This window comes from Oncorhynchus tshawytscha, linkage group LG28 (genome assembly GCF_018296145.1).
Source record: "Oncorhynchus tshawytscha isolate Ot180627B linkage group LG28, Otsh_v2.0, whole genome shotgun sequence".
Taxonomy (NCBI): domain Eukaryota; kingdom Metazoa; phylum Chordata; class Actinopteri; order Salmoniformes; family Salmonidae; genus Oncorhynchus; species Oncorhynchus tshawytscha.
Window position 1 is genome coordinate 20,435,397 of NC_056456.1, and position 119,533 is coordinate 20,554,929.

The 119,533-nt window shown below is 41.7% G+C and overlaps 3 protein-coding genes and 2 long non-coding RNA genes across 6 annotated transcripts; 1 reads left to right on the forward strand and 4 right to left on the reverse strand.

Moving 5' to 3' along the window:
• Positions 1–1,325: 1,325 nt before the first annotated feature.
• LOC112226885 (serine/threonine-protein kinase 17A-like) lies at positions 1,326–14,657 on the reverse strand. Its single transcript, XM_024391533.2, has 7 exons — positions 14,178–14,657; positions 5,356–5,568; positions 3,282–3,426; positions 2,960–3,086; positions 2,795–2,843; positions 2,518–2,691; positions 1,326–2,328 (listed from the first exon to the last, which is right to left on the reverse strand). Exons 1-7 carry the CDS (start codon positions 14,339–14,341, stop codon positions 2,019–2,021), a joined length of 1,182 nt encoding a protein of 393 aa, XP_024247301.1. The 5' UTR covers positions 14,342–14,657; the 3' UTR covers positions 1,326–2,018.
• Positions 14,658–18,503: 3,846 nt separating this feature from the next.
• LOC112226886 (E3 ubiquitin-protein ligase HECW1-like) lies at positions 18,504–59,237 on the reverse strand. 2 transcript variants are annotated; one of them, XM_024391535.2, is made up of 28 exons: positions 58,979–59,237; positions 55,259–55,592; positions 54,542–54,649; positions 52,882–52,976; positions 50,548–50,623; positions 49,686–49,855; positions 47,595–47,737; positions 47,146–47,246; positions 45,108–46,451; positions 44,913–45,014; positions 44,626–44,776; positions 40,444–40,568; positions 40,117–40,259; positions 39,720–39,905; positions 39,353–39,487; positions 39,086–39,191; positions 38,833–38,929; positions 32,843–32,926; positions 32,647–32,750; positions 32,373–32,487; positions 32,082–32,195; positions 31,749–31,901; positions 27,407–27,505; positions 25,650–25,779; positions 23,345–23,491; positions 22,965–23,079; positions 19,501–19,699; positions 18,504–19,329 (listed from the first exon to the last, which is right to left on the reverse strand). In XM_024391535.2, exons 1-28 carry the CDS (start codon positions 59,006–59,008, stop codon positions 19,218–19,220), a joined length of 4,818 nt encoding a protein of 1,605 aa, XP_024247303.1. In that variant the 5' UTR covers positions 59,009–59,237; the 3' UTR covers positions 18,504–19,217. The 2 variants fall into 2 exon arrangements, with proteins under 2 accessions (XP_024247303.1, XP_024247304.1); XM_024391536.1 differs by lacking the exons at positions 18,504–19,329; positions 19,501–19,699; positions 22,965–23,079; ... (1 more) ...; positions 25,650–25,779; positions 27,407–27,505 and having other exon boundaries at positions 31,813–31,901; positions 32,044–32,195.
• On the forward strand, positions 20,352–22,572 carry LOC121841194. The gene is made up of 3 exons (XR_006080208.1): positions 20,352–20,634; positions 21,222–21,303; positions 21,375–22,572. It is a non-coding gene; the product is annotated as an uncharacterized LOC121841194 (long non-coding RNA).
• A 17,184-nt stretch (positions 59,238–76,421) lies between the features above and the next one.
• LOC112226887 (C-C chemokine receptor type 3) lies at positions 76,422–78,490 on the reverse strand. Its single transcript, XM_024391537.1, has 2 exons — positions 78,292–78,490; positions 76,422–78,028 (listed from the first exon to the last, which is right to left on the reverse strand). The coding sequence occupies exons 1-2, from the start codon at positions 78,349–78,351 to the stop codon at positions 76,922–76,924; spliced, it is 1,167 nt and encodes a 388-aa protein (XP_024247305.1). The 5' UTR covers positions 78,352–78,490; the 3' UTR covers positions 76,422–76,921.
• Positions 78,491–83,020: 4,530 nt separating this feature from the next.
• Positions 83,021–89,592, reverse strand: LOC112226465. Its single transcript, XR_002949739.2, has 4 exons — positions 89,407–89,592; positions 89,038–89,242; positions 88,879–88,911; positions 83,021–83,076 (listed from the first exon to the last, which is right to left on the reverse strand). It is a non-coding gene; the product is annotated as an uncharacterized LOC112226465 (long non-coding RNA).
• Between the last annotated feature and the right edge of the window lie 29,941 nt (positions 89,593–119,533).

Genomic DNA, 119,533 nt, shown 5'->3' on the forward strand with positions numbered 1-119,533 from the left:
TCATCAATAAAGTATCTAAAAAATTATTTTGAAACTAAATGATTTGGACATGAAATGGTAATAGGCACCATTGACTTGCATTGGATTTGTGCCAAACAAAAAAGTTAGTGTTTTAAAACAGTGTATAGGTAAACAAAACCAAAGCATGGATTGCTGTCCATAAACATCTTACAGGAAACTTGTAATTTGTGTGAACTATCCCAAAGTATATGATGAAGATGACAAACGTTAACAGAAGCTAAATAAATATTTCATGACTAGATTCAAATTATCTGAATGTGGTCTCCTTTTGACACACAGATCCTGATGAAATGTGGGATGATTCAGTTCAAAGAATTAGAGTCTGACCTTTTTTGGCAAAAATAAAGTTATGGAAAGCAACTAATCCAAGCAAATTTGTCAATTTGAGATTTCAAATAGATAACATCTTTCTAACATTGTATAGAGCAACAATCATTAGGGTCTCACCACGCAAACTCCAGCAGATGGCCATCTACACCACCTTGTTGACTGGTGCTAGATGATGCATTACCTTCTGCAAATTAAGTATCACTTAGGTCTTGTCATGTTTATCTTCATATCATGACCTTAGAGGCAACATAACATGGATCATAATACAAATGTGTTAAACCAAGACAAGATGTCCTCACCTTAGACTTCAAAAGGAATGACCTAATACTCATACATTGTATTTCTGCCTGCACTCATTTTATTTTCTAGAGATTTTCTCCAGGTTGGACTACCACCGTCCTAGCCCTGGAGCAGCTGGAAGCCAACCAGACAGCCATGGATATTCTGGGAGCACCACCCCCGAAGGGCCACAACATCCACCTGTCTGAACCGGCACAACTATGTGGAACGTTACTGCTCATTCCTCCTACATGGGAGCCAACTAGCAGCATAACTGTTTGCTATCAAAATTCTAGTGGCAATATTATTCTATCAGAAGACAGGAAATTGATTGATACATAGAATGTAAGTCCACACTGACCTTCAAAGTACATGAAGGTCGTTTGACCTAATGCATACAGTACCTTTGTCTTCTCCCTGGCAGCGCTAGGCGGAATTTAACAGGCAGTGCTGTAGAGGGTCAGCTTAGACCACACCACTGTCAGATAAGACAGGACTTGACACAGCCAAACTAGTCTTCCTGATCTGTTCACCAGAACTAGTGCGATGAAGGTATAACTGCTGCACTCGTCCGCCTCATGTCAGTCGCAGACTTGTAGCCTATAACACTTTGACATGCATTCTTTCAGGACACCATTGGACCTTGTTTTGACAACGGCATACACAAGATGCTTCCTGGTTTAAAATCACCATAGAAATATCATTGCTTTGACCAATGTTTATTGATGCTTTGTACATCCTTAAGACATTTACATACATTGTACAAGGAAATAAGTGCCATTTGTGCATTACATGTCATGCACATTCATTATAAACAGTGCTGTCCTGAGCAATATGTACAAGCCTTAGGAGAATGAAGGTACTGTAAAGAGCAAATTAACAATGTAATTGCTTAGTACAAAGCCATCATATCTTTATAGCCGGCACATGGGAAAAATAATTTAGTCATTGGTTCCAGTTGTACTATACACAATCTGTGCGACCAGAAAATGTCTCCCATAGTGTTCTATTGCACTATGATGTATGATTGATTAATTAGGACATTACTATTTATTCAGTGAAAATGAAATATATAAGACATGGAAATAATCAGTGATATAGATTAATTGAAGTTATGATGAACAATTGTACTCATGAAAGCTGAATGTACTGCATGAATATTAGGAAAAGAATGGTAAACAAGCAGAACATGAATGACATTGACCGAATGAGGAAGAATGGCAAACAAAACGTCAGTAGTTCATTAAAATTGTTTTAAAATTAATAAAAATGTGATGCAGACAGACATAGTTTGGCTTGTGAGTGGAGACTGGTGTGTGGTAAACAATTTACAATCAATCAGTAAAGATCCCATCTACAGTTGGAGTGCTTATAGGCCTACCCTTCTATCAGAAGATGGTCTTCTGTAGGGAGCAGCGTGGTTCCTCGAACGTGAACCGCTTAGAGACAGCCTTCGCATCCGGAAACAGAGTCTCTGGGTTGGGCACCGTTGGCCGGCACGGACCTATGGTGTAGGCTGCTACTACCATCAGCTCCTCTACCACAGGACCTTCCTCCTCTGAGGATAATGAGGAAGGGGGGGCAGGCTTGGCGTGTTCCCGTTGGCAGATGTCACTGGTGATATTCTCTTCAGTCTTCTTCTGGACTTGCTCCTGGAGCCAATGATGCCTCAGGCACTCTTCAGCAGTGGCACGAGACCTTTAGACAGGATAGAGAGGGATGGCTCAGTATCCTACGTTGTTTTCTGTTACATTTTCAATAAAATCAAGAGTATGAAATTCACTGTTATGCTTTTATCAATGTCTTCAATTGAGGTGGAACATCTACCCAGGAACTACCAAAATCGCTAAAACAAATAATAACAATATTGGTTTGGGATAATCTCACTTGGGCTCTTTGATGAGGAGTGACTGGATGAAGTGGATGGCTGAGAGGTCCTGGAGTTCATTCTCTGTGTAGTCAATGTTGATCTGGGAGATGTTGAGGAAAGTCTCCTGCTTGTCTTCTCCAAGAAATGGTGAAGTCCCCGTCAACATCATGTAGGCCAACACTCCTATGCTCCTTGGTTCGCAAGACATAGCATACCAAATTAACTGTTGCCATTGAAAGAAATGGAACCTCATCACTAAGTCAAACATATAGGTTGAGATTTTACTCATCTTACCACATGTCAGTTGCTGTGCTGATTGGTTCATAATTTAGAATCTCTGGGGCTGCAAACAAGAGAAACAGTGAATATTTTTGCGAAAGTAAGACGTGATCATCCAAGTTGTTTGAGTCAATGTAAGTAAGTTCAATAAAAATACAATCAAAAGGGTTTATCACTCACCGACATACTCTGGTGTGCCCATGATCTCCCTGAGCTCCTGGTTCTGACACAGCCTTCTGGAAAGGCCAAAGTCCACTATCTTTATATCCCCCAGAGGACAGGCACTGGTCAGCAGGATATTCTGAGGCTGAGAGGGACAAGACCATTCAATGGGACAGTGGATGAGGATCATTCAATCGTTCAGCGTTTCCTCTGTTCATTCTGTCATGATGTTATGGAGAACCGTTTAATCTGACCTTTCTTTTCAAAATGTTTAAACATAATTCTAAAATGGAGAACAAAAATCAGTCAGATGTCACAAATACAGCCTCATACTATGCACCTTGAGGTCCAGGTGGACAATGTTGTGCCTGTGTAGGAAGGCCACACCCTCCAGGATCTGTCTCATTAACCATTTGACCTCCTCCTGGGTGAAGGCCTCGTCTCTCTCGGCAACACACTGGTTAAAGATCTCCCCTCCCGCCGCACTATGGACACAGACACACAGCCGAGTGAGAGTGGTTTATTGGAATGATGGAAAATGTCCCTGAGGACACTGTAGTGGAAAAGACAAACAGGATACTAACAGTCTCTCTACATAATCAACACCTATTCGGTGATCCATAATTCAAACTGAAGAATAGAGTTCATTCAACAATATGGTCTAAGTAAAAGAAAACATTCAAAACAGTGTTTCTGAAATTAATGAGGAACAAATTTCAAATTTAGACAAAAGTGTCCTTAGCTGTCCTCTTGCCCCTGTTAATAGACAATGAGAGAGGATGACCAGTATTTGGTCTCCAACTCAGCCAGTGACCTGATTCTCACTCTGGTATCCCAGTTCAATTTCTCATTTGTTTACTAGTTTCAAGGACAGAAAGAGCCTCAACGGAAGTAAGATTGAGGGTGGAGTATGAGCAGTGAGGTAGGTGTGTGTGTGCACACGAGCATGTGGGTGTATAGAGGTCAGTGCATGCACACAAGCGTGACTGTGTATTGAGGTTGTTGCGTGTTCGCACAGAGGCATGTGTTTTTCCTCTGGTCCAGGCAGCCAAGGTGATGAACTCCCTATTGCACAGCAGCCACCCTCCAGCTCCTCATGTGTCATCTGACAGAACTAAAGAGATCACACTCCGCTCTGGGTCGCTCCCTCCCTCTGCAGCCCCTCGGTGCCTGAACAGAGCTCCGCTATCCCCCTATCCCAACCTGCCCACTTCCGGATTTATCTGACTGCTATGCCCCCAGAATATCTACAAAAACAACCAAGTGTCATTTGCAAATGTCACCTCTAGCCCCATGCAGATCATAGATAATTATCAATACCAAACAAAAACAGCAGTTCCGCTCCATTTCCTACCAAAGTGGAGAATGCCCCATTATTTATTGTAATGTAGAAGTCTCTGACCAAGCCAAATAGTATGAGATCAACTCACAATTACCCTTTCTCAGAGCATTTCTGTTTTGTTTTTCTCATGCGGACAGACCACTCAATAGGGCAGAGAGCCAAGCTTTCACTCACTGGGCACCTTCAAAAGGAGAAGATTAAAACATGAATGCAACAAACAAAATGTAATCTGGTCAGAACTATAAATATCTCAGAGTGAGAACTGCCATTGACCTACTCAGTTGACAATCATCTGAAGTACAGAAAACACATACAGCAGCCCCAAAACAACTCACAGTACACTCATCCTGATATTTATCCTATTGAACCACAATTCCATGTCTCTGATGGCATTCAATTCTCATAGTATTTCAAATATCTCCTCTTAGATTTGTGCATTCATTGATTGGACTGGTCATGAATTAGTCATTGGAGTGCCACCATGGGCCAGTGAACAGATACGGCACCATTGAACGTGCACTTTCAATTCGATAGGGAAGTTTAAGGCAAAGTTCCCTGTTAATATGGAGAATAAAAATAAATAAAAGTTACAAAACAATAACCCTTCAAACTGTTCAATGTCTGGAATGCCTTCAACACAATGTTGTCATAAGTCTTATAGAAAAAACTAGTCACTCTAGTGCAAAGTTAGTAGATGAGCAGCTGGTCCCAATGGTAGTAAGAAGCAGCAGGGTTCTGACATCCCTCTAGCCTGCTCTACTCTAGTCAGCGAAGCATGACAGACGCTACAGCGGGGTTTAGTGTTAGCTGGATTACCCTCCTACTCAGGCAGAGGGAGACCGGTGGTCTTTCCAAGTCACTGCACAGTTTTTCCAACTGACTCGCCGATTCCCTGCAGTGGGGATTGTGGTATTCATCGTTAGGAACGCGAGTGATGACTTTCTGCAAGCTGCTCTTCTTAGCAGATGTCGCTAGTGAGCTTGAAGATGTCATGCTGGCAGGTGCGCACACACACAGACAACGTTAACAGTGAATAGGTGTTCATGTAGGTGTACACACAAACAATACTTACTACTCGAGCACCAGGATCATCTCTGTCAGGGTCTCGTAGACTTGGTGCAGGTTGATAATTCTGTGGCTAGTGTTGGTGAGCTCCAGCACAGCGATCTCATGGAGCACCTCCACTCTGCAGTCCTGACCCTTCCTTCGCTTCTTCAGGAACTTGGCTGCATACTCTGTCCCTGTGCTCTTCTCCATGCACATTTTCACTATGGCAAACTTTCCCCTGGAGACAGATGGGGAACTTAACGTTTAAAATATTGAAGTACCGGCCTTAATGATGAGCAAACTTCCCCCTACGATAAGGATTTTAAAATTTTTAAAAAAAACGACTACAGTGTGACTAAATCGTAATGAATCCGTTTGAGAAAGCCAACTACAGTGATACGATAGTGATTGTTGATGGAGATTACACATCTTGGTGGATAATCAAGATGTAAATTACATCACACTGCTTTGTCCTCCCTTTACTAGAATCCTTACACCTGAATGCAGATAGAGTGAAAATAAATGATTGGGAAATAGGGTGAAACGGCCATCAATTGTTGTCATGGTCACTGAATATGCCTTCTCCCTGCATTTTCATATTCATTCAAATCATTAGTAAACAAAGATGACCTTCAAGCTCAACCAACCATTGATTTTAAAATGACCCACTTTTAAATGACCCAGTGTCCAGACAGAGAGCCATGCTGTGTTAATCAATGACCTCATACAGTATTATTGGCTGGCTAGCAGTCATGTTTTGGCTCTGGGCTTGATGTTCCATTGACTACCTCTACCCTCACATGCAGTGAGATTCAGCAAACTATTCAGCAAACTTCATACATAGACCTACACATTAGGGCTCCCGAGTGATGCAGCGGTCTAGGGCACTGTTCTAAGTGCTAGAAGCATCACAACAGACCCTGGTTCGATTCAAGGCTGTATCACAACCGACCATGATTGGAAGTCCAATATCACAGCGCACAATTGGACCAGCGTTGTCCGGGTTTAGCTGGGGTAGGCAGTCATTGTAAATAAGAATTTGTTCTTAACTGACTTGCCTCGTTACATATAACATGTCAAGGACTGTAACAGACAAGTCGCCATCAACCATGCCCAATACTATAACCTCAATACATAATATGGTAGCAGGTTCAGAGTAGTGCCATGCATGTCTCAATCCCTTAATCCAGTTATTCAAAGCGGAGTGTCTTTAGCCTTTAACCCAGGCTGACGTTGTTAACCCTTGCTGCTGCTGATAAACCCATTCATGTCTTTAGTAGGGAACAGGTGTCTCCATTAAATCTGGTTGTGCGTGTGTGTTTGGCGAGGGGGATTGCCTAAATCAGGGGAGGCATAGCTTTGTGAATCTCAAAAGTTCCAGTGCAGTCAAAAACTTGATTTTCCTGTTCTGTTCCTGTTTTCCTGACACACAAACCCAGCGCCATTTAATACAAGCATGGCCTTATTTCTATGACAGCATATTGGATGCCTGTCATTCATATTACATTCACCCAGCTCAATGTAACATTGATAGGTTTAGCCTACTACGTGACACATACATTTTTCCTATACACATGAGGTTGGTATAACCTAGCCTATGAATGAATGTTTACAACGTAGGTGCACAGGTAGAGAGAACATTTGAGTAATCAAGTTGACAGACATTGACACATTCAATATCGTCTTGCCTGCATCTAGATGATCTGGGGTGTAATCATTAGTCCAACAATTGCAAACAAGAGTTTCTATTGGTCAAATTCAGGTGTTTGTTTCTCAGTTTCATTCCGTATCAGAAATGTTTTAACAGAATCGGCGGAATGAATACACACGATCACATTCAAACACAATTCACTTTCATAGCAGCCTTTGATCGGTCTCTTCACTTCGCTTGTGGACTACACATCAGCTTGTGCAACATATCAGCGGTCTAAAGCAAAACTTTCATATCATAACTGGTAACAGCTACACACAGCCAACATAGCTACTAGAACTAACGCATTAGGAAACCCAGTGGCAATAAATTAAAAGCTTACCTTGACTTGGCACACACAGAGCTCTCATCTCCATTTTTGAAGAAATTAATCTGTCAACTACTCACCTCATTTTATGCACTTCATTGTTAGCTAGCTGTAGCTTATGCTTCATTCTCTAATCATTTGATTGAGTGGACAACGTCAGTTCATGCTGCAAGAGCTCTGATAGGTTGGAGGATGTCCTCCAGAAGTTGTCATACTTATTGTGTAAGTCTATGGAAGGGGGTGAGAATCACAAGCCTCCTAGGTTTTGTATTGAAGTCAATGTACCCAGAGGAGGACAGAAACTAGTTTTCCTCCGGCTACACCGTGGTGTTATCCCAGAGAGTGCTGTTGAGGCTACTGTAGACCATTACAAAAATGTGTTTGAACTTATTTGGTGAAGTGAATATATTTAGTATAAATGTATCTAAAAAGGATAACATTTCACAATTAAAACATTTCTGAAAGTCAGAGGGTCCTCCCCTGAGGAGCCTCCACTTACACAGCCCTTCAGAAAGTATTAAAACTTTTTCACATGGTGTTACAGCCAGAATTAAAAATGGATTTGATTGTTGGTCACTGGCCTACACACACAAAATACCCCATAATGTCAAAGTTGACATTTTTACAAATTAATTTAAAAAATGAAAAAGCTGAATGTCTTGAGTCAATAAGTATTCAACCCCTTTGTTATGGCAAGCCTAAATAAGTTAAGTAAAAATATGCTTAACAAGTCACATAATACGTTTCATGACCTCACTTGGTGTGCAATAGTGTTTAACAATTTATGAATGACCACCTCACCTCGGTACCCCACACATACAGATAATTGTAAGGTCCCTCAGTCAAGCAGTATATTTCAAACACAGGGAGGTTTTCCAATGCCTCGCATATTTGTAGATGGGTAGGGAAAAAAATAAAAACAAAAGCTGACATTGGGAAGTTATTAAAATTACACCTTGGATGGTGTATCAATACACCCAAAGAGAGAGGCACCCTTAACTCAGATATTTCACCACGAGACCAATGGTGACTTTACAACAGTTGCAGATTTTAATGGTTGTGATAGGAGAAAACTGAGGATCAATAACATTGTACACTAGGGCCTAATGAACTGTAACGCAGTAAAATCTTTGAAATTGTTGGCATGTTATGTTTATTTTTGGATTTCAAATAGAATACAAATAGGCATGTTGGTCATGGATGCCTTAAAAAAAGGTATGGTCATGGATCATGACCCTAACCCTAACCAGTTAGTATTTGGTGTGATCACCATTTGCCTCATGTAGTGTGACATCTCCTTCACAGAGTTGACCAGGCTGTTGATTGAGGACTGTGGACCCACTCCTTTCAAGAAACAACAATGGGCCTCAGGGTCTCGTCACAGTATCTCTGCATTCAAATTGCCATCGATAAAATGCAATTGTGTTCATTGTCGGTTGCTTAGGTCTGCCCATACCACACTGCCACCATGGGGCACTTTGTTCAGAAAACCACCCACACGATGCCATACACACTGTCTGCCGTCTGCCCGGTACAGTTGAAACTGGGATTCATCCATGAAGAGCACAGTTCTCCAGCGTGCCAGTGGCCATTGAAGTTTGCCCACTTTAGTCGGTTACGAGACTGGTGAGGGCGATGAGCACGCAGATGAGCTTCCCTGAGACGGTTTCTGACAGTTCGTGCAGAAATACTTCGGTTGTGCAAATCCACAGTTTCATCAGCTTTCCTAGTGGCTGGTCTCAGATGATCCCGCAGGTAAAGAAGTCAGATGTGGAGATCCTGGCCTGGCGTGGTTACATGTGGTATGCGGTTGCGAGGCCGGTTGGACGTACTGCCAAATTCTACAAAAACAATGTTGGAGGCGGCTTATAGTGGAGAAATTAACATAAAATGATCTGGCAACAGCTCTTGTGGACATTCCTGCAGTCAGCATGCCAACTGCACACTCCCTCAAAACTGTTTGCGTGACTGTCGCTGAATACGGGTTTGAGTCGCTGTCGGGGCTATCCCCCAAATTCGCTAGTAAAAGCAGTGCCTCAAAGAGTGACCCCAAACTCCCGGCCCTAGTCATGTCTGTTTGATTTATAATTTATGAAAATTAAATTGCTGCTAGCTATTACCTAATAGACAACTTTAATCTAAATGATCACAGAAGAGCTCTAATTATAAAAGTCACCAGTGTGTTTTCCCAACATCTCCAGGTAAAAAAGGTATAACCATGCAGCCTCAGGTCTGGCTCCAACTACATTACCTACATCTCAGACAGTTTAGCAGGGAAATGAGAGAGACTTGTTTTTAATGCGAGAGATTAGTCAAATTGGTGGTAGATCTATTATGTGTGCACTATTTCTATGCTTCACATTTTTAAGTCTTTTACTTTTGTACACCTTCAAATACACTACATGACCCTTTAGTATGTGAACTGTTGCCACAAAGTTGGAAGCACAGAATCGTCTAGAATGTCATTGTATGCTGTAGCGTTAAGATTTCCCTTCACTGGAACTAAGGGGCCTAGCCCGAACCATGAAAAACAGCCCCAGACCATTATTCCCCCACCAAACTTTACAGTTGGCACTATGCATTTGGACAGGTCGCGTTCTCCTGGCATCCGCCAAACCCAGATTCGTCTGCCAGAATTCCAGATGGTGAAAAGTTATTCATCACTCCAGAGAGCACTTTTCCACTGCTCCATAGTCCAATGGCAGCAAGCTTTACACCACTCCAGCCAATGCTTAGTATTGCGCATGGTGATCTTTGGCTTGTGTGTGGCTGCTTGGCCATGTAAACCCATTTCATGAAGCTCCCGGCAAACAGTTCTTGTGCTGACATTGCTTCCAGAGGTAGTTTGGAACTCTGTAGTGAGTGTTGCAACCAAGGACAGACAATTTCTTTACGCGCTTCAGCACTCGGTGGTCCCGTTCTGTGAGCTTGTGTGGCCTACCACTTCGCGTCTGAGCCAGTTGTTACTCCTAGACGTTTCCACTTCACAATAACATCACTAACAGTTGACCGGGGCAGCTTTAGCAGAGCAGACATTTGTTGAAAAGGTGACAACCTATGATGGTGCCACGTTAAAGTCACTCAGTAAGGCCATTCTACTGCCAATGTCTGTCTATAGAGATTGCATGGCTGTGTGCTCGATTGTATACACCTGTCAGCAACGGGTGTGGCTGAAATAGCCAAATCTACTAATTTGAAGGGGTGTCCACATACTTTGGCTTGTGTGTTGCTGAAAATACTATATTTTTAGTTATGGAAAAGATATGTCACAGCAGTTTAGATGATATAATAATTCTCCACACTATACTTACTTTTTTTGTCACAAACTGAAATTAGGCATACTATTAGAATTTTAGCAACCACGAAATGGCAGACCAATTTTCTGCATAGTGCACATAAGGAAATTCATTTACAGTAGTATTGGACTTGGCCAACTAGTTTACAACTGAACAAGTTACACATGGGTTGGGTTGTAAAGGGTCAGACATCTTCTGGAAGTTTTCCATGGGAAGTTAAGTCTGGGAATTTTGCTTAAATTCATCAAAAACGTTAGCTTATAACAGTGAACCTTTTTTGTGGGATATGCAAGGCAAGTCTAGGTTTTGTGGCATATTTTGGTTAAACTATCCAATTCAATAGAATTGCAACACTGCATGCACAATGCATTCTTCCATCACAGCTGATTCTCAAGATCTTGCACACTAAAGAGATGCTATGGAGCCCACACTACACTGTCTGAGCCAAGAACTACATGCTTTCTGGTAAGTTTTAATTACAATACTGGGTGGGGTGAATATGACATGGAGGATTTTTTGTTAACTAGTAAATAGTACATATAGCTTACAGCACAGTGTGTTTAAATCATTTAACTTAACAATTTCTTCTAGTTAGTTTTTGCTACCATGTGGGGTTTAGCTTGCTTGAGCATGCTAACTGAGGAGTGTTAATTCACCTGTTTCCATACATGTTTCATTTAAACAATTTATCTTACAAAGTAGTTGTTTAATCAAACTGCTTAACTATTTTATCTGTACATGGAATTGTATTTTTTACATTTATTTTCATCTAATTGTTACAGGAAAATGCCACGGGCACCAAGCTGTGAACATGTGCAAAATCATGTGAAGAATGCAACAAAGATGCAGAGTCATCTGGCCAAGTGCATAAAGTTCCCTCAGCACGCACAACCTCTGACATAAGTCCCTCTACTTCTATTCGAGGTGACAATTATGATGAAAAGACACCTTATCAATAGCAACAGCTCATGGTCCTCCTGGAATCAGTAGTTTTTTTGACTCAATGGAGGAACGTAGTCAGAAATGCTGATGAATGTCTTGCTCGAGCTGTGTATGCAACTGGTTCACCTCTGATGCCCACAGTGGCAATGTGTATTGGAAGAGATTACTGAATGTTCTTCACCCATCATATACCCCTCCAACCAGACATGCTTTATCTACTCATTTGCTGGATGCAGAGTTCAAGTGAAGCTCAAGCAAATCATTGAGAAAGCAGACTGTATTGCAATAATCTCTGATGGGTGGTTGAATGTTCATGGGCAAGGAATAATTAACTACATCTTCACCCCTAAACCAGTATTCTACAAGAGCACAGACACAAGGGACAATAGACACTGGTCTCTACATTGCAAATGTGCTAAAGGCAGTCAATGACCTTGCACCACATTAGGTATTTGCACTGGTGACAGACAATGCTGCAAACATGATGGCTGCTTGGTCTAAAGTGGAGAAGTCCTACCCTCACAACACACTCATTGTCTGTGCTGCTCATGCATTGAACCTGCTCCTCAAGGACATCATGCCACTGAAAACAATGGATACACTCTTCAAGAGAGCCAAGGAAATGGTTAGGTATGTGAAGGGTCATCAAGTTATAGCAGCAATCTACCTCACCAAGCAAAGTGAGAAGAATAAGAGCACCACATTGAAGCTGCCCAGCAACACCCATTGGGGTGGTGTTGTCATCATGTTTGACAGTCTCCTGGAAGGGAAGGAGTCTCTCCAAGAAATGGCCATATCACAGTCTGCCGATATGGAAAGCCCCATTAACGTGATCCTCCTGGGTGATGTATTTTGGGAGAGTGGTAAGCAGCCCGAAACTCCTGAAACCTATAGCAGTAGCCATTGCACAGATTGAGGGTGACAATGCCATCCTGTCTGATGTTCAGACTCTTCTTGCAGATATAAGAGAAGAAATCCGTACTGCTCTGCCCACTTCACTGTTGCTCCATGCAGAGGAAACTGCAGTTCTGAAATCAAAAAACGTGAAGACTTATGCCTGAAGCCCATACACACCGCAGCGTACATGTGGGACACCAACTATGATGGCAAGAACATCCTGTCTGGTGCAGAGATCAACAAGGCACTACCGTGTCTCGCCACCTTGGCATGGATGAGGGCAAGGTTCTTGGCAGTCTGGCGAAGTACACTTCCAAGCAAGGGCTTTGGGATGGAGATACAATATGGCAGTCGTGCCAACATATCTCATCAGCCACCTGGTAGAAGGGACTTTGTGGATCTGAGGCTCTTTCCAATGTTGCCTCCATCATCCTCCAAATCCCACCAACATCAGCCACCTCAGAGAGCAACTGGTCCTTGTTTGGGAACACACACACCAAAGCATGCAACAGGCTGACCAATAGAAAGGTTGAAAAATTGGTGGCCATCCGGGCAAATTTGAGGCTTTTTGAGCCTGACAACAAGCCATCCTCAACTAAGTTGGAAAGTGACAGCGAAGATGAGGCCTCTGAGTCTGATGTTTAAGAGGTGGACATTGAGGAGGTCCAGGGACAAGACATGGAAGCCTGAGAGGAAGACAACCAAAGCGTTAGATTCTAGACTATCATTTTACAGATGTATGTTGAAAACATTTTTGGGAGATGCAATGGATCATTCAATATTCCCTTTCTTTTGTTGTTCAGTGAAATCATCCCATGTGAACAGTCAACTAATTTAATTAAAAGTTCAATTCGTAACTAGTTTTTTTTCTATTGTAAGGATTATCATTTGCAATTATGTATATTTATAAGGTAAAATGTTTATGTTTCTGTCTCCATATGATATGGTAAATATATCCAATGCAAAAAACATCTATATTTAAAATGGTATTAATATTAATTCCCATATATTCCCATTAATTCCCACAGAAAGTCTCCACCTCTGAATATTCCCCAATATGTGCAACCGTACACATGGGCAAATATTGTGCTACTATACCTTGTCTCAGATATCCAGATAAAACAATGAACAAATGATAAATACATAACAGTACACCTATCTATGAGTGCCCATGGTTTCGGAATAGGTTAGTTGAAAGGCTTGTCCATACTTTTGCATAGACAAAATCTCCTGTGCCACTACGTACTATAGCTTGCTTCAGTTCTCATAATGTTTTGTATGTGAAAGGCTAGACTCACTTGCCAGTCTTGCACTCACAGCTGGGGAAAGGGACTGGTCATTGGGCATCTACTGTATCTTTAATGCAAATATATTTGCCATCTTGACGGTTTTCATTTGAAACCAGGGATTACAGATGAGAATTTGGTTTGCCATCTGGTGCAATGTCAAATGCATATTAAAAAACAAAATGCACATCCTTGATAAATAAATGAAAACATATCCATACATCCAATGGATGGTGCCACATATAACATAGATTGAAAATGACAACCAAGCACTATGATCTACAAAGTATCCCACGTTGGAACATGAGCATTTATACACCCAGGTAGATAATTGCTTTTTTTTTTTTGGACTACTGTATGTTTTTAAGGTCCAACCGGTTAACCTACTAGCTACAATGTTCAACTCACCTGCCTAGCTCTTTGCCAGGTATAACGTTGTATAGTTCATTAAATGACTCTGTCCTGATTGGGGTTTTGATGTTGTCCAGAAGAAGCGCAGTGGCTCCCCGGTTCGTCTCGGTCTGACCGCGGCATCTTGTGTCGGTGAGCCCTGGACTGGGTGGTGGAATCATTCTTGGTTCACTTGTTGAGTATTCTTTCAGGAAAACACGCGTTGTTGAGAATACCACAAAAGTACCTTTCTTTTGCGTATCGGAGAAGCTTCCAAGTAAGGGCACTAGAATGTTTTATTCTCGTCAACCACTATGTGTCTAATGAGAGTCTTGAACGTTATCCGCAGTTGTGATGCAGTCAGGCATAGACAGTTGTTTGACTGGCTGCTCTGATAACGCTCCTCGCAAAAGTCAATTTAGCTCAGTGACTGATATATCGCACCCATCAACTTAGATAGACACCGCATCATTGTATCTGTCCCATTAAGACTTCTGTGAGAGCATGGGCAGCGCTCTCCATTTTAAAGTAGTCAATTTTCTTCGTCTTCCACTTATATGAGTTGGCAAACAAACTGAAAGGGTCCATACTGCCACCTGCAGGGTGGTGTTTAAACAGGTATAAAGCCACGGATGGCAATTTACTGCAACCTGCAGTTGGAATGTTTACTCACAAGTATAATGAATTAGCTGATCCCTCCTGATGACCCGGATGGAATCATGCGATCCTTCCTCAAACTATAGGAAGTTCCACCCAATTGACTACTTGAAAATTGTGAAAGTGCTCAATGCTGCTTCCCGTGGTAAATCAATGTTCTGGGCACTAGAGTCCTCTATCTATCTCTATGATTTCACCAGACTTCGGTAATGTTGAAGAGTTAAAGGGGCAATCCTTTTAAAAGCTTAATACTGTTTTGGTAAAAAAAAATATATATATATATATATATATATATATATATATATATATATATATATATTCTTCAAGAATCAATAGGTGCATATTAATTTATAAGTCCAACAATGTATGTAGCAACAAAGTACCACAGTATGAGTAATAATACCCATAAAACCTACCGGTCAAACAAGGAAATGGTTCCAATTGTTTTCCACCTTTCATTTTTCCCATAGGGGATTTTAGAAACACTTAAAGGGCTGCGTTTCATGTAAGCTTACCCTGGCGTGACGTTTTGATAACCATGTAAATCTCTCTAGGACAAGGTGACTTTTACCAATATATTTTCCTGCATTTACCCCCCCAAAAATGAAATGCTAATTAGCTACTAATGAGTAGTTCATAAAGAACTACAAATGCCTTGATCTGGACGAGACTGCTAAATTGAAGCAAAGGTAAGAATCTCTGGATTAACTATCTAATGTTAGTTAAATCTAGTAATGAATAAATTTGCAATTCTGTTAACTGTCTTGTGCAAGTTTTAAATTGACACATGACCTGTTAGCAAAGGTGTCAGCTAGATATGAAGTGCAGGGATTTAAACTAGTAGAAGAAAGGTGCTTTATGAAGTGATTGTTTATTATTGACATTCGTTAACAGTACTATGCTCGAATTGAAAGTGCAGCCTGAGAATTACTGCATGTGAGCTCATCAGACAGGAAATAGTGGGGATTGACAGTGAAACATGTAGACCTGTGAGAGGGTTTCTGAGAACTAAAGAATGGTCATAAAACGTTCACTAGCAGCAAACAATCTCTTTAAGGAAAAATATAATGTAAGATTTTCAAAATAAGCAACAGATTGTATGAAAATGAAATTGCTTGTTCTTCGCCACAGGAAATGTGCATGGCATTAGACACATTTTCAACAGTAACTTAAAACATGCTGATACTTATACTGTACGTACTGAACAAAAACAGTGTGGACAAATAAGTTTAAAAAATACATGAATAACACCAATCTTGTACTGCATATGACATTTTATCATTTCAAAATGCTTTGACAATATTACATTTCCTGTATAAACTTGATCTTACAGCCTTCCAATTTCATAATAGCAACTATAAATGCACTCACTGTACATTTCAAAATCTCAATTGTCCAAGGAAAGTGAAAAGATTTTAACAATAACATAGGTCAAGTAAGTACAGTAGTAGTGTTCAATATCAGTTTCTGGTGTCTCTTCTAATATCAAACAACAATAACAATGAACATGAAGATAGCACATACACAATTATTCAATTGGTCTGCAATCAACTCAGTTATAGGCCTACTTATGCCTGACAGTGGCCTTTTGTCATATACAGTGTTTATGTTAAGGCATTTGCAGACCACAACAGCTGTCCTATCCTATAATGATAAAGTCGCTATAGGTTATGTGCATTAAATGACAACATGAGTGTAAATTAATAAAACAACCATGTCTGTCCTAAATGGATGTGGCATGGTAACCTAGAACTGACAAAAGACACACCAACATGACTTTAGTTTTAAGTCCATTACATTTTCATGTCACAGCATGTATGACTGTGGCCAAGGTTTGACATACAGGCATAGACTGAAACAAAATCAAACTCTGCTATAACACAAGTGTGGTAACAAGTCAACAGCATTGTAATCTACTGTTGTTGTTTTTTGTTCAGCCAGAACTATAGTGTATAATAATTGCAAGTAGTGTTACATTAAAAAATATAATAGATTTTTGTTCAAATAGTGGCATACATATATTTAAGGTGAACTTACTGTGTCAACTCCTCAGTAGTGCAACAAATATTCAGGAAGAATAAGATCCAGTACAATCTAAACAAAATAACTGCAATTTTACTTTAATTGTTCTCTCTTGGTTTGCCTCAGTGTTTGAATATACATTTACACAATGCAATATGTCCAGTTGTGTGTTCCATGCTTGAAAAAATTATATAAAAACCTGGAAAAATATTTAAACCCTTCCTTCCAAAATAATCTGTCTACCATGTACAATGAAACGCAACAATCTTGTGACAATGAAACATTCATAATATCCTGACTCAAGTGTGTTAAAACAAGAGATGACACACCTCATGTAAACATCAAATGCTTCTCAAGGTCAAGGGGGGGGGGAAATAAGTGTTGTTTTCACATGGAGCACATCGGTAAAAAATTCTGATCAGACGTTGTTTAAGGGGGTTTCTTCACCTTGCTTCACTCTAATTACCTATAGTAAAACTGGTTTGTGTTCGTTTCCCAATCAACTTCAAGGTTTACGTCAATTACACACGTGTTTTTAGCGATAAAACATCGTTTTGATTTAATTTAAAGTATAACAACTTCAATATCATTAGAATCCTCAAACAGTCGTTTTGCAATTGTGGTAGGATCTTGCAACACTATTGAATCTCTTCTGATACATCACAATGTTCATAAAATATTTTTTTTAAACTTAGGGCAATTAAGAACTTGAGAGATGTTGACCCAGTACTTTGCTGATGTCCTATCCTGGGATAATCCCAGTGGCAGCAGTATTTGAAGTGGAATTGCCTGTAACGGTTTTCTTGTGGTGAAGGAGAGGCGGACCAAAACGCAGCGTGGTTATATTGATTCATGTTTAATAAAAAAAGATAAACACGAACACTACAAAACAATAAACGTGGAAAACCAAAAACAGCCCTATCTGGTGCAAACACAGAGACAGGATCCACCATTCAGCCAGGATCTGCCGGAACTGCCAGTCAGCCAGGATCTGTCAGAACTGCCAGTCAGCCAGGATCTGTCGGATCCACCAGCCAGCCAGGATCTGCCAGATCCATCAACCTGCCTGAGCTTCCTCTCAGTCCTGAGCTTCCTCTCAGTCCTGAGCTTCCTCTCAGTCCTGAGCTTCCTCTCAGTCCTGTTCTTCCTCTCAGTCCTGTTCTTCCTCTCAGTCCTGAGCTTCCTCTCAGTCCTGAGCTTCCTCTCAGTCCTGAGCTTCCTCTCAGTCCTGAGCTTCCTCTCAGTCCTGAGCTTCCTCTCAGTCCTGAGCTTCCTCTCAGTCCTGAGCTTCCCCTCAGTCCTGAGCTTCCTCAGTCGTGAGGCACCCCTCAGTCCAGGTGGGCCCTTTGTTGGGGTTAGTAGGCCAGGGTCGGCGGCACGTTCTGACCTTTATTTCCGACCTTTATTTCCTTTGTTTTGTCATTATTTAGTATGGTCAGGGCGTGAGTTGAGGTGGGCAGTCTGTTTGTTTTTCTATGATTTGGGTATTTCTATGTTTCGGCCTAGTATGGTTCTCAATCAGAGGCAAGTGTCATTAGTTGTCTCTGATTGAGAATCATACTTAGGTAGCCTGGGTTTCACTGTGTGTTGGTGGGTGATTGTTCCTGTCTCTGTGTTTGCACCAGATAGGACTGTTTTGGGTTTTCACGTTTCTTGTTTTTGTTAGTTTGTTCATGTGAAGTTCTTTATTAAACATGAATCAAAATAACCACGCTGCGCTTTGGTCCGCCTCTCTTTCCCCAGAAGAAAACCGTTACATTGCCAAAGTTAGAACACAACGTCATGAGATAATGTTGGTTGTAGTGGTTCACGTGACGGTATTTGAGGCATTTCTCTCCCTCTGATAATACAAGTTGAGGCATTTCTTCTAGTGATAATGTTGGTTGTGGTTGGTGATGTGACAATGTTTGCTGAGGCTGTTGGTGCAAGGTGCACTGTGAGAGAGGGACTAGACTATTCATTGGCGTGTGTGATGTGTTGAGTCAAGGCCCTGAGTGCTGTTATAGGCTGAGCAAATAAGAGCTATTGCACACAGCTTGGTGCCTTAATGCAAACAAAGGTACATTGTTACATGTGAGTAATGCATGTGGTGGTGCTTGGCTTTTCCTTTTGCTTGTATACTGTACATAAGATTGTTAAAAAAGAGAAATGTACAGTCCTCTGGCTGTTGTATTGAAATGTACAGTATAAAGGGAGTGTTGTGTAGAGTTCACAGTCCTGAGGCACAGGATCCTATTTAAGTTCTTGATTGCTTCGCAAATGGCACCCTATTCCCTTCATAATGCAGTACTTTTGACCAGAGCTCTATGGTCCCTGGTCAAAGGTAATGCACTATATAGGGAATAAGGTGCAATTTGGGATGCACAACTTCTCTCTCCTTCACTCAAGGCCAAAAGTGCTGGTTTCCTCCACAGCGATCAGCAGTTTCTCATAGAGCATGGTGTAGGAGGGGTATGGTGGGAGATCCAGCCGGTTGAAGCATGTGTGTGCCCTGGAAGATATAGACCATGCATCAGAGCAGACAACCAATTCAACAAATACTATGCAGGGGTTTGGAGGATAACAGCATAGGACAGTCTGAATCAATAACTGTAATAGCAGGAGGCAATGGTAGAAATGATTGTCTAGGTCCACTCTACTTTGGGTAGAGAGCTTATATTACCTTGGAAGAGCAGTAATCTTGCCCCACTTCTCGATACAGAAGCGTCGCAGGCCGTTACTGCCCCGTAGCGCAGTGAAGCCCTCGTAGGGAACACTGGAGGTGCCAGTCACAAACTGCAGCAGACGCAGCCTCTGCTCATTGTTGAAGCGCTCCACGGCCCCCCAGAACCACCGGATCACTATGTGGCTGTCATGGTAGCCTGCGATGCAGAAGGACAATAGGGCATGCCAAAGACTGGGTACAGGTGGTAGTTTGGTCCCATATCAGATGTGATGTGCGGTAGCCAACTCCTTTATTGTTGACATGCCGTAGAAGAGTTGGCTACAGCACATACAGTAAAGAAACCAGTCAACAGGGATGATGGTTCAACAAGGGATTGTGGTGTCCCTTAGAAAGAAAAAAAAACATGTCAAATATGGCTGGGAATTGCCAGGGACCTCACAATACAATCTAATCATGATACTTAGGTGCGGAAACAATATTTAAATAAAACATCTCCCTCTTTCCTTCAATTTTCCCTATCTTTGGTTATGTTACCCTGGCCATTGCTTTTGCAGCCTTTTTTCCAATTGCAAGTTTTTGGCACATTCATTCCAGCAACATAGCTGCAACCAATGATTATTGGCTATTGAAAGGCTTTGAAGCCACTGGTTGATCATACTGGCTATAGCCACGGGAAGTAGGGGAGCTGAGGGTTAACAATAAAAATATAATATACAAATGACTAAAAACAATTGTGCACTAGGCCTTTATTACTCCCGTAGGAGCAGAGAGAAATACTTGTCAGCAGAGCAGGGGAAAAAATACCTCCCCATCTAACAATTGAATGTGCCCTTTACATCACATGGGCAGTGGCCGATTGGCCGTCGGGAGCCCGGGACATTTCCCGGTGGCCTGAGGGTCGTTTTGGCCTGCCGTGAATAGTCAACTTGACCAGCGACAATATAGCAAGCAGGAATGAGTTGACTGAGAATCCACGCATCAGGCGTGACTCTCACTCTCTCGCTGCAGTGTCCCCGCGCCAAAAATTACATCAGGTCTCTCCGCGACGCACATAGCAACCGTCTACATGCTTCTCTACGGATAGCATTTTAGACAAGTCCCACGGCGAAATGGACGGTCAGAAAAGGAAAGGTGGAGCAGAAAAAGAGAAAGGCCCTTGCCACAGATGCTGCAAAATAAGCGACAAAAACACTAGCTAAAACTGACACACACACACACTACACTCAGCATGGCTAACTAAGTAGCCTAACTAATAATACTGACACAACGGCCGGTAGGCTAAACAGTTTGCACGTCTTACGTCTTCGTGGAGGAATTATATCATAGCAATGAGGGCAACATAGCGATCATAATGTCATTGAAGGCAATATGTTTCAACTAGTAAAACATAGTAAACCTAGACTATGGACTTGCCAGCATTCCGTCATGATTTACGCCACATAAGCGAGGGAAACTGCACATACACTGAACAGTGAAACAGGCTACAGTAATGTAACCATGATACATCCATGAACGTAACACAGTAGCCTGTGTGACACAATACAGGCAATGACAAAGATCATTAGCGCCATTAGTACCAGCATGACTACTTACTACAATAATATACAGCTCTGGGAAAAATTTAAGAGACCACTCTTAATTTTTCCCAGAGCTGTATTAATGTAGCCTACTGATACACTAATGATAGTGAGTATGATACGAGTATTTTCTTTGCAAAGGTGAGGAAGGAAGCAGCAGCACTAGAGGTGCAACTGGAGATGGTGGTCAGTTCAGAGTCAGACTCTGAGCAGGAACTTTCAGGTACAACTGAAGAGCACAAACCTAAACATGTAGGCTATGATTGTAGATTAATATGTGCTTTATTTCACCAGGTGAGTTGGCAGAAGACGAGCCCATTGCTAATGCAGACATGGATTACAAAATCAAGATCCACAATGTGGTACTGGACACTGTTGAAGAAAGTATCCACTGCTGTTATGCAGCAAATACAGTGCTGTGTGCAGATGTCTCCTGCATGAATCCTGAAGCATTTTCCTGAGATCAGAGAAGAGGGCCTTCCAAAGATGGCCATCAAGGAGCTCAGCAAATTCTTATTGGAATTTGATGAACATGCCACTGTATTGAAGGCTGAACTGATCAGCCTTGCACAACAGCGGGGAAGACTGAAACAGTCAGCATTGGAGGAGTACAACACCAGGACTGCCGCCGCCAGTGATGAATCAGGGGAAGGCTTTGAGGACCCTGATGAAAGTGTGGAGTTGGTGAGCAGAATTTGTTCCACATGTAAAAACTGCCCGTTACACTGCTATCTTTTCCTGTCTCTACAATCTGCTCACGGATGCGTATCACATAATCTGGTTTGGGCTACAAGTTCCTCCTCACCCTATCCATCACTCAGGTGGCTAGTGAGAGGACCTTCTCCACCCTGAAATTTGTGAAGAACTGCCTAAGAACCTCCCTCACTCAAGAAAACCTTGAAGCGTTCCTTTTGATGGCAACAGAGAAGGAGATTCTTATGGGACTTGACAAAGATGACATCATTGACAAGATGGCAGAGAGCAGTGAGTTATTATATTACTTACTGGTTACTCTGAAGTAGCTATGCTATGACTCTTCCTTAACAGGCTGACAAGGGTGAAAGAAAATTTGCTGTGAGTTAAAGCTTTTGTACAGAGGCATGTTTTTTTGGACTTTTGTATAATACTTGCAGTTATGTAGCCAATGTTCAATTTCATTGACTCGGTGTATAGACGTTTATTTTTGTGCTGTTTGCTTTATGGACACCAGTGAGTGCACATTGTAATCTACATTTTCTTGTAGAGAAATGCTTTTTCGACTTTTGTATTATAATGACTTACATTGTTGTAGCTTATGTTCAAGTTCAGTGAATGTGTGTGTGTAAAGTTTTGATATGCTTGAATATAAAGATAATCACTTGAGCTAACTCTGTGTATCTCATCCTCTTTTTAAAAAGTGTAGGCTCATTGTTTTGTGTGTCTAGCCTTGTACATTTGAATGTGCTACAATATGATTGGTGTATTCCTAGTGAGTTTTTGAGGGTGCTCCAATAGCCATAGCATACCTTGAAAACTCAGTGTTCAGATAGGCTACTTGTTGGTCAGTCCCAAATGTTTGTATTTTCTAATGTGGATAACTTCTTTCCAGATGAACATAGTGGCCAAATGTAACTAGTTTGGTACCCGTTACATCAACAAATAGGGTTAGCCTACAAAATTAGCGGTCTGGTGGTTTGCGTGAACAGGGTGGCCTGGGATAGAGTCAAATTCCCGGCCTGAATTATTGTTTCAGTCCGCCCCTGCACATGGGTGCCATGGTAGTGGATACATTGCCTTTAAAAACATGTTGGTACACACGTTAACCGTAGTCCTAGACTAAAACACATGTTTGTAGATTCTCCATTAGGTAATGTTCAGTAATGTGCTCCGTTGAAGTCTGCTCACCTCCTCTATACTCTGTGTTGTTCCTCCAGTCATTGAGATCTATCTCAGCTGTCCCAGCGATGACCAGCTCCAACTCTCTGGCATCAAACACTGACACCAGCCGGGAATCCACCACCTTGAGAAATATATCCGAAACATAGAACAATTAAAAACGATGTAGGAGTGTACATATTTAGACACATTGCTCCTGTCATTCACTTGGTGACTTCATTTGATAGTCATGGTCTATTGCATTCTAAGAAACTTGAATAAATCATATTTGAAGTGCAAAGTGAAAGCCCTCTGAAAGCATAGACAGGCTGGAATTATTTTTTTTGTTGACATATTGGGGAAAATCATGCCATGGCCAGTGACTGTTGCCCTGAGAGTGTTTACTGTACCTCATAGAAGCCCCTGACCAGTGCCTCTGTCTGTTTGACCACTCCTCTCTCCACCCTCCATTTCACCATGCGGTCAATGTACTCCTTCTTATTCTTCTCTGTCACATTAATGTTGGCCCCTCCAGACTTCAGCTCTCTCTCTGTTACCTACCCGCAAATAGAGCAATATCCATGTTACAATACAGACATACCTTACAATGAAAAAGTCCCAATGAAAGTACACTACATGACCAAATGTATGTGGACACCTGCTTGTCGAACATCTCATTCCAAAATCATAGGCATTACTATGGAGTTGGTCCCCCCTTTGCTACTATAACAGCCTCCACTCTTCTGAGAAGGCTTTCCACGAGACTTTGATAAACTTGGATTTTTCGGCAGGGATATACAGTTGAAATTTACATACACTTCGGTTGGAGTCATTAAATCTCGTTTTTCAACCACTCCACAAATTTCTTGTGAACAAACTATAGTTGTGGCAAGTCAGTTAGGACATCTACTTTGTGCATGACACAAGTAATTTTTCCAACAATTGTTTACAGACAGATTATTTCACTCTATCACAATTCCAGTGGGTCAGAAGTTTACATACTAAGTTGACTGTGCCTTTAAACAGCTTGGAAAATTCCAGAAAATTATGTCATGGCTTTAGAAGCTTCTGATAGGCTAAATGACGTCATTTGAGTCAATTGGAGGTGTGCCTGTGTATGTATTTCAATGCCTACCTTCAAACTCAGTGCCTCTTTGCTTGACGTTAAAAGAAATCAGAAAATAAAAAGAAATCAGCCAAGACCTCAGAAGAAAAAGATTGTAGACCTCCACAATTCTGGTTCATACTTGGGAGCAATTTCCAAATGCCTGAAGGTACCATGTTCATCTGTACAAACAATAGTACACAACTATAAACACCATGGGACCATGCAGCCGTCATGCCGCTCAGGAAGGAGACGCGTTCTGTCTCCTAGAGATGAATGTACTTTGGTGCAAAAAGTGCAAGTCAATCCCAGAACAACAGCAAAGGACTTTGTGAAGATTCTGGCGGAAACTGGTACAAAAGTATCTATGTCCACAGTCAAACGAGTCCTATATTGACGTAACCTGAAAGGCCGCTCAGCAAGGAAGAAGCCACTGCTCCAAACCGCCATAAAAAACCCAGACAGTTTGCAACTGCACATGGGGACAAAGATTGTACTTTTTTAAGAAATGTCCTCTGTTCCGATGACACAAAAATAGAACTGTTTGGCCATAATGACCATCGTTATGTTTGGAGGAAAAAGGGGGAGGCTTGCAAGCCTAAGAACACCATCCCAACTGTGAAGCACGGGGGTGGCAGCATCATGTTGTGGGGGTGCTTTGCTGCAGGAGGGGCTGGTGCACTTCACAAAATATATGGCATCATGAGGCAGGAAAATTGTGGACATATTGAAGCAACATCTCAAGACATCAGTCAGGAAGTTAGAGCTTGGTCGCAAATGGGTCTTCCAAATGGACAATGACCCCAAGTATACTTCCAAAGTTGTAGCAAAATGGCTTAAAGAGAACAACATCAAGGTATTGGAGTGGCCATCACAAAGCCCTGACCTCAACCCTATAGAAAATGTGTGGGCAGAACTGAAAAAGCGTGTGTGAGCAAGGAGACCTACAAACCGGGCTCTGTTACACCAGCTTTGTCAGGAGGAATGGGCCCAACTTATTCACCCAATTTCACCCAACTTATTGTGGGAAGCTTGTAGAAGGCTAACCAAAACGTTTGCCCCATGTTAAACAATTTAAAGGCAATGCTACCAAATACTAATTGAGTGTATGTAAACTTCTGACCCACTGGGAATGTGATGAAAGAAATAAAAGCTGAAATAAATCACTCTCTCTAATATTATGCTGACATTTCACATTCTTAAAATAAATCGATTTTTATACACCTGTCAGCAACGGGTGTGGCGGAAATAGCTGAATCAACTAATTTGAAGTAGTGTCCACATACTTATATATATATCTCTATTAGTGTATATACTGAAAGATATACACTGATCTAGAGGATAATTTCGTAGTAAAATAACATCTTATACTTTAGCTTGCTTTGTGTTTATGTTTAGACACTACGCATTTCTTATCATTGAGGACACCACCGGAGGTTGCTGAGGGGAGGACGGCTCATAATCATAGCTTGAACGGAGCGAATGGAATGGCATCAAACACATGGAAACCATGTTTGATGTATTTAATACCATTCCGCTTCAGCCATTACGACAAGCCCGTCCTCCCCAATTAAGGTGCCACCAACCTCCTGTGGAGGACACACACATACCTGTCCGAAGACTTCCTCATTCACAGTGAAGGTAAGGTCCAGCATGTCTGTGATGTCATTGTCTTTCATCCACTGTAGACTCTGATGGAACTCCTCGTCTAGGTATTCCAGATCACTCAGGTCAGTGGCTCTGCACAGGTAAACACATTTATCTCACACATGAACTGCTTTGGGATTCGCTATGTATTACTGCACAAAGCAACCCACTGCCTTAAAGTCAATCAAGGGGAGTAACTCCCTCACTAGCCCGAGGTGCATTTTATTTGTGTTTAATTGTAAAAAATGCTGATTGTGTCTGTTGTAGCCCATTATCATCCTATCTGGGGAGACTTGTCATTAGTGCTCATGCTAGTAAGTCACTCAATCTGGGTTAGACTGTGTTAAGCCTCAAACTTCTTTGGACATTTATGCCAGACTGCACACTAATCCAATATGGATAATTTTTCTTTGTTGTTAACTTCACTAGGGTAGGGGGCAGCATGCCCAAAGCGTGCCCAAATTAAACTGCCTGCTACTCAGGCCCAAAAGATAGGATATGCATATGATTAGTAGATTTGGATAGAAAAGACTCTAAAGTTTCCAAAACTGTTAAAATAATGTCTGAGTATAACAGAACTGATATGGCGAAAACCCAAGGAAAATCCAACCAGAAGGTACTACATCAGCCATGCGCCATACATCAGCCATGCGCCCTGATCGGGAACGCACCTTTCTTGTTTCTCCTTTCCTATTGACGAAGCTTTTGTCCTGTTGAAATATTATTGATTATTTATGACAAAAACAACCGGAGGATTGATTTTAAACATCGTTTGGCATGTTTCTATTAACTTTTTATTGTACTTAAAAAAAATATATATATTCTGGAATTAGTGCATGCACCTTTTACTGGCTTACTGGACAAAACATGTGAACAAAAAGGAGGTATTTGGTCATAAAGAGGGACATTATTGAACAAAACAAACATTTATTGTCTAACATGGAGACCTGGGAGTGCCACCAGATGAAGGTCATCAAAGGTAAGTGATTACTTTTAATGCTATTTCTGACTTTTGTGACACTCTCCTTGGCTGGAAAATGGCTGTATGAGTTTCTGTGGCTAAGTGCAGACCTAACATAATCGCAAAGTGTGCTTTCGCCGTAAAGCGTTTTTGAAATCTGACACCGGTTGTATTAAGGAGAAGTTTATCTATATTGCATAGCTTAGCAATGTTTATGATGAGTATTTCTGTAATTTGATGTGGCTCTCTACACTTTCACTGGATGTTTGTTTGAGACTACGCATTTCTGACCATAACGTGCCAATGTAAACTGAGATTTTTGTATATAAATATGTAACATGAAGTCCTATGAGTGTCATCTGATGAAGATCATCAAAGGTTAGTGATTAACTTTACCTCTATTTCTGCTTTTTGTGACTCCTCTCTTTGGCTGGAAAAATGGCGGTGTTTTTCTGACTAGGTACTGACCTAATATAATCATTTGGTGTGCTTTCGTCGTAAAGCTTTTTTGAAATCGGACACTGTGGTGGGATTAACAACAAGTTTATATTTAAAATGGTGTAAAATAATTGTATGTTTGAGGAATTTTAATTATGGGATTTCTGTTGATTTGAATTTGGCGCCCTGCAATTTCACTGGCTGTTGGCGAGGTGGGACGCTAGCGTCCTACGTGTACCAGAGAGTAACATGACGTGGCAGAGAAATGTTTTCTGTACAGAAGAATTGTAAATGCCAATGTCGAGAGACAGAGACACTCACAGTCTGAGGAGAGCCTTGTAGAAGGGCCGCGTGAAGAAGGCATCCAGGAGATACTGGTGGATCAACACCAGTCCCAAAATACGCCCACTAAACCGGAACCTGCACACAAACACACACAGACAGGTCTCACACACAACTTCAAAATCTTCAATATAGAAATGCCACCAAAAATAATTTACAGAAACTCATTACAAATAAAGTCAATGATTCACCAAATTACATTTTTGAAAGAAGCAATGTTTTTTTAAGCATATGTTTTCTTTTCATTCTCCTCCATTTACACTGAATGATGTTAACGGTCAGGATATATTTCCTAATAGTAATGTGAAATTAACACATTTACAGAAAGACCTGTGTGAAGGACAACTTACAGAAGAAGAACTTTGAGGCAATTAAAAAATTGCAGTCTGAAAAAACACCAGGGCTTGATGGTATACCAGCAGAGGTATATCAGACCTTTTTTGATGTACTCAAATATCCATTATTAGCATGTTTTAATTACTCCTATAAAAATGGTAGACTTTCAGGTACTCAACAATGACGGATTTCATTACTACTAAAACGGGACCCAGGTGGTAAGTATAAAGATCTAGTCCATTTTAAAAAACTGGAGGCCTCTTACACTTCAATGTTGTGATGTGAAAATCCTGGCAAAATGCATAGCACATACAATAAAAAATGTTTTACCAGATATTGTTAATCCTGATCAGACAGGTTTTCTACATGGATGATATATTGGAGATAATATACAAAAATTACTTGAAACAATTGAACATTATGAAACATCAAAGATACCAGGCATGGTCTTCAGAGCAGATTTTGAAAAGGCGTTTGATAAAGTATGATTAGAATTTATATAAATGCCTGTATTACTTTAATTTTGGTGAATCTCTTATATAATGGGTTAAAGATATGTACAGCCACCCCAGATGTAAAATAGTAAATAATGGTTGCTTTTCAGAAAAGTATTGAGCATTTAAGAGGAGTAAAACAAGGCTGCCCGTTGTTTCCATATCTATTTATTATGGCCATTGAAATATTAGCTATTACAATTAGATCGAAGAAGAACATCAAGGGGTTAAAAATCCAGGACATAAAAACAAATGTCAATGTATGCCGACGACTCAAGTTGTTTTCTTAAGTCCGCAATCTTGATCTCTGCACAGTCTCATGGAAGATCTTAATCACTTTTCTAGTCTCCTTGGACTAAAACCTAATTATGACAAGTGTACCATATTACGTATTGGATCATTAAAAAAGTATTTACACTACCTTGTAGGTTACCAATAAAATGGGCAGATGGTGAAGTAGACATACTTGGTATTCACATCTCAAAAAAGATAAAAGAACTGACAAATCAAATTCAATAGAAAGTTAGCAAAAATAGATAAGATTCTGTAACCATGGAGAGGTAAATACTTGTATATTTAAAAATCCCATTGATTAACTCTTTGGTCCTATCACAGCCTACTCCAGACGACTCGTTTTTTAAATCATATGAGCAAAAAATATTTAATTTTCTTTGGAATGCTAAGCCAGACAAACGTGCATATTTAACTTGTTTGCCTGCCATATATTAAAGATACAAATTATCAGAAAGGAATTGGCATAAATAACAAAATATATGCTAGTTTCATTTGAGGAGCAAAAAGTTGCATAATAAATGAGAAGAGATTTTCGATGTACCAATTCCATGGCACATGGTTTATGAACTGGTACAAAAAACAACACTTGATTCAACATTAAAGTTTTTCAATGTAAATTATTATACAAAAGTCTTGCCAAAAACACAATGCTATATATATGGGGCATACAACTAACTATCTCAGCTCTGTAGATTGTTGCTGTGAAGAGACCAAATCAGTAGATCATTTATTCTGTAGCATATTTCTGGTCACAGATTAAGGAATGGTTAAAAAATCACAACATTCACTTATAATGAACCTTACAAATAGCAGTGTTGGGTGATTTGGAAAGCCAAATAATAATACTCGTAGGAAAGGTTTTCATTTTTAGCTCACAATCTGTGGATACTATATGATTTTAGAAAGGTTCAAAATGTATGTAAAACATCATAGCACAATTGAAAAATATATGGCACATGGAAACCAAACGAGGGTGATCTATGGTGATAGATGGGATGGGCTGTGAGTAGCTGAGGGGTGGGATTAAAGAGCTGAGGTCTATGGTGATAGATGGGATGGGCTGTGAGTAGCTGAGGGGTGGGATTAAAGAGCTGAGGTCTATGGTGATAGATGGGATGGGCTGAGAGTAGCTGAAGGGTGGGATTAAAGAGCTTATGTTTAGTAATGTACTGTTATGTGACTGCTTATTATAAAAGTACTATGTATGTATGTAATGTATAATGTATGTATGTATAGTGGGGAGAACGAGTATTTGATACACTGCGGATTTTGCAGGTTTTCCCACTTACAAAGCATGTAGAGGTCTGTCATTTTTATCATAGGTACACTTCAACTGTGAGAGACGGAATCTAAAACAAAAATACAGAAAATCACATGGTATGATTTTTAAGTAATTAATTTGCATTTTATTGCATTACATAAGTATTTGATCACCTACCAACCAGTAAGAATTCCGGCTCTCACAGACCTGAGGAGCCCTCCTGTTCTCCACTCATTACCTGTATTAACTGCACCTGTTTGAACTCGTTACCTGTATAAAAGACACCTGTCCACACACTCAATCAAACAGACTCCAACCTCTCCACAATGGCCAAGACCAGACAGCTGTGTAAGGACATCAGGGACAAAATTGTAGACCTGCACAAGGCTGGGATGGGCTACAGGACAATAGGCAAGCAGCTTGGTGAGAAGGCAACAACTGTTGGCGCAATTATTAGAAAATGGAAGATGTTCAAGATGACTGTCAATCACCCTCGGTCTGGGGCTCCATATAAGATCTCACCTCGTGGGGCATCAATGATCATGAGGAAGGTGAGGGATCAGCCCAGAACTACACGGCAGGACCTGGTCAATGACCTGAAGAGAGCTGGGACCACAGTCTCAAAGAAAACCATTAGTAACACACTACGCCGTCATGGATTAAAATCCTGCAGCGCATGCAAGGTCCCCCTGTTCAAGCCAGCGCACGTTCAGGCCCGTCTGAATTTTGCCAATGACCATCTGGATGATCCAGAGGAGGAATGGGAGAAGGTCATGTGGTCTGATGAGACAAAAATAGAGCTTTCTGGTCTAAACTCCACTCGCTGTGTTTGGAGGAAGAAGGATGAGTACAACCCCAAGAACACCATCCCAACCGTGAAGCATGAATGTGGAAACATCATTCTCTGGGGATGTTTTTCTGCAAAGGGGACAGGACGACTGCACCGTATTGAGGGGAGGATGGATGGGGCCATGTATCGCGAGATCTTGGCCAACAATCTCCTTCCCTCAGTAAGAGCATTGAAGATGGGTCATGGCTGGGTCTTCCAGCATGACAACGACCCAAAACACACAGCCAGGGCAACTAAGGAGTGGCTCCATAAGAAGCATCTCAAGGTCCTGGAGTGGCCTAGCCAGTCTCCAGACCTGAACCCAATAGAAAATCTTTGGCGGGAGCTGAAAGTCCGTATTGCCCAGCGACAGCCCCGAAACCTGAAGGATCTGGAGAAGGTCTGTATGGAGGAGTGGGCCAAAATCCCTGCTGCAGTGTGTGCAAACCTGGTCAAGAACTACAGGACACGTATGATCTCTGTAATTGCAAACAAAGGTTTCTGTACCAAATATTAGGTTCTGCTTTTCTGATGTATCAAATACTTACAGTATGTCATGCAATAAAATGCAGATGAATTACTTAAAAATTATACAATGTGATTTTTCTGGATTTTTGTTTTAGATTCCGTCTCTCACAGTTGAAGTGTACCTATGATAAAAATTACAGACCTACATGCTTTGTAAGTAGGAAACACTGCCGATTTTGCAGGTTATCAAATACTTGTTCTCATGGATGGATGGATGGATGGATGGCAGAAAAGCTGTAAAAAACACAAGATATGTGTCTGAAGAGGGGAGTTGGTGGATGGGTCAATATAAAATAAACTACAAATCCAATTAGTGTTTAGATCTCTTGACATGAGATTTCTATTAAACCCATTTATTTTTCCTCCAAACAAGAACAAGCCCAGGGTCATGATCATTAGGACATGGAAAACATTTGAAAATGCTCTGCAACGGAAAACAATTAAGAGTGTTTCTTATTATAGACAAGGTAGTCCCTCCTGGTTTGTCAGTTTTCTTCCCTTTGGGGCCTAATGAACACACCCCAGGTTTTATGAGTTTGAAGGAAGCTTAAACACAGGACAAGCAGATGCCCTCCTCACCATTCCAGATGGTTCTCTACGAAGGCGGACATGGGGCTGATCTGGACGGTGTATGTGTCGTTGGCTGAGTACTCAAACAGGCCATAGTAGGGGTTGAACAGCTCCTGAGACAGCAGGAAGAAGAACTCTCTGGATGGCCCACTGTAGTCCAGCCTGATGGTGTGGGAAAAGAAGAGACCTGAGTTATGTCAGTAGCAGACCAATAAAACAAACATTCGTTAACCTCTATCGCCCAAAAATGAGCAGTTTGTTCTTTAAAAGACGAGAGGGGGTTCCTTCTTGACACGTCCATTACTTTTTCATGTGTTCAGGTAAATAGAAGCTTTGGTGTACCCCTCCTCTCCTATGAAGGTGATGTAGAGCTTATTCCTCTGTAGTTCCTTGCGTGAGTAGGCCATGACCTGGTTAAAGGTACCCTCCAACAGGTGGTCTCTCCGGACGATAAGCCTGGAACACAACAACATCATAGGATGCTCAGCAACACAGACATGGATATACAGTATAGTGCTAATTTGCATACACAACACTACTGTTTCTTAGAAACAGTAGGGTTCTATTCTGTAAGTGTATTTGAAAAAGGTGTGCGTAATCATGTTAATGGACATTTTAGACTGCTTTCCTTACTTGATCTTTCCTGGGCCCTGGCCATAGCCTTTAGCCTCCAGTTTCCTGTAGAAGTTGCGTAGTTTGGCCTCAAAGTCTCTCCGGTACGGGGCAGGCGCTCTCGCTCTCGACATTCCTGTTGACAAGCACATTCAACTCCGTGACATGCAGTCCTCCAATGACATGAGACATGGATATAACACAAGTATAACCATATGTGACATGGTTTTTGACCAATTCTTGTGAATACATTTTCAACCCACTACGGCTCCGTTTGCCATTAGTGCCAAACCACCTGGAGAGTTCTGTGGTGAAGACCCTGGTGAACAACGCGGAGAGAAGCTGAAGCCAGGATGGAAGGAGGGCTGAACATAGGACATGATCTCCTCTTCAAACAAGCTGTAGGGACATTCAACAAGTGACAAACATGGAAATAATGACAATACTACAATGGAAACATTCAGGGGGTAATATTAACAGTTGCCACCAACCTCAACAGTATCACCAGGTCTGCATCACATGCTAGTTTCTCCAGTCTTTGGGTGCCCTCTGTTCTGATGTAGTGGATCTTTTCCCTGCAAGCACACATGACACAGACATTATAAACATACACTATAATCTGGACTCGACTGGGTGTGTTCTATCAAACCTGACAGAATATAATAACTTTATTTGGTTACACTTTACATTAGTGCCTTTACTACTGTGTAATTATTCCTGTAATTACAGTAATTACTAGGCTGATGATAGCTACAAGACCTACATGTACAGTTGAAGTCAGAAGTTTACATACACTTAGGTTGGAGTCATCAACTCGTTTTTCAACCACTCCACAAATTTCTTGTGAACAAACTATAGTTTTGGCAAGTTGGTTAGGACATCTACTTTGTGCATGACAAGTCATTTTTCCAACAATTGTTTCCAGACAGATTATTTCACTGTATCACAATTCCAGTGGGTCAGAAGTTTACATACACTAAGTTGACTGTGCCTTTAAACAGCTTGGAAAATTCCAGAAAATTATGTCATGGCTATAGAAGCTTCTGATAGGCTAATTGACATTATTTGAGTCAATTGGAGATGTAATTGGATGTATTTCAAGGCCTACCTTCAAACTCAGTGCCTCTTTGCTTGACATCATGGAAAAATCAAAAGAAATCGGCCAAGTCCTCAGGAAAAAAATTTTGAGACCTCCCACAAGTCTGGTTCATCCCTGGGAGCAATTTCTAAACGCCTGAAGGTACCACGTTCATCTGTACAAACAATAGTACGCAACTATAAACACCATGGGACCACGCGGCCGTCATACCGCTCAGGAAGGAGACGCGTTCTGTCTCCTAGAGATGAACATACTTTGGTGCGAAAAGTGCAAATCAAATCCAGAACAACAGCAAAGTACCTTGTGAATGAAGATGCTGGAGGAAACGGGTACAAAAGTATCTATATCCACAGTAAAACGAGTCCCATATCTCATAACCTGAAAGGCCGCTCAGCAAGGAAAAAGCCATTGCTCCAAAACAGCCATAAAGAAGCCAGACTACGGTTTGCAACTGCACATGGGGACAAAGATCATACTTTTTGGAGAAATGTCCTCTGGTCTGATGACACAAAAATAGAACTGTTTGGCCATGATGACCATCGTTATGTTTGGAGGAAAGAGGGGGAGGCTTGTAAGCCGAAGAACACCATCCCAACTGTGAAGCACGAGGCTGGCAGCATCATGTTGTGTGGGTGCTTTGCTGCAAGAGGGACTGGTGCACTTCACAAAATAGATGGCATCATGAGGAAGGAAAATGATGTGGATATATTGAAACAACATCTCAAGACATCAGTCAGGAAGTTAAAGCTTGGTCGCAAATGGGTCTTCCAAATGGACAATGACCCCAAGCATAAGGACAACAAAGTCCAGGTGTTGGAGTGGCCATCACAAAGCCCTGACCTCAATCCTATAGAAAATGTAATTTAGGTTCAAAATTCACCCAAATTATTGTGGGAAGCTTGTGGAAGGCTACCCAAAACGTTTGACCCAAGTTAAACAATTTAAAGGCAATGCTACCAAATACTAATTGGGTGTATGGAAACTTCTGACCCACTGGGAATGTGATGACAGAAATAAAAGCTGAAATAAATCACTCTAATATTATTCTGACATTTCACATTTTTAAAATAAAGTGGAGATCCTAACTGACCTAAAACTAGGATTAAATGTCAGGAATTGTGAAAAACTGAGTTAAAATGTATTTGGCTAAGGTGTATGTAAACTTCCGACTTCAACAGTATATTCAGTAACACACCAAAATATATTAAATAAGAATAATGAATCCGAAGAGCTTTCAAATTGAGAGAATATGTGGGATGGGGAATAAGTGCAAATCATTCATGCAAATCATAAGTCAAATCCCCAAAATAGGGAGAGAAAAAAATAAATTCCTATAAATATTCACTCAAATTGAAACTAAAGTAAGCCTATGAGGAATTATTTCCATTACACAATTCCTACCAAATCCACACAAAGTAATCAAAGGTGAAGGGAATTCTACAGGGATCTAGACAACAAATCTGTAGCTTTATCCTAAACCAATTAAAGAAATCCCATTGGAGAATTCAAGTCTAAAGCAGCCACAAGATGGCGACAAATTACTGTGTGGCTTTTTATTTCTCATTGAGGCCTAGAGCCGGGCTGCCCAACCCTCTTCCTGAAGATCTACTGTCCAGTAGGTTCAGTCCAGCCCTAATTTAGCATATCTGATTCTTAAGGTCTTTTTGAGCAGCTAATTAGTAGAATCAGGTGTGTTAAATTAGGGTTGGACTGAAAACCCACAGGACTGTAGGGTTGGGCAGCCCTGGCCTTGACAATCAATGGTTCCTTCTGGTCTAAGCCATTGTCACTCAGCTCTCTGTCTTTGAGTTTTTGACCACCCCATATTGGTCACCAGGCCAAAAATTCTAAGGTTCTCCACTGTATGATCCCATAAGTGGGCATACAACCCTTCTGAATGTGGACTAGCTGTCCTTCAAGTTCTTATTCCTCCTATAGGCTGAGATTACCCTGAAATATTTCAAGGCCTCACAATCATTCCGGGCCTGTTGAAAATTTGATTGAAGTTCAGAATGGAACCCCTCCAGAGCCTGAGAATAAGTCCCCAGGAATGGAACCACAGGGCAGTTATCCTTCTCTACCTTATATGCTCCATGGGTCTGGTTGGTCTGATTTACCTCAGCCTTAACCTCTTTTACGAACTGCCTAGAGTAGCCCATGGGCCTTAAGGCTGAGAAGAGTATTCTTGTGGCCTCATCTATTTCCCCAGGGAAACTACACATTTTGTGGAAAAGTATAAATTGTGAGTTGATCAACCCCCTTTATGTGTGTTTTGCATGGAAACTACATTTGTAAAGTAGGCCATGTCTTAGGCCAACTTGGGGAGAATGTCTTTCCCATGTCTGTACCATGTATCTGGAGGTAGTACTTCCCATTGAACTCGGTCATTTCTGGTGAGACTCAACTCCAACAAATTCAAGATAACCCTATCCGGTCGACTGGGGGTCACGATACCTATAAAAGGCATTTGCAACTGCCTGTAGATCTAATTTGGTATCAATGTTTGTGTACAGAGAATTAATATCAATGGAGAATTTAAAAAAAATGTATTGGTATCTTTAAACTCTTCAGCCAGTTGACAAATTCACAAGTACCCTTAACATAGCTGAGATAGAGGATTTATATAAAAATCGGTATATTCAGCTATTTTTATTTATTTAACTAGGCAAGTCAGTTAAGAACAAATTCTTATTTCCAATGACGGCCTAGGAACAGGGGGTTAACTGCCTTGTTAAGGGGCAGAACCTTGTCGGCTCGGGGATTCGATTCGACCTTTCAGTTACTAGTCCAGGTGTTCTAACCACTAGGCTACCTGCCGCCCAAGGCAATACAGTGCCTTGCAAAAGTATTCGCCCCCCCCCTGGCATTTTTCCTTTAAATTTATTTTTATTTGGATTTCATGTAATGGACATATACAAAATAGTCCAAATTGGTGAAGTGAAATGAAAAAAATTACTTGTTTCAAAAGATTCTAAAAAAAATAAAAAACTGAAAGTGGTAGGTGCATATGTATTCACCCCCTTTGCTATGAAGCCCCTAAATAAGATCTGGTGCAACCAATTACATTCAGAAGTCACATAATTAGTTAGATTCGACACAGCTGGACTTTATTTAAGTGTCACATGTTCTCAGTATAGGGGCAAGGGAACCACCAGTTCTGAAAGGCCCCAGAGTCTGCAACATCACTAAGCAAGGGGCACCACCAAGTAAGCGGCACCATGAAGACCAAGGAGCTCTCCAAACAGGTCAGGGACAAAGTTGTGGAGAAGTACAGATCAGGGTTGGGCGAAAAAAAATATCAGAAACTTTGAACATCCCACGGAGCACCATTAAATCCATTATTAAAAAATGGAAAGAATATGGCAGCACAACAAACCTGCCAAGAGAGGGCCGCCCACCAAAACTCAGGGACCAGGCAAGGAGGGCATTAATCAGAGAGGCAACAAAGAGACCAAAGATAACCCCGAAGGAGCTGCAAAGCTCCACAGCGGAGATTGGAGTATCTGTCCATAGGACCACTTTAAGCCGTACACGCCACAGGGCTGGGCTTTAAGGAAGAGTGGTCAGAAAAAAATAAGCAAACATATTTGGTGTTTGCCAAAAGGCATGTGGGAGACTCCCCAAACATATGGAAGAAGGAACTCTGGTCAGATGAGACTAAAATTGAGCTTTTTGAACATCAAGGAAAACGCTAAGTCTGGTCGCAAACCCAACACCTCTCATCACCCAGAGAACCCCATCCCCACAGTGAAGCATGGTGGTGGCAGCATCATGCTGTGGGGATGTTTTTCATCGGCAGGGACTGGGAAACTGGTCAGAATTGAAGGAATGATGGATGGCGCTAAATACAGGGAAATTCTTGAGGGAAACCTATTTCAGTCTTCCAGAGATTTGAGACTGGGACAGAGGTTCACCTTCCAGCAGGACAATGACCCTAAGCATACTGCTAAAGCAACACTCGAGTGGTTTAAGGGGAAACATTTACATGTCTTGGAATGGCCTAGTCAAAGCCCAGACCGCAATCCAATTCAGAATCTGTGGTATGACTTAAAGATTGCTGTACACCAGCGGAACCCATCCAACTTGAAGGAGCTGGAGCAGTTTTACCTTGAAGAATGGGCAAAAATCTCAGTGGCTAGATGTGCCAAGCTTATAGAGACATACCTCAAGAGACTTGCAGCTGTAATTGCTGCAAAAGGTGGCTCTACAAAGTATTGACTTTGGGGGGGTGAATAGTAATGCACGCTCAAGTTCTGTTTTTTGTCTTATTTCTTGTTTGTTTCACAATAAACAAATATTTTTCACCTTAAAAGTGGTAGGCATGTTGTATATATCAAATGATACAAACCCCAAAATCCATTTGAATTCCAGTTTGTAAGGCAACAAAATAGGAAAAATGCCAAGGGGGGTGAATACTTTCGCAATCCACTGTACAATAAGATTCTGAGCCACAATCACTTGCTATTGGTCTACCGCAGGGAACTCATGGGAGAACTGTCCATGTCTCATGAGATCTATACATTTTAGGTAGTAAGTAAAACTGCCTAGGTTTTGGAGAATCTGGCCCAAAAAGGTAGACCATCTGTTTATCTGTAATATACTTATCCTCACTCACTATCTCCCTGATTAGTCTTTGTATTTCCAGTTGTTGAGAGGAGCAATGGGACATCGTTTTTGACATTATCTAACTGTCTATTATCTTCAATAAGATATTGCATTTTATCCATTATAACAATCTGAGACCCGTTATTTGCTGGTTTACTCACAATATTCTGATTGCTGCTAAATGTTTTTAGAGCTGGAGTTTGTTGCTTTGTAAGGTTAAACGTATGTACAGGTCTGGGTTTGAATTGTGAAAAGGAATCCACATCCCTTCGTATAAGTATCTGTATAGATTCTGACACTGACTCCAACTTAGGTTCCCAATGTGAGGGGTTCAAGTTGAGGTTAAGGTTTAACTGGGATTTGGACATGAAGTTAGGGTTGTGGTTGTGGTTGAGGCTAGGGTTAGGGTTGAACCAGGATGTTGACATGAAGCTAGGGTTAGGGTTGTGGTTGAGGCTAGGGTTAGGTAAGGGTTGAACCAGGATGTGGACATGAAGCTATGGTTAGAGTTGAGGCTAGGGTTAGGGCTAAGGTTATGGTTACTGCTAAGTACAGTGTAATAATGCATAATTACAATACGTGTTACACTAATTACATGTAGTTACACATTAAGGGCACTGTAATGTAAAGTGTTAGCCTTTATTTTTCAGAGTGGGAACTTCAGTTATGGAAGTATGGTACCAGTACAGCAGTGATTGAGATATTCACATTCCCTGAATCTACAAAGTCCTCATATAAAAAAATCAATCAAATTCATCCCCCAGTGTGTATATCTACCTCAGGGAATGGTTCCTGGACAGGGCTGGCTGGCGCTCCGTAAGAACTTCTAGTATTCCAGGCTGACGGAGGAAGGCCACGATCTTCTCATTATAAGCTGTGAATGGAACAAAGACATTGAATTCAGAAGACAGTTAGACTGACTCACACAGCAGAAATTGACTCACACAGACTAACTGCAGAAACTGTATCACACAGCAGAAACTATTACACATGGTTTGTGTGCTTTGTGTATTGTATGTACAGGACGCACCTTGTGGCACTGGATCAGGATGATGCTGGCTCCGCATCGCGGCCACCACACTGTTCCCAGGCCGTGATAACAAGGCTGCACCTCGACTACGGGACACCTCCGAGGCCTGACAGAATACATATGACAAAAGGTACAGCTATAAACAAGCAAATACATAAATTCAATTCCATATTTCCATAATTCGATTACATTATCGTCATCAATCACACAGTTACAACACTTAAATACAAGGACATGTATTCTCTATAGTACTGGTTGACTTCTGACCTCTCCAGCACTGTAGCTGCGTAATCTCTGTAGGTGCTGCCTGTGGGTCAGGTGGTTGGGCAGACAACCGTTCTGAAGAGGGATTCTCGGGTCGATGAACGTGGTCGCTCGGCTGTTGTGGTCCACAAAGAAGTTCTGGACCACAGAGAAGATGTTACAGGAACGTAACAAAAACGTACCAAAGTTAGAAACACAAATCTAAACACTGCTAGATCTGAAGACAAAGGCCAAATCAATAGAATCATTGGTAAACTTATTCATTTTTTAAAAACATGTTTTCCATCTTGTCAACCAAGGTACAATAAACTATTATGTGAATAAGTGGGGGAGTTAGCTGTGGATGAACTAAGGGTTGATGTCTCTGCACCTTGCCCTGAGGGTCAGTCTTGATCTCCCAGCCCCGGGGCAGTTCAAACTGGGCGTCAGAGAAGCGGTTGAGGAAGGTGACCAGGTCTCTGTTGTGCTGGTACCTCTCAAGGTTACGAGCGTCTCTACGAATCTTCAGGATCATGTGCTTCAGGCACGTGCTGCTGGTGAACATGCGGTAGGCTCCCTGAGAAGAGAAAAACATAACAGCATGACCCTGGATACTAATAAACACCATACGCAACCAATCTGAACCACAATGGAGGAATATTCAGCATCTGTTACTGAAGACTAGAATATGTTACTGAGCATTGGTATTGGTGTTCAAAAGGGAATTGTTTGTTCTAATTGTCCACTGTGTATAGTTATAATTGTCCACTAGGGAGATAGGTACTCACATAGTTGGCATGGAGGACAGTGAAAAACTCTGGGTGTGTGATGAACTTCACCGCTGGGCTCTGTAACAGAGCTGTGATCTTCTGACTGTTGACTGGAGATGATGATGAGGAGGAGGAGGAAGAGGAGCTGTCTCTTCTCAGCTCTACACACAGACACCAGGAGAGAACAAAGAAACCATTAACTGAATGGTGACAGTCGAGTACTAGATTGTGTGTAAAACTTTGAAAACCCCTTTGTATACCCATGACATTACTTTTTACAATGGAAGATTACACTTCAGTTTATTGCATTCTGTAATTGTGACATTTTGGTGTGGTCCCACTTACCATTAGCCATCGAAGGAGAGTCTGTCTCACTGCTGTTGTTGTTGAGGCTTGTTCTCTCACTCCTGCTTCTGCTTCCTTCATTCTCACTCCTGTCTGTGGCCATGGTCCTCTGGATGCTCTGGTACCTGACAAACACATCAGCACACATTTACTAAACATCCTTAAGTCAGAGCAACAGTGCCTCAATCTAGACCATTCCTTTAAATGTGCAAGAAACGGCTTGTTAATAAGATGATTTAAGGTAAAATATCTTAAAAATATATTGAAATAAGATACATTTCTTTTTTACATTTCTTTTTTTAGAGGATCAACTTAATATTGCAGAAAGATTGTTGCTTCCATCAATGTAATTGTCTGCATCATTTCTAATCCCCCATATCATTTTTGGGGTAAATATATATATATATATCCATATACATATACATACATATACACATACTGTATATACATATATAGATATACATACTTTTTTAAGAATATACCTTTATTATTCCCTGCAAACCCTACCATCCTTCCCCCAATTGGAGTAAACAAATAAACACGTAGGCTTCTACCTTCAGTTTACACATCTTATACACATTTTACAGACACAATCTATTTTACAATAGTTACAGTGCCTTGCGAAAGTATTCGGCCCCCTTGAACTTTGCGACCTTTTGCCACATTTCAGGCTTCAAACATAAAGATATAAAACTGTATTTTTTTGTGAAGAATCAACAACAAGTGGGACACAATCATGAAGTGGAACGACATTTATTGGATATTTCAAACCTTTTTAACAAATCAAAAACTGAAAAATTGGGCGTGCGAGTCTCAGAGGTCCGTTAAAAGCGCAGAGAGCATCATGAAGAACAAGGAACACACCAGGCAGGTCCGAGATACTGTTGTGAAGAAGTCTAAAGCCGGATTTGGATACAAAAAGATTTCCCAAGCTTTAAACATCCCAAGGTGCACTGTGCAAGCGATAATATTGAAATGGAAGGAGTATCAGACCACTGCAAATCTACCAAGACCTGGCCGTCCCTCTAAACTTTCAGCTCATACAAGGAGAAGACTGATCAGAGATGCAGCCAAGAGGCCCATGATCACTCTGGATGAACTGCAGAGATCTACAGCTGAGGTGGGAGACTCTGTCCATAGGACAACAATCAGTCGTATATTGCACAAATCTGGCCTTTATGGAAGAGTGGCAAGAAGAAAGCCATTTCTTAAAGATATCCATAAAAAGTGTCGTTTAAAGTTTGCCACAAGCCACCTGGGAGACACACCAAACATGTGGAAGAAGGTGCTCTGGTCAGATGAAACCAAAATTGAACTTTTTGGCAATAATGCAAAACGTTATGTTTGGCGTAAAAGCAACACAGCTCATCACCCTGAACACACCATCCCCACTGTCAAACATGGTGATGACAGCATCATGGTTTGGGCCTGCTTTTCTTCAGCAGGGACAGGGAAGATGGTTAAAATTGATGGGAAGATGGATGGAGCCAAATACAGGACCTGGAAGAAAACCTGATGGAGTCTGCAAAAGACCTGAGACTGGGACGGAGATTTGTCTTCCAACAAGACAATGATCCAAAACATAAAGCAAAATCTACAATGGAATGGTTCAAAAATAAACATATCCAGGTGTTAGAATGGCCAAGTCAAAGTCCAGACCTGAATCCAATCGAGAATCTGTGGAAAGAACTGAAAACTGCTGTTCACAAATGCTCTCCATCCAACCTCACTGAGCTCGAGCTGTTTTGCAAGGAGGAATGGGAAAAAATGTCAGTCTCTCGATGTGCAAAACTGATAGAGACATACCCCAAGCGACTTACAGCTGTAATCGCAGCAAAAGGTGGCGCTACAAAGTATTAACTTAAGGGGGCTGAATAATTTTGCACGCCCAATTTTTCCGTTTTTGATTTGTTAAAAAGGTTTGAAATATCCAATAAATGTCCTTCCACTTCATGATTGTGTCCCACTTGTTGTTGATTCTTCACAAAAAAATACAGTTTTATATCTTTATGTTTGAAGCCTGAAATGTGGCAAAAGGTCGCAAAGTTCAAGGGGGCCGAATACTTTCGCAAGGCACTGTATATTTAGTTGGTTTTTAGTCTTTCGTCTATTTCTGATGCCCATCCAGTTTGATTTCTATTTGTAACTGTGCTATTTCACAGCATTTCTGAACCTATATACATTTTACAGACCCTGTATGTTTTACATTGGTTATCTTGTTATTAGTCCCACCCTTCAGCTCCATTCAACCCCTCCCATCTATCTCTCAACATCATTCATTTGGGATTTCTATATTCAGCATCTATATTATATTATGCAGAGCTGGGAAGATTGTATCCTCCATATATATAACATTCTATTGGTTTAAGGAATTTTGTATAGTATTTAAATTTTAAAAAAGTGAAGTTTTGAATCCGGCGTTGTTTTGCGTATCAATTCATAAACCATGTGCATTGGAATGGGTACATCAAATCTCTTCCCAACTATTTTGCAATTTATATGGCACAGCTGTCAGGTTTTTGGTCCTTAAATGAAATTGGCATATGTTTTTATTTATCACACTTTTCTTTAACCATTTATGTTCTTTAATACAGGCCGACATAGAAGTTCCTTACTTTTTCCCCTTCTACTTGCCTCTACCATTTTTGTCATAATGTTGCAATATACATTACTTGTTTGTATTAAGCCTTTTTTTAAATAAGCAAAAAATGTTCTGCTAATGACGTTAGAAAATTTATCTTCGTGAGGAAAAAAAGTAATTAAAAAACATATTTTTATTGAATTATCACTCAATACTGTACAAGAAATGTAGGCTTGCTTAGAGTTAATCCCCAGAGAGAAAGAAGTTGAATTTGCGACCATTAATCAATGGATTCCACTACTGTAATAGTCTTCAATACATGCGAGGTCTGTGCAGAGGTTATCCTGACAGAGAGAAGGATCTATGACACAGCCCACTGCTCATGTCTCCAGTTGGACACACTTCTCATTCCAGACATACAAAGGGAAATCCACCAGCCCAGCGAGGGCAAGCCCTGTCCTCGCCTTCAATAAGCATTTCAATTCATTTCTCCTCCCTCGCTCTCTAGGTCTCCAATCTCATTAAGAGATTTCATGCACTGCAGTTGTATAATAACACTTATGCAATTCTTCACAGCCTGTTGTGCACATTTCTCATCTGATTATTACTGTCAAGACTTAGTGACTTTTCCTCCATTCAGAATATCTCAGGCATTTCATGGCAAGTTCTTCTAGTAGTGGCTCATAAAGACACGGTACAAGCGTAAAAAAGACAGCCACAGCCCTAACCAAATGTTCAACACACGGCAGCAAATGCTTTTGAAAAAAAATCCAAGCAATAGGTATCAATGGGGGGCGGGGTTCTGAAGTGTCTGCCCTATATGTGAGAGATAATGTACAAGAATGATCAGGATTTTTTAAACATGTATTTAACCCCTTATTTTTGGCACTTAACAGTCTCCATATACACTGTACTTCCATTATTTTTTTCCAACTGGTACTGGAAGACCTTCAGATGAGTCTTGTGAGGTCTGTGGGCGTCCTAGAGCAAATTAACCGACATGACGTGTTTGTGAGAGTCACCTTTCCACGGTGTCATATTAGTGTGTAGCCCAAACTGTTCGGGCAGATCAGCTGTACCGCATTCAAACAAGTACCAAGACGCTTGTGGGGGTCGTAGAGCAAAAGGGAGAACACCATCATGTTAGTTAGAGACTCAGCTTTCCACAGAGGCGTATTAGTTTGTAGGCCAAACCGTTCCAAACGGTTGTCTCATGATCTGACAAACACCACTCTAGCTCTGCTACCTTTCACCGCAGATGAGGAAGTGCTACATACATTAGGCAGATGTGGTAGATTGCGATGCATCGAATGCAAAAACATCTCTATCTTAAAGTGACAGATTTTGATGGGGATTTTTGTATTATGCAAATTAATTTCCGCGGAGCACCGACATCAACTTTAGGGGGTTTAATACAAAACTCCCCCATTCTCGGAATGAACTGAACCAATTCTAAGAAAATCATCCAAGAAACAAATAAGCTTTAGGTTCTTCTTACAACCACCAGATGGTCCTGTATAGTGTACGTTTTCACTTGTTTTCTTTTACGAAAGTAGGATCTACCTCTCTCCTCTTTCTTCCCGTCTCCCCCATTCACTCACCTTCTATTGAGCTGTTCCATCTGCTGAACGGATCCTGACCTCCTCATGCCGTCAGGCGTGGCTGCCGAGGTGGGTCTCTGCCACGTGGTGGTCCTGTTGATGTGATCCACGTAGAACACACGACCGTGGCTGTCCACACGCGCTTCCCAGTCTATACACAAACACACAGTGGAGACAATTATTTCTTAGTTACTTACATTAGTTTTGTCCTGGTATGTATTGTTCATCAACAAGGAATATGAATGATATGACTCAGAGTCTCAGACAAAGTTATATACAAAGCTCACTTGGTGGTAGTGGTTCATCTATAGTGGGGTAATGATGAGGATCATGACGCAGAGCAGGAAGCTGGCTGACTGGAGGATGACTGGACGGTAGAGTACAATCTCCTATGGGACGACAAAAAGAGGTCAGTATATCCTAACTTACCAAACTCACATCTCTATTTTGCTAGTTCGTATTCAGTGAGGAACCCAACTCACGTCCTATCTTCCCACTGGGCCCGGCCACGGGAGACTCTCCGTTTTCTATGAAGCTCTGGGGGCTCTGGACCTGTGTGGATAGGGCCACCTGCCACTGGGGCATCCCATCTCCTGGCTCCCTGCTCTCCGCTCCGTTCACCTCCATGTCCTCATCCTCCTGGGAGGGGAAATCACTGCTCTCCACTCCGTTACCCTCCATGTCCTCATCCTCCTGGGAGGGGAAATCACTGCTCTCCACAGACATCCTGGCTACAGCCACTAGAGGTGCCTGGTTGTAACTTCCTCCTCTGCCCTCATAGCAGGAATCACTGCAGCAGGGCTCCATGTCGTCTTCGTCGGACACTCTCTGGTCACCCCTGACCTGGCCCTGGGGGTGGCGGACCTCGCTGTCCAGTAGCAGGGCCAGGTCGGACAGACGCTCGATGGACAGGCTGCGAGGCAGCGTCCTCCTGGGCCCGGGGGTCAGTGGTTCTGCCGTTTCATCCTCTTCTGAGCCATCCTGGACCCTGGGGCTGAGCTGGTCAGGGCCAGGGTCTGGATCGGGCTCTGTTTCAGCCTCAGCCCGCTGTCCCTCCCCGTCCTCCTGGGTGCCTGGCTGGGCAGAGGGCAGACTATGGAGGAGGTGGTGGATGCGGATGTAGTGGGAGCGAGGGGTCTCAGGCTCCCCACAGGCCGAGGCGATGACTGTCTCCAGCTCCGACACGGGCAGGGAGCAGGGCCGGTTCTTACGCCTAGGGGTGGTCCTGATGCGCAGGGAGCAGCATTCCTCGTCCCCTTCCTCCTGACCCACCACCTGTTCTGCTGGCTCCCCAGGCACTCCACTCTCCATGTCTTCCAATACAGCAGGGATGACCTGACCCTCTGCTGGTGTACTGTCCACCCCCTGCTCTGGGTCAGCAAGCTGAGGACTGGAGGGGGTTTGCTGCCCCCCTTCCTCCCTGTTATCCTCTACCGAGGGCAGCTTCTCTGCAGCCACAGCTACAGCCACAGCCACCTCTTCCTGAGCCCCATTGAACTCTGGTTGACTTGGTTCTGTTTTTAGCGCCTTGGTTCTGGAACAGCCAGGCCCTGAGTCTCCATCTCCATCCATGGGCTCCTCTGAACCCAAAGGCCCTGCTGGATGCCCCTCCATGGGCGTGTCTGGAACTGTATCTCCTCCAATTGGAAGTTCTGGAGCTCCAGCGTCTTCCTCCTCATCCATGGGGAGTTCGGGAGCCCCTGGACCCAGGCTTATGGTGTCCTCGGCCTGGCCCTGGGCCTGGGAGGACTGGCCCTCCCCCTGGTTACTGGTCTCCTGCACATCGGCACACTCAGGCTCTGTGCTGAGAGACATGTCTTCATCATCTGCAGGAGGAGAACAGAGCTCATTACCTCCCAGTCAGAGGCCTGTGATGGCCTGCCAGGCTGCCTGACACAAAGTGGGTCATATCAACATGAACTCACACTATTCATTAGTTAATAGACCACTCTGTTTCTGCTTTGGTATGTCAATGAATGGAAAATCCTGTATACATCGAGTATGACAATATGGCAATTTATAATAAGAGAACCTATTGTCAACTCAACAGCTAAACCAATGTTTAATATCTGCCAGTCTAAACCTAGATTTGAAAGTTGATATTTACAGAAAGACTTGCAGTACATATTATATATTATCTTCCCACCTCTGTATTGAAAAACACTAAGTGAACCTACATGAGAGGAAGCCAACAAACAGGATGTACAACTCTCTGATTCAAAGGTGTTGGGCTAAATGCGGAAGACACATTTCAGTTGAAGGCATTCATTTGTACAACTGACTAGGTATCCCCCTTTCCTATACAAACCTGGGTTCAATTAGCATGAGTTTTTGTTCAAATACTTTGAGCGTTTGATTGAGCCTGTTAAGAGACCCAGATGGGTGGGGTTTGTATTTTGGAACTATTCCATTACATCTAGACAGTTTGATCAAGCTCAGCAAAACTATTTGAAGGCAAACGAGTACTATTTGAACCCAGGTCTGGATGTATGTGAGAGGATGTGTGAGAGGAAGAGGAACCTGGATGAATAGAGGAAGTGATCTCAAATCTGAACTGCAGCTGTCCACTGACATGTTCTGTCGGCACCCTTCGGCCCAGCGTGTAGCTGACCAAACGGTCACTGTGTAGAGGGGAGGGAGGGTGAGGGTGAGGGTGAGGGTGAGGGTGAGGGTGAGGGAGAGGGAGAGGGAGAGGGAGAGAGAGAGAGATGGTGGGAGAGGGAAAAAGTGCAGGAGAGAGGAACAAATTGAGAGAAAGATGGGGAGGTGACCGGAGGGAGAGAGAGAAGAGAGAAGATGGGGGAAAGGGTAGAAGGAAAGGGAGTGGGGGTTGGAGTTGGAGTTCAAAAGAGAGAGACATGTTACTTTATGACTTTAAACATTCTTTCAAGAGCTCCCCAAATATCTATTAATAATCATTTGATTATCCTGATAAATATATGAGCATGCTGTGTATTCCTGAGCCGTACCCAATAGCATGCTTCTCCAGTAGCCTCTGCACCGGCATGGACTGCTTGCCCAGGAAACGTTTGATGATAGGACGACTCTTGGCAAACTTGTCTTTTACCTCGATCTCCAGAACGTCCGTGGGCAGAGACACAAAGTTGAAGCGCTGAGGAGGGAGAGGAAGACATAGTATCTATTTCAAATGCCTGTAAAGGTGCCGTGTGTACGTGTGTGCGTGTAGCCTTATACAGCTGCATATCCCTGTGTGTAGCTGTTAATAGTGCTGATAATACTTGCAGCTGTAGGAAACAAAGAGGGAGCCGTCAATGGTGCTGAACTCTTTGCACTCAAAGTAAGACTTTGGAATGGAGGGAACAATACATATGAAACAATGCATTACCTAACCTTGCGTGATCTTCAATGACAGTGATGCCAAATGTAGAGGTATGCGATCTCTATGACAGATGAGTTAAGCATTGGCATTCCTCCAGGTGTAGCTTTATCTCTACATAAACTGACCTCTATGGCTGTGGCCTACTGTATAACCAGGGAGTCAAGAGGGAGTGAAGGAATGCCGCACCTGATCTGAATATCAAAACAGGGGACCGGGAGGGAGTAGGGTGCACTTTTCTTCTGCCTGTACATAGCCTCTCTCACAGAAGTCCTCAATCAATTCAAGGTACAAGAGGGAGACACAAAGCTAAAAAGCTAGGTGCCTCCCTCCATCTATCATCAGACTGTACTTCCAGCGCTAAGCTCTTGACTATACAGTCAGATCCAGCATGAAGCATGCATGAATCATCTCTGCAGGTCTCATACCTCCTCCTCTATACCGATCATTTCCATGAATACATAGTGGTGCTGCTATATCCTTCCCCTCAATATACCTAAAGGGGTGTTGCCACTGTGCTAAATCAGAGCTGGGCCTGTGATACATCTTCTGCCCTTTCACAGTGACACCACATAATTGAACCATTAGCCAAATGAGTAAACCAGCAATAGCCTATTATAGGCAGAGAGAGCAAATTTTGACAGGCATTATTATAAAAGAGGATTACCACATGAGAACTCATGGTGTAAATGTATAATTCATACATTATAAATGATAATACATTTGGCAGGGGTGGAGCACTGCTGTGTTCAGGAGGAGGAGATACAGGCAGGGTGGGAGTACTGCTGTGTTCAGGAGGAGATACAGGCAGGAGGGGAGTACTGCTGTGTTCAGGAGGAGATACAGGCAGGGTGGGATTACAGGTGTTCAGGAGGAGATACAGGCAGGGGGGGTACTGCTGTGTTCAGGAGGAGATAGAGGAGGGGAGTACAGGCAGGGGGGGGAGTACTGCTGTGTTCAGGAGGAGATACAGGCAGGATACAGGCAGGCAGGGCGGGAGTACTGCTGTGTTCAGGAGGAGGAGATACAGGCAGGGTGGGAGTACTGCTGTGTTCAGGAGGATGAGAGGCAGATACAGGCAGGGTAGGGAGGCAGCAGGGGAGTACTGCTGTGTTCAGGAAGAGGAGATACAGGCAGGGTGGGAGTACTGCTGTGTTCAGGAGTAGGAGATACAGGCAGGAAGAGGGGGAGATACAGGCAGGGTGGAGTACTGCTGTGTTCAGGAGGAGGAGATACAGGCAGGAGGGGAGTACTGCTGTGTTCAGGAGTAGGAGATACAGGCAGCAGGGGAGTACTGCTGTGTTCAGTAAGAGGAGATACAGGCAGGGTGGGAGTACTGCTGTGTTCAGGAGAAGGAGATACAGGCAGGATGGGAGTACTGCTGTGTTCAGGAGGAGGAGAAACAGGCAGGAGGGGAATATCCCACCCTAACCAAGTCAAATGTCAATAAGCCTCCCTGCCAGTATTATGCAGAGATCAATTTCTTTAGTAGATGTTGTGGGAGATGATATTGTGCTACCAAATCATTACATCCAAATACAAGTTTTTGCAACACATGTTCATCATTTTTTCTCTTGAGTAAATATAACCCATTGTAATGTTGGGTAAGTGTACATGTATAGGGCCTACCTGTATAAAACCAGTCCGAACATTGAAATAATCATTACCAGTATTGCACAGAACGTTTACACGATATGAATCACTAACACAGCTCTCCACTCACTTCTCTCTGCCAGTGGGGGTTGATGGTGTTACAGACGATGCCTGAGCGTTTCTCCTGGCCGTGGTGTGGCAGTGCCGGGAAGATGCTGTTCCTGCCGGGGTGGATGGCGATCTTAAGGTAGGGGTCAGGGTTGAAAAACATCCCCTTCTTCAGCCCTGTGGCATGGAAATCTGCCAGAGATGATAAGAGTATAGAGAGAAGGAAAGGCTTTGAAATGTCACCTATACGGGGTTAAGGACATCACATTCTTCTGACAAATTGGAGTAGAGTGCAGGCAAGAATATGCTTGAGAAGCTCTGCAAAATAATTCAGTTCAATCTCTCGCCAAATACAACAGTATATTGTACTTCTACAATAATAGTAGTAATAGATTATGCTACAGGAGAGCAGAGAGAAAATAACTAATCCTGAAAAATACATTATTATTTTGAATAGTGTGGCATTTAACTTCTCTCCAACTCTGCTCTCTAACAATTGTGACAGCCATGTCATACAGTAGCATAACCTTCCAGTGATCTGGGACTAGACAGGGACTGCTACAGTCCGCCTGCTTGTTCAGTATTTGTAAGCCTGTGTTGATCAATGCTAAAGATGAAGGGGGAAGAGCTGCCTAAAAATCACATTTGCCTCCTCCTGTCATCTCCCATGCAGTGGTGGGGGGAGAGTAATATTTAGATACACAACTTCCCGAGCTGTCTCACCCACCTTTCATCTAACATCACATCAGTGTGTGTTACCTCACTGTGAATCAGATGGAACTGGATCATACCGCCTCTAATGCTGCTGCTGCTACATCCCTCACTGTTAGGAATCAAACTCAATTCAGGCCTGTCAGAAACACTTGGCACAATAGACTGTTCACCTGAGAGGGAGAAGCTGATGAGTCTTCTACTGCCTGTGCTCTGGGGGACTTCTTCATTGGTGACGGGCTTAAATACCTTCAGGAGGGAGAAATAGGGAAGGAGGGAAGGAAAGAGAGAATGATTGAATGAAAGAGAGAAAGGGTTAGAGGGAGTGATAAAGACAAAGAAAAAAGAGAATGAGAGCGAGACATCAGCGCCAGCCTTTACAGCATCTCTCCTCCTTGCTCCACCTCCACAGGTGTAAGCCTGTCTAGTGGTCCTTATAGCAGGCAGGCGGGTTATCTTTCTCTACCCATTACTACCCAGGGAAAGATTCAGTAAAGGGAAAACATCCACAGAGATGATCGAGGCCACTGAGAGATGGGGGATGAGGGATAAGGGTCAGATGCAAGACACACACACACACGCGCGTGCACATTCCTGTAGGAGTATTGTGAGCCTCTCTAGGTGGACCAGTGATCATAGCAGTGTGGTGGTGTGTAGGCTGTGGGGGTCTGCAGCAGACATCTGGAACTTAAAGGCATCTACAGAGAATACGTAGAGGGGGCTGACGGAGTGTAGCGTAGTGATGCAATTACATTTTCGTCACAAAAGAGGCGGCTCCTTGTAACACCATACACTCCGACATTCGATGCAGTTTTCTTCTACCTGGAGATTGAGACTCAACATATCATTGTTTCCACTACCGTGGGGGCAGTGATGTTGCTGTCCATTAGGCTATATAGACTATTCATTAAAGTAGCCTATTTTGCATTGATAACCAAATATAATCTCAGCGTCTGTTCAAGCAATAAACCAGACAACATTGTAGCCTTATAGAATCCCCCCAAATGTATTTTGTTTAATGTTATTCTGGGAGCGAATACATTGAAGCAGCATGTCAAATTAGGATAATGTTGTAGGTTACACTAGCAAGTAAAATAATATTTACCAGGGCATTTTATTTCATTATAAATCAAATTATTTCAGATGGAGATGAGGGAAGCTAAAAGGCTAGCCAACTTGTTAGCAAGGTACAACAAGACAAGATATTCTTATTTTGTTTTCACCACAAATGAGAAGACAACAAGAAATCTCAAGAATACACCAAAAAAAGTATTTTGTTTTAGAAGTAATAACTAGTGATTTAAAGGCTATTGTGAAATGCTAGAACCTACTGAAGCCAACTAGCTAGCCATGTGACTTTTTCTCCACACCAAAACATTATGTTCTATTTTTAGCTGATATGGGAATGAATACACAAGCAGCATATCAAACTGGTATAATGTTTTAGGTTAAAAGGGAAGTATAAGAATATTTTCCAGGGCATATTATTTAATTATAAATCTGATTGTTTCACATTGAGATTTGGGAAGCTAAAATGGCTAGCTTTCTTTTTAGCCAGGCTAAAGCCAGCTAGCTACTGGCTGGCTACTACTAGCAATGAAAGCACAAAAATAAAAAACTTTGCCATCGCCCCCTTGTGAATGGGACCTGCGACGATATCATGTTAACCAAAGGTGTCCGCTACTCCAAAGATCCCACTCCACCCACATGCACACATGGAGCTTGTAGTAACCTTAAGTGCCCACAAGACCTGTACTACAGCTTACTCCACAACAGGGCCAGCACAAGTACAACAGAATGAAATTCTGTAATTCCCTTCCACTCTCTGTTCACCTCTGGCTGTGGCTTATCGGTTTGTTTATCTCTGACTGACTGACTGACTGACTGTCTGTCTGTCTGTCTGTCTGTCTGTCTGTCTGTCTGTCTGTCTGTCTGTCTGTCTGTCTGTCTGTCTGTCTGTCGTCGCTCTCTCAGCACTTGCAGTCTCTGTTTCTATCATTCTCTCCCTCTGTCGCTCTCTCTCCATTTCTCCCCCCCTCTCTGTCTGTCCCTCCTGTGGGTCTTAAATCAAATCAAAATGTATTGGTTGTGCATACACAGATTTGCAGATTAGCTTGTAATAAATGCCATTGTTTTCTTCTCCAGTCAATGAGAAAGGAAGGGTAACCAATCTAATATATGGATTTCTAAACCTAACATATCGGCACTTTAAATGGCGTCTGATAACCCCAAGTAATCCAGGCAGTTATAATGGACGGAGCTGGACAATAGATGAGACACCGGAGGGATTGCTGATGTCTTTCTGGAACTGTCAGGAGTTTTTTGGGCTCTACTAATAAGCTCAAACCCAGATAATGCAAAAATAATCCTTCAGATTGAAAGACATACAGTAGATCCATAATTAACACGCTACCTCTTATCATCAGTATCCCTAGAGGAGCACTAATGAACACAGAGCCCATGTAGCACTACCAGGTTTGGACAAAGTAGTCGTCCCACACACTCACCGGAACTGAGGGGTTCTTCACAGTCAAACTGGGGGTAGTGGCTCGCAGGGCCCCACTCACACCATGGTAGTATTTAAAACAGATCTTGGTCTCCGCTGAGAATAAAGAAGAGTCAGATGAAAGAGGACAGGGAACAGAAAAGAGTTTAAGAACAGGTTGTCCTATCTTTTTAGCATGACCTACTGTTTGTTTTATACATGATTTCTCAGTTTATTGGCACCTTGATCACATTTCACAGTTGGACAGCATTCAAAAACAGGCCAGAGCCACACCAGTATGGCCTAAAGGCGTCCCCATGCTTCCCAGCCGAAACAGTTCGGAAGAGTTTGTGCATATATTATGAAGACATTTTGTGACGTTTTTGTTTGTTTTGGACTTCGGCTGATCGGGTACACAACATTTTTTCTGGAGGCAAGCCGAAGTCGGTAGCCGAAATCTATGCCCCTTCATCGGTGATTGGTCAGAAGTAGGGATCCTTCAATAAAGAGACAACTTGTTTTCGTGCACATTTTTTAATTGAGAAATACTGCCTCAAACATCTTAGTTAGATATAAATATGCGCAACTAAGATCTCCTCTGCAAAAATGTCTAAATTAATGACAGAGTTATCATAGGTTAATTCGGACTATTTTGAGAAAGCTTATACTGGCTATGATGTCTCAAAATGGACAAACTATTTGTGTTTTCCAAGGGAAGGTCTTTTAATGGAGTATGCGAGCACACTTGTTCGGTTCGCCTAGTCGACTTTGGCTAGCCTCCAGCCGAACTGAAGCATGCTGACGCCTTTAGAAAGCTGTTCTGAGCAGCATGCCAATAAACTGGGGGAGAGAGAGAGCAGGCTGTCCTCAGCTACAGGGTTATTAGGACCTGAGAGTCAGACAGACAGATAATACTATCACTTTCATTACACAGAGTCTCAGTCTCAATCTCAGTGGCTTCTATCCAACCTGCTAATCTACTGTGGTAGCTAAAAAGAGATGCTTTGGAGTAAACACCACAGACTGGCCTATAAAGAGGCACACAGGCACCAGCGAACTGTATTGGGGAAAGATTGATTGATATATGTCCTGTCCGTACTAATGAGGTGGGAGGAGCTCTTTGAGGGATGAGTCTTACTGTAGGTAAATAAAAAATAAGCAGTGATAGCTAAATAACAAAATCACTCACAGCTGACAAATCATTACATTAGCAGGATCAAATGAGTGGAAGATGGCACAATGGTAGTTAGTTATTCATAGTTCCACTTCCCTTGTGTGTAAGCAGAGCTGTCCACACCGGGGCCTACTGTACTGTACAGTCAGTGTGGATTCTCTAGTCTAGTGGAGCTAATGGGATCCTTTCTTTGGCTGTGTAAATTATTTTATTTCTGTGAATCTCTTGCCTAAAAGACTTGCTTTAATCAGTGCAGGGTAAGAAGGATTGTACTGGGAAATCCTGATAGTTACAGACACAAATGTATGGGCACAACTGTTATGAGAAACTAAATGGATATGAGATTGTTTCATTGTTACGTAAAGATCTACAATATGCACTGACGAAGCAGTGTCCTGTTCTGAGAGCTCAATGCTACATCCGTTATAAAACAGCTCTCTCAGTGTGTGGGAGAAGTAGAATATTATAATGTAGGTGGTTTTGAATGTATTTCCAGAAATGCACTTACGCTCCACAAAATAGGAGTTGCCCTCAATCTTCCACACTATCTGGCCCTTGTGGGAACCATTCACTCCGCGGCTCTTGTAGTCTAGAAAGTTCTCAGACGACACCTCTTCTGAGAGAGAGGTAAGACAGAGAGGAAAGCTGTGAGACTTAAGGCTGGATTCAATCCGTATCGCGGAAGTTCAGCACTACAGCGCAATTTAAGTTTAAAGGCAATGTTCCCGCATTCGCAGAGACTGCATTCATAGTAAACGCTGCATATGTCGGCTCAATCGGAAATCACCTTTACATTTCAAGCGCACTAGAGTGCTGAACTTTGGCGATACGGATTGAATCCAGCCCAAAGTTACACAACATTATCACACAAGCATTGTCAGTTAGAGTACCTGTGGATATGAGTCTGCGCACCTTATCAGAAAACCAGAACACCTTAAGATTACCTTCAAACATATGTGAAAGCAGACCTGAACTGAGTCATCACATTGCTCTCCATGTACCTTACAAATAGTACCTTTCAACTAGACTTGAAATAACACATTCTTGTTCCTGTCCTTGATCTACCCAATGTGTAACAGCTTCACAAGATTGGAAATAAACTGTTCTTCATCTCACCATCTCTATCTGGCTCTATCATCTACTAATTATTCATTTGGTCCCTTCTATGAAAATCAATGGTAAAATTAAATAATAAAAATATCCTAAAAGTTATGGTAGTGCTCACCAATGAGGTACATGCCGATCCAGTCCCCAGCGTCCACCTCCTCCTTGATGTCCCAGCAGATGAGGATGTCCTGGGTCTGTCCGATGGCGTAGTGCGAGGTGCTGACGGTAAGCGTGGAGCGGCTGTGTGATGTCACCAGGTCCGTGTCGCTGGTGGAGCGGTACATGGCCGCCACGTCCTCCGGCACCCCATTCTGGAAATTAACGTTGCGGAATTGTTCGGGGTTGTAGCTGTGGCGGATGTGGTCCTTACAGCGCCAACGGTTCTGGGACGAACGACACGGGGAGGCCATGGCTGCAAGTCTGAGTCCGAGAAACCTGTTCTGGTACAAGTTCTGGAGGAGAGGGAAGAAAAGCAGAGAAGAGAATCTGAATGGGGAGGATGAAGAGCTTTTACTGGAGAGAGGTTAAGGAGGCTCCACATTTAGCATTCCTATCCGTATTTTTGAGATACAGCCGATTAAGTCCAATCAAAACCTTTATCTCCATCTTTAAGAACACTGCAGATGTGTTATTCTGTTGGTTATCTCTGAGCAGACTTTAGAGGTAGCGATTTCTACAGTCCTGCAGAGAAAGTGGAGCTACAGTGGGAAGATTACCAACAGGAAATCCCATGGGCTTTGGGAGGTTTCTCCACTATCTTGTAGTAGCTTCTCAGTGGGAGGAGAGACAACAATACAGCACAGTGCTAACAGTAAGGAACACTCCAGGGCCTGTCCTGCTCAGGGTGTGAAATGGACTGTTCAAAAGTGATCGAGTGTGCTGCCTCTCTCTCTCTCTCAGTTCAATTAAATCTCTCTCTCGATGTCTCTCTTAAACACACACACGCATACAAACACTGCTGGCTCAGTGATAGAAGATAAATGTCTTTCTCTCTGTCAGTCAGTCTGCCTGGGCAGCAGACCAACACAATAGACAAGACCGCCTACTCCCCTCTGAGAACAATCCACCGGCACAGACCCCTCAGTGACGTGTCTTATTAGAGCCACTCTCTGGCCCTCCAGTGTGGAAGTGCTTCCAGATGCCAAGCATCCTCTTCAACAACTCTACCACTGTTCTTCAGCAACAAGGTCACTTGTCTTCTGCCTGCCTCCATACAACCTATGTACAGTATGGATGGAATTCCACCATATACAACACACACTGTATAAGACATTGGTAAGAAGAGAATGAGAAGAGCAGGGAAGAATGTGAGAATTTCACTTGGCATTCTCTGCTGTGTGTGCAGGCTAAGTATAATAATTGAGTAGATAAAATACTGAAATGGTCACTAAGCTAAATCAAAAGAGGAGTTAGAGAAAAAGTTACTGCTACTGTAAGTGAGTTCAAATGCTTCACATTAAAACGCCAGTAGACAGTGCAGTCGTTTATGTTTCTCTCTGAATGGGACTATTACTTAACTCCTTTTAGGAGCCATATGAGATAACTTGGCTCATTGCTAATCAGCATCCCAGTACTATATTGACTGTGCAGCTACTGAGGATATCTTAGTGCACTTACATAACACGGTAGGTCTGCATATTTCTTCCCTCACAGGAGCTCCCAACTGAGTAATAAATGCAGGGATGCAGACACTATAATTGAGTAGGCCAAAAGTGTTAAATAATACAATCCTTATCATATTTTAAAAGCTGCCAATTCATTACAAAAATATCAGTACACTAGTGAAATGAAGGACAGTTGTAAATCCCTTGTGATTAAGGTACAGTAAGGTATAGTGAAATATGAAATGTTTTGTAGAGAAAAGATGCAAAAAGAAAAGATGCTTCTTTTCTTATAAGGTTGGATGGTTGCCAGCATGATGCATGAATATGCCACACTGTAGTTAATCCCATACTGTAGGCTACCTACCTCCACATAAAGCTCACGATTTTAATCTCATTGGATTTACTCACTGAGACTAATCTGAAGAAGAGGATCTGGTGCGTTATCATCACGGCATCACAAATTACACTACAGCGGATCAACAGCGTGACGCTAAACAAACCACGTAGCTGATCATAGCATGCAGTGTTCAACCATGGGAAAGCAGCTAGGACAATAGATCGCATTCTGTTGCATCCAGATACGGAGTTTCTTCTTCGCTGCACTGGATTAGCAGCAACATCATAGATATCCTTCCAGTCAAAGGAGCAGTGTTCAGTCCTCCTCATGCACCTCTGCACTGGGGCTCTTGGCTGATGACTCACTCAATGCATTTTTTTACTATCTACTGAGTGGTGGCTCAACATTCTCCTTCCTTCTGCTCATTTAGCTCCCACCAGGCTAAACCAATTACGGCTGCAGCAGAGAGGGAAATTTTGGAGGATTTTATAAAAGTGCTCTCCTCTGTATCTCATCAACTGAGGAGCTCTTGTTACATAACTATGACACAATTAGCATGCCCAACGATTTTTAGGAAGAACATATATACATTTAGATGTGCTCAGTAAGGTGTGTCAAATATATACATTCTGGCTCAAATCTCCCTCAAAAATCAAAGTAGGTCTAATATATGCCAACCACTAAGAAGTGTCAGGGATGATCTATCAGGCCATCAAATCCATTCCATTTTTAATGAGAATAATGGCTGCAGACAGTTGGCAGGCAGGAAAATAGAATCCTTCTCCAACTTTTATGAGGCAGGGAGATTTCTTGTATTCAGATAGCTTGTTCAAACTGAAAGCTATCTCCTCCACAGTGGTGGTTTTAACATGGATCAATAGACAGCATGTTCTCCTTCAACATGGTAGTTTGAGTCGTTGAGGGTCACTGGTGAATCAATAGTAATCTGACCAATCTCTCTGTAAATGGTCAGAATTATGGCTGCTTGTGAGCACTGACTGCATCTTTTGATGGAAAGAGTGTCTATCTCCCTGTGCAGTGTTGAATTGTCTGGAACAGCTTGTGTATTCTAGGTGGCCTTCTATGGTATAGTAGTACAAGGGTAAAGGAGAAGGGGATACCTAGTCAGTTGTACAACTGAATGCATTCAACTGAAATGTGTCTTCCGCAATTAACCCAACCCCTCTGAATCAGAGAGGTGCGGGGGGCTGCCTTAAACGACATCCGGAACAGTAGCAGTATTAATATAGTATAGCAGTACTATGTTAGTACTAGTAAACTACAAATATTGCCTTCCTCCTATTCTCACCTCTCTCTGCTCCGTCCTATGTAGTGTTGCATTTTACATTCACACACACACACACTCTGTTCATCCCTCCTGCTCCCTCTGTCTAACAACCAAAAAGAGTAGGCCAATTTGCGTGCTATGTTGACAAGATAGGCAGAGGTCCCTTCCCCTACTATGGTGGAGCATCCCAAAAGGATTTACCTACTCTGACTAGGATATAGGACTCGATCAAAACACTCTCCTAATTGAGAAATCGATACTCACTTCCCAATAATAATAATAATATCAAACACTACGAGACATTACATAGCCAACCTGGCTACAGGGGCGAATTTCTTTGGCCTGGTCATCAATATAGAGGCCGTACTCTACTACATCCAATGACATAGCATGCAGCATCAGTGGAACAATCACAACACACGAAAAAATGCTAGAAATGTCTTTGTTTGAGAACACATATGAGGCGTAAACTATATTATTTTCTAGTGCATAGATCTCGTGATTACATCAATCTAAACTAGAGATCGATTCGACACTGGCACGTATCAATTTAGCCAAGCCTATCTTATTGACAGCTGGACAAATATGCCTACATTTATTCAAACGTACCTGGGTCAGTGTCACCTGCCTTTGAATCATAGCCTATTATAGATGAACCGTCAAAATGCTTATGGCATTTGTCATGTTTTGATGTTCTAAGAATATGATATTCTATATCCTCCGCTGGGCCATGTTCCAGGATTGTCAGACGGTTTTCGGACCATTCTTACAATGATGCTGCTGTGCGATACGGTCTTTCTCCTGGGTACCCCAAAGCTTCGACCAATTGCAGACCATTTTGCATCAATTCAGTCTCCGTTTTGCTTCCCCCGCCCATGCACGCACCACGCACAAATGATAGGTTTATACTCTACGTAAAGCACGCAATCTCTCTCTTGCGGCTTTCAGAAAAACTGAATGCCGACATCTCCGATTTCCGACTTAAATGCGTTCAACTAGGAATTCGGAAAAAAATTGCTCTATATACTTTGTCTGATCTAAGTCCTTATCATGAAACAAAAGTAAAACATATAAACCATCAAGACGAAATCTCTTTCTAGAGCTCAGACTCAGACCTAAAGACCACTGGCGTGCCTTTGTTGATGCTCCATAGTGTCAGTGTCCTACACATAGGTATTTAAAAAAAATAATGATGCAGAAATGGTCTAAATGAGAAAAGTTACACTACCTGAGGACATGCTCATAAAGGCATATCTAAATTATTATTATTTCACAAATGTATGTCCCTTCAGTATCAATTATAGACCATGGTCTACAAGAGATTGTGAAGTCTAGGATACTTTAAAAAATCGAATAATTCTTAAGTAGGCCTAGGCTATGTGTAATGTTTTTAATGGAGCTGCTTAATTATTAGGGACAGTTTACTGTGGGGGGGCCTCGCTCTCATTGCACTAAGATCAGAGCTGGCTGCAGACAATGATCAGCTAGGGGATCCGATTTTCAACATTTGAATGCCATATTTATAATTATATCAAATTATTGAATACATTTCCCACCAACAGGTTTCTGTTCCATTGCACCACACAACCAATAAACAAAGCATACTGACTTCGGGCACTTAATGGTTTGTGTTTACAATAAATAGACAATGAATAGACATCAATCTCGACAAACAGAAAATATATCCCTCCCTACCTTGTAGGCCTATCCACCAAGGCTTGGCCATCTCTGCATGTAATTACATTTTTTGGTGTTTTGCAACAGATGTCTCTTTCCATTCATCAAATTCAGGTGTAAAGCACTTAATTAGTACTTTAAAGTAATTTACTTTTTGGGGGTAAGTCGTTTTTTGGGGTATCTGTACTTTACTTTACTATTTATATTTTGAACATGTTTACTTTTATTCCACGACATTTCCTAAAGTACATTCCTAAAGAATGTACTTTTTACTTCATACATTTTCCCTGACACCCAAAAGTACAACATTTCAAATGCTTAGCAGGACAGGAAAACGTTCCAATTCCCGCATTTATCAAGAGAACATCCCTGGTCATCCCTACTGCCTCTGATCTTGCGGACTCAATAAACACAAATGTTTTGTTTGTAAATTGTCTGAGTGTTGGAGTGTTCCCCTGGCTATCCGTAAATTATGGCAAGAAAATTGTGTTCTTTTTTGCCTAATATAATGAATGTAAAATTATTTCTACTTTAACTTTTGATACTTAAGTATATTTCAAACAAAATGCGTTCAAACTTTTACTCAAGTAGTATTTTACTGTGTGACTTTTACTAATACTTGAGTCATTTTTTATTAAGGTATCTTTACTTTGACTCAAGTATGACAATTGGGTACTTATTCCACCACTGATCAAATGGCAGCTGCACAGCTTGGATTGATTGCAATGATATCATTTTTCCAGCCCCGAAACAATTTGATGGTCAATAAATAAATATTAATAATAATAATAATAATGCAGAAAAAAAAAAATGTTTTACTGACCAATCTGAATGACAAAAATAAGCAATGCAATATACTGTGCTATTCAGTAGGCAATGCAAGAAGCCCATGGAGTAAAGCGGTGTCTGCTGTGATTGGTAGAGATTTTACAACACAGTGGTCCGCTCATGTCCCTTGACCTCTTCCCATCCGTACAGCACCAGTTAATGTCAATGTCATTGCGTAGCAAAACTTGTGTCACTCAGTCAGAGTCTGGGACAGTCTGGATAATCGGTACTTCTTCCGAAAGAGTGGCAAAAAAATAGCAGGTTCAGGCAGTGTTGAATAAGGTAGAGAGGGTAGATCAGGCTGAAAGTCAAAGAGCAGCAGTGGCAGAGTTAGCCCCACAGGTTTGTGCAGGGTTGGTGGTAGCTATTTAGCGAGTCTCCTTCAGCATGAGGGTTTGCTAATGCTAATAAACTTGGATTAGCGCCCTGCATCCTTAAGCTATTGGGTGTCAATCAGAGTTATTTAACAGTATATTCAGTGAATGGGCAAGCTAAGGATGTTGATATGAGTCATGATATTAGCGAAAGTGTTTATTTCCAGCTAGTGTATTTCATGGCTTTTGTTTCTTTAGCTAGCTTGGCTGGTTAGCCACTATGGTAGCTACTGGCTGGCTAGCTAGCTGAGACCAAAGGGATGAGATACATTTTTTCTGACTGAAGCACTTATCTTCTGACAGTGACACTCTGCCCCCCTATGGACTGAAGCGGAACTTTTCGACAACATTATATTTAACCCGGTTTAAAATGAGCAAAGTTGAGGTGGTAGAACTGACAAAATGAAATGAATCAAGAAGGCCTTATAATCTATTCCATTCTACAGGTAAACATTATTGGATCATATTTTTTATTTCCATATAGGCTATGTAACTACACTGAGTGTACAAAACACTGGGAACACCTCCCTAATATTGAGTTGCACCCACTTTTGCCCTCAGGAAAGCCTCAATTTGTCGGGGCATGGACTCTACAAGGTGTCAAATTTTCCAAAGGGATGCTGGCCCATGTTAACTCCAGTGCTTCCCACAGTTGTGTCTATTTGTCTGAATGTCCTTTGGGTGGTGGACCATTATTGATACACATGGGAAACTGTTGAGCGTGAAAACCCAGCAGCATTGAAGTTCTTGACACTCAAACCGGTGTGCCTGGCACCTACTACCATACCCTGTTAAAAGGCACTTAAATATTTTTTCTTGCCTATTCACCCTCTGAATGGCACACACAATCCATGTCTTAATTGTCTCAAGGCTTAAAGGTCATTTTTTAACCTGTCTCTTCCCATTAATCTATACTGATTGAGGTGGATTTAACAAGTGACATCAATAAGGAATCATAGCTTCTACATGAATTCACCTGGTCAGTCTATGTCATGGAAAGGTGTTCCTATTGTTTTGTATAGTCACTGTATTTGTGAAAAACTGCATTATTATTAAATTGGTGCAATTATTTAATTGAGCTTTTATTTTGTTACTCTTTTTATTCACTTAGCTACTTACTTTTTCTGTTGTTGTTGCATTGTCGAGAGACTAACCTGCAAGCATTCCATCCGCAATTATTGGGACAGTGAAGCATTTTTTCTTCTTTTGGCTTTATACTCTATACTGAAAAGTAAAGTGTAGACGGTCAGCTTTAAGTTGAGGGTATTTTCATCCATATCGGGTGAACTGTTTAGAAATTACAGCGCTTTTTGTGTCACGCCTGCTCCCGCTCCCACTCAATCACCTGCTTTCATTACCTCCCCTATATCGGTCTGTTCCCGAGGTTGTTCCCCGCTTCAGCATTATTGTCGTCATGTCGTTTTGTTCTCCCTGCTCTGACGCTGTTCTGTCACTTGTCCGTTCATTAAATGTGTACTCCCTGTACCTGCTTCTCATCTCCAGCGTCTTCAGTGATATTGTTAACAAACACGCCCCCATAAAGAAAATGAGAATTAAAAACAGGTTAAGGCCCTGGTTTGACTTTGATCTTGCAGAGTTACTCCACCTCAAGAATTGCATTTGGCGAAAGGCTCGACCCACGCATACTCAGGCTGACTGGCTCTCGTTCAGGCAAATGAGAAATAAGTGCACCCAGGCTATCCGGAAGGCCAAAGTTAGTTACATTAAGGAGCAGTTCTCTCTCTGTCGGTGTAACCCCAAGAAGTTCTGGAAAACGGTTAATGACCTGGAGAATAAACCGTCCTCCTCACAGCTGCCCATTTCCCTTAAAGTTGATAATGTGGTTGTTACTGACAAGAAGCACATGGTTGATCTCTTTAATCACCACTTCATTAAGTCAGGATTCCTATTTGACTCAGCCCTGCCTCCTTACCCATCCAACATTTCCTCATCCCCCACCCCTTCTAATGCGACTATCCCCGATGCTTCTCCCTCTTTTTCCTCTGACCTCAACAGCATTTATCCCTGCAGGCAGTCACTGAGTCTGAGGTGCTAAAGGAGCTCCTTAAACTTGACCCCAAAAAAAACATCTGGGTCAGATGGTTTAGACCCTTTCTTCTTTAAGGTTGCTGCACCTATCATCGCCAAGCCTATCTCCGACCTTTTTAACCTGTCTCTCCTTTCTGGGGAGGTTCCCATTGCTTGGAAGGCAGCCACGGTTCGTCCTTTATTTAAAGGGGGAGATCAAGCTGATTCTAACTGTTATAGGCCTATTTCTATTTTCCCTGTTTATCAAAAGTGTTGGAAAAACTTGTCAATAATCAACTGACTGACTTTCTTGATGTCTATAGTATTCTCTCTGGTATGCAATCTGGTTTCTGCTCAGGTTATGGATATGTCACTCCAACCTTGAAGGTCCTCAATGATGTCACCATTGCCCTTGATTCTAAGCAATGTTGTGCTGCTATTTTTATTGACTTGGCCAAAGCTTTTGATATGGTAGACCATTCCATTTTTGTGGGCTGGCTAAGGAGTATTGGTGTCTCTGATGGGTCTTTGGCCTGGTTTGCTAACTACCTCTCTCAAAGAGTGCAGTGTATAAAGTCAGAACATCTGCTGTCTCAGCCACTGCCTGTCACCAACGGAGTACCCTAAGGCTCAATCATAGGCTCCACATTCTTCTCAATTTACATCAACAACATAGCTCAGGCAGTAGGAATCTCTCTCATCCATGTATATGCAGATGATACAGTCTTATACTCAGCTGCCCCTCCCCGGATTTTGTGTTAATTGCTCTACAACAAACAAGCTTTCTCTACCCTTAACCTTGTTCTGAACACCTCCAAAACAAATGTCATGTGGTTTGGTAAAAAGAATGCCCCTCTCCCAACTGCTGTGATTACGACCTCTAGCCTGAGGTAGTCACCTCATACAAGTACTTGGGAGTATGGATAAATGGTACACCGTCCTTCTATCAGCACCTATCAAAGCTGCATGCTAAAGTTAAATCTAAACTTGGTTTCCTCTATCGTAATTGCTCCTCTTTCACCCCAGCTGCCAAACTAACGCTGATTCAGATGACCATCCTACCCATGCTAGATTACGGAGGCATAATTAATCGTTTGGCAGGTAAAGGTGCTCTCGAGCGGCTAGATATTCTTTATCATTCGGCCATAAGATTTGCCACCAATGCTCCTTATAGGACACATCACTGCACTCTATACTCCTCTGTAAACTGGTCATCTCTGTATACCCGTCAAAAGACCCACTAATTTATGCTTATTTATAAAACCCTCTTAGGCCTCACTCCCCCCTATCTGAGATATATAGTGCAGCCCTCATCCTTCACATACAACACCCGTTCTGCCAGTCACATTCTGTTAAAGGTCCCCAAAGCACACACATCCCTGGGTCGCTTGGCTTTTCAGGTTGCTGCAGCTAGCGACTGGAACGAGCTTCAACAAACACTCAGTGAACAGTTTTATCTCAATCTCTTCATTCGGAGACTCCATCATAGACACTCTTACTGACATTTGTGGCTGCTTTGCGTGATGTATTGTTGTCTCTACCTTCTTGACCTTTGTGCTGTTGTCTGCCCAATAATGTTTGTACCATGTTCTTTGCTGCTACCAATTTGTGTTGCTACCACGTTGTTGTCATGTTGTGTAGCTACCATGCTGTGTTGCCGTGTGTTGTTGCCTTGCTATGTTGTTGTCTTAGGTCTCTCTTTATGTAGTGTTATGTTGTCTCTGTCATGATGTGTGTTTTGTCCTATATTTATATCTTTTTTATTTTTAATCCCAGCCCCCATCCCCATAGGAGGCCTTTTAGGCTGTCATTGTAAATAAGAATTCTTAAAACTGACTTGCCTAGTTAAATAATGGTTAAATATATATTTTTATATCTTTATATTCATATAGCCTAGGGGCTTTGAATCTTCTTATCTGTCATGTTTGGAATTGTGTTGCTCTCTTATTTTTTTATTATTTAACCAGGCAAGTCAGTTAAGAACACATTCTTATTTTCAATGACGGCCTGGGAACAATGGGTTAACTGCCTGTTCAGGGGCAGAACGACATATTTGTACCTTGTCAGCTCAGGGGTTTGAACTCGCAACCTTCCGGTTACTAGTCCAACGCTCCAACCACTAGGCTACGCTGCCGCCCCATGTGGACATTATGTGGACACTTGCATTTTTCTTTTATGTTGAGTTGCTCTGGTTGTGTCAGTATACAGTAACTTTTAACAGCAACTACCCCTAAAAACAACTTCTCATTTTTAAAACAGCCTATGTGGCATCGATATGAGTCAGAAACACTTATTCTACTATCAAAATTGACTACAAAGTAGGATCATTTTGGTCATGTAAGTCAGTTTTGTCCAAAACTGAGTTTTGTGAGATTTGTGGCTGTGACCATCACAATGTAAATTAAGGATGGGTTTGTTTTAATCCTGCCCACAACTGGCAGCACACAAATAATCATACATTCTGGGGTGCAGCTGCACGTGACTCTATCGCCTGTGGTAAATTCAGGTTGACTTTGGATATCCCTATTGCAGCCTTTCTTAAAGTATGGTGGGTCGCGACATGTCATGGTAATTGTATAATTATTTAGGGAATTGATTTGGCCAAGTGCAACTGCGGTCTCTGTTCAGTGCGCTCTCTGCTTTGCAGTGGTCTCTGCTCAGTTTGGCAGCTGCGCGAAAGTGATGGCGGTTTACCAGATTTTTTTTTCTGGAGTTACCTGAAGATCACTACGCGACACGCTGCAGCGCTGTCTTTCGACAGCAGATGATGCACTGTCAGCCACTGATTTGTCATTCCCACTCGCCTAATGGACTCATGCTAGCAACAAGTTCTGACTGAGCTCAATAGTCATGAAAAGCCAATACACCGATGAGTTTCTCTTTCATCTAAACTTTGAGAATTAACGAGGAGATCCCTCAATGTGTTTTGTGCGGGGAAGTGCTTAGTAATGAGTCAATCAAAACGAACAAGTTCATATAACGCCACGTCCTGACCAAACATCCAGGCACAACATAACGGTACACTCGGAGTTATTTCAGAACAGGGCAGAATGCTTCAGGAAACTGCTTCGACTAGCAGGGCATTGTTGTCATTTTATAAAAGGTGATGATAAGCAGAAATAAGGGAGTACTTTCTCATAGTAGAATATGTGCGTTTCTCTTTCAAACAATCCCCTGGCCTTGTACAAAGCTAACAGGTAATGTTAGCCAAGCAAGTTAGCTAGCTACTGATAGTGCAATCCTAAATAACAGTACAGATGATGACAAATGATCAGGCCTACTGTACATCTTACTGTAGAAATTATTGTTGAAAACAAGTCTAGGTTGGAACAAGTCTAGGTTGCTTGTCATTTTTTATTCTGAACTGGAATAAACTGATTGAAGCAAGATACTTTTGGGGGCAAACACACACACTGTTCTGGGTTGCTCATCTACAGCAGGATGCAGTCTCCTGTCTGACTGAGAAAGCAGTAGATGTTCTGGTCCAGTTTGGCACCACATACCTATGTCAGTCAGGGTTCTCAACTCTGGATTACTTAAAAAACAAGTACAGAAACAGTCTCAATGCTGAGCATGACCTCAGTGTTGCATTGTCAAAAACAGAGCCCAGAATAGACATGCTTGTTGAAAACTTCCACCAGCCACACACCTCTCATTAGGAATGTGTGTGTGTGTTTTCTGGAATACATCCGTGTGATTTTTTTTTTTAAACTATGTTTTTTATTTAAATTGAACATTTATTTAACTCGGCAAGTCAGTTAAGAACAAATCATTATTTACAATGACGGCCAAACCTGGACGACACTGGGATAATTGTGCTCCGCTCTATGGGACTCCCAATCATGCCCGGATGTGATACAGCCTGGATTAATCAGTTTATTCCAGTTCAGAAAAAAACATGACTTCTATTTTAACAGCAACCGCTCCAACCTAGACTTTCTTTCGACAATAATTTCTACAGTGAGATGTACTGTAGGACTGATCATTTTTCATCTTCATCTGTACTTTTATTTAGGGTTGCACTATCAAAAAGCCAGCGTGTCTGTTCTGTTATGCATCTGTGTCATGTGATCAATCAGTTTGTTCCAGTTCAGTATGAAAATTATTTATTGAATTTTAACAACAAAAGTTCCAACCTAGACGGATATGTAATAGTCTTTTTAATGGGGGAAAATAAACATAAATAGCTATTTATATGGCTAATTCATTTCATTGTTATTTGTTTTTGTCTATATTGCATTTGTTTTAGGCATAAGGGCAATGCAATGTACCAATATTTAGTTGCATATACTCCTAAGCTTGGGTCACAGGAAAACACAGAATTTCTCATTTGGGTCCCAGGCTGAAAATGTGGGGCTAGTTTGTACCATTTTTTTTTTCTTATACGAAAATGTTAGTAGTTAGGAACCATCTGTAAATTACATTATGTACATGTTTCAATATGTAAAAATTCCAATAACTCCAAATTTCAATGGCTTAAAAACCTAAAACAAAATATAAATTGTAGAAATTCCTATACATATATTGAAGCATTTAATGAGAACTGAAAGGTGTGCAACATGAAAATATTGTCTCATGTACATTGTGTAAATGGAGAAAATATATCCAAAGTCAGTTGGACATAAGCCATCTGGCGCTAGTTGTCAAAATAATTTGTCTAACTCTTCCCACCTGCGAACACACACGCGAGACACTCAAATCAAACCACACCCCGAAACCAACTCACATTTGAATTCAGTCAGGGACGCTAGCATTTCTTATTTAACTAAATCTAAAACGAGGCCAAATCAGGGAATACAGTCGCCCTTTAAAACCAACTAATAACATGTTGCACCTCTACCTTGCTACCTTTCAGATGAGCCAAGGAGGAGGACAGAGGAGAACAGTAGGTGAGTGAAGCACTTGAAACAGCAGCAGCCAGGGACAGATGGTAGGGAAGAGGAGGATTTTGGTCAACCATACACAGGCCCAAAACAAGTTAAGCTAACCCAGTATCTCCTTGACGTTTTGGATTGCAAAACTAAAGAAATACGGCAAAAAAGACAGAGACAGCAACAGAAGAATAGGTGATGGAGAGAGACGCCATACAAGACCCAGAGACAGCAACAGAAGAATAGGTGATGGAGAGAGACGCCATTCAAGACCCAGAGACAGCAACAGAAGAATAGGTGATGGAGAGAGACGCCATACAAGACCCAGAGACAGCAACAGAAGAATAGGTGATGGAGAGAGACGCCATACAAGACCCAGAGACAGCAACAGAAGAATAGGTGATGGAGAGAGACGCCATACAAGACCCAGAGACAGCAACAGAAGAATAGGTGATGGAGAGAGACGCCATACAAGACTCAGAGACAGCAAAAGAATAGTAAGATATGATGGAGACACACCAGACAAGACACAGAGACCAGAAGAATAGTATATGATGGAGAGAGACACCAGAAGAACCGAACAGGCCATAACAAAGAGGATAGACAAAGGAGACAGTAACAAACAAGAACCTGAGACAGCAACAGACAAGACACAGAGAAAGTGACAGAAGAAGGCCAATGGAGAAAGAACAGAGGTGGATTGAGTACACAGCAGACTATCACTTCAAACTGCTCTATAGATTATAATTAGTTGTATTTATTTGCCCAAATGATAAGAAGTGATGCACAGACTGAAAAAGCAAAACATGGCTTATAAAGAATTTGCTGGTGAGGTGAAAAAACCTTGAGAAATTACTTTTAAAACAATTGTTTACTTTTGCACTTTTTACAACCAGGACAGGATGAGAGAGGGTAGACAAGAGACGGCAACATATAATACTAAGAGACAGCCGCAGAAGAGGGCAGACAAGAGAGACAGCAACAGACGACACAGAAAGAGAAGGAGCGAGGCAGAGGAGGAGTGAACACACAGTAGACTGTATCACTTAAAGTTTCTCTATATATTCTAAATACTGCACTGTGTGTGTGTGTTTGAGAGAGAGAGAGATGGTGTTTGGGTACTGTGGGATTCTTTAATCAGTTTGGCTCATTGGACAGATCAGAGTCTATGTTTGAAGTTGTTGAGTGTTGGTGGTTCCAAACTTGATGGAGGTTGCTGTGTTCTTGGGGACCTTCAATGCTGCAGACATTTTTGCTACCCTTCCCCAGATCATTTTTTGGTACCCTTCCCCAGATCTTTGCTACGGTTTTTTCTCTGACATGCACGGTCAACTGTGGGACCTTATATAGGCAGGTGTGTGCCTTTCCAAATCATGTCCAATCAATTGAATTTACCACAGGTGGCTGATCAATGGAAACAGAATGCACCTGAGCTCGATTTTAAGTCTCATAGTAAATGGTCTGAATACTTAATAGTTAAGGTATTTCAGTTTTTTATTTTTTATACATTTCCCAAAATAAATTTAAAAACTGTTTTCACTTTGTCATTATGGGGTATTGTGTGTAGATTGTTGAGTAAAAAAATAAATATACACTGCTCAAAAAAATTAAGGGAACACTTAAACAACACAATGTTATTCCAAGTCAATCACACTTCTGTGAAATCAAACTGTCCACTTAGGAAGCAACACTGATTTACAATAAATTTCACATGCTGTTGTGCAAATGGAATAGACAACAGGTTGAAATTATAGGCAATTAGCAAGACACCCCCAATAAAGGAGTGGTTCTGCAGGTGGTGACCACAGACCACTTCTCAGTTCCTGATGTTTTGGTCACTTTTGATGGTCACTTTTGAATGCTGACGGTGCTTTCACTCTAGTGGTAGCATGAGACGGAGTCTACATCCCACACAAGTGGCTCAGGTAGTGCAGCTCATCCAGGATGGCACATCAATGCGAGCTGTGGCAAGAAGGTTTGCTGTGCCTGTCAGCGTAGTGTCCAGAGCATCAGGAGACGTGGAGGAGGCCGTAGGAGGGCAACAACCCAGCAGCAGGACCGCTACTGCCGCCTTTGTGCAAGGAGGATCAGGAGGAGCACTGCCAGAGCCCTGCAAAATGACCTCCAGCAGGCCACAAATGTGCATATGTCTGCTCAAACGGTCAGAAACAGACTCCATGAGGGTGATATGAGGGCCCGATGTCCACAGGTGGGGGTTGTGCTTACAGCCCAACACCGTGCAGGACGTTTGGTATTTGCCAGAGAACACCAAGATTGGCAAATTCGCCACTGGCACCCTGTGCTCTTCACAGATGAAAGCAGGTTCACACTGAGCACATGTGACAGACGTGACAGAGTCTGGAGACGCCGTGGAGAACATTCTGCTGCCTGCAACATCCTCCAGCATGACCGGTTTGGCGGTGGGTCAGTCATGGTGTGGGGTGGCATTTCTTTGGGGGGCCGCACAGCCCTCCATGTGCTCGCCAGAGGTGACTGCCATTAGGTACCGAGATGAGATCCTCAGACCCCTTGTGAGGCCATATGCTGGTGCGGTTGGCCCTGGGTTCCTCCTAATGCAAGACAATGCTAGACCTCATGTGGCTGGAGTGTGTCAGCAGTTCCTGCAAGAGGAAGGCATTGATGCTATGGACTGGCCCGCCCGTTCCCCAGACCTGAATCCAATTGAGCACATCTGGGACATCATGTCTCGCTCCATCCACCAACGCCACGTTGCACCACAGACTGTCCAGGAGTTGGCGGATGCTTTAGTCCAGGTCTGGGAGGAGATCCCTCAGGAGACCATCCGCCACCTCATCAGGAGCATGCCCAGGCGTCGTAGGGAGGTCATACAGGCACGTGGAGGCCACACACACTACTGAGCCTCATTTTGACTTGTTTTAAGGACATTACATCAAAGTTGGATCAGCCTGAGTGTGACTCCAAATCCAGACCTCCATGGGTTGATAAATTTGATTTCCATTGATAATTTTGGTGTGATTTTGTTGTCAGCACATTCAACTATGTAAAGAAAAAAGTATTTAATAAGAATATTTCATTCGTTCAGATCTAGGATGTGTTATTTTAGTGTTCCTTTTATTTTTTTGAGCAGTGTATAATCCATTTTAGAATAAGGCTGTAACGTAACAAAATGTGGAAAAGGTCAATGTGTCTGAATACTTTCCAAATGCACCGTAGGAGAGGTGCATGCCAGCAGATGAGGAAATTTGGCCAGGATGGAATAAATTATATAGGAAAACCTCAAAAAGAGCAAATGTAAAGTAGGGGTGAAAAAAGCACTACACTCTTAGAAAAAAACGTGCTATTTAGAACCTAAAAGGGGACTTTGGCTAGCCCCATAGGATAACCCTTTGAATAACCCCATATGGTTCCAAGTAGAACCCTTTTGGGATCCGTGTAGGACCCTTAGCACCCCTAGGGGTACGCACAATGCCGTCGGGGGGTACGCCAAATAAAAATGTGATTCACATTTAAAAAATATTTTATACATAAAGATTTTTTTTCTTCACATTTTCAAACAGTACATTTATATTTTCCAACGGTGCTATAAATTTGGGTGATTTCTTTTCTTTCTTTCCTGAGTAGCCTCGTTTCACAGCCCAAAATTAAAGTAAACCATCTAGTGTTCAGCGAAATATCAACACAATGTCAAATGCAGGTAGCCTAGTCAAATAATTAACATCCAATCACATTTACCATTACTCTCTCGCGGGAAACCTTCACTCTTACGCAGACATTTAGAAATGAAAGATGACAATTTGAAAAATAAGCCACGGGAGTTTTTTGAGCGAGAATAAAGACGACTTTCGAGTAGTAAGACATGTATAAAAGCAACAGATACCATTAATAAGAAAGGGCTAGAAGCATCTTATATGGTTAGCTACTGAGTGGCTAGGACAGGCAAGCCCCATACTATTGTGGAGGACTTAATTATTCCTGCTGCTGGCAATATGGCTGGGACAATGCTGGGGGAAAAATCTATACAGACAATGTCTTCATCAAAATACACTGTTTCACGACGCATCAGTGACATCGCAGGAGATGTTTTGAAACAATTACGGCTTCACATACAAGCCAGTGAATTATATGCATTACAGCTGGATGAGTCAACAGACGTGGTGGGCCTGGCATGGCTCCTGGTATATGTCCGTTACATTTATGGGGGGTCAATTAAGGAAGACATCTTCTTCTGGAAACCAGGACAACATGAAATTATTTTTTTTAAGTACTGTACAGCTTTGTGACATCAAATGGACTTTGGTGGTCAAGATGTGTTGGTATCTGTATTGATGGCGCAAAAGCTATGACAGGGAGACATAGTGGAGTGGTAACGCACGTGCAAGCAGGTGCTCCCGACGCTACTTGGGTACACTGCAACATCCACCGAGAGGCTCTTGCTGCCAAGGGAATGCCTGACAGCTTGAAAGATGTTTTGGACACTGCAGTGAAAATGGTTAACTTTGTTAAAGCAAGGACCTTGAACTCTCTTGTATTTTCTGCATTATGCGAGCAGCGACCATGTAATGCTTTTAGAACATAGAGAAGTGCGCTAGTTATCAAGGGGCAAAGTATTGACACATTTTTTTAAATTGAGAGATGAGCTTAAAGTTTCTTTACTGACCATTATTTTCACTTGTCTGACCGTTTGCACGATGACGAGTTTCTCATACGACTGGCCTATCTGAGTGATGTTTTTTCTCACCCGAATGATCTGAGTCTAGGATTACAGGGACTCTCCGCAACTATATTCAATGTGCGGGACAAAATTGAGGCTATGATTAAGTAGTTGGAGCTCTTTTCTGTCTGCATTAACAAGGACAACACAATGGGTCTTTCCATCATTGTATGATTTTTTGTGTGCAATGAACTCAGGCTTACGGACAATGTCAAATGTGATATGGCGAAGCACCTGAGTGAGCTGGGGGCGCAATTACACAGGTACTTTCCCGAAATGGACGACACAAACAAATGGATTCGTTATCCCTTTCATGCTCTGCTTCCAGTCCACTTACTGATATCTGAACAAGAGAGCCTCATTCAAATTGCAACAATTGGTTCTGTTAAAATGTAATTTAATCAGAAGACACTACCAGATTTCTGGATAGGGCTGCGCTCAGAGTTTCTTAACTTGTCCTTATCGCGCTGTTAAGACACTGATGCCCTTTGCAACCACGTACCTATGTGAGAGTGGAATCTCAGCCCTCACTAGCATGAAAACTAAATACAGAAAATGATTTAAGACTGAGACTCTCTCAAATACAACCCATTATGTGGGTTATGTGTATCCTTTCAAGCACACCCTTCTCTTTAACCTGTGGTGAGTTATTCACAATTTCTGTGCTAGAGTACGCAGCTGGAAGTTGAATGTTTGAAGGGGTACGGAACTATAAAAAGTTCGGGAACCACTGCACTATGTGATGAATAGTTCCAGCATCTGCCTATTACGTGTTGCATCACATTCCCTGAGACAAAGTAATTGCTTCTAAACGTAACAGACTATTTACTAAAGTCTGTTTTAATGCAGTATTTCTGTCTTGTACTGTTTTCCCTAACATTGTCTTCCTCTGTGGTAACTAGGATTGGCTACCTGACTCCTATCAAGGCATATAATTTACTTCTTTGTCGAAAAAGGACTTACTTTGTACTTTTGAATATGGTGTGCATCTTACTTGTGGTGTGACTTGTACATTCACACAAAAACAAAGGAAGTCCTTCTTGTAATGCTTGTATGTGGTTTTCTCACCTCTGTAAATTGAAACACTTATTGTAAGTCAGCATAACCATCTGGTAAACAACTGATGTACATTTCCACTGAAGAATGATGTGTGTAAGATTTTTCGGGCTGGCTTCTCGGACACATATTATGCAGAGGAGAACCTCCAATGAGCATGCTTTTTATTCCAGGGCTAGGCGTAATCCCTTACCAGGGAACCAGGTCATACCAAGGATCATTTAGCTATTTGATTTGGAATTTTAAGACCCCTTGAAGTATAAAAAATACATACAGTATATACAGTACCAGTCAAAAGTTTGGACACACTTACATATTCAAGAGATTTCCTTTAAATTGTACTATTTTCTTCACTGTATAAAAATATTGAAGACGTCAATGCTTTGAAATAAAATAGAATCATGTAGAAAAATCATATAGAATCATGTAGAAACCAAAAAAGTGTTAAACAAATCAAAATATATTTTAGATTCTTTAAAGTAGCCACCCTTGATGACAGCTTTGCACACTCTTGGCATTATCTCAGCCATCTTCATGAGGTAGTCACCTGGAATGCATTTCAATTAACAGGTGTTAATTTGTAGAATTTCTTTCCTTCTTAATGCATTTGATCTAAACAGTTGTGTTATGACAAGATAGGGGTGGTATACAGAATATAGGCCTATTTGGTAAAAGACCAAGTCCATATTATGGCAAGAACTGCTCAAATAAGCAAAGGGAAACAACTGTCCATCATTACTTTAAGACATGAAGGTCAGTCAATCCGGAAAATTTCAAGAACTTTTCAGCTCTCATGAGGACTGTCACAGGAAAAGAAGACCCAGAGTTACTTCTGCTGGAGAGGATAAGTTCATTAGAGTTAACTACACTTCAGAATGCGGCCCAAATAAATGCTTCACAGAGTTCAAGTAACCGAGACATCTCAACATCAACTGTTCTGAGGAAACTGCGTGAATCAGGCCTTCATGGTCGAAGAAGAAAGAAACCACTACTAAAGGACACCAATAAGAAGAAGAAGAGACTTGCTTGGGCCAAGAAACATGAGCAATGGACATTTAGACCGGTGGAAGTCTGTCCTTAGGTCTGATGAGTCCAAATTTGAGATTTTTGTTTTCCAACCGCCGTGTCTTTGTGAGATGCAGAGTAGGTGAATGGATGATCTCTGCATTTGTGGTTCCCACTGTGAAGCATGGAGGAGGAGGTGTGATGGTGTGGGGGTGCTTTGCTGGTGACAGTGTGATTTTATTTAGAATTCAAGGCACACTTAACTAGCATTGCTACCATAGCATTCTGCAGTGATGCGCCATCCCATCCGGTTTGCGCTTAGTGGGACTATCATTTGTTTTTCAACAGGACAATGACACAACACACCTCCAGGCTATGTACGGGCTATTTGACCAATAATGAGAGTTTTGGAGGGCTGCATCAGATGACCTGTTCTCCACAATCTCCGGACCTCAACCCAAATAAGATGGTTTGGGATGAGTCGGACCACAGAGTGAAGGAAAAGCAGCCAACAAGTGTCCAGCATATGTGGGAACTCCTTCAAGACTGTTGGAAAAGCATTCCAGGTTGAGAGAATGCCAAGAGTGTGCAAAGCTGTCATCAAGGCAAAGGGTGGCTACATTGAAGAATTTCAAATATAAAATGTTTTTGATTTGTTTAACAATTTTTTTGGTCACTACATGATTCCAAATGTGTTATTTCATAGTTTTGATGTCTTCACTATTATTCTACAATGTAGAAATGTGTAAAAATAAAGAAAAACCCTTGAATGAGTAGGTGTGTCCAAACTTTTGACTGGTACTGTAATATTTGCTGGAAACTTTTATTTAGCCTTACTGCTATTTGCCCGAGTGGCGCAGTGGTCTAAGGCACTGAATCTCAGTGCTTGAGGCGTCACTACACACACCCTGGTTCAATCCAGGCTTTATCACAACCGGCCGTGATTGGGATTCCCAAAGGGCGGCTCACAATTGGCCCAGCATCATCCGGGTTTGGCCGGTATAGGCCGTCATTGTAATAAGAATTTGTTCTTAACTGACTTGCCTAGTTAAATAAAAAAAATAATTTAAAAAAATTACAAATGCATTGACTAACAGATTCACTACATGGAACAGATAAGCCCCCCCCCCCCCAAAAAAAGAGACATCGGCTGTACAGATCGGCTGTACCGACTTCAGACAAGCCCTAAGACGCTTGTGGAGAACACCATCGTAATCTCTTACCAGGCAACCAGCTCAAAATGTTAAGCAAAGTGAGATTTGAAAAAAAGGTTGACTAACAGGATGTTCTCCAAGGTGTTTCTGTTAAAGGAAGTGTGAGAAGGGGAGTTCTGCGTAATGTCAAGAACAGCTCTGAAAATAGCTAGAGTGGAGAAATAGTTTTTCTTTCACGATAGTTATGCCAACTAGAAAATGGTAGAGGCCTAGATAGTATGATGGAGCATAGAATATGCATCTCTCAAAACAGGTAGACCTAAATTCAGTTAGTCAACATTCAGAACCACATGCTATGAGTAAATACATTATTTCACAACTCTTTATTAATGTATTTTATCAACAATTTAATGCAAAGATTCAAAATGCGTAATAGTAGAGAGAGTTGTTCAAAAAGGAGACTTTTTTATTCTTATTTATCGATTGTGTTGCTTTGATGTGATCCAATAAAAATGATTGTTTAAAAAACAAGGAAAGAAACAGCTCAAGCTCCTGAAGCAAATAAAATGTACACCTTCTTGTAAAAACAATTATAATATAAGCCATTTAGCAGACGCTTTTATCCAAAGCGAGTCCTGCGTGCAGACATTGATTCAAATATTTCAAACATCATTTGTATCTTTTGGTAATTTACAGTTTAGCAAAAAATGTTGAGTAAATAAAGTCTGAAGCAAAATTACACAGAATAGAAATTACATGTTCAAATTGTATTGCTATGATTGAGAAATTCTTTGAGATAGTAAACATAAAACCCTCAAAAGTATATACCTTATTCACAATTTACATCAGTAAAGACCAGTTCCTCTCTAGTATACATACATGGTATGTGGGCTTTTCTGAGAAGTTGTTCTACTTTGGCTACTATGGCTAGTGTGGTTATGACTCTTCAGACATGGGATATGCTTTGCAAGTAGTTTCCTAAAGTGGCTTTGAAACTTTTTCCCAACAAACGTGTAGAAAACAGGGCTTACACAACAGTAGAGGTATGCTATATTCCTAGTCACATACAGAGCGTAGTCAAGCACATCAGAGCAGTCCTCAGAACTATGACTGTTGGAGATCTGGAGGGCTCTCAGCAGTATCACAATATTGTATGGGGTCCAGCACACGAAAAATGCAAATACAATCACAAAAATCAGCTTGACTGCCCTACACTTCTCTCTCATCCGGGTTGACATGATTCGGACTGTGATTCTAACATAGCAGTACATGACCATGGCCAAAGGAAGTAGAAAGAAGATAACAAACTGCTGATAGTAACCCACCAGCTTCCATTTGTTCATGATCTCCTTGGAGAAGCCTGTCTCCTCACAAAAGTGTTTGGATTGAGAATCCTTCCAGACGTTGTACAGAACTAACTCCTTGACGCTGGCCAGAAGGCTGATACACCACACAACTGCCGAGGAGACGCAGGCGTAGATCTTCCTCCTCCGCTTGGCAGCGTTAATGGCATGGACCACAGCCAGGTATCGGTCAAAGGTCATGAGAGTGAGGAAGAGGATGGAGCTGTAGAATCCGATGAAGTACACGCTGCCCACCAGCTTGCACATGTACGGGCCAAAGATCCACTCAGAGGAGTAGTAAGTGGCCCAGAAGGGCAAACTGGACGTAAACAGCAGGTCAGAGATGACCAGGTTAAGGAGGAAGATGTTGGTGACGGAAGTGAGCTTCTCGTATTTGTAGATAATGCATAGAACCAGCCCATTCCCAACCACACTCAGCAGGAAATTGATGGTGTAGAATGTTGGGATGAACTTGGCTCCAAATCTGTTTACCTCAGTTTTACCACACAGTTTCACAATATTATCCATGACATAGCTGGGGTCTACAGAGTCGTTATAATCTGCATAATTGTCCTCAGTCAATAAAGCCAAGAAGTCTTCATACTCCCCCATGGTTGTCAGTCTCTTAACCTGTTAAGAGGGTGTAAATATAGTGTTTTCATTTGATTTTATGGTCTGCTATTACCTCCTATATATTTACAAATTGCAAGTTAAAATGTTAAGTATATACAGTATATATGTAGTAAATGCCTAGGTATTATGCTTTAATTTCTTTAATTGCTTAAAATGATTTTAAGTAAATACTAGAAAGTACTCATTGTTACTACATAACTTATTGGTAAACAAGCTGCAAGTGGACTGGAAAATGAAGTGATACTTTATTAACAACTTACCGATGTGACCTTTCTGGGTGCTGATGTGATTGTCAGAAAGAAAGTAGTTTTTCTGTTCATGTGTCAGCGCTAGTAGGTTGAATCTTTGTGTGTGAGAGTTGTTGCTACTGCTGAGATATGTGATATGTGATTAATTCCTCCCTAATAGCCTCCCTTACAAGGGGCTGTCTTAACACTGTTCAATACAGGAAGTTCTGGAACCTTATTCATCATTATAACCATAAAGGGTTGTAACATGGGATTCAATTTATAACAGAAGGTTTATTAAAAATATAATTTACAGTCAACAGTGCTCTTTCTCTGACAAGAAAATACATGGAGAAATGTATACAATTGTTTTGAAATGCAGAAAACAAAAAGAGAAAGACAATTGTATGAACTCGTCCAAAATATATAAAAAGTATTACAACAAACCTTATCCAAATAGCTCATCTGATAGAACGTTTTTCAAAATAAGATGGATGAAAGTTAACCAGGTCACACTATTTATGGGTACAACAGACAGAGGATGCATACTGAGAGAAAACATGTTCATTTCCTTCCAGCTGTCTAGCAATGATCAACAATCAACTTGACAGAGCTTGAAGAATTTAAAAAAGAATATTGGGCAAATATTGTGCAATCCATGTGTGCAAAGCTCTTAGACTTACCAAAAAATACTCACAGCTGTAATCATCACCAAAGGTGCTTCTACAAAGTAAAATACCTATATAAATGAGATATTTCTGTATTGAATTTTTTGTAAATTTGCAAACATTTCTAAAAACATGTTTTCCCTTTGTCATTATGGGGTATTGTGTCTAGATTGGTGAGATTTAAAAAAAATGCAAGTCATTTAGAATTCAGGCTATATCACAACAAAATGTGGAATAAGTCAAGGGGTATGAATACTTTCTGTAGGCATTGTACATTAAACAAATTGTTTCCTTGGGTTTTATGCCAGTCCATTCGCTCCGTTCCAGACATTATTTTGAGCCATTCTCCCCTTCAACGGCTGTTGAACAGGACAATGACCCAAAGCGCAGCCCCAGCTTCTTCACTGTTGACGTTGAGACTGGTGTTTTGCGGGTACTATTTAATGAAGCTGCCAGTTGAGGACTTGTGAGGCATCTGTTTCTCAAACTAGACACTCTAATGTAATGTACTTGTTCTCTTGCTCAATTGTGCACCGGGGCCTCCCACTCCTCTTTCTATTCTGGTTAGAGCCAGTTTGCACAGTTCTGTGAAGGGAGTAGTACACAGCGTTGTGCGAGATTTTCAGTTTCTTGGCAATTCCTCGCATAGAATGGCCTTCATTTCTCAGAACAAGAATAGACTGACGAGTTTCAGAAGAGTTCTTTGTTTCAGGCCATTTTGAGCCTGTAATCGAACCCACGAAATGCTGATGCTCCAGATACTCAACTAGTCTAAAGAAGGCCACTTGTATTGTTTCTTTAATCAGACCAACAGTTTTCAGCTGTGCTAACATAATTGCTCAAATGTTTTCTAATGATCAATTAGCCTTTTAAAATGGTAAACTTGGATTAGCTAACACAACATGCCATTGGAACACAGGAGTGATGGTTGCTGATAATAGGCCTCTGTACGCCTATGTAGATATTCCATTAAAAATCAGCCGTTTCCAGCTACAATAGTCATTTACAACATTAACAATGTCTACCCTGTATTTCTGATCAATTTGCTGTTATTTTAATGGTCAAAATATGTGCTTTTCTTTCAAAAACAAGGACATTTCTAAGTGACCCCAAACTTTTGAATTGTAGTGTAAATATTTGCATTTAAAAGCACCGGCTGCTTTTTGATTGCAGAGAGCTCATAGTGAGGAGGAATACTCTGGACTGATTTACATCAGTATTCAGACCCTTTGCTATGAGACTCGAAATTGAGCTCAGGTGCATCCTGTTTCCATTGATCATCCTTCATTTTACATTTACATTTACAACTGCGTCCTGGCCAAGATAAAGCAAAGCAGTGCGACAAAAACAACAACACATAGTTGCACATAAACAGACGTACAGTCAATAACACAATAGAACAATCTATGTACAGTGTGTAAAAATTTAGAAGTGTAAGGAGGTAAGGCAATAAATAGGGCATGGAGACGAAATAATTACAATTTAGCATTAACACTGGAGTGAGTGATAGATGTGCAGATGATGATGTGCAAGTAGAGATACTGGGGTGCAAAAGAGCAAGAGGATAATTAACATTATGGGGATGAGGTAGTTGGTTGTGCAGGTACAGTGATCGGTAAGCTGCTCTGACAGCTGGTGCTTACTTACACGCCCTTAACCAACAATGCAGTTTTAAGAACAATATGTGTCAAGAAAGTATTTACCAAAATAAACTAAAAGAAAAAATACAAAGAAAAAAAAAGAATTAAGGAGCGACAATAAAATAACAGTAGCATGGCTATATACAGGGGGTACCGGTACAGAGTCAATGTGCGGGGGCGCAGGTTAGTCGAGGTAATTGAGGTAATATATACATGTAGGTAGAGGTAAAGTGACTATGCATGGATAATAAACAGAATAGCAGCAGTGTAAAAATGGGGGTGGGGGGAGAATGCAAATAGTCTGGGTGGCCATTTTAATTAACTGTTCGGGAGTCTTATGGCTTGGGAGTAGAAGCTGTTAAGAAGCCTTTTGGACCTAGACTTGGCGCTCCGGTACCGCTTGCCGTGCGGTAGCAGAGAGCACAGTCTATGACTAGTGTGGCTGGAGTCTTTGCCAATTTTTAGGGCCTTCCTCTGATACTCCCTGGTTTAGAGGTCCTGGATGGCAGGAAGCTTGGCCCCAGTGATGTACTGGGCCATACACACTCTGTAGCAGTTGCCATACCAGGCGGTGATGCAACAAGTCAGGATGCTCTCGATGGTGCAGCTGTAGAACTTTTTGAGGATCTTTGAACCCATGCCAAATCTTTTCAGTCTCCTGGGGGGGAATAGGCATTGTCATTCCCTCTTCACGACTGTCTTGGTGTGTTTGGACTAGGAATGAAACTGTTACTGGTTTCACGTTAAACCATGGTAAAATTTCCGACGGTTAGTATTACCGTTTCATTAAAACCGTATTTGATTACCACGGTTTGAAAAACTCACGGAAAATACTGTCCAGCATCAACCAAAGTATGCAACAGTCTGACGCAGGTGCAGAATGTGAATGCAATGTGGGTTGTTTTGTTTTGTGTGAAAACCTGGAAGAAAGGCAGTGACTACTTGCAAGATAAGTTAACTTTTAGCTCAATGCATGATGTGGGGACTTTGGAATGGAGAAAAATGTCATGGTTTGTCTGTCTAACTTGCTATTTAAAAAAAATATATATATTATTATTTTTTCACCTTTATTTAACCAGGTAGACAAGTTGAGAACAAGTTCTCATTTACAACTGCGACCTGGCCAAGATAAAGCAAAGCAGTTCGACACATAACAACAGAGTTACACATGGAGTAAAACAAACAGAGTCAATAATACAGTAGAAAAATAAGTCTATATACAATGTGAGCAAATTAGGTGAGATAAGGGAGGTAAAGGCAATAAATAGGCCATGATGGCTAAGTAAATACAATATAGCAATTACAACACTGGAATGGTAGATTTGACAGTAGATGAGTGTGCAATGTAGAAATACTGGGGTGCAAAGGAGCTAAATAAATAAATACAGTAGGGGAAGAGGTAGTTGTTTGGGCTATTTATAGATGGGCTATGTACAGTTACAGTGATCTGTGAGCTGCTCTGACAGCAAATAGCTTGTCATTAATGTAAATTGAAGCTTTCGGTGTTACCTACTCTTGGAAAATCACTACACGTTCTGCTGCTGTATGCGCCGTGTGTCTGCAGACTCTATTCTCCCATTGCACACGATAACACGTTATGTAGTTTAGTCACCCAACAAAAATATTTTGTTCATTTAAAATCCATCAGTCATCGACTAGGTTGTAAAAATGTTCCAACAGGAGAAACACTACACTCCTACACAAGACTCCTGTATTTATGTCAATTGTTGGGCTCATTGCAATTACTATCACTGTCTTCTTAGGACACATTTGTAAGTATGTCAATTGTGCATGGGGTCATTGCATATACTCAAATGCAAAACAGAAGATACTGTGTGTGAGTGTGTGAGAGAGTGAGTAACGACGTGCACTTAGAGTCGGGAAGCAAGTTCAGAGAGTGAGTGTTTTAATAAAATAAAACAGAACATAATACAAAACAAGAACCTCGCCTTAACGAGCAGCCTGGTGACCTAGAGGTCGGAGAGGGAGCACACATGACAGTATCCCCTTCCCCCTTCCCGACGTGCGGCTCCAGCTGCAGAACGCCACCCAAAGTGACGATCCCGGAGAACAGGAGCGGACCGGACACCTCTGCAGAGGCACAGGAAACTCTATCCGGCTGAGACGCAGGAGCATGGCGACCTAGAGAGCCGGAGAGAGAGCATAACTGACGGTACCCCCTCCCCGGCGTGTTCGGCACCAGCCGCAGGATGCCAACCCAAGGGACGATCCTGAGCCTGTCGATCTGGCTGAGGCATGAGAGCCTGACCAAAAAAAAAAAAACGCAAAAATGTTTAAGAAAACAAACAGAACATAATACAAAACAAGAACCTTGGACAACACACACACAGACATGAAACAGAAACAATGACGACTGGGGAAGGAACCAAAGGGAGTGACATATATAGGGCAGGTAATCAACGAAGTGATGGAGTCCAGGTGAGTCTGACGACGTGCAGGTGCGCGTAACGATGGTAACAGGTGTGCGCCATAACGAGCAGCCTGTAGACCTAGAGGTCAGAGAGGGAGCACACGTGACAGAGTGAGTGAATAATAATAATGTAACACATAATAATAATAATACATTTGCTATTCCCTTGTTTACATAGTGGGCCCCCCCCCTCCTCATCTACAGTTGTGACACAGACACTCGAGCAAGCATTTAAAAGGCAGGCAGCTTATGCAACCATGTCAAAACATGCTCAAGACCTCACTGCAGCCCTTTCATATTACATTGCAAAGGACATGATGCCATTTCAAATTGTTGAGAGGCCTGGCTTTCTGAGGATAATGAAGGTTACCGTGCCTCACTACAAAGTGTCATCACAAACATTATTTTCCAAGACTGAAATCCCAAACCTGTACAACCAGGTTAAAGCTGATGTTCGAAAAAGTTTGGCTCAAACCACATGGTTTCTTGCAACTACTGATCTCTAGACCAGTAAAAGCGGGGGTGGTCAACCCTACATTAGCCTTACTATTGATAACCTCACCCCAGACTCACCTCAAACAACAACATTGACAATACGCTGATTCGGTGAGCGAGTTCATTAGAAAACGTATTGACGATGTCGTACCCATAGCAGCGATTAAAACATTCCCAACCCAGAAACAGTGGATTGATGGCAGCATTCACATGAAACTGAAAGCACAAACCACAGTTTTTAACCAGGGCAAGGTGACCGGAAACATGACCGAATACAAAGTGTACCTATTCCCTCCGCAAGGCAATCAAACAAGCTAAGCGCCAGAATAGAGACAAAGTAGAGTCGCAATTCAACGGCTCAGACACAAGTGGTACAGTGGGGGAAAAAAGTATTTAGTCAGCCACCAATTGTGCAAGTTCTCCCACTTAAAAAGATGAGAGGCCTGTAATTTTCATCATAGGTACACTTCAACTATGACAGACAAAATAAGAAAAAAATCCAGAAAATCACATTGTAGGATTTTTAATGAATTAATTTGCAAATTATGGTGGAAAATAAGTATTTTGTCACCTACAAACAAGCAAGATTTCTGGCTCTCACAGACCTGTAACTTCTTCTTTAAGAGGCTCCTCTGTCCTCCACTCGTTACCTGTATTAATGGCACCTGTTTGAACTTGTTATCAGTATAAAAGACACCTGTCCACAACCTCAAACAGTCACACTCCAAACTCCACTATGGCCAAGACCAAAGAGCTGTCAAAGGACACCAGAAACAAAATTGTAGACCTGCACCAGGCTGGGAAGACTGAATCTGCAATAGGTAAGCAGCTTGGTTTGAAGAAATCAACTGTGGGAGCAATTATTAGGAAATGGAAGACATACAAGACCACACGGGGGGACGTAGTGAATGACCTGCAGAGAGCTGGGACCAAAGTAACAAAGCCTACCATCAGTAACACACTACGCCGCCAGGGACTCAATTCCTGCAGTGCCAGACTTGTCCCCCTGCTTAAGCCAGTACATGTCCAGGCCCGTCTTAAGTTTGCTAGAGATTTGGATGATCCAGAAGAAGATTGGGAGAATGTCATATGGTCAGATGAAACCAAAATATAACTTTTTGGTAAAAACTCAACTTGTTGTGTTTGGAGGACAAAGAATGCTGAGTTGCATCGAAAGAACACCATAGCTGCTGTGAAGCATGGGGTGGAAACATCATGCTTTGGGGCTGTTTTTCTGAAAAGGGACCAGGACGACTGATCCCTGTAAAGGAAAGAATGAATGGGACCATGTATCGTGAGATTTTGAGTGAAAACCTTCTTCCATCAGCAAGGACATTGAAGATGAAACGTGGCTGGGTCTTTCAGCATGACAATGATCCCAAACACACCGCCCGGGCAACAAAGGAGTGGCTTCGTAAGAAGCATTTCAAGGTCCTGGAGTGGCCTAGCCAGTCTCCAGATCTCAACCCCATAGAACATCTTTGGAGGGAGTTGAAAGTCCGTGTTGCCCAGCAACACCCCTAAAACATCACTGCTCTAGAGGAGATCTGCATGGAGGAATGGGCCAAAATACCAGCAACAGTGTGTGAAAACCTTGTGAAGACTTACAGAAAACGTTTGACCCCTGTCATTGCCAACAAAGGGTATATAACAAAGTATTGAGATAAACTTTTGTTATTGACCAAATACTTATTTTCCACCATAATTTGCAAATAAATTCATTAAAAATCCTACAATGTGATTTTCTGGATTTTCTTTCTAATTTTGTCTGTCATAGTTGAAGTGTACCTATGTTGAAAATTACAGGCCTCTCTCATCTTTTTAAGTGGGAGAACTTGCAAAATTGGTGGCTGACTAAATACTTTTTTGCCCCACTGTATATATATATAAACACCCAGAACATTTATGGGGGATTGGAAATTATGCAGATTACATTGATGGAATATACATTTTATATGCACTATTAAAGCTGATCTACCCTCAATTTTTTTAAAGACTAATACAAATTAAATAAATAAACAAAACAAAAAAAGATATAACAGTTGACATGTGTCATAATGTAACTTTGTGATTTTGCCAAGAATATCTGTCATCATGATCAGCACTATTAGAATAATATTTTGAATATTTCAATGATGGCAATCTCAGATTGAAGTATGAGGGGAACATAGAGCAGCGAAATAAGTCAGTTTTAGTTGTCAGACAAAGAATTGTGTGCCATTTATAGAACAAGGACAATAAGGATAGGATTATTTGTGGCCGACAAAACAAACCATCGGTTTATGGGACCAATCAGAACGGTTAGAATGTGTTTCCCTTCTAGAAATTGTCAGGAAGGTACTCAGATCTAGACTCATTGCAGAGAAGAAGCTAATGTTCGTAAGCGTGTTGTAGCGTTTGGCTGGAGCACAGAGTTTGGATTGCCAGGCAACACCATACTGTATTGTTGCTATTTTGTCATATACATTGTTCCACTGAATAGTAGGTCTATGCATTTGTTTAGTTCAGAGCCAGATTCAGATTTTCTTCACTACTGTCAGCATGTTATTATGTATCTCCAAGAGTTGTGGTCTAAAATAGAAATGTGTACTGAGTCCTACCCAGACACAGAGATTAGGCAACAATGTGTGTTGCAGAGGATGTGTGTTTTTTTCTCCAAAATGCAGAAATGAAAGCTGCACTAGTGCTCCAGATGTTCCCAGGGGGTAGTTCAGTTAACATGTTGTTATGATGTGTAGACCAACAGGATGCTGCTGTATGCTGTCTTAGATCTTCAATTACGAACATCCTCACTATTTCGAAATGCCCTGGATACGTGCACTTGGTGAAAAAATAAAAACAATCAGTGATTGCCTAATGCCCTCATTCCTAGCAAGCATTCTGGAGTCTATCATTTGAAACAGTCTAAATCTTCAATAATCCATACAACAGATAATGGTCATACATTAAAACAAATAGCAGGGAACATACTCAGAAGTACATTAGCACAAAGCTTAATCAAGTGGTCATCAGTTGGTGGCTTGCCCTGAAAGACAATATATTCACATTAGATAATGAGCTGGTAATGACTATTGACATTTTGGGGCAAATCGCTTCTACTTGTGGTCCACGTACGGGTTTCCCTGGGTATCCATGCTCTCCTGGTTGCCCTGGTAACCCATCTTGTCCAGGAGAGGCACAAGAACCAGCAGTGACCAAGACCCATTTGCGACCAAGCTTTAACTTCCTGACTGATGTCTTGAGATGTTGCTTCAATATATCCACATAATTTTCCTCCCTCATGATGCCATCTATTTTGTGAAGTGCACCAGTCCGTCCTGCAGCAAAGCACCCCCACAACATGATGCTGCCACCCCCATGCTTCATGGTTGGGATGGTGTTCTTCGGCTTGCAAGCTTCCCCCTTTTCCCTCCAAACATAACGATGGTCATTATGGCCAAACAGTTCTATTTTTGTTTCATTAGATCAGAGGACATTTCTCCAAAAAGTACGATCTTTGTCCCCATGTGCAGTTTCAAACCGTAGTCTGGCTTTTTAATGACGGTTTTGGAGCAGTGACTTCTTCCTTGCTGAGCGGCCTTTCAGGTTATGTCGATTTAGGACTCGTTTTACTGTGGATGTAGATACTTTTGTACCTGTTTCCTCCAGCATCTTCACAAGGTTCTTTGCTGTTGATCTGGGTTTGATTTGCACTTATCTCACCAAAGTACTTCCATCTCTAGAAGACAGAACACGTCTTCTTCCTGAGCGGTATGACGGCTGCGTGTTCCCATGGTGTTTATACTTGCGTACTATTGTTTGTACAGATGAACGTGGTACCATCAGGCGTTTGGAAATCGCTCCCAAGGATGAACCAGACTTGTGGAGGTCTACAATTGATTTTCTGAGGTCTTGGCTGATTCCTTTTGATTTCCCTATGATGTCAAGCAAAGAGGCACTGAGTTTGAAGGTAGGCCTTGAAATACATCCATAGGTACACCTCCAATTGACACAAATGATGTCAATTAGCCTATCAGAAGCTTCTAAAGCCATGCTTCATTTTCGGGAATTGTCCAAGATGTTTAAAGGCACAGTTAACTTAGAGTATGTAAACTTCTGACCCACTGGAATTGTGATACAGTGAATAATAAGTGAAATAATCTGTCTGTAAACAATTGTTGGAAAAATGACTTGTGTCCTGCACAAAGTAGAAGTCCTAACCGACTTGCCCAAACTATAGTTTGTTAACAAGACATTTGTGGAGTGGTTGAAAAACGAGTTTTAATGACTCCAACCTAAAGTGTATGTAAACTTCCGACTTCATCTGTACCTGTTGTAAGTTTGCAGTCTGTAGAATTCACTTTACTTTTTAAAACCAATGTCTGCATAGAATTTTTCTGTTTGTTTATGTTTTTGATTCCATTGAATATGTACAGTGTGACGCATAAGTGGTAATGTCCAAACCACATTACATGTATGGACTACTTGTCACAGACCAAGAAGTTTGCATGAGACATTGGAGGCGGTTATGTGGAGCTGACCTAACCACTATATACTGAAATAGATTCCCTTCTCTTCATCAGAATTGTATTCTGTTTGTTTGTGTCAGTGTTGGTGAAATAATGTGGTTTGTGTAGCTACGTAGGTTTCCATCCAATTGGTGACACATTTTCATGCCAATATTCCAAAATCTGCATGAAGAAAAGATATGCTTTCCCCACCAGTAGTGTTTCCACCAAACGGACTTACAGATATAAATCAGTGGGAGAGGACGTAGTGCACACAAACTTGACTTTTTTGCTTAAATCTAATGTTCAATGTGTTTCCATTGCATGTTCAACTCTATGGATAGTTTCGGCACAAAAACTGTTGCGTTAAATAGTAAATGTACCTACTCTGATCTTGGCACGTGCACTTTAGCCAACAGATCGCAGATACAGTACAGATAAGCTCTGGCGGTAGGCTAGTCGACATGATGAGATTATGGATAAGAGCGAAAATGTTTTAATTTGTCAAATCAGCATCGATCCTCATGTCACCAGAATAAGACCCTTGCACTTTCACCACTCTGTGAAGTTAATCAACATTTTTCTGTAACCAAATTTAAACTGCGTGGTTTCCCGAGTGTTAGTGGGACACACAATTTCATTGTGTGACTCCAAATTTACTTCGATATGATAACACATAATACATTTTACTGACACAAAAAGATACAGCGATGTCGAAAGAAGGAATTAGCCTATCGTGATATTTGTTTTATATGGTATGACTTTACTCGCATGAAAACTGTAGATGAAAATGGGTTACAGTCTTCAAAATAGACCTGTAGGTCTGTATAGGCAGATTTCTGAAGAAGAAAATAAGTTACATTTGAGAAGTGAGATATTTACAAACTAATGAAACGTACCTCTCCTTTGCTGCCTCTGAGCCCAGTTTCACCCTACAGAGCGGCAATGAGATGGAAAAACATGAAATCAGAGTCTAAAAAGGCAGTGTGAACATCTATATCAGTTACGAGTAATGCATGCCCCTCAAGTAGAGTCGAGAGTGGGGAAAAGTTACATACGCTTGTCCCAGGGGTCTCAGGCACACCGTTATTCCCCCTCTCACCCCAGAGAAAGAGAATGGGAGGGTGACGATGAAAAATGAAAACACCATTAACTGCTGTTTCTTAAAATATAAGTCATGAACACATCTAAAAAGCAAAAGGACTAAACACACGTGTTGTTTTGTACTTGGCTTCCTTTGGGACTGGGCTCTCCAGGTTCCCCCTGAAAACAATGGAAGACATGTTACCTACAGTCAGTCATAATATGACTATTAATATGACATATTATGATACTAACAATTAATCAACCAAAAAAGCCATACTCTACAGAGTTAACTTACTTTTGTAATACAGTTGATAAGTGAGCATCATTTTGCAATTCATTACCTTTGAACCCCCGGCAGTCCTTGGTCACAAGGTGTTAATATAATTTAATTATGCCAATGTGCTTTCATTAATTGAATACCCTTAATCTATTTTATGAGAATTTGTAAGATTCTTGTTTGCATAAAATAGAAGGAGACCAGTCTTTTTAAATAATAGGTAACAGAATTTATTCTCAGAGCGCGCTCCCATTTCACCACGAGCAACAGTTTATATACAAATCATGACATCATTTCATTGCTTTAACAGAATCCCCTCCTCTCGACCGGGACAAAGTGAGGTGAAAAGTTCATTCTAACTTACTAACACACTCCCAGGTAACTTTTGACCCCTCAACATTATCGATCACCACTGAGCTGACAGTTCTAATTAACAGAAAACTTAGGAATGCACTCACTGTCTTACCATCGTATGAACTCATATTGTTAATCAGATATAATAAAACAGAGTATAAGTTTACTTAGTTACAGTTCCATTTAAAATGATTTGTTCAGTCATTTAATCATAATTTTACCAACACAAGGTAACCCTTGAATCCCCGTTTCTCCCTCTGCTCCCTAGAGAAACTACAGGAAACACTTTAACAATTACAGTACTGTATACTGTATAACAATAATAAATGTACATGCAAGTTATTTATGCCTTCTCTGTGACATTAAAATGAAGCCACACTAACTTATTTCCTTTCCATGTCCTGCAATTTGTATTTAATTCTCAGGGGACTTCTACCAGATAGTATTGAATGGCACAAGCCCAAAAGCACAGGAATCATATGCCTACAGCCAGCAGTATAATGATATGTGTTGTGAGTTTATGATGCTGAGAAATCCAAAGTCAACGTTGAATCCTGTATGGAAAATACCCACTTACAGCCCCCAGTACTAGAACATTGCATAGCATCTTTCACCTATCCGAAACAAGTGAAAAAGACCTACTTTCAGTCCAGGTGTCCCAGGACATTCATCTGATCCACACGCCCCTTGGGCCCCCCATGTTAACACAGTCATTACTCCCAGAACACACACCAACTACATGACGAAATGCACATATATACTGAATAAAAATATTAACGCAACATGCAACAATTTCAACAATTTTACTGAGTTACAGATCATATAAGGAAACCAGTCAATTTAAATAAAGGCTTTAGGCCCTAATCTATGATTTTCACATGACTGGGAATACAGATCTGTTGGTCACAGAAAAAAAGTCAGCGTGACACATCTCCTTTGCATAGAGTTGATCTGGCTATTGATTGTGGCCTGGTAATATTATCCCACTCCTATTCAATGGCTGTGCGAAGTTCCTGGATATTGGTGGGAACTGGAACACGCTGTCGTACAAGTCGATCCAGAGCATCCCAAACTTGCTCAATAGGTGACATGTCTGGTGAGTATGCAGGCTATGGAAGAACTGGGGCATTTTCAGCTTCCAGGAATTGTGTACAGATCCTTGCGACATGGGGCAGTGCATTTGTCACACCTGAATCTGTTTCACCTGTCCTTGTGCTTGTCTCCACCCCCCTCCAGGTGTCGCCCATCTTCCCCATTATCCCCTGTCTGTCTGTGCAAGTTAGTTTTGTTCGTTCATACCTACCAGCGGTTTCCCTTGCTCCTGTCTTTCCTATAGTCCCTGTTTTCTAGTTTCCCGGTTTTGACATTCCTGCCCTGACCCTGCCTGCCATCCTGTACCTTTGCCTCTACTCTGGATTACCGACCTCTGGCTGACCTAACCCTGAGCCTGCTGTTCTGGTGCCTTACACCCTCTGGAATATTGATCCCTGCCTGCCTTGACCTGTCGTTTGCCTGCCCCTGTTTAAAGATTAAACTTTAGTTTCTTCAACACTGTCTGCACCTGGGTCATATCTTAAAAGTAATAGCATTAGCCTATCATGTTGAAACATGAGGTCATGGTGGCAGATGAATAACATAAAAATGGGCCTCAGAATCTCATCATGGTATCTCTGTACATTCAAATTGCCATCAATAAAATGCATTTGTGTTCGTTGTCCGTAGCTTATGCCTGCCCATACCAAAACCCCACCGCCAGCATGGGGCACTCTGTTCACAACGTTGAAATCAGCAAACCTCTCGCCCACACAACACTATACATGTGGTCTGAGATTGTGAGGCTGGTTGGACGTAAATGCCAAATTCTCTAAAATAATATTGGAGGCGGTTTATGGTAGAGAAATGTACATTCAATTCTCTGGCAATAGCTCTGGTGGAAATTCTTGCAGTCAGCATGCCGATTGCATGCTGTGGCATTGTGTTGTGTGACAAAACTGCACATTTAAGAGTGGCCTTTTATTGTCCCCAGCACAAGGTGCACCTATGTAACGAGCATGCTGTTTAATCAGCTTCTTGATATGCCACCCCTGTCAGGTGGATGGATTATCTTGTCAAAGAAGAAATGTTCACGAACAGGGAAGTAAACACATTTGTGCCCCAAATTTGAGAGAAATAAACTTTTTGTGTGTATGTAATATTTCTGGGATCTTTTACAGTGCATTCAGAAAGTATTCAGAGCCCCCTCCCTTTTTCCACATTTTCCTACATTACAGCCTTATTCTAAAATGAATTAGATATTTTTTTCTCATCAATCTACACAGAATACCCCATAATGAAAAAGCGAAAACAGGTTTTGAACAATTTTTGCAAATGTATTACAAATAAAAAACTGAAATACCTTATTTACATAAGTATTCAGACCTTTTACTATGAGACTCAAAATTGAGCTCAGGTTAATACTGTTTCCATTGATCATCCTTGAGATGTTTCTACAACTTGATTGGAATCCCGCTGTGGTAAATTCAATTGGTTAGACATGATTTGGAAAGGTACACACCTGTCTATATAAGGTCCCACAGTTGACAGTGTTTGTCAGAGCAAAAACCAAGCCATGAGGTCGAAATAATTGTCCTAGAGCTCAGAGACAGGATTGTGTTGAGGCACAGATATGGGGAAGGGTACCAAAACATTTCTGCAGCATTGAAGGTCCCCAAGAACACAGTGGCTTCCATAATTCTTAAATGGAAGAAGTTTGCAACCATCAAGACTCTTCCTAGAGCTGGCCGCCAAGTCAAACTGAGCAATCGGGCGAGAAGGGCCTTGGTCAGGAAGGTGAACAAGAATCCGATGGTCACTCTGACAGAGCTCCAGAGTTCCTCTGTGGAGATGTGAGAACCTTCCAGAAGGACAACCATCTCTGCAGCACTCCACCAATCAGGCCTTTATGGTAGAGTGGCCAGACGGAAGCCACTCCTCTGTTAAAGGCGCATGACAGCCAACTTGGAATTTGCCAAAAGGCACCTAAAGGACTCTGACCATGAGAAACAAGATTATCTGGCCTGAATGTCAAGCGTTACGTCTGGAGGAAACCTGGCACCATCCCTGAGGTGAAGCATGGTGGTGGCAGCATCATGCTATGGAGATGTTTTTCAGCAGCAGGGACTGGGAAACTAATAAGGATCGAGGCTAAGGTGAACGGAGCAAAGTACAGAGATATCCTTTATGAAAACCTGCTCCAGAGCACTCAGGACCTCAGACTGGGGTCAAGGTTCACCTTTGAACAGGACAACGACCCTAAGCACACAGCCAAGGCAATGCAGGAGTGGCTTAGGGACAAGCCTCTGAATGTCCTTGAGTGGCCCAGCCAGAGACATGAAAATGGCTGTGCTGCGACACCCCATCCAACCTGATAGAGCTTGAGAGGATCTGCAGAGAAGAATGGGAGAAACTCTCCAAATAAAGGTGTGCAAAGCTTGTAGAGTCATACCAAGAAGACTCTGGCTGTAATTGCTGCCAAAGGTGCTTCAACAAAGTACAGAGTAAAGGGTCTGAATACTTATGTAAATGTGATATTTCAGTTTTTTTTGTTTAATACAATTGAAAAAAAATCGAAAAATATGTTTTTCTTTGTCATTATGGGGTATTGTGTGTAGATTGATGAGGGGAAAAAACTATTTGAATCAATTTTTGAACAAGGCTGTAACATAACAAAATGTGGAAAAAGTCAAGGTGTCTGAATACTTTCAGAATGCACTATTTCAGCTCATGAAACATGGGACCAACACTTTACATTTATATTTTTGTTCAGTGTACATACCATAATGCATACTTACATGCCCACACACAGTACATGCAGCTCAGACACACACACTTACTAAGGGTAGGGGAATTATAGTAGGGGCAAGAGCTCACTGGTTACCTTTGAACCTTCACGTCCATAAGTTCCAGGTGGACCCATCGGACCATGACCCTGAATGATGATTAAACATTTACACAACGGCATAATCATCTGGCATTGTAAAATTAACCTTGTGAAAATACTTTGATTTTCATCATGTGAAATTCTGAGGACGACATTTTATTATAGATCAAAAAGCTGAGGCAAAAGGCTTATTTTTGCACACAAAATGTTATAGGGACAAAGACAAATTGAAAGATAAACAGAAAACACTGGAGAATAAAATGGTGAGAATGTGAGAATAAATTGAAATCACATGACAATAGAGTTGCAGCTATTTCCTCATTGGCCTGTCAGTTCTTCTAAAGTGGTTATGTATAGTGGGCGTTAGCCTCATTGCGTAAGTCAGATATAACATTATGGAACAGCACATAAACAATTTTATTTTAATGAGATTGCACATGAAAAGGGTGAGAGAAGAAAATATAGCATTTTACATGGTTCTCAAAACACTTTAAGGTTTTAAGTTACTCTTTCACAGAATGGATCTCAGCAGGCAAGGCAAGGTCATGATGACACAGAAGATGAGCCAACCAAGTCATTGATGGTGACTACTTTGCCTACTACTTGATTATTGTCTAAAATTATAAATTGCAAGTTTTATCAATGTATTATTACCTGAGGTCTAGCAGGCCCCATCTGCCCAAAGAGGCCTCGGATTCCCCATTAAGGTGATGAAAAAACAAAGACATCCCACTCAGGACACAAGTGAAAAAACAAAGGCAAATATCTACTGTATATCAATAAACATGTGTCATTTCTACAGCGCTATTTAAGCACAGCTGAGAGGTTCCTACTGCTCTTGAAATATCCTGGAAACGGGAAAGAAACGACCAGTATCGTGATGTTGTACACATGAAATAAGAGGCCCACTTTTTACTTACCTCTAAAAATAATCAAACATGTTTTATTGTTGAAGCCAAAAGCACAGATAGAGAATCTGGCCACACATTTTAATTCATGGGCAATAAAGATAAAAAACCTAGGTGTTATTTTAGATTCTGAACACAATTTCGAATCCCACATTAGGAATGTGACCTAAATAGCTTTTTACCATGAGGAACATTGCCATGGTGCAGCCATTTCTCTCTCAGGCTGATACAGAGTGACTCATCCATGCTTTTATTGCAAGCAGGCTTGACTACTGTAATGCTCTCCTGTCTGGTCTACCCAAGAAAGCCTTTGCTCAACTGCAAAACATACAGAATGCTGCAGCATGGGTACTGACCAAGACCAGATGGAGAGCACACATTACACCAGTTTTAAAGGTCTCTGCACTGGTGAGTTGTATAATTACTTTTAAGCTTCATCTATTGTTTTTTTAAATCAATCCATGATTGTGCAGCCCAATACACGTCAGACATGCTATTAAGTTATGCACCCAGTAGGTCCCTCAGGTCCTCTGGCACTGGCCTTTTAACTATCCCAAAGCCTAGGACCAAGAGGCATGGAGAGGCAGCCTTTAGTTACTATGCCCCCAGCCTCTGGAATAGCCTGTCAGAGAACCTGAGGGGGACGAAACTATGGACATATTTAAAAGAGATCTTAAAACAGATATTATTAACTTTGCTTTTCCTTATGGTGCTTTTTATTAATTCAGTTTTTGTTATTCTTTTGTTTTTTATCCTCTTATGTTTGTTGTATAGTAAATATTTTCCCTGGGATGCACGTTGTGTTGCATTCCATGTCTGAAATGTGATGTATAAATAAATCTTGATTTGATTTTTCCGGCCAGCGGTGAGCACAATATCCACCTAGTTTACAGCCTGTCAGAGCTTTCACCCATTGGCTAAACTACGTAGTGGTACTTAGGGAACCATAAACTGTTAGTTCCAATCCTCATGACACATTGCAAGCTTTTAAGTCACAGCTGTAGGATGGCCTGGCTGACAGGCTCATTAGGACTTTAATTCATTTTACAAACCAGTTTGATTGACTTGATTTCCCCATAAACTGGACCATTGTAATTATGGGCAGAGTGACACAGCAGAATAGCTGAAGAGCACTGGCAGCCAGACCTAAGTTAAAATAAATCAAATCAAATTTTATTGGTCACATACACATATTTAGCAGATATTATTGCGGATGTAGTGAAATGCTTGTGTTACTATCTCCAACACTGCAGTAGTATCTAACAATTCAAAACATTATTAAAGTGACTAGTGTTCCATTAAAGTTACTAATGTTCCATTATTAAAGTGACCAGTGATTCCATGTCTATATAAAGTGACCAGTGATTCCATGTCTATATACATAGTGAAGCAGCCTCTAAGCCTCTAAGGTGCAGGGTTGAGTAACCGGTTGGTAGCCGGCTAGTGATGGCTATTTAACAGTCTGATGGCCTTGAGATAGAAGCTGTTTTTGAGTCTCACGGTCCCAGCTTTGATGCACCTGTACTGACCTCACCTTTTGGATGATAGCGGGGTCAACAGACCATGGCTCGAGTGGTTGATATCCATTGATGTTCTTTTTGGCCTTTCTCTGACATCGGGTGCTGTAGGTGTCCTGGAGGGCAGGCAGTGTGCCTCTGGTAATGTGTTGGGGAGACTGCACCATCCACAACCACAGGGCTCTCCAGAGGGTGGTGCAGTTGCTGTACCAGGTGGTGATACATCCTGACAGGATGCTCTCAATTGTGCATCTTTAAAAGTTTGTGAGGGTCTTTCTTCAGCCTCCTGAGGTTGAAGAGGCGCTGCTAGTGTTAGTGTTTGTATTTGTTTTCTTTCAAATCCTTTGATTGAGCTTGATTGGAGAATGGCTGAGGGCATGTGAGGGCACTGTCTACATTACCTATATGTTGAGCCACAGGGTTTTAAGTTGTGCCAGACCCAGACCACAGATTCATCGCAATGTTTTTTTTGGTCAAATTTTATGGTATCATTTTTAGCAAACTCTTCTTACTATTTTTGGCGAACACATATTAGTTGCTGTATCCATTCTCCAACAGTCCTGCTTCATTCAAATATGTTCAATGTGTTGTCTTTGACGAGCTCCCAAAAACCAAGGCCTGCATTTGTATATACAGAGACCAGATAGACAAATAAATCAGTTTATATTTCAATCTGCCTCCCCCTGGTGGCATTTTAGTGGTCCCTTTAAAAAGGTTGAAAAGAGGAAAGAACCTCCTGAGGTTTACCTCGACCATCTAACTGTGAGAACTGGAGTAGCTGCCAACATAAAGTCTATTTTATTAGCCTCTAGGTACTTTTGCACTAATCATTCATTTGATCTCATATACACCTTGTTTACTTGATGGAGAGAGACAAAAATGAATCACCCTCATCTCATTTCAGTGATGCACCCAGTACTTCCAATGACTATGAAGAGGAGACTGATGGATTACTACAACATGCTGGTTTTCTATGGTTTGGAGGAAAATAATTAAGGTTGTTAGGGATCACTGCTAATGCTTCTTTAGTATAAATACGGTAGTTAGTGGATGTAGGTTGCGTATGGATTATAGACAGATGCTATGAGGTCTCTTCAGCACTTGGTAAAAACACGTTTTATTTATATGTTTATTAACCTGAAGAAAATTCTACACAGATAGGGGTGGTTATTGGTGGTCCCTCAGCCAGCTGGTTCAAATTCTGGCCTGGGCCCACACTACCACACTAAAACGGGCTTGTGGTTGTTTGTGGGGGAAGGGTGGTGTGTGTGTGTGTGTGTGTGTGTGTGTGTGTGTGTGTGTGTGTGTGTCCCACATCCGTTGCTATGGGGTAATGATGTTAGGAACAATATACAGTGCATTCAGAAGGTATTCAGACCCCTTGACTTTTTCCACATTTTGTTACTTTACAGCCTTCTAAATGGATTAAATAGTTGTTTCCCCTGATCAATCTACACACAAAACTCCATAATGACAAGGCAAAAATGTTTTTGTTTTTTTAGAAACGTTGGCAAATACATATTAAAAAAGAAAATAATAATATCACATTACTCAGTACTTTGTTGAAGCACCCTTGGCAGCAATTACAGCCTCGGGTCTTCTTGGGTATGATGCTACAAGCTTGGCACACCTATATTTGGGGAGTTTTTCCCATTCTTCTCTGCAGATGCTCTCAAGATCTGTCAGGTTGAATGGGGAGCGTCACTGCACAGCTATTTTCAGGTCTCTCCAGAGATGTTCAATCGGGTTTAAGTCTGGGCTCTAGCTGGGCCACTCGAGGACATTCAGAGACTTGTCCCAAAGCCACTCCTGCGTTGTCTTGGCTGTGTGCTTGTTTGAAGGTGAACCTTCGCCCCAGTCTGAGGTCCAGAGCGCTCTGGAGCAGGTTTTCATTAGGGATCTCTCTGTACTTTGGTCCGTTCATCTTTCCCTCGATCCTGACTAGTCTTCCAGTCTCTGTTGCTGAAGAACATCCCTACAGCATGATGCTGTTGCCACAACTTTGGAAGTGTGCTTGGGGGCATTGTCCATTTGGAAGACCCATTTGCGACCAAGCTTTAACTTCCTGACTGTAGTCTTGAGATGTTGCTTCAATATATCCACATAATTTTCCTGCCTCATGATGCCATTTATTTTGTGACGTGCACGAGTCCCTCCTGCACAAAGCACCCCCACAACATGATGCTGTCACCCCCGTGCTTCACGGTTGGGATGGTGTTCTTCGGCTTGCAAGCCTCCCCCTTTTTCCTCCAAACATAACAATGGTCATTATTTCTAAACAGTTCTATTTTTGTTTCATCAGACCAGAGGGCATTTCTCCAAAAAGTACAATCTTTGTTGCAAACCGTAGTCTGGCTTTTTTATGGCGGTTTTGGAGCATTGGCTTCTTCCTTGCCGAGCAGCCTTTCAGGTTATGTCAATATAGGACTCATTTTACTGTGGTTATAGATACTTTTATAGCTGTTTCCTCCAGCATCTTCACAAGGTCCTTTGCTGTTGTTCTGGGATTGATTTGCACTTATCGCACCAAAGTACGTTCATCTCTAGGAGACAAAACGCGTCTCCCTCCTGAGCGGTATGATGGCTGCATGGTCCCATGGTGTTTATACTTGTGTACTATTGTTTGTACAGATGAACGTGGTACCTCCAGGCATTTGGAAATCGCTCCCAAGGATGAACCAGACTTCTGGAGGTCTACAAAATCAATTCTGAGGTCTTGGCTGATTTCTTTTGATTTACCCATCATGTCAAGCAAGCAAAGAGACACTTAGTTTGAACGTAGGCCTTGAAATACATCCACAGGTACACCTCCAATTGACTCAAATTATGTCAATTAGCGCAACAGAAGCTTCTAAAGCCATGACATCATTTTCTGGAAGTTGTTTAAAAGCACAGTCAACTTAGTGTATGTAAACTTCTGACCCATTGGAATTGCGATACAGTGAATTATAAGTGAAGTAATCTGTCTGTAAACAATTGTTGGAAACATGACTTGTGTCATGCACAAAGTAAATGTCCTAACCGACTTGCCAAAACTATAGTTTGTTAACAAGAAATTTGTGGAGTGGTTGAAAAACTAGTTTTAATGACTCCAACCTAAAGTGTATGTAAACTTCCAACTTCAACTGTATATAAATGCCTGGATAACTTTCAAATGGAAGAAGCTCTTATAAAATGGGTTAAAGTTATGTACAGTAACCCTATGTGTAAAATAGTAAATACTACTTCTCAGAAAGTTTTAGACTGTCAAAAGGAGTAAAACAAGGTTTCGGCATATTGCCATTGATTTATTGCCATCGAAATGTTAGCTGTTAAAAGCAGATCCAACAATAATATTAAGTGGATAGAAATCCAGGGCTTAAAAACAAAGGTGCCATTGTACGCTAATGTTCATGTTTTCTTTTAAATCCACAATTTGGATTAGCAAAAATAGATACGATTTTGCTACCTTGAAAAGGAAAATACCTGTCTATTTGTGGAAAAATCACCCTGATTAACTCTTTAGTCATATCCCAGTTTACCTATTTGCTTATGGCCTTGCCTACAGCTAGCAACCTGTTTTTAAAATTATACAAGCAAAACATTTTCATTTTCATTTGGAACGGCAAGGCAGACACAATTGAACAGGGCTATTTATCTAATAAATATGAATTCGGAGGGCAGAATCTATTAAATATTAAAGCATTAGATCTCTCACTAAAGGCTTCAGTCGTACAAAAGTTATAATTAAATCCAAACTTGTTCTCTAGTAGATTAGTAACAATGTCACACTCCATGTTCAAGAATGACCTTTTTCCGTTTATTCAAATTCCAACCTCACACTTTTGGTTATTTGAAAATGAAAAAATCTCTAAAATATCACTATTTTTAAAATAAGCTATAGAAAGTTGGTTTCAATTTCAGCTTAATCCACCGGAGAAGAGAGAACAAATAATACAATAAATATTATGGTTATACTCAAATATACTAACTGATTAAAAAAAAGTATAATCTTTGTAAATTATATCAAAAATAGGACTGGTGGAGGTGTCACAAATGCAGCTGACAAAAATATGTGAATTGTTGAATTTCTGCACACAAAAAACAGAAGAGGCAAGTGGAAAGGGGGAAAAGTAAGGAACTTTTCTGTCGGCCCTGCATTAAAGACCAAAATTGGTTAAAGAAAATTGTGATGAATACAAAAAGTTCAATTTGTGTATCGATTCCATGGCACATGGTTTATGATGTGATATGCAAAACTACGCCAGATTCTTTTGGAGAGATTGGAAACCCAAATTGGTCTACACGGACAAGTTCTGGCCTGGTTTAGATCTTATCTGTCGGAAAGATATCAGTTTGTCTCTGTGAATGGTTTGTCCTCTGACAAATCAACTGTAAATTTCGGTGTTCCTCAAGGTTCCGTTTTGGGACCACTATTGTTTTCACTATATATTTTACCTCTTGGGGATGTTATTCGAAAACATAATGTTAACTTTCACTGCTATGCGGATGACACACAGCTGTACATTTCAATGAAACATGGTGAAGCCCCAAAATTGCCCTTGCTAGAAGCATGTGTTTCAGACATAAGGAAGTGGATGGCTGCAAACTTTCTACTTTTAAACTCGGACAAAACAGAGATGCTTGTTCTAGGTCCCAAGAAACAAAGAGATCTTCTGTTGAATCTGACAATTAATCTTAATGGTTGTACAGTCGTCTCAAATAAAACTGTGAAGGACCTCGGCGTTACTGTAGAGAAATGCTATTTCTTATGCAGGTGACCAACCTATTGCTAATACAGGGCTACAACTTAAAGTAAAGCCTGTGGGGTCCCCTACAGGATAGCTCCCGCATTACACTAACTGCCAAAACCAGCGCACACACATAATCTCCTTTGTAGCTGAACATTGTGTGCCCGAAGAGGATTCTACGATGACGGACAGACAACTGAGCCAATGGCGGAAGACTACAGACTACACCCCAGCTGAACCAATCCAAAGATCCGATCTTCCAGAATCAACCTACTTTCTGTTCTATATATAAGTGGTGTACTGATTGTAACGGCCTCTTTGCCTGCAGTTCCGTACGAACTAGCGGAGGAGCCGTAATTATGCTGTTCTAGATATCTTCACTCTGAATAAACTGTCGCTTGTCATACAATTTACCACCTTGTCTGAATCGATCCTTGACCGACTCGCCCGTCTACATATCTAATTTCTAACAGTTACTCTGGACCCTGATCTCTCTTTTGAAGAACATATCAAGACCATTTCAAGGACAGCTTTTGTCCATCTACGTAACATTGCAAAAATCAGAAACTTTCTGTCCAAAAATGATGCAGAAAAATTAATCCATGCTTTTGTCACTTCTAGGTTAGACTACTGCAATGCTCTACTTTCCGGCTACCTGGATAAAGCACTAAATAAACTTCAGTTAGTACTAAATACGGCTGCTCGAATTCTGACTAGAACCAAAAAATTTGATCATATTACTCCAGTGCTAGCCTCTCTACACTGGCTTCCTGTCATAGCAAGGGCTGATTTCAAGGTTTTACTGCTAACCTACAAAGCATTACATGGGCTTGCTCCTACCTATCTCTCTGATTTGGTCCTGCCGTACATACCTACACGTACGCTACGGTCACAAGACGCAGGCCTCCTAATTGTCCCTAGAATTTCTAAGCAAACAGCTGGAGGCAGGGCTTTCTCCTATAGAGCTCCATTTTTATGGAACGGTCTGCCTACCCATGTCAGAGACGCAAACTCGGTCTCAACCTTTAAGTCCTTACTGAAGACTTATCTCTTCAGTGGGTCATATGATTGAGTGTAGTCTGGCCCAGGAGTGGGAAGGTGAACGGAAAGGCTCTGGAGCAACGAACCACCCTTGCTGTCTCTGCCTGGCCGGTTCCCCTCTTCCCACTGGGATTCTCTGCCTCTAACCCTATTGCAGGGGCTGAGTCACTGGCTTACTGGGGCTCTCTCTTGCCGTCCCTGGAAGGGGTGCGTCACCTGAGTGGGTTGATTCACTGTTGTGGTCATCCTGTCTGGGATGGCGCCGCCCCTTGGGTTGTGCCATGGCGGAGTTCTTTGTGGGCTATACTCAGCCTTGTCTCAGGATGGTAAGTTGGTGGTTGAAGATATCCCTCTAGTGGTGTGGGGGCTGTGCTTTGGCAAAGTGGGTGGGGTTATATCCTTCCTGTTTGGCCCTGTCTGGGGGGTGTCCTCGGATGGGGCCACAGTGTCTCCTGACCCCTCCTGTCTCAGCCTCCAGTATTTATGCTGCAGTAGTTAATGTGTCGGGGGGCTAGGGTCAGTTTGTTATATCTGGAGTACCTCCTCCTGTCCTATTCGGTGTCCTGTGTGAATCTAAGTGTGCGTTCTCTAATTCTCTCTTTCTCTCTCTCTCTCTCTCTCTCTCTCTCTCTCTCTCTCTCTCGGAGGACCTGAGCCCTAGGACCATGCCCCAGGACTACCTGACATGATGACTCCTTGCTGTCCCCAGTCCACCTGGCCGTGCTGCTGCTCCAGTTTCAACTGTTCTGCCTTATTATTATACGACCATGCTGGTCATTTATGAACATTTGAACATCTTGGCCATGTTCTGTTATAATCTCCACCCGGCACAGCCATAAGAGGACTGGCCACCCCACATAGCCTGGTTCCTCTCTAGGTTTCTTCCTAGGTTTTTGCCTTTCTAGGGAGTTTTTCCTAGCCACCGTGCTTCTACACCTGCATTGCTTGCTGTTTGGGGTTTTAGGCTGGGTTTCTGTACAGCACTTTGAGATATCAGCTGATGTACGAAGGGCTATATAAATAAATTTGATTTGATTTGATTCAGAACTTATTATACAGAATTCTTGCAACCAATTTAATGTTATATATTATGGGGGATACAACCATCCCAGCTCTGCAGATTTTTCTGCGAAGAGACAGAATCAGTAGATTATTTGTTTTGGTTCTGTCCATATGTAGCTTGTTTTTGGATGCAGGTCCAGGAATGGGTGAAGAATTGCAACATTTACCTGGAGCTAACTCTGCAAATAGCACTGCTGGGTGATTTGAAAAGTCATAGTAAATTGATCAATAATATAATAATAATTTTAGCAAAACATTTTATCTTTAATTTACAATCTGTAGAAACTAAGAGAATAGAACGGTGCAGAACTTTTGTGAAACATCACAGCACAGTTAAAAAATATATGGCAAATAGAAGAAAAAATGGGTGGTGTTAAGAGATCTAAAAAAATGTTTAACCTTAACTAGGCAAGTCAGTTGAGAACAAATTCTTACTTACAATTATGTTCCTACCCCGGCTAAACCCTAACCCGACGACGCTGGGCCAATTGTGCGCTTCCCTATGGGACTCCTAATCACGGCCGGTTGTGATACAGCCTGGAATTGAACCAGGGTCTGTAGTGACGCCTCTAGCACTGAGATGCAGTGCCTGACAGGCTGACTACACCGCTCGCGTCGCGTGCGCAAGCATTGCGAAATCAATTTTGAAATCTATATTATTCAATTATTGCACCAACACTGCTCGCCAAGGAGCGTCTGCGTTGCCAAGGGCTAAAACAGAAGTCAGTTCTATTTCTGACGCAGATTGCGCTGCAAGTCCTGCCTCTCCCATCTCCTCATTGGTTTATAGAAGCAGGTACCCATGTGCCATCTCCTCATTGGTTATACCCACGTGGGTAACTGAAAGACGAATGAGGTTGGTGGCAGTAATGCACCTAAGTTATGAAAGTTGCCAATCGCAAAATAAAGTCAAGAGAAGAAAAAGCCTAGAATAAGGAGAGATGACTAGAAACGATTCGGTTGACCGTTTTCTGTGTGGATTAATCGTCAGAGTAGAGGACCTTGTGCATTTTAGATAAAATAACAACTCAATGTTTATATCCCAGGACAAATTAGCTAGCAACAGCAAGCTAGCTAAATAGGACAAATTAGCTAGCAAGTGCAAGCTAGCCAGCTAAATTGCCATAAAGGTTTAATGCTTTCAACCTGTACCCAATTAATGTAATTGTTTCAGAGTTTGTTTTGATATTTTAACCTCCATGTCGTAATCGTATTTGGTGTGGGGGGACAAAATACATTTATGCCCGATGGCGCAGGCGCGCGCGCAGCCGGTTTGGGTTCCGTGTTAGACCACTGTTGCCACTCGGGAGCCCCGAGTGATAGATAGGAGGGGTTGAGTGGAGCTGGAGGGTGGGACCAAAAACAAAAAGATAACTAATGTAAAATATACTGTGTCCATAAAATGTATATTGGTTCAGAACTTTTGTGAAACAGCACAGTTAAAAATATATGGCAAATAGAAATCTGACTGGATGGTCTTCAGAGATAGACGGGAGGGGTTTAGGGTAGCTGAACGATAGTATTAAAAACAAACAAAAGATAACTATTGTAAAATACTACATACATTTTCAGACACAATGTATGAATAAGCTGGAAGTAGAAGCTTAAGTGTTGTTGTAACGAAGACACAGGGGAGTTCAGAGTGAATACAAAAACAGGAGTGGCGTCTGAACATAAAAAAAAGAAACAATACTGCCTGATGGATAATACAGTGGAGTGCTAGATAAAGGGGAAGTAATCAGGGTAGTGATGAAGTCCAGGTGTGCCTAATGCGGTGCAGGTGTGCGTAATAATGGGTTGACAGGGCCGGTGGTTGGTAGACCAGTGACTTCGAGCACTGGAGCGGGGGAGTGGGAGGAGATGTGACAGTTGTTATCCATTAGTGTAAATAATGGACAACATTATTTAATCTAATAAAATATATTTTAAATAGATATACATGACCAGTTAAAACTTTGGACACACCTACTCATTCAAGGGGTTTTCTTTATTTTTACTATTTTCTACATTGTAGAATAATGTGAAGACATCAAAACTATGAAATAACAGACATGGAATTGTGTAGTGACCAAAAAAGTGTTAAACAAATCAAAATATACACTGCTCAAAAAAATAAAGGGAACACTTAAACAACACAATGTAACTCCAAGTCAATCACACTTCTGTGAAATCCAACTGTCCACTTAGGAAGCAACACTGATTGACAATAAATTTCACATGCTGTTGTGCAAATAGAATAGACAACAGGTGGAAATTATAGGCAATTAGCAAGACACCCCCAATTAAGGAGTGGTTCTGCAGGTGGTAACCACAGACCACTTCTCAGTTCCTATGCTTCTTGGCTGATGTTTTGGTCACTTTTGAATGCTGGCGGTGCTTTCACTCTAGTGGTAGCATGAGACGGAGTCTACAACCCACACAAGTGGCTCAGGTAGTGCAGCTCATCCAGGATGGCACATCAATGCGAGCTGTGGCAAGAAGGTTTGCTGTGTCTGCCAGCATAGTGTCCAGAGCATGGAGGCGCTACCAGGAGACAGGCCAGTACATCAGGAGACGTGGAGGAGGCCGTAGGAGGGCAACAACCCAGCAGCAGGACCGCTACCTCCGCCTTTGTGCAAGGAGGAGAAGGAGGAGCGCTGCCAGAGCCCTGCAAAAGGATCTCCAGCAGGCCACAAATGTGCATGTGTCTGCTCAAACGGTCAGAAGAAGACTCCATGAGGGTGGTATGAGGGCCCGACGTCCACAGGTGGGGGTTGTGCTTACAGCCCAACACCGTGCAGGACGTTTGGCATTTGCCAGAGAACACCAAAATTGGCAAATTTGCCACTGGCGCCCTGTGCTCTTCACAGATGAAAGAAGGTTCACACTGAGCATGTGACAGTCAACGTTCTCGTGGAGAATGTTCTGCTGCCTGCAACATCCTCCAGCATGACAGGTTTGGCAGTGGGTCAGTCATGGTGTGGGGTGGCATTTCTTTGGGGGGCCGCACAGCCCTCCATGTGCTCACCAGAGGTAGCCTAACTCCTCAGACCCCTTGTGAGACCATATGCTGGTGCGGTTGGCCCTGGGTTCCTCCTAATGCAAGACAATGCTAGACCTCATGTGGCTGGAGTGTGTCAGCAGTTCCTGCAAGAGGAAGGCATTGATGCTATGGACTGGCCCGCCCGTTCACCAGACCTGAATCCAATTGAGCACATCTGGGACATCATGTCTCGCTCCATCCACCAACGCCACGTTGCACCACAGACTGTCGAGGAGTTGGCGGATGCTTTAGTCCAGGTCTGGGAGGAGATCCCTCAGAAGATCATCCGCCACCTCATCAGGAGCATGCCCAGGCGTTGTAGGGAGGTCATACAGGCACGTGGAGGCCACACACACTACTGAGCCCCATTTTGACTTGTTTTAAGGACATTACATCAAAGTTGGATCAGCCTGTGGTGTGGTTTTCCACTTTAATTTTGAGTGTCACTCCAAATCCAGACCTCCATGGGTTGATACATTTGATTTCCATTGATAATTTTTGTGTGATTTTGTTGTCAGCACATTAAACTATGTAAAGAAAAAAAGTATTTAATAAGAATATTTCATTCATTCAGATCTAGGATGTGTTATTATAGTGTTCCCTTTATTTTTTTTAGCAGTGTATTTTATATTTGAGATTCTTCAAAGTAGCCACCCTTTGCCTTGATGACAGCTTTGCACACTCTTGGCAGTCTCTCAACCAAGCTCTCTCAAGCTTCATGAGGTAGTCACCTGGAATGCTTTTCCAACATATGTGGGAACTCTTGAAGGAGTTCCAACATATGCTGAGCACTTGTTGGCTGCTTTCCCTTCACTCTGCGGTCCAACTCATCCCAAACCATCTCATTTGGGTTGAGGTCGGGTGATTGTGGAGGTCAGGTCATCTGATGTAACACTCCATCACTCTCCTTGGTAAAATAGCCCTTCCACAGCCTGAAGGTGTGTTTTGGATCATTGTTCTGTTGAAAAACAAATGATAGTCCCTTTAAGCGCAAACCAGATGGATGGCGTATTGCTGCAGAATGCTGTGGTAGCCATGCTGGTTACTTGTGCCTTGAATTCTAAATACATCACAGATAGTGTCACCAGCAAAGCACCCCCACACCATCACATCTCCTCCTCCAAGCTTCACAGTGGGAACCACACGTGCGGAGATCATGCATTCACCTACTTAACGTCTCACAAGACACTGCGGTTGGAACCAAAAATCTCAAATTTTGACTTCTCAGACCAAAGAACAGGTTTCCACCGGTCTAATGTCCATTACCTTGTGTTTTCCGGCCCAAGCAAGTCTCTTCTTATTATTGGTGTCCTTTAGTAGTGGTTTCTTTGCAGCAATTCGACCATGAAGGCCTGATTAACACAGTTTCCTCAGAACAGTTGATGTTGAGATGTCTCTGTTACTTGAACTCTGTGAAGCATTTATTTGGGACACAATCTGAGGTGCAGTTCATTGCCGATTTCTGAGGCTGGTACCTCTAATGAACTTATCCTCTACAGCAGAGGTAACTCTGGGTCTTTATTTCCTGTGGTGGTCCTCATGAGAGCCAGTTTCATCATAGCGTTTGATGGTTTTTGCGACTGCCCTTGAAGAAACTTTCAAATGTCTTAAAACAGTGTTACTCACTATTTTTTTGTAAGGGGGCACTTTGGGTTGACACAATCATTCATAGGGCTGCACAGATCTTTAATTTGTTATACTTTTTCTTCCAATATTACCAATTATCAATTGGAAGCAAATTCAGAGCAATAGAGCAGATGCAATTGATTTGATGTACAGCACATCACAAATATACATATACACACATCAAATAGGCTACATCACATGTATAAGACCAATATGAAGGATTACCTTAGTAGTTGGATGAGCGAAAAATGTCCCTTCTGCTCCTTGACTGAATTCATTCTAAATGTATAGTCTGTTGTTGCTATCCTTGTGAGGAAAACCAGGTGTGCATTGGTCAGTCTGTTTCTCTGTTTTTGTTTTACAATGTTCATTGTTGAAAATATTGCTTCACATGAATAAGTGCTGACAAATAAGGATGTCACCATTTGCACAAACTGCTTCAGAATTGGATACTGTGTGTCTGACACAGGGCTCCAGAAATGGATACTGTGTGTCTGACACAGGGCTCCAGAAATGGGAAACACCTGATCTTAGTTCACCTTGCAATGTGTCATTTGCCTGCAGTTCCACTATCTCACTCTCTATTCCAGCACGGTCAGGACAGAGGGCTGTGATGACTGGGGTAAGAGAAAGGGGTTCTCAATGAAGTGGAAAAACTCCTTGTACTCCATGATATCTTGACTCAGACTTCAACTCTTCCAACACACGCACAAATACAGCATAGCTAAAATACTGCAGTATGTCTGGGTTGGATGTGGTGACTGCTTGAGTTTGGGAAATGAACTAACTGTCTGTCAGGTATAAACAGCGTTGTGACCACACGCAGCATTTTGCCCGGAGTTTTAGCCTTCTCTTGGAGCTGGAGCTTCACCGTGTTCAGGTGATGTCAGTTCAAAAAGCTAGCTTTAATATCCACTGTGGATCACCCAGCTCTGGCTCCTCTTTCCCCTCGCTTGCAACCAATTCACAGATTTGAGGGAGGAGAGAGAAATCTTTCCAAAACTCTGTCACGAGACAGCCATCTCACTTCATTGTGAAATATCAAGTCGCTATATTTTGCCTGGTATTCCTCCAGCAACTCCCAGGATTGCCGGTGATTCTGTGCCCTCGCAATAATAATGTTCACCATGTGCACGACTTGCTGCATCACATTATGTAAGTCACAGTCTTTGAGTTTAGCCATGAGAGCTTCCTGATGAATGATACAATGAAACATAACAAATTTCATCAGGTCTATGAGTCCCTTCTCCTTCCCTCGCATGTTTGGGGCGCCGTCAGTGCAGACAGATGCCAGATTTGACCAGTCAATATTATTATCAGCAAAAAAAAAATGTTTTGTCCCAGGGTCCTTAGCTTAGTGATGAGCTTTGAGGGCACTATGGTGTTAAACGCTGAGCTGTAGTCAAGGAATAGCATTCTCACATAGGTGTTTCTTTTGTCCAGGTGGGAAAGGGCAGTGTGGAGTGATTTAAGTTTCCCTGCATTAAAGTCCCCAGCTACTAGGAGCGCCGCCTCTGGGTAAGTGTTTTCTTGTTTGCTTATGGCGGAATACAACTCGTTCAATGCTGTCTTAGTGCCAGCCTCTGATTGTAGTGGTATGTAAAAAGCTACAAAGTATATAGATGAAAACTCTCTCGGTAGGTAATGTGGTCTGCAGCTTATCATGAGAAACTACCTCAGGCGAGTAATAGCTTGAGACTTCCTTAGATATCGTGCACCAGCTGTTGTTTACAAAATACATAGACCGCTGCCCCTTGTCTTACCAGACACCACTGTTCTGTCCTGACGGTACATCGTATAACCAGCCAGCTGTATGTTGATATTGTCGTCGTTTAGTATACGATTTTACAGTTTTTAATGTCCCGTTGGTAGTTTAATCTTCCCAATAACTTGTCCATTTTATTGTCCAAAGACTGCATGTTTGCTAGCAGAATTGAGGGGAGTGGGAGTTTATTCGGTCGCCTCCGACTCCTCAGAAGGCAGACCGCCCTCCGCCCTCTCTTTCTCCACACTTCACGCTGATCACTGGGGTCGGGGCCTGTTCCCGAGGGAGCCGTATATCCTCCGTCTCGTGAGAGTCGCGAAAGAAGAAAAAGGATTCTGCTAGTCCATGGTGAGTAATCGCAGTCCTGATGTCTAGAAGTTATTTTCAGTCATAAGAGATGGTAGCGGCAACATTTTGCACAAAAATAGTAAAGACATAAGTTATAAACAAACAAAAAAACACAATCGGCTGGGGTCACGTAAAACTTCTGCCTTCTGCTCCGGCGCCATCTTACGCACACTTTCGTCAAGTGCAATACTAAAACACGGCGCCACGGATATATCAGTAATCAGTTTCTTACCGATGTCCTCGCCGATGTCTTCTATGTGTCTTGTTATAGTCGAGTCTGAGAGTTGCAATCCCTTAATTTGCTTTAAAATAGCTTCCTTGTTTGTGAAATCAGCATACAATATTTTGGCCAAAAAACTCTCCGTGTCTGTAAAGGCTTTCTTGTTTCTCGTGAGAATCCAAATAATCTCATATGATGCCTCTGTTGTTTTCTCTGAAACAGTGCTAGGTCTGTCCATCATTTGTTGTTGTCCTTTGAGATGAGCTATTTTGTTGTTTCTGAGGATGCTTTGTGTCGGATATGTTTTGTCAAAGTGGGTATGGTGTGACTGGAAATTTGCTTGTTTAAAACAATTGACTGCCTTCTGGCAAATAATACAAAGTGAGCTAGTCCCATCATGCAGTACAAAAAAATACTTGTCTGTCCATTTCTTTTGGAACTTTCTGTGTTCTTCTTGAAATGACCATATATTTTTCTTAACCACCGGAGGAACATTAGGCATGTTAGCTATGTTAGCTAGCTGCATTCCCCTGCAATCTTCCTGATTTTCCTGGTTCTCTGCTGGTTGTTCGTTCATAGCTGTCATGTTGTTCTCCAGCTCTACCTCCTCATTTACATTGTCAATAGATTTACATTTATTTTATACAATAAATCAATCCTTGTCAACCAGACTGCAAAATTAGCTTGTAGCAAACTGAAATGTGTCGGTCGCTGTAGTTGAGCAGTTGTGTTCTATTTCGGCCTTTCTGTTCAACAGCTGCGCTATACTGCCATCTATCTGCCATCCAGAGAACAATAGATATATTCAATGAAGTGATTCAGGCCTGCATTAAACACATTGAATTGAAAATGTATCATTGTTAGGGTATTATGAATGGAAAATGGGAAAATCACAGCGAGGGCTAAGGGCCGCACAATGACCACCACTGTCTTAAAGTAATGATGCACTGTCGTTTCTCTTTGCTTATTTGAGCTGTTCTTGCCATAATATGGACTTGGTCTTTTACCAAATAGGGCTATCTTCTGTATAACAACCCCACCTTGTCACAACACAATTGATTTGCTCAAACGCATTAAGAAGGAAAGAAATTCTACAAATGAACTTGCGTCCCACTTGGCCAAAAGCCAGGCAAAATGCAGCGCGGCAAATTCAAATAAAATGATCTAAAAATCTAACTTTCATTAAATCACACATGTATGATACTAAATTAAGGCTACACTCGTTGTGAATCCAGCCAACATGTCAGATTTTAAAAAGGCTTTTCGGAGAAAGCATAAGAAGCTATTATCTGATGATAGTACAACAGTAAACAAAGAGAGTAGCATATTTCAACCCTGCAGGCGCTACACAAAATGCAGAAATAAAATATAAAACATGCCTTACCTTTGAAGAGCTTCTTTTGTTGGCACTCCAATATGTCCCATAAACATCACAATTGGTCATTTTGTTCGATTATTTCCGTCCATAGATATCCAAAATGTCCATTTATTTGGTGCGTTTGATCCAGAAAAAAACAGCTTCCAAATTTCGCAACATCACTACAAAATATCTCAACAGTTGCCTGTAAACTTTGCCAAAACATTTCAAACTACTTTTGTAATACAACTTTAGGTATTTCTAAACGTTAATAATCGATCAAATTGAAGATGGGTCTATCTGTGTTCAATACAGGAAGACAACAAATCAACGCTACTTTTCAAGTCTTGCGCAACTCTCAACAGTGTTACCCATTTCCTAGATGGCCGTACTTCTTCATTACACAAAGGAATAACCGCAACCAAATTCCAAAGACTGGTGACATCCAGTGGAAGCGGTAGGAACTGAAAACAAGTGCCTAAGAAATATCGTTTCCCAATGAGAACTCACTGAACAGACAGAGACCTAAAAATAAAAAAAAATTGAACGGTTAGTCCTCGGGGTTCTGCCTGCTACATAAGTTCTGTTACACTCACAGACTTGATTCAAACAGTTTTAGAAACTTCAGAGTGTTTTCTATCCAAATCTACTAATAATATGCATATCTTATATTCTTGGCATGAGTAGCAGGAAGTTGAAATTGGGCACGCTATTCATCCAAAAGTGAAAATGCTGCCCCCTATACCTTAAGAAGTTAATTGAAATGCATTCCAGTTGACTACCTCATGAAGCATGAAGCTCGTTGAGAGAATGCCAAGAGTGTGCAAAGCTTTCATCAAGGCAAAGAGTGGCGACTTTGAAGAATCTAAAATATAAACTATATTTTGATTTGTTTAACACTTTTTTGATTACTACATGATTCCATATATGGTATTTCATAGTGTTGATGTCTTCACTATTATTCTACAATGTAGAAAATTGTAAAAATAAAGAAAAACCTTTGAATGAGTAGGGGTGTCCAAACCTTTGACTGGTACTGTGTAATATATTGTATATATATATACATACACATACAGGTGTATATCACATATATCGTTCAGAAGATTGGGGTCACTTAGAAATGTCCTTGTTTTTGAAAGAAAAGCTAATTTTTTGTCCATTAAAATAACATCAAATTTATCAGAAATACAGCGTAGACATTGTTAAATGTCAGGATTTGGCCAGGATTGTTCAGGTTTTGGTCACTAGATGCCCCCATTGTGCTTTTTGACCCTTTTGTTTTTCCCTTGTTCTAGTTATTAATTGCACCAGTGCCTCATTTCCCTTGAATGTATTTAAACCCTTAGTGTTCTTTGCTCTGTGTTTGTATGTTAGCACCCAGCCATGCTGTGAACTTTTGTTTCTCTAGTTGGATTTTCTTGAGGTACTCTGGTTTTGTTCTTGTTTATTTTTGATTATTCTTTTGAGGTTTGTTTTTTTTCCCTGCTGTTCTTACCACTTTGTGGATTTTCCTTGTGTCTTGGAGGATATACATTTTTTCTCTTGGAATTACTTTTGATGTTGTGGATTTATATTTTTGGCTGAAGATTTTTTTCTTTATTAAATCACCGTCTCTAGTACTGCTGTGTCTGCCTCATCTTCTGGGTTCTGCCGACTATTAGTGGCTCAGTTTACTAAGTGACTGTTTCTCACACCAGAAACCCGAGTTCGTAACCGGGTCCTGACAGTTAATGTTGTAAATGACTATTGTAGCTGGAAACGGCTGATTTGTTATGGAAGGTGTACAAAGGCCCGTTATCAGCATCCATCACTCCTGTGGTCCAATAATGGCACTTTGTGTTAGCTAATCCAAGATTATAATTTTAAAAGGCTAATTGATCATTAGAAAACCCTTTTGCAATTATGTTAGCACAGCTGAAAACTGTTGTTCTGATTAAAGAAGCAATACAACTGGCCTTCTTTAAACTAGTTGATTATCTGGAGCATCAGCATTTGTCGGTTCGATTACAGGTTCAAAATGGCTAGAAACAAATCACTTTCATCTGAAACTCGTCAGTCTATTGTTCTGAGAAATTAAGGCTAATCCATGCGAGAAATTACCAAAGAAACTGAAGATCTCATACAACACTGTGTACTACTCCCTTCACAGAACAGTGCAAACTGGCTCTAACCAGAATAGAAAGAGGAGTGGGAGGCCCCGGTGCACAACTGAGCAAGAGTATAAGTACATTAGTGTCTAGTTTGAGAAACAGACGCCTCACAAGTCCTCAACTGGCTGCTTCATTAAATAGTACCTGCAAAACACCAGTCTCAACGTCAACAGCGAAGAGGCGACTCTGGGAAGTTGGCCTTCTAGGCCGAGTTCCTCTGTCCAGTGTCTGTTCTTTTGCCCATCTTAATCTTTTTGTTTTATTGGCCAGTCTGAGATATTGCTTTTTCTTTGCAACTCTGCCTAGAAGGCCAGCATCCCGGAGTCGCCTGGTTACTGTTGATGTTGAGGCTGTGTCTGCAAAGCTGTCATTAAGGCAAAGGGTGGCTATTTGAAGAATCTAAAATCTAAAAAGTATTTACATTTATTTAAAACCTGTTTGGGATAGGGCATTTTCACATTTGGATAAAAAGCGTTCCCAGAGTAAACTCCCTGCTACTCAGGCACAGTTGCTAATATCTGCATATCATTGGTAGATTTGGATAGAAAACACTCTGAAGTTTCTAAAACTGTTTGAATGATGTCTGTGACTATAACAGAAGTCATATGGCAGCTGAAAACCTGAGAAAAATCCAACCAGGAAGTGGGAAATCTGAGATTTGTAGTTTTTCAACTCATTGCCTATCCAATATAGTGTCTATGGGGTCATATTGCACTTCCTAAGGCTTCCACTAGATGTCAACAGTGTTTAGAACCTTGTTTGATGCTTCTACTGTGAAGGAGGGGGGAATGAGAGCTGATTGATTCAGGGGCCTGGCTGAGTGCCATGAGCTGATCACGCATGCTCATGTGAGAGGTAGCTGCATTCCATCACATTTCTAAAGACAAAGGAATTCTCCGGTTGAAACATTATTGAAGATTTATGTTAAAAACATCCTAAAGATTGATTCTATATATCGTTTGACATGTTTCTACAAACTATAATATTACTTTTCTTCTGAACTTTCGCCTTTTGCCTGCACGCGTGTCCAGGCGAAATAATTTAGTCAGCCACCAATTGTGCAAGTTCTCCCAATTAAAAAGATGGGAGGCCTGTAATTTCCATCATAGGTACACTTCAACTATGACAGACAAAAAAAAAAAAAAAATCCAGAAAATCACATTGTAGGATTTTTAATGAATTTATTTGCAAATTATGGTGGAAAATAAGTATTTGGTCACCTACAAACAAGCAAGATTTCTGGCTCTCATAGACCTGTAACTTCTTCTTTAAGAGGCTCCTCTGTCCTCCACTCGTTACCTGTATTAATGGCACCTGTTTGAACTTGTTATCAGTATAAAAGACACCTGTCCACAACCTCAAACAGTCATACTCCAAACTCCACTATGGCCAAGACCAAAGAGCTGTCAAAGGACACCAGAAACAAAATTGTAGACCTGCACCAGGCTGGGAAGATCTGCAATAGGTAAGCAGCTTGGTTTGAAGAAATCAACTGTGGGAGCAATTATTAGGAAATGGAAGACATACAAGACCACTGATAATCTCCCTCGATCTGGGGCTCCACGCAAGATCTCACCCCGTGGGGTCAAAATGATCACAACTAATGGTGAGCAAAAATCCCAGAACCACACGGGGGGACCTAGTGAATGACCTGCAGAGAGCTGGGACCAAAGTAACAAAGCCTACCATCAGTAACACACTATGTCGCCAGGGACTCAAATCCTGCAGTGCCAGACGTGTCCCCCTGCTTAAGCCAGTACATGTCCAGGCCCGTCTAAAGTTTGCTAGAGAGCATTTGGATGATCCAGAAGAATATTGGGAGAATGTAATATGGTCAGATGAAACCAAAATATTACTTTTTGGTAAAAACTCAACTCGTCGTGTTTGGAGGACAAAGAATGCTGAGTTGCATCCAAAGAACACCATACCTACTGTGAAGCATGGGGGTGGAAACATCATGCTTTGGGGCTGTTTTTCTGCAAAGGGACCAGGACGACTGATCCGTGTAAAGGAAAGAATGAATGGGGCCATGTATTGTGAGATTTTGAGTGAAAACCTCCTTTCATCAGCAAGGGCATTGACGATGAAACGTGGCTGGGTCTTTCAGCATGACAATGATCCCAAACACACCGCCCGGGCAACGAAGGAGTGGCTTCGTAATAAGCATTTCAAGGTCCTGGAGTGGCCTAGCCAGTCTCCAGATCTCAACCCCATAGAACATCTTTGGAGGACATCACTGCTCTAGAGGAGATCTGCATGGAGGAATGGGCCAAAATACCAGCAACAATGTGTGAAATCCTTGTGAAGACTTACAGAAAACATTTGACCTCTGTCATTGCTAACAAAGGGTATATAACAAAGTATTGAGATAAACTTTTGTTATTGACCAAATACTTATTTTCCACCATAATTTGCAAATAAATTCATAAAAAATCCTACAATGTGATTTCCTGGATTTTTCCCCCTCATTTTGTCTGTCATAGTTGAAGTGTACCTATGATGAAAATTACAGGCCTGTCTCATCTTTTTAAGTGGGAGAAGTTGCATAATTGGTGGCTGACTAAATACTCCCCCCCCCCACTGTACATACACACTGTACTATTATATTTATCATATTTCATCAAGGTGACTATAGAGTGCAGTAGTAGTACAGTCGTGACCAAAAGTTCTGAGAATGACACAAATATTAATTTCCACAAAGTTTGCTGCTTCAGTGTCTTTAGATATTTTTGTCAGATGTTACTATGGAATATTGAAGTATAATTACAAACATTTCATAATTCTCAAAGGCTTTTATTGACAATTACATGAAGTTGATGCAAAGAGTCAATATTGGCAGTGTTGACCCTTCTTTTTCAAGGCCTCTGCAATCCGCCCTGGCATGCTGTCAATTAACTTCTGGGCCACATTCTGACTGATGGCAGCCCATTCTTGCATAATCAATGCTTGGAGTTTGTCAGAATTTGTGGGTTTTTGTTTGTCCACCAGCCTCTTGAGGATTGACCGCAAGTTCTCAATGGGATTAAGGTCTGGGGAGTTTCCTGGCCATGGACCCAAAATATCGAAGGTTTGTTCCCCGAACCACTTAGTTATCACTTTTGCCCTATGACAAGGTGCTCCATCATGCTGGAAAAGCCATTGTTCGTCACCAAACTGTTCCTGGATGGTTGGGAGAAGTTGTTCCCGGAGGATGTGTTGGTACCATTCTTTATTCATGGTTGTGTTCTTAGGCAAAATTGTGAGTGAGCCCACTCCCTTGGCTGAGAAGAAACCCCACACATGAATGGTCTCAGGATGCTTTACTGTTGGCATGACAAAGGACTGATGGTAATGCTCACCTTGTCTTCTCCGGACAAGCTTTTTTCCAGATGCCCCAAACAATCGGAAAAGGGATTCATCAGAGAAAATGACTACCCCAGTCCTCAGCAGTCCAATCCCTGTACCTTTTGCAGAATATCAGTCTGTCCCTGATGTTTTTTCTGGAGAGAAGTGGCTTCTTTGCTGCCCTTTTTGACACCAGGCCATCCTCCAAAAGTCTTTGCCTCACTGTGTGTGCAGATGCACTCACACCTGCCTGCTGCCATTCCTGAGCAAGGTCTGTACTGGTAGTGCCCCGATCCCGCAGCTGAATCAACTTTAGGAGACAGTCCTGGCGCTTGCTGGACTTTCTTGGGCGCCCTGAAGCCTTCTTCACAACAATTTATCCGCTCCCCTTGAAGTTCTTGATGATCTGATAAAATGTTGATTTAGGTGCAATCTTACTAGCAGCAATATCCTTGCCTGTGAAGCCATTTTTGTGCAAAGCAATGATGACGGCATGTGTTTCCTTGCAGGTAACCATGGTTGACAGAGGAAGAACAATTATTCCAAGCACCACCCGCCTTTTGAAGCTTCCAGTCCGTTATTCAAACTCAATCAGCATGACAGAGTGATCTCCAGCCTTGTCCTCATCAACACTCACACCTGTGTTAACGAGAGAATCACTGACATGATGTTAGATGTCCTTTTGTGGCAAGGCTGAAATGCAGTGGAATTGTTATTTTTGAGATTCAGTTTGTTTGCATGGCAAATTGGGACTTTGCAATTAATTTCACTCTTCATAACATTCTGGAGTATATGCAAATTGCCATCATACAAACTGAGGCATCAGACTTTGTGAAAATTAATATTTGTGTCATTCTCAAAACTTTTGGCCACGACTGTACACAGAGCTCACAAGGGAGAAGGCAGTCAGGTTTTCACCAATAAAGAAGATAAACCGGGGAAGCTGTGTGTTTATAGGTCTTGAGTCTTGACACATGGATGACTGCTTTTGAAATGCTTTGCCTTCCTGAAGATCTAGCAGACACATGTGTGAAACAGAGCCTATCATTAGAAACATAAGGTCTGTATGATCTCGTAAAAATACATGGTAAAACTGTAATGGCTGTTGTTGGGTTCGACATTTTGAACATTGAGATATCAAATAAATGATAGAGAAAGAAGCATAGAATTAAAGGAGAAAGTTAAGGGTTCCCTGTAGAAGGACAGATATCTGTGGAATGAGTTGGAATGTGTTGGGGGACGGAAGCAGAGCCCCGTGTTTATATAGGGAAGACAGATGGATATCTGTGGATCAGGAGGTGAGTGGTGAGGTCAGTTCCCCTTAAGGGAGTAATCAGGGTTAGTATCTGGTTACCTTCTTTCTCTTGGGCATAAACTAAGGGTTGGAGAGAGGGAATGTCTTAAGTAGGATGTATATAACCAATGGAGAGAAATGTTTTGCTGTCTGATTACAGCTGTACAGAACCTTTGGGAAGAATTCAACTTGGTTAAAGCTTCTCTAGTGTCCGTGGGTTATTTACTCTGAAAAATAAGAACCTAACACTGTAAATATTGAGGATGTGTTGATTAAGACTTTAAAATGTGTAACCACCAAAGTGTTTGATATATACCTACAGATTATGTATCTTAATTTGACCCAGTTTCTCACAGCAGGAAAATAATCCTGCAGCAACAGGAAATGTGAATTTATAACATATATTACATTTATAATTTTTGTAGGGGTTGATAATTTTTTTCGTTAAGGCAAATCAAGTTTTACATTTCCAAGTGGAAATGACAAACTATACTTCAAGCTTGCATTTCCTGCTGTGCGGGAAAATTCTTGCAACAACATGATCAAATTAAGATACATCCTCTGTGCAGTCACATCCACAATTTATTGACTGCTCTTCAGCTTTATCCATGTTACCTACAATTACTCCACTCAGTGTACTGCATCCCTGCAATGATCAGATCAAAAGTTATGCATTCAACCTTTCTCCTACAACTGCATGTGATAAAATGTTATAAATAATTATGTAGATTTAAACTGCAACCTAGGCATGAGACCAGCAGACTGGAGCTGCTAGATTGAAAGCATTATGTTGTTCTCTAAAAAAAAAAAAAAAAAGGTACATCAATGAATTTGAGTCAGATGATGGATGGTCAGGATCACCTGCATAGTGACTTTCACTGCACTTATAGCGTACACTTAAAATAATTGTTGTCACTCCACCAAGGGAAGTATTGCCTGTGTACAGGAGATTTGCAAAGTTAAATCAATAGTGGCATCCCTGGTGTTTTAAAATTTCAGAAAAACATTTTGAGGTTTCACACGCCCGCTTTGAGGACAATACAGTGCCACTGACACGGCCTGCAACGGAAACATGCGGTCTCTCTTTCACTGCAGCCGAAGTGAGTAAGACATTTAAACGTGTTAACCCTCGCAAGGCTGCAGGCCCAGACGGCATCCCCAGCCGCGCCCTCAGAGCATGCGCAGACCAGCTGGCCGGTGTGTTTACGGACATATTCAATCAATCCCTATACCAGTCTGCTGTTCCCACATGCTTCAAGAGGGCCACCATTGTTCCTGTTCCCAAGAAAGCTAAGGTAACTGAGCTAAACGACTACCGCCCCGTAGCACTCACATCCGTCATCATGAAGTGCTTTGAGAGACTAGTCAAGGACCATATCACCTCCACCCTACCTGACACCCTTGACCCACTCCAATTTGCTTACCGCCCAAATAGGTCCACAGACGATGCAATCTCAACCACACTGCACACTGCCCTAACCCATCTGGACAAGAGGAATACCTATGTGAGAATGCTGTTCATCGACTACAGCTCGGCATTCAACACCATAGTAC

Bases quoted from the DNA above. Each gene is read 5' to 3' on its own strand.
- LOC112226885 (XM_024391533.2), bottom strand. From the start codon at position 14,341: ATGATTCCACCACCCAGTCCAGGGCTCACCGACACAAGATGCCGCGGT. The intron at 3,427-5,355 runs GTAAGTATTGTT...CTGTGTCCATAG, and splicing joins ATGATCCTGGTGCTCGAGTA to TGCGGCGGGAGGGGAGATCT. The intron at 2,692-2,794 runs GTAAGATGAGTA...TTGCGAACCAAG, and splicing joins AGCACAGCAACTGACATGTG to GAGCATAGGAGTGTTGGCCT.
- LOC112226886 (XM_024391535.2), bottom strand. From the start codon at position 59,008: ATGATTCAAAGGCAGGTGACACTGACCCAG. The intron at 39,488-39,719 runs GTGCAGAGACAT...TCTGTGGTCCAG, and splicing joins AGACTGACCCTCAGGGCAAG to AACTTCTTTGTGGACCACAA. The intron at 19,700-22,964 runs GTGAGCAGACTT...TCTGCATCGCAG, and splicing joins CAACACAGAGTATAGAGGAG to GCTACCATGACAGCCACATA.
- LOC112226887 (XM_024391537.1), bottom strand. From the start codon at position 78,351: ATGAACAGAAAAACTACTTTCTTTCTGACAATCACATCAGCACCCAGA. The intron at 78,029-78,291 runs GTAAGTTGTTAA...CCCTCTTAACAG, and splicing joins CACCCAGAAAGGTCACATCG to GTTAAGAGACTGACAACCAT.